Source organism: Eucalyptus grandis, chromosome 6, assembly GCF_016545825.1.
Source record: "Eucalyptus grandis isolate ANBG69807.140 chromosome 6, ASM1654582v1, whole genome shotgun sequence".
Lineage (NCBI taxonomy): Eukaryota > Viridiplantae > Streptophyta > Magnoliopsida > Myrtales > Myrtaceae > Eucalyptus > Eucalyptus grandis.
In genome coordinates this window covers 32,801,672-32,945,850 of record NC_052617.1, presented here as the reverse complement: position 1 = coordinate 32,945,850, position 144,179 = coordinate 32,801,672, and the positions used below count along the sequence as shown (strand labels likewise).

The window sequence follows — 144,179 nt, the reverse complement described above, 5'->3', positions numbered from 1 at the left end:
GTTTTCATTTTGATCTTAAGAGAATTTCACAAGATCTAGACTTGAAGTTGAGGGTCATAATTCATCATGTTGGGATTAACGGATCCCCGAAAACCGGATTCGACACTAAATCGAACCCCTAAATCAATGCCGAAGACGAAGCCCAGGAAAACACGTATCATTGATCGTAAAGCACACCACGGAGTCGAGCGTACCTTATTAGCCACAGATTAAACACCAATGCCGAAGATAGAGGAAGAAATTCTGATCCGATGAATGCTAATTTGTCTTGAAGGGAAGACCGTGTCGCCATAAGCGTTTTTCTTCTTTTTCTTGGAGGGAGAGAGGGAGAGGAACGTACGTACGTTCTTATGCCAAAGGGTGCCTTCTCCCTCTCTCTCCTCCCTTTTATACCTTCCCCCTCCACGGGCCCTATTCCCGTGGGCCGGGCCTTTTGGGCCCAGCATGGGCGGACGGGCCTTAAGCCCATCACCAATTAAATCCATCATCTCCCACTCACACATGGTGGGCCGAACAGAATTCTCTTTACCTCTCTTCAACATTCATACCGGTGAATAATCCGTGCGACCAGCATACTTTGAGAGCTCGTTGCTATACATCTGTTAGGAATATATAGCAGCTCATAATGGGCATCACATCCTGAGTAGATTTAGTATGCAGTACCCTAGATCGATCGATTACATTTATATCTCTCTTGATCTCTTTCAAACAATGATATATATATGTATATATGTATATATATACATATATATATTTATATATATATATATATATATATATTGTATTCACAATTATGATTATCACAAAGACAGTCATAATTGGTTAACCGGTGAATACAAAAACTGCAATGTGATTCTCCAAATTCGATCTTCCTCTTCCCTTCAAACTCTTAATTTCAGTTTAGCTTGCTTTTCTAGAAATGCCCCATTAGATCGAATCAAACTCATGACCATTGGCAACATCCTAAGATATCAAACACTAAATAGAAATCTTGAGAATAAGTAAAAGTCATGAGGGGACTAAAAATTGAGGAACTCTTTTCCTCAAGAGTCTCCCACGACATAAAAAGTTGAGATCAAACTTTTGCCACTCTTATTGGTCGTCTCATGCATACGTAGTATGAAATACATATTATGGTATTAACTCATTTCCCATGGAGCGTATGTCTACACCTTTCAATACCGTACGGATGATAGTTCAGACATACCCAATGTCTAACTTGAGTTCACGTATCTACTCATTCACAAAATTCATCGAACTCACATCCGGCATCATAGACAGATAAAGTAAAATATGTGGGGTATTTTACTTTCGGACATAGTAAGTATTATGTCCTCATCTTAACACCCAGTTAAGGCGACATACGTATTTTAAGCTTGAGCTCTCGATTATCACCTAGATAATAAGCTTAAAAACAATCTCATCTTTATTTATCACACAGTAAATAAAGGCGATTACCCGTGTGAGTGGGCTAATCTTATATCTGTCCGACATACTTCTTCAACTTAAGATAATACACTGAGCATTAAGATGCATAAAGATCAAACAAAGATTCATAGGTATTAATGATGAAAAACACAAATTCATCAAATGTGAACACTTCAGGGAAATTACAATCCAGTACATCAGACTCTACGCAATCCTAGACATTTCATATGGCCACAAAACACATCTCTAGGTATTGGCTTTGTCATAGGATCTGCTACCATTCAATGCGTAGTATGTACTCTAAGTTCACATCTTTTCGTGCAATCATATCATTGACAAAAGTATACTTGGTATCTATATGTTTGGTCTTGCCATGATATTTTGGATTTTTGGTGTACGCTTTTGCTGCTCGGCAATCACAGTTAACCAACAATGAATCTGCAGCACTTCAAATAACACCTAAATGATCCAATAATCTCTTAAGCCAAACATCTTCTTTTATTGCTGCTGATAATGCCACGAACTCAGTTTCCATCGTGGACAAGGCTATACAATTTTGTTTCTTCTTTGCTCCAACATATGGTGCCATTATTCGGTAAGAAAACAAATCTAGAGGTAGATTTTCTTTCATTTAAATCTCCTCTCCAATCAGCATCAGAATAGCCTTTGAGTTGCAGATCATTTCCTTAATAACTCAGCATATAATCAGCAGTTCCCTTTAGATACCATAGTATTCTTTTAACGGCTTTCCAATGTGCTTGACATGGATTGGATTGATATCTTTTCACCATTCCAACTGCAAAACATATGTCAGGTCTTGTACACATCATAGTGTACATCAAGCTTCCAACAGCACTAGCATAAGGAACATCTTTCATTTGTTCCTTCTCTTTTGGAGTCCTTGGACACAGTCTATGGCTCAATCCTTCACATTTTGCAATAGGAGTGTCTATGGATTCGCAATCTTAAAATCTTAACTCCAAGAATGTATGCAACATCACCCATGTCTTTTATATCAAAGTTGGAAGAAAACCAATTCTTCACAGTATTAACAAACTCCATATTGCTTCCGGCAATCAGTATATCATCAACATATAATGATATGATCACAAATTGATCATTGGATCTTTTGATATATACACACTGATCATTTGTCTATCATTGTAAAGTCATATGCCATTATGGCATTATGAAAACGTATATACCATTGTCTTGACGATCGCTTAAGGCCATATATCGACCCCCAAAGTCGACATACCTTTTCTTCTTGGCCTTTCACTATGAAACCAGCAGGTTGTTCAATATATATTTCTTCCTCTAATTCTCCATTGAGGAAAGCAGTCTTTACATCCATATGATGTAACTCAAGATCCATACTAACCATTATTGCCAGAATAATGCGAATCTAGGTAAATCTTACTACATGAGAAAATGTATCTTAATAATCAATTCATTCATGTTGATTATACCTCTTCGCCACAAGGCGAGCCTTATGCCTTTCTATCAAGCCATCAGCCTTTTGCTTTATTTTGAGAACCCACTTGTTCCCAATAGCTCTGCGTCCTTTTTGGAAGATCAACCAGTTCCCAGACTTGGTTTGATTTCATTGACTACATCTCCTCTTTCATTGCATAAATCCATTTTTCCTTACTAGGGCAATTCAGAGCCTCATTAATATTTCTTGGCTCATCCTCATCTTGTGGAGCAATTATAAAAGTGGCGACTTGTTCGCCATATGGGAGATAATACACTTAGCACATCATTCCCAATTATGCTCCCACTCGGATTAGATAATGACGATATCATCTCATCATGTGGTTGTAATTGAGAATGAGTTGAATTCAATTCATCACTTCTCATATTACTCCCACTTGGACGAACTCCACTAATATCATTATCTTGATCCAAGGTTTTAAATAGGGAGTAATATTCCCTTATTTCGCCCTTCTTAGGAAATTCATCCACTAAGAATGTGACATCCCGTGATTCAAATTCAGTTATACTCTCACTTTCCTGCTCACCTACGAACACATACCCTTTCGAGTGTTCGGAGTATCTCATGAAAATACTCTTCTTTCATTTGGGACCATATTTCCCAAATTTGTGAGAGGATTCATTATAGGCAGCACAACCCCATGATTTAAGAAAACCTAAGTCCGGTTTTTCTACCTGTCCATAACTCATATGGAGTGGAACTAACTGATTTGGAAGGCACCCGGTTAAGTATATAGGCAGAAGTTAACAACGCATCACTCTAAAAACGTGATATGTAAGTTAGCATGCGCCATCATGGACCTAACCATTTCCAAAGTAGGGTTGTTTCTTTCTCTCCGCAATACCATTTTGTTGAGGAGTATATAGAATAGATAATTGTCTTTCTATTCCTTTTTCATCACATAATTTTCTGAACTCATCAGATAAATATTCTCAACCTCGATCGGATCTAAGTACTTTTATTTTCTTGTCTAATTGATTTTCCAACCAAGTTCATAAACATTTTGAAACAACTTATGCTTCAGATTTATGAGAAATCAAATAGACATATCCGAATCGAGTAGAATCATCTATAAAAGTGATGAAATAAACAGCCCCATGCCTTCCTCTCACATTCATTGAACCCAGGACGTCGAATGGATTAAATGCAGAGGAAATTCAGCTCTTTTACATTTTTCAAATGGTTTCCTTGTCGTTTTCCCTTCTAGGCAATGCTTACATATGAGCAAATCGACTTTTTCAATATTGCCCAACAAGCCCTCTTTGGCTAGTCTTTTCATATGTTGTTGGCCCATATGACCAAGTCTAGCATGCCACCATATTCACATCATGATCATATAAAGTAGAAGACGTGAAACAAGGGAATAACATATTGACATCACCACAGTCAATATTTAGTACAATAAAACCATCCAGAAAGTGACCAAAATCATAGTAATTTGTATCCAAATACAAATCTACATATCTATTATGGAAGTTCATACTAAAATCAAGCTTAACCAACACCAAAACAGACATTAAATTTCGACGAATCTCTGGAGCATATGGAACATCATGTAGGAACAAGGTGCGTCCACCACGCATGTTTAATTGGCAGGTGCCAATCCCTTTAACTTCATCTCTAAAGTTATATCATCCACTTAGTTCTAGTTGGTATCGTCGGAATTCCATGAAGGATCCTTTGTCCTTCGCTACATGGTCTGTCACTCCTGAATCTACAGTCCACAAAGGATTAGATTCAGCCAATAATTCAGAACTTGACACATAAACAAAGTTCTCAAATGTACAAGAGGTGTTTACTTTCTTTGGCTCACGACAGTCGCGAGCATAGTGACCTCTTTTGTCACAATTGTAACATCTCACCCTTGACATTTTCTTCACTTGAGGACGTTTTCCTCTCTTGTGTTGGTTAACTCTTGATTTCTTGCAATAAAGACTTGATCCTTTGCATTCCCACATATTGACCGAATCAATACACTTGCGCTTAGAGCACAAAGCCCTTTCTGAGCTAGAACTAGCATTGAAAATATCTATTTTCGGCTCAAATGCCGTCAAGCGGTCCTCTACCAGCTCAAGGTGGTGCACAACATCCTCAAGATCTTCCATAACATGGTCAAGAGCTTCTAGTGCTTCTAGCTTTTCCAGCACATATTGAATCTTAGTACTCAATATTCCACAATTGTTGCCGTTCATATTAGCAATTACGTTCTTAGTTGCTGAAACTATCGATCTAAACACATCAGACTTATATGCACGAATAATTAATGCCTATCATTTATGCATCCCTATTTGCATAGACCCATCATATTAATGAATAATTTCAAGTAAGGCTTTAGAATCAAAATGTCACTATGTTTCCAATCATCCTCCAAAATCCTAACTCAAAATTATTATTAATATAATTGTCTTATGCAAATAAATTCTATGAAGTTACAAAAACTTCTATTACTACCCACAGCTAATTACCCACAGCAATTAGCAATAACATAAAGCAAATAAAATCTAACATCCAATAAAATAACAATGCTTTCACATTATACAACTAACATATCGGTTGCTACATCAACAACAATCAGGTAGTAAGCATTACATAATTAATCAAAGAAATAAATAGGGAATGTCCCTTCTAATCTATCGGTCAAAACATCTAAGAAAACTGAAGGCATATTTGCCAACCATGGAAAAACTTTTGGAGAGCATTCATGTCGCCACCAAGGCGCATTCACTCTGCGCCATGTGGCGCTCAACCTAAGGGTTGAAATTTTGGCCAACTCAATCCTATAGTATTCTCTTACAAAAGCTTCCACTAGCCCCCTGTAATCCGGGACCACGTTGACCTCCCATAGCCGATCTAACACTGCTTACCATTCAGGTGGAAGAGTGTTCATCAAAGCCGGCACCTTCTCAAAATCCGGCATAAGATAACCATTCCAGATGATTTCCTATATCATCTGATTGACCTTGACCATATGTGATACTAAATCACCATCAAGCCACCGATAATCGCCTAACTCTTTCATCAGCCTTTTTCGTCTAGCTCTTCCTTCGTCGAGTTCTCGAGATTGCGGTATCCGTGCATAACGCATCATAGTTCCTGCAACAAATGCAGAACTAAAATGGATCACTTTTAATCCACAATAAACAAAATGGAAAATACATAATTTTCTGTAATTCATGCAACAAATGCAGAATAAAAAATGGATTACCTTTAACCCACACAGACATAATTGAAAAAGAAACAAATTCCTTTTTTTTTCTTTTTTTTCTTTCTTTTTTTTTTTTTTTTTCGGGTCAACGATCAAAGTCAACGGTCAACGGTCAGGTCAACGGGTCAACGGCCAAGTCGGTGTCGTACGGCGGCGTGCGGTGTCGTACGGCGGCGTGCGACATGTCGCCGGACTCGTCTTGACGTCGCATTTCTCCCCATGTGTTCATAAAACGATTTCAACTTATGAAAACTCAGAAAAATGGCCGAACAACGCTCGAGTGTCGGGATTTCTCGCCCCGATCTGTACGGCCGAAATTTTTTTTTGCGAAAAATCAATCAAGAAACATCAAATTGATCGGGAAAACGTGAACTAGGGCTCTGATACCAATGTTGGGATTAACGGATCCCCGAAAACCGGATTCGACACTAAATCGAACCCCTAAATCAATGCGGAAGACGAAGCCCAGGAAAACACATATCACCGATCGTAAAGCACACCACGGAGTCAAGCGTACCTTGTTAGCCACAGATTAAACACCAATGCCGAAGATAGAGGAAGAAATTCTGATCCGATGAATGCCAATTTGTCTTGAAGGGAAGACCGTGTCGCCATAAGCGTTTTTCTTCTTTTTCTTGGAGGGAGAGAGGGAGAGGAACGTACGTACGTTCTTATGCCAAAGGGTGCCTTCTCCCTCTCGCTCCTCCCTTTTATACCTTCCCCCTCCACGGGCCCTATTCCCGTGGGCCGGGCCTTTTGGACCCAGCATGGGCGGACGGGCCTTAATCCCATCACCAATTAAATCCATCACATCCTAAACAGAAGTAGTTTCAAATATAAGATAATTGAAGCTCCAATCGAGTCAAATGTTTGATTATACAATATCTAAAATGGGGCTTATATGTTCAGTCTGAGCCTAGGAGAATTCAATCTTAGGAGAGTCGAGCCTAGTTCAACTCGAAGCTCAGCCCAACATGATCACTCAAGCAGTCTCTAGGCTTTGTTCGAATTGTTCTCTTGAAATTCTTTTTTGGTGTCACATGGTGGGTTTCCAATCTATCTGCTGTTGCTTATGTATCGCATGCCTTCGAAAGAAAGTTTCTAAGGGAATCGCCCGAACTGGAAAAGGCTTGACCTCCAGTGCTACTATTTTTGTGATTACCATTACAAAATGGGCACATTTTAGATTGCACAATGCATGTATATCACACATCTTGCAGGGGCTCGCTAATTCACCCGTTACCTAAACATTTTCCATTTTCGCTTCACAGATCATACATGAATGACCCACTTTCTCAGGTCACATGCGGACGAGAAGTTTCAGGTTTTGGCCAATCATGACAAGCACGGAAACCATAGGCAAGTAAGTACTGCAGCAACAAATAACAGCAAAGCCATGCCACAACAAAATCATGGGATTCTCAATGCACAATACAATGCTCGGGGAGGAGATACATGGTTGTTAGATCACACTCATTTGGAGATGCTTCTACTTCTGAGTTCTGAATAGTTACTTCAGCACTTCTGCATGCATGAGAGGGACATCAAATCCTCTAAATTCGAGACTCGCCTATTGTATTTTCCGCAAAGAACCTCTTTTCAGCTGACCAATTTGAGTATAAAATAATTCACCAAGTTTGGAGCACAAGTTGAGTGCGTGGTACATACTTGATATCGGGGCATCTTTGTGACTGAGATTGATCGCATGCTTGAAGCAACAATATTTGCAATGTTTATAGTGGCTCACTTGGTGGTGGACCATCATGATCCTATATTAAAACTTGCACTGTCGATATCAACTTCATTTTCACCAACAAGTTACAACAACGGCATCTTCAATTACATTGACGATTTGTATGGTCCAAGCTTTTATTTTTTCCCACAAAATTGATGTTGCTATCCATGGAAAATGGTGGTGGTTTCCATATAGGGATCATGATGATCCGCCGTCAAGTGAGCCAGCAGGTATTGTTGTTTCAAGCATGATGGCGAACGGTGCTTCCTCACTTGCGATTAAGGTCTAAGCATGAAAGCTCAATGTTCTTCAATTTCCATCCGCCTTTTATGAATTGGATTGTTTTCTTTTTTCTTATAATTGTTGTTCCTTGACACATTGTCGTGCAGTGTAACTTTTCGTAAAATCACATCTCTTTATTATGTAAACTATAAATTTTGGTGAAAGAAAATTTTGAAATGTTGTAAGTTATAGAGATTCTCGATTGATGAAGTTGTATTGAAGTTTCAATCCCGAAATGTAGTAAGTTGAAGGATAATGTGAAAATAGTCCTCATATTGTAGTTCTCTAATCCTTATACTCTTTGGATTGAATCGATCTAGCAATTCTAGTCGATTTGATTTGTTGCACGTGTTAGTGAACCTATAATCAAAACAAAAATAAAATAGAATGGAGGGAAGAGTGGAGAGCCAATTGCCTTCACCATAACTTATCTTCAACCATAGGGGTGATTGCTTTCTAGTCCGGTCTGATTCCAAAGTGGAACCGAGAACTGAATCATGAGGACCGGTTCTAGTTTCTTAGACTAGGGACCGAACTAGTTAGGTCCTAGAATCGGGAACCAGACCGATGGACCGATCCGGTTCGGTTCATTGGAATTGGTCAGTTTGCTAATAACTAATGCAAGAAAGCTATAACTTTTTTCTAATTCATTCTCAACAAATTACCAAGTCGAAGTGCAGCATCTAACTCCATGAGGACTTAGAGGGTCAAAGTGCTTTCTTTTGTTTTTGCATGGGATACGTACCTTACAAAATGACATACTGTGTCAAAAGTTTCCTTTCACGTACTTGCGTGGGACAACAGCACTAGACTAATCGACGCCTTAAGTTGGTTTGATTTGTTCTTTTCTCTGAATATGCTGAATTGTCGCCAAGGATAAGGAAAAGAAAGCTTTAGCCAATTGCTAGACCACAATGAAAAAGAGTTTTGTCTCGGCTGACCGATGCAAGAAATTACACCTTGAGGACACAACCTGATTGAGGGAAATTGGGAAAGTTAGGATTTATATATATAGTCAGTTAGCTTCAGTCGGTTTGATTCCCACCCTAAAATTTGGAACTAGACTGACCGGCCACTATTCCCAATAATAGGAATTGAGAATTGGACCGCCGCCCATGAGAACCATCTGAAACCAACTAATTTGGTTAGGTCCAGGCAATTGTCGGTTTGGGCAGTTCCCGTTGCACACCCCTACTTCGCTAGGATCTTCACTAGGGCCAATGATGGAGAAGGGCGCCACCTTCGATGCCTCCTTCTGCCCTCCTTCCTTTACAGCTCCATATTTTCTTTTATCTACTTCTAGATTTTGCTAATATGGTCGTTAACATCAGTAAGACATGATTCCCATGGCTGAGTTAGATTGTCACGATAGATGTCAACTAAACTAAATTAAGTAGAAGCACTAAATTGGCTCTATTTAAAGAGTACAAAAATCAAATTGATTCGAAATTAAAGTTTAAATATGAAATGAGTATTGACATGTAGCGCAAGAGTTATTTTTAACATTTCTTAATATTTATTTTTACGAAATTTTTTTATTAACATTGTTAATGAGCAATATCCATAAGCCACTGTCACATAGTCGCACCACTACCATTGAGGTGCGCCTCAAACTCTTCATTGACAAGAAGGCATGAGAATCCTACTTCTTAGTGAGCAGGCATAGATCTTTTATAGTTTGGGCATGTATTTTATTAGTAGTTTGGGCTTAGGCTCGTGGACAGCTACAAGGTGGCCCAAAGCTTTCTTGACTGTGACATCTTAGATTTTCGACTTTATTTTCAATTCAATAAATCAAACATTTCATTGGCGCGCCTTCTCAAAGCTGATCACTTGTGAGATAACTAGACTATCTAGGGAAGTCATTAAGGATTTTAAGGCAAATAGACTTAAGGATTCGACCAGGAATTGGCTATTCGACTGTGCTCATCTTTAGAGGCAATTACATCACAATTAAAAATCAATTTGAGATCGGAGATAGGTTGGTTCAACTGAGATGTGTAGCTAATCGTGGGTGACACCACTAAATTACAAAATTCTCATCGATTGGCACTAATTTAATTTTTCTGTCATTTTAGTACCCTGTGTTCATATTTGAATTCTCGAGATTTTCACAACAACCTAGAGTCGTCAATGTGTTGGGTGGGTTCATTATGACTCGAAGAAAATCGACCACGGGTCATTTGTACTAAAAATCTCTGAAAGCTACCTAATAGCCTAGGTCACGCTAAAAACGCGCCAGAGTGAAATTAACTGTGAATTGAATACGATTTTAAAAATTGAAAGTTCAGTCATGTCACAATAAATTCTAGGAGCATCGACTCAATCTCATAAGATGTAACCCGAGATTTTTTGGGAAAAAGTCGTCATAGGGCCGTTTTTGTCAAGAAAAAGTCAGGGACCGTTTTTTAATGCAAAATTGGGAAGCAAGTGGGATCAATTAGTGAGGAAAACTATCAATTTGATTGTGGAGGTGTCGGTTGATTTTATTGAGGCTGATTTGTGTAGAATTGAGCCAGAACAAGTGTCCAATTGAAGAAGAAATGTTGGAAATTCGTATGCCCCATTGCCTAGCCCATTTTGAACCATTTCAAGTGTCCTAAGAAGAGCTTTGGTGGCTGAATATGAGCCATGGAGGATAGCCTTGGCTGTGGTTGAGTCAATGGGACAAATTGGTGAAAAACAAGGCAAGTGGCCCCCATTGTTACTTCATCTCTTCCCCCTCCCTTTTAGTTGGATGAACCTCCTTCTTTCCCCCTTCCTTGTGCCGTGCAAAGACCAGAAAACCCGGAGAAGCCACCGAAGACAATTGAGCCGCCCCGTCCACGCCGCACGCCGCCGTCCGCCTCATGCGCCTGCCGCCGCTGGCCACACATCCCTAGCGCCGTGCAATCGTGTCTCCGACTTCCTCTCGCCCTCACACCGTCTCAGCAGGCTGTCTCGCCATCTAGCAAGCCCAGTCAAAGCCCGTACTCCTCCGTTCCGCCGTTGGTCTGTCCCTATTTGGACTCGAAACCACTCCCCGTTGCCTTTGTCGATTTTTGTTGCCTCAACCAACTTTGTTTCCTTTGCTTTACAGCCAAGAGCAGAGGGCAAGATCAATGGGTTTCCAGCTAATTTATGGCTCGTTTTGGGTCGTTCCTGACCCCAAAAGTTAGGCCCGCTTTGGAGAAAGTCAGTCCCCGTTGTGTTCCCAACGTTTTGAACCAAACGGATCACGAAGCAAGTGAGTTTAACTCACTAATCATCAATTAGTAGGTTAATTATGCTTATGATTGGATTATTCTAAGTTAAGATTGATTAGGTGATTAGATTAGATTAGATTAGATTAGTAAATTTAATTACTTGCCATTGCATGTTATGTGAATAGTTAGTGTAATTAGCGAGTAAATAGACTCTAGTATTTATTGAACGAGTCTTGAAAATTTTCCGGGTCCGTTTCAGTGTCTAATTAGGCATTACAGGCCTAAATTGGATTTATTGTATTTATTTATTATTTTTCATAATTATTTAATTAAATATTTATTTCCAAAAATTCAACCGAAATGGCTAATGACCAGAATTTAGTATTGATTGTAGTAGTGCTCTCTATTTATTTAATTGAGCACTGGTTTGCGAAAATTAAATGAATTGGTGATTATGGGGAAATTATCCCAAAATTGGAGAATGCCAGTATTTGAGTGGGAAATAACCATGAAAGGTTGTGAGTGGATCTAGAAAACCGCCGAAGTATAGCTATGCCAGTTGGGCCGAGATTTGCCACCAAATTTGGAGTTGGTCGTGTCCAATAGGGCCGTGATTTGCCACCTATTAGAGGTCGTGCCCAATCAGGCCGTAATTTGCCACTTGTTAAAGGTCGTGCCCATTGGGCTGTGATTCACCACCTGATAGAGGTCGTGCCTAATAGGGTCATGATCTGCCACCTATTAAAGGTTACGCCCACTGGGTCATGATTACCACCTAAAGATAGGTTGTGTCATTTGGACCGAGATTTATAGCTAAGAATTTGTTAGGCTATGTTTGCTGAGCCGTGAGTAAGAATTGAGATTGAATAATTGAGATGACCTGGGAGTGGTCTTGATAACATGTAATCGACTGAATCGATTGATCGATATTTTGATCTAATTGAATTGAGTGGATGATGTACCTGTTGGTATTTATGAATTGAACTAACTTGCAGTAAGGAACTGAGGCCAATGTAAGTCCTCTGATGCCTCTTTGTGCTTACGTAGCTTTTTGGGCATATTGGCTTCCTAATTGGGTCTTAGGGGGTAGAAGTCATTGAGACATTGTTTCACTGATTATTGTATAACCATTTTCAGGTCCTTAGATCGTGTTGATGAAGGACCGGAAGTCCCGGAGTTTGGGGAAGTGAATGAAATAGAATCGGCAAACCTGTCTGACTCGCTAGTCATAGGACGGTCTCTTTTTTATTAAGCCGATATTTTTGTAAGCAACCTGATGTTGTAAATAAACATGTGTGTTTATAAAATGTTGGTTTTGGTTTGAAAAATTTATGGCCCTACTTTCCTATCACATTATTTTATTTTGGAGATTATTTATATGCTTCCGCATGCATACTAAAATGAATGGGTCGGCAATGCATCCTGGGACATCGCTATTATATCGACCAAGCAGGGATGGGCATGTGCTTGGAGGGTTGAGACTAGGGGTGAGCAGCGGTCTAGGGCCGACCCTGGACCGACCCTGGACCGGCCCAACCCTGTCGGTCCTGGTCCGGTTCCCAAGGGGACCGGGTCGGTCCTTGGTCCTGAAATTCCAAGACCAACACTGTGCGGGTTGGTCCTCGGTCTTAAGAGTTTTGGGTCGGTCCAACCCTGGACCAACCCTGCATATTATATTATATTATTTATAATTCTTTTATATATTCAAACCTAAGTAAAATGTCTGTTATATTATATTATATTGAGATGTTCTATCAATAGCACTAATAGTAATTTCAATTTAAAACTTTTGTTGAGTATTAATTATGTGTCGTTTTGTTTTGTTTTCAGGTATTTAGAAGTTCAAGTGAATTAAAAAAATGTGAAGTTATATATTCATGGTTTATATTAAGTATTTTGAACTTTTTATGGTTTAATTGTATTTTATTAATGAATTTCAGCTGCACTTTACTTTTCAATTTGTGTCACATGGTATAAATTTTTGAAGAGTAGAGTAGTACTGCAGTTACTATGGTGATTTGCTAATCAAGTGATGTGAAACTCATTTTTTGGTTGAGTGGACTCTATAATCAAATGCAGGAAAACGCTTTTGCATATGGTGTTATGAATATTAAAGATAAATGATTACAAGAACTTTCCATCTTGTCCCATATCTCGATGAGCGGTTAACAAGTACGAAATTTCTATTATTGTATCATCTTAAATTTACTAAATATGTATTGGTATTTATAGTTTAGTTGCACAATGCCGTATTATCGATGGATGTGTAATTTGAATTTGTAGGTTTGCTTTTTTAGGGAGTATAAAAAATGAGACGAAAAAAATTATTGATCGGTCTCGGGTTGACCCTGGAACCGGACCGAACCCATTGGGTCGATCCGGTCCTTGGTCCCGGCTCAATAGGGTCGGTCCTCGGTCCTAAAAATTGAGGACCGATACTGTATGGGTTGGTCCTAGGGTTAGGGGGTGGCCCGGACCAACCCAGACCATGCTCACCCCTAGTTGAGACGTGACATTGACTCTTTGGTTTTCTTGTGCTGCTTACATATAATCTCTTCCTCTTGTAATTTAGAGTAACATAGAGGGATGAGATGTATTAATTATAAGCCATGCTTAGTAACTAGCTAATTTCTCACTATTTTTGTTCTTTATTCCTCGGAACAAAAAAAGAACATAAATCCATTTGGTAACATTAGCTAATTTTTCTAGTACTGAGAATAAATTAGTGGCTAGGGAATAGGTTTGAAATAGAAACAAGAAGTAGAAAAAAAAATTACTTTTTTATTCCAAAGAACAATTTCTGAAACTAACCATTTTTTTTTTCCTTTTCTTCTTTTTTCTCCTCTAGCTGATCATTGCGCCTTGATGATGGCAAGCGACCAACCAAAGACAAGGTTCAACGACCTCGTTGGAACCTCGCCAGGGGCTGTTGAGGCTCCCCCCAAGTTGACAAGGTTGTTGACTCTCGTTTTTGGCTAGTCGCTAGCCATTATCGAGGTTTGGCGACTAGCTAGAGGAGTAAGAAGAAGAGAGGGAAAAAAAGAAAATAAAAAAATAGAAAATTTTCAATTTTTTTTTTAAAAAATTAAAAGAAATTCTATGTTACAAGAAAATTAAGGGTTGTATCAAACACAGTCCTTTTTTTCTTTATCTATTTTGGGAATATAAATTTTGTATAGTTACAAAATACATTCGAATGCTCATAATCTCATCTAGGGAACATAATTAGAAAAAATTATTTTTGAGCAGAAATTGTTTTTGGAAACAAAATGGTTATTAAATGTATTCATAGTGGAATCTTTTGTTGGATGTAGCTCTAGTTAAAGGGTCAACGAAATAAACCATGTATCTCAATTTCTTTTTCTCACATTTACTCTCTATTTTATTGTGTTTATGCACGTAATCCTAATAACCACCACCAAACAACCAACACTGGCACCATGGACATGTCAACCTGACCGATAACTGCTATCTAAGTGCATAATCTAATCCAGTAATCCGCCAATCCTTGCTCATTTCGTGCCTTATGCCGATAAACTCTCGCTTTTTGGTCTCCACAAAGAATGCATCGCCAAGTATATGGGACAACATCGTGTTGCAATCGTTGTCCTTAATTTCTGATAAGAAAAAAACATTTGTCAAACGAACATTTCATGTAAAACAACCAGACCTGCGATATTCTTCCTGATAGAGATGGAAAATGAATACTAGGTTAATGAGCTCATTCCTATATATCATGTGTTGGATTGACCTCATGTTTTCCCACTATGGGGCTTAGGTTATGTTGCTATTGGTAATTTGCTTTGAGCTGATTGTTCTTCTTATCTTATTTGAAGGTTTCGACTTTGAATATTTTGATTGTCGCTTCTTACTTTTGCAACATTAGTATGCATCCGCAATACTTAGCACGGTCCAAAAGTATAATAACATCGCATTGCGGTACTTCTAAAAGTGTTGGAGAAATAGTGAAGTTGCAGCATCATCACTTGAATGACTTGAGTTTGAAGCCGATGTTCTCATGTCTTAGGTCCATGGCGTGGTCATTTTGCCACAGAATTTTATGGATTTTATTTAATAATGCTTTCAGAAACGCTACACAAAACCAGTCAGGTAATGTTTTTCCTTCGGAAGGCTTTTTTTTTTTTTGGCCTTTCTATTTTCCTTCTCTTTGGTGCAATGACATGCAATGTATACGCTTGCTAGTCCAGTTTCTTAATGCTAATTCAATGCATATATCAAGCTTGATATATCAAGCTGATTCTTCTTAGTTTCCTCTTAAATAATTCATGATTTTCTTGTTGACTCAAGCTCTAGCCCACGGATTAGAATGTACGGAAATAATCACTCCAAGAGTGTGAAATTTGTTTAAGAATATGACAGATGTGTATTCATTCAATGAACTTGTCCATTAAATGCAGTTGAAACTCTCAAGTTACATGAATCCTTCATGAGGATATCACCCATAAATTTAATAAGATCCTTCCCTTCAGAACCCAATCAATAAATAAAAGAACTCATAGATGTGGAGAAGGAACAACATTTAATGTAGTTCCATGAACAAGCCCATCTTTCCTGTGATCTGCTTTTTGATAAGCATGTGTTTGATGTAATTTAAGCTGTTATTTATTCGAAACAAAATGTATATTAGACAGGACTAAGAAAAAAATTGGTATGTAATCGACATGTTTTGAAATGGGTGCTTATCTTTGCACCCAGAGAAGAGTTGAGATATTTTTATGTATAATGAATCCTGTGCCGTGTCTTCGACAAATCTGCATTAAAGAAATCCCAAGCTCCTGGCACGTCATAGTTGAGGAAAAATAATCTTGTCCAGGCCAATGTCTTTTCCATTGTAGGCAATAGGAGCATACATCCACAGATCATCAGAGCTCAAGAGCTGGAAACAAAAGAAATGGTCGAAAATGTTAAGATTTGTCTAATGCAGAACATGTCATATCTGTAATCCAAAATGATCATGAACAGTTACTATGATTCACGTCTCAAGACTCTCCACAAACCTTAATTTGGAGCTGCAGAAACTTCACATAATGCACTGCTTCTTCAAGCATTGTACTGATGTCAACCTGCCACATCAAACACAATACTGTCGTTATTGATTGGTACTAAATCATGCACTGCTTATTTGATATTTCCTTTGTAAGTTTTTGTCAAAATGGACGAGAGATCTTTCAGACTGAGCATGCTAAATACCTTGGTTCCATTAGGAATGAGGTTCTGCAAGATCTTCAGTCTTTCATTAATCCTCTCGCGCCTTTTCTGCAAAGGATTCAAAAAAGAACATCAAATCGATGACCCAACTAAAATTGGATCAAAGGGTGCACTATCTACATTGAGGGGAAATATATTAAGAGATTATTTACCCTTGCATAGAGGCTCTGAGGATCAGTGGCGGCTCCTCTACCAGCTCTCGTTTTTACATCAGAACTGAGAGATTCGGAGGTCTTTGAATCTTTGAGCTCCTGAGAAGAGACATCATCCTCAGAACTGCAAGTACTGGAGCTCTGTCCTTCTTCCTTGACGTTGCTCTCTTCGTTGTCGTCATCGAGGGAAGTGAGCTTCAGATTCTTTTTCGCTGGCATATTCTTCTTTCGGGTTTTCTGCACCTGCAATTTTATGCGTCTTTTAGAAAATTCTTACTGGACTCTTCCAGTTAGATGTCTGTGTGTGGGAAACATGTGGCTTCGGAGTTAGTCTAAAGGACATGGGAACTGTTGATGTGAAAAACCTACATTTTGCTTCTTGGAAGATTTTTACTGTTTAAGCATACATGACTGAGAAAGAAAAAACTTGATCCAGACGGCTTCCATAAGCATATACCCTTATTTAGTATTTTGGGTCGAATCTGCCATTTGGGAAAAACAAGATAGAAGAGTATGATGTAGAATCTAGATTCTTTTCAAGGAAGGCTGTTTTCCGTGTAATTTATTGCAAAGCAGAGAGTTTCATTGTTTTTCTGTAAACAAGATGACTAACTTAATGTCAATATCAACTAAACAAGCACTTCGATGTACTTACATCTGAGGAGAGGCGTGGTTTTCTCTTTGGCTTCTCGGGCATTTCAATGTCTGTTTTATCATTCTTTGAGGCTATCTTGCTTGATCTGGCAGGCTTTCTTTTCAGTGGCAATGCCTTGACTGGAGCGGAAATTTCTTGAGGCTGAACTTTGTCGCTGTCCTTGATTTCGGCCTCCCCGGTCATGTTCTCTCCTAAGCACACAGTTTCTTGATCCGTGACAAAGAAGTCATTGTTCCCTCCATTCACACAAACATCCATGAACACAGAGACTTGATCACTAGCAACTGACACATAATTACAGGTTCCATAGTTCTCGAGGCTTGGAACGGGAACATTAAGAAAACTGTCGCTGCAAGCACTAGAAAAGCTGCTCTCTGAGAAGCATTGCAGATTAAAAGAGTCAAGATCAGAGACTGAAGAACAATACAAACTCTCGTGAACCCCTCCCATGTAGTCCATGCCCGATAAGGCTTTATCAGGATTGACAACAAGAGTCGGCGGGATCTGAAAGTTCGGCCTGTCTTCAAGAATGCTACTCGCAAAAGGGTACTGATCAGGCTCATCGTTGGAGAACAATATTCTCAGCAAGTCCAGTTCTCCATCGGCAAAGCTTCCCAAGCTCTCCATTGCCCTGACTTCTCTTTGCTCAACTGAGAAAAAACAAAATATTCCTTAGGGGGTTTAGTAGTTGAGAAGCCCCTTGCCTGAGAACTGAGCAAAATATGTCGAGACATATTTATACCCAATTAGTCATTGCCCAACAAGCACCACCCCACAAAGGAAAGGCATTGAGGGATTGACTTAATTTGTATATTGAATTCTCTTGTTCATTTCTTGTTTAATGATATGATTGGAATGTAAGGGGTGGTTAGATTCATGAAACTAAACCCCTCCTTCTCTCATCAGGAGTCCACTGTGGGACCGAGTATCAGGCAAAAGACAACTCAGAGATAGCCAAGTTCATGCAATTGTGTACTTAAAATAAGGGAGAAATTCGATGACTTGTCAGACTACTTAGACTTGTTAAGCATACATTTATAAATAATGAAAAGGGTCTAACGGCAATCATTAGGAGGTGACTAAGCAAAGCTGATAATGTTGACAATGCCTATTTAAAAAAGAGAAAAAAGCCTGTAAAACTAACATGATTCAGTTGATGTTTGTGTCTCGAAAGAGAAGGCCCTTTTGAAAGAATTAGCAGAGTTGAAAGTATATAAAAAAAAAAAAAAAACGAATTGTGTGCCAATATAAAAAGGATTCAGTTAAAAGTATTTGTTACTCTTTTAGTGGACAACTGGTACAGATAGGTCAAAAACCAATGTGCAATGAGTGAAACCCTAATGAACTAGCGTCGGTAAGGCATACATAAGAAGAAGACTCCAACTCTAAATCATATATGGGTGAGAAATGGTGACTGCAATCGATGAAACAAATGCACCGATTTACAGTGTCCAGACCATAAGTAATCTACAAGTTAATTTGCAAGGTTACAGCTTGGGTGTTTTCTTTTTTTTTTACTTGGATTGAGTCTTCAAATTGAGCCAAGACCTGAAATATGTCCAAAAACGGGCGCAAATACTTCCTTAAGACTAGAATTCTTTGGGGAAACTCGTCAGACTCAACATGAATATCGGCATTGGTGGGTGCTTGGATAACCATTGAACTGTTAACTCCTGATTCAAAGACAAATCCCCACATGCTGCTATCATTAGTGCTAAGTAACATCATTTAATCATGCAGAATTAGAGCGAAAGCACGCAGGGAGAGGAGACTAAAGTGTCCGTATTGGAATTTTTGAGAACGTGTGTGAGATAGTTAAATATAATAGTGAAGAGAGAGAGAGAGAGAGAGAGAGAGAGAGAGAGAGAGAGAGAGAGAGATTAAAGAAGAGGAGATCGAGGACCGCATGATCGTGTGAGTGAGTCCACTTCTATAAAGAGTACCTGTAGCCCGACAGAGAGCGAACAACTCGCTCAATGTCGTCCCATTTACAAGATCGATCCGAATCCTAAAACCAAGGCCTCCAAGGTTAAACGAGATCTCTTCATAGAATAGAAAAATCATAACGAGCCACCCGTGTACAACAAAGCAACCGCACCTTTTCGTCTTGACAAGTTGGCATTGAACCCCGCAATGAAAAGGGCAGTTTTCATCTCTTCGTCGAAAGAAAAACACTCAACTAGTGCCATCTCGTACACGAATATGTGATGGAAAATTAAACAAAAGAATTATTAGAGTCGGACGTCGGCCATGACTTTAAAATTCCTAGGAAGTTATTTAATAAGAGTGCATCAGACTTCAAATGAATATCCGGGGGTTACTTCTAAAAGCTAATTAAGATGTACTGACCTTATGTATGTAATGCATGACTTTAGAAAAGCATTCACGGAGTTCTGAACGGCCTTTCCAACGAAGGTTGTGCTAATCTTTCTAGTGTTATATCAATAATCATACAAGTTTCGGTAATGATTAGGACAAAACCTCATAATTAGTTTCGCTAATTAAGATGTACTGACCTTAAGTATACAGAAATGCTTATTTTCATAAGATCAGTCCTCTTAATTTTTGAAATGATGAACCGATTCTATACCATACTTCCATGCAAAAATGATCGGCAAGGGATATCAATGATCTTTCTTTATTAAGACATGACATGCGTATAAATTCTCGAGTCGATAACGTTGGTGTTGGCATCAAGGAGGGATATTAATGAGCTAGGGTTACAATGTGTAACAATTCATAGGAGTGACTGTACAATTATTTATTCCTAATATTTTGCCAACCAAGAAAGGGAAATGACAGCAAGAAAGCAAAGGTTTAGAGAATGTTGCGAGATCAACTAATCAGAACACTTCTCGACAAAGTCTCAAGATCGATTGCGCGGCTTTACCTCAATCCTTTAGGATCATGCAGTGAAAGGGAGTAAACTTCTCATGAATCCTCTAATCCTGTTGATATATAATGGAGTTTGCCGTTGATGAAGATCCAGAAATGGGCGAAGTCCATGAGCAAAGCTAGTTCATTTAGCTTCCTGCAATAATAATAATAATAATAATAATAATAATAATAATAATATTATAATAATAACAACAACAACAACAACACTATAGTAATAGTAGTAATTAAATCGTGGAAGACAAATGATTAGCAATGGTTGCAGTAGACTTTTATAAAAGAGAATGTCTACCGAAGGACTTGACACTAATCTTATTAACATTATCCCATGTCTAGCGATACTTTTTGTTAAATCCCATTTCAGGTACATACATTTTACTTTCTATAAGGACGAATAAAAAAATAACATTTTCACAAGTAGGAACAAGGCGATGTACCGTATTTTTTTATATGATCCATTGTTAGATTTTCTTTAAAATCAAAGAGTGTTCCCACAAAGTTTATTAACATTGACATATGCTCAATATAAAAATCCCTTTGATTGATGACTCCAAATGCATGCACCTCAGATCAAAAGTCCATTGATAGATATCCTTGGACCCAACACAGCATGTTCCCAAAATCTTAAACCTAGCTGCGAAATCTCACTCATTAGGATTAAACCCTAGTTATAAGAACCCCACATATACTCTAATCTCTGTCTATCATTAATAATCTCTCTCTCTCTCTCTCTCTCTCTCTCACGAACACACACACTGCAAGTACGATATCTCAAGACGGAAACTCCGAAACAATTCTCCACAAACAACTGTCCCCTTCCTATCCCTCCCAAGATTCCGGCGGTTTTCAAGCTTTTATCAGTTCCACGCGTCTAGGAAAGACCTCCTCGCATTTAATTTTCTCTATTCTCTCTTTTTTTTGTAAAAGACTCGGTTCTTCTTGTGGAGGAACTTCGATGAGATCTTCTCTGTTTCGTTTGTTCTTGGAAACTGCCCCCGGGAGGACCCACATTCGCATTCCCGTGTAATAAACGTGTAGTACCTACTTCGATGCTGTATACAATGGATATAAATAATGCTAGAGTGGAGCAAGTATCATATAAGGTTCTTTCATATCACATCAATCATATTTCAAGAATATGTGGAATACACACCGAGTCTCACTTAAAAACACAATATTCTTTATAATTTTTATACCGTGATTAGTTTTGTCCATCATATCCCTTTTAGATTAAGCCTATGCAAAATCAGTTTATTAGTTTCATAAAACTGCGGCAAGAAAATGAGTAAGTTTAATTTCATGAATCATTCAAAATAGGTACATTATTCAATTAATAATAGCCAAAATCAAACTCAATGTGTTACTTATTAAATCATATTTCTCATTAGACATAATTGCCTGAAATTTTGATTTGTCAATATATTGATCAAACATAATATGAGAAAAGCCAATGCGTGGACTATAAAACATTTGCGCAAATATGATGGACACAATATGTTTATGACCGGTCACCCGACTTGATGAGTTTTACATGATGTTGATCTATAGAACTATGCATGTTAGAATATGTCCAAATCAAGTAAGATGTATTATATCCATTAAAGTAATCCCATATTACTTTTTAATGGGGTTTGTTCAGACTTTGTGCGCATGTAGCTTCCTTTCACCTAATAATTTGAACTTTTGAATTATAATTTCTAACATGCCATTGGAGCCAAACGTTAATTCTTTGTGATCCAATTGAGATCTTAATTCGTGTGTGCTTCTTATCTGTCTTATGTTTTATTCCACGAGTTATTTTTCATCTCATTTGCATGTAAAGGGTGTTTAATCTAGATCACTAGATCAAGAGATTCTTCAAAGCCTTACATGCATGTAGTCTTTCTTCACCTAATAACTTAAGTTTTGAAGTTGAACTTTTTAACTATCAGTTTGATAAATGTAAACAAGTTGACCCAGTCAAAAATTCAAGTACACTTGATTGCCCATGGTATATATATGCGTGTAGCAGTAGGTTGTGTCGATCAATACCACTAAGCACGGTAGCTCTATATTGAAGAACTCACATTGTCTTAACTCTGATCACAAGTTTGAGCTAAATTGTAAGCAAACCTTTGGCCAACTTGTAACTTAGGTAGTTGCTACCTCATATGAATAGAATTCCTAACTTTCCACACGTCAGTGGGACTACGTTGACAAGTTTCATACACATATAGGTACTTGCATAGCTGTAGCTCAAACATTCATAGTGGTAATCCTGTAATAAAGAGGTCACATTTTCTTTTATGAGATCACAATTTGACCTATATCTTGAGTAAAGTTTTAATGAACCTGTGTCTTAGTCATTTGTTATCTCATGTGAAGAGATTTTTATGACTTTTTGAATTCTGGTGGGGCTATAATGATATAAGATGGTAACATAAAAATACTTGAGTAGTTATAATTGAAATCGAAGATTCTATAATATATATAAAATTCTTAGGATAATGTCCGAAGACATAATTGTGCGGATCCCCCTAATCAAGTAATAAAAAAAAAGAAGAGGCTAATCACTAGATGCCAACCCCATGAACCGCCCATTGCACGGGTACGACCTTTCAAACTGCAACTCCATTCAGGTGAACGAGAAACTGGAGGGCTCTGATATCACAGACAAGGCGAATAAAATCTAGAGAAGGCAATGCCAGAGAGTCGAGATGACAGAGAAAATAAAATCAGATTATATTCCTCGAGGCCTGCACGATTCATTAGAGATCAGGGATTTTTTTAGGGTTTTGTTGTCGCTTGGCAAGTACTATTGTTGTCTCCCCCACGTTAAACTTAAAAAACCCCCCAACAAGTTACAGCTCCTCTGTGGACTCTGAGAATTTCAAAGTTTTCAACCACCAACAGCAAAAATATAATTCTGCCTTTCCACCCAACGCGTGCCACGTTGCCATCCCTTGTCTTGCCACGCCTTCCTCCTTTTGCTTCTCTCTTTCCGGGGTGGGTTGGTTGATCAAGGGCGGCACCTAGACAGGAGTTGTGACTTGCTTTTTTAAAGAAAGAACAAAAAGAAAAATGATTTTGGGAATATTGCGAGTGCAAAGTTTGGTGGGAAAGGTCAAATTCATGAGAAAACACTAAGGTCATGTTAATAAGTGCACCGGGCACTTGGGAGTGCACCTAATGTGCCGCATTCCCATTGGATCGTGGGTTGTAGGAAATGCACTCATCGGAGTGCCATGGCAAAGAGTGGCAGATGGGGGAGCTCACATATTTGCGGGGGCAGAGTCGAGCTAGACCAAATCTTATTAGACGACATGTATCATAGCAATGGTATCATAGCAATGGTAGGCAGCGGCGTGACAACACATGCTATGGCAATATCGTGCGGTGTTGATGATGGTGGTGGTGTGGCTAGAGGGTGGGGTGCGGCCCCTATTGGTTTGAAAAAGTGATGGAGGAGAGAGTTATTTTATTTTTTGGGGGGGTCAGTATTAGATGAATAATTAGTGAAACTTAATTGATTAATTAAATAGAACAGTTTAGGGGATTTTACATGGGTACAGAGCCCCTCAACTATAGGCAAATGATATCAGATCTACAATGAACACACTAATATGTAATATAAATATATATTAAAAACTCTTCTCTATGAGTTGCATCTAAGGTTGACACATAAAACTTTAGATAGCAAAATGTTGATCATTCTCCTTGCAAGGAAGATTCTTTTGGCACTCTCCAACTATTCTTGCTTTCAAATAAGATGTTATGCTTGCCTCATTCAATATCATGAGTTTCACTTAAAAAAGAGGATTTTAATAGCATTGTGACCAATTATGGGAGATTCCGTCATATCCATAACTCTTTCCAATAGTAGTTCTTTTAAAGGTTTTGTTGTTTACTCTCAATATCATGAAAAAGTTGTTGATTACACATAAAATTTCCCTTTATAATACATGCTAAATAGCAGACGGATTTCTTTTCTTCTCACAGGCTCTTTAATATGCATGGACTTTGAACATTTCGAATTCGACCATTTCGAATTTGTTCATATTTCATTCATACCATAAATACTTTAAAAGTTATGTAAGCCCTCAGTCTTTGTATAAAACCGTGGTCTTACAACTATCATTTTGTAAGCTAGGGTTTGTGTTTGATGAGTTGAGAGCTAGGGAGATGTTTTACGACTATCATTTGCTGGTGAGATTTTGTCAGAGATGATATAGAGTTGACTTTTCTAACATAGAGAATGAAAAGTGATATTGGGCTAAATGTAAGGAGGACACTTGATATTACCTCTCCAGAAAATTAACAAATGAAAAGTGATATTGGGGCCAAATGTAAGGAGGGTATTTGATATTATCTCTCTAGAAAATCAAAGGCATCAAGTTAATCTAATCTCGAAATCCTTGTATGCTCACTTTGCGAATCACCTCCTCACGTCTTGTGATTTTCTTTTCTACGATTTTTTTTTTTGAACAACTTCCTACGATTAGAATGATCCTAAAAAATATCATAAAGTCTGTATCCTATCATCCTTTTATTCATTATACTTCTGTAAGTGTTGATTTTGGTCAGGGCTTCATCCAATCTAACACCGGAACTTGTGCCAAAATAATGAAGTGGGCCCAATTGGTTAAACAATTGGTAAAATTCAATTCTATTTTAATAACCGATCGACTTGGTCATTTCTCTCCATCTTACTTTCTTTCTCAATCAACTTTTTTACGAATTTTGTCGACGTCATGTCCTAATAATTGACTAAAATAATCGATTAAATTGTGCAAAAAAAGGTGTAACATGCGTGTGAATGAATTGTAGTCCATGTACTAAAAGCAAGTTGAGGAGTTTCTAACTAAGTTATTGGCATCTACCTAAGGACAGATAAAGTCAGTCGCGCCTACCAAAATTTGTTAGGTCAGACTGAATTTCGCACGTTTGAACATGTACTTGATCTCTCAAAAAGAAACAAATAAATAAAAATATATCTGTATTATATAGCAGCTTTGGGCGTCAAACATAATAAAATAAAATAAAATAAAATAACATCGAAAAGACATATATGGCAACTTCGGTTATTACCCCTTCACACCAAGCTCAAGCTGTACATTCAATTACTTGCATACAATCACCTTAGAAATTTTTTTTAAGGAAATAAAGAAGCTTATGGCACTGCGCAATGCCCATATCACAAACATGTCAATAAATGAAGTCGTCATGTTTCAGGAACACCTTGAGATTTCTCAAGCTTTAAATCGGAAATATGAGGTTGGAAACATGGTTTTGTTCACTTTGTAGGAAACAATGTCGCGTAATTTTAAGTTCATCTTGATGACTAATCTAAATGACAACATGCCTTGGAGCTTATATATAATCATCGAGAATGTTATATGATTAATTTGATAAATCAAGTCCATTTTACGTTAAATCACACCAAATATAAAGCATCTTATGTAATTGAATTATATTCCAAAAAATCAGTGTCAAAATTATAACGTCAGTCCAAAGTTATGTGCTCTCAAATGAGTGAGCAAGTACAACATATAGATGAAGTTAGAAATGGCTAATGAGTTCCCTAATATAAACTTCTAAAAGAGTACATGGTTCCAAATTAAAAATAAGAGATAATCAATGTCAAATTTTTTAAACCCTTCGCCCTACTATATTCTATAGATATCATGTCAACGATGCATAATTATTAAGGCAAATTCACCACGGTCTACTGCTTGTTTTTCCCCCATTGGCTTCATGTGTAACTATATTTTTTTTAATCTTGAGTTTGGTATTGAAAATGGGAATTGACTTTTGAGTCTAGAATGAAATAGTTGATATAGACCCCTAGGGCCAACATAATCATCGATTAGCGATAATGTCGGTTCATAATAACGCTTTAAAAGCGCAAGACTCGTGTTCCACGAGATTCTTGATCGTGTCAAAGTAGATACCTGTCTCAAAGTCTCCATGCCAATAGCCGCCCATGTTTATCAAAAGTTTATGGTGAAAATGACCTTTTCTTTTTTCTTTTTTAAGACATATTTTCAAAAGGGCTTTCCTAAAGTAATAGTTTTTGCACTATTGTGAAAATAATAACTTATTGTAAGTCACGATTTTTTAAAAGAATGCACCCCATAATAATTTATTATCATTTGTTATTTAATTTATTGTGGTCATGAGTAAACTGTTATTTTCATTGTAAATTAAATATAATTGGCCAATTATTTCTCTTTTCAAAGTTAATGCTTTAAATTAGAGATGCGATATGGATCGAAAACCCAAAGTTTAACCCATTTTTAGTGTTATGACAAAAATAAATTTAAATTTAATAAATTGGGTCGTATATAGGGTTAATTAATATTTTAAAAACTGACTTTTGTGGATCTAGAGCATCAAAGTCTTACTAAATATTGATTTTAATAAGCGTACATTATTACTATTTGTAATTCATGTTAATCAAAAGGGCAAAATTGAAAAGGAAAAGACAAGTTTCATGACTCAAAAAGAGAGACACAATAACACAAATTGAGAGAGAGAGAGAGAGAGAGAGAGAGAGAGAGAGAGAGAGAGAGAGAGAGAGGAGGGGGTCACAAAGGAACATCGGTTAGGTGAAAACCAGATCAAGAATGGGTCTCTAAAATTGTATGGCATAGATATAAGTCCATATGAGGGTAAATGGATCGATTTGGATTGAGCCTATTTTAGAACCACACAAACCCGACTCATTCTGTCCATTTGATAGATCTACTTTTAATGCATCCAAAAATCGAAAGTCCTTCACATCAAATTGAATAATCAAACACAAATTACGGTTTACTAATGCTTTAAGAGAAGGACACTGCATTTGATGACTAACTCTGAGAATTGCAATTGAGGATTTATCGTCTTGAGTTGTCAAATTTGATATTGCTAGTATGAGTACCTAGAGGAGGGTGAATAGGTATATAAAGAATTTTTCTCAAGCAATTACACAATACTAGGCAGTTGGAGGAAACGATAATCAAAGTAAGACTGAGAGAAGAGAAAATTTAACACGCGGTTTATAGTGGTTCGGCTTATATCAAGCCTACGTCCACTCTTCTTCACTGACAGCCTATTGGCTGGATTCCACTATGAACAAGAAAGAGGTTACAGCACAGCTTTGCCTTGATTCCACAGTGTAGATGTTCTACCACACCTCCTCAAGATTTCTCACAAATATATACTCTCTTTCGTATACAAGTATTCGCTCAAAGGATTTGTCTAAATAAAAGGAGCTTCGAGACTTTGGAATTCTTCTATCGCGCACCCCTTGAACAACTAAGACAGTCTTCCTTATATACTCCTTTATGCCATCATACCCGTTGGCACTTACCAAAGGAATTCCTCCAATCTACCCGTTGGACGGAATCAATTAGGAAGATTGTTCAAGCTATTAAAGGAACGTGTTGATAGCCCATCAATCATGTTCGCCCATACAATTAGGATCTCGGTTTCCATAAACAGAACCTTCCAATAATATTTAGGCAATCACCGGATCTTCAATTATCGAATCAATCTTCGATCAATCAAAGGACTCCGTTTATGTCTTCTCCAGCCATGAGATCTTCTCCGGTTGATAAGGTTAAATCCTCAACGAAACATACGATTCGGATAACCTTTCTTCAACGGATTAGAGACTGTCAATGAGGATAGACTTTGAGTCTTGAGTCTGGCTGTCCCAAGGTCTTCGAGACTTTAAATAGCGAGTCCGCAAGCCTTCGGACTAGCGATAGAAACGATTTGTCAACTTCAAAACACTTCAAGAAGATTTCTCCAACAATCTCCCCCTTTTTGATGGTGACAAAACTTTCCTGTAGATTTGAATATCTTTGACCTGCAAAACATTTCTCAAACACATATGCATATCTTATAGAGGTAAATGACTTAACAGAATAACACTAGAATCTGCAACCACAGGAAATAGGTTAGTCTAGTATATGATGAAGCCATCCATAAGATATCAATATTAGTTAATAGAAGCAGTCAAGTCCAAGTCTAGTTCAGTTCTCATCCAGACACAAACCAAAGTCAAACAGATTCAAACCACAAAACAATCCAACAAAAACAATTAAAAGTTGAATGAAAGGTTTTTGATCAAATCTTGCATCTCTCCCCCTTTTTGTCATCATTAAAAAGGATGAGATGAAGTTAAGATTGCTTGGGAACGCGGACAAGCTGGAAATTTTCCATAGACTGAACGATGCCTTCCAGCCTTTTAAAGTCTTCCTTTAGCTGTGCAATCTCCTCACTCTTGGCATTGGCCCGATTACGAACAGAGAGGGCTTGCATTTTATCATTCAATGAACAGGAAGAAGCTTGACCTTCATTCTTCAAGCTTTGAACTTCACATCTCAAGGCATAAATCTGACCTCGCATCTCCAAAAGAATATCCATGATTCTACGAAAATCTACTCCATTATCAGTTTGAGTACTTGCTTCGGCTCGATCTGATGGAGTAAATGCAGATGATGGTAGATCAGCATAATCTTGCAGGTTTGGCGATGAAACTTCATGACATTCTTCTGGAAATTGAGATGTATAAACATCCTCTGGGTCTGCTGGTGAGCGACTGACTCCTTCACTTGCATCAGGACATGAAGACTTCACTCCTTTCTCCCGATCTCCCCCCCGTTTTCATGCCTACGGTGGAGAAGAGTGTTCTTCGAGGTTCTCCTTCTTCTCTTCTTTCTTCTTCAGGTCTTTCCTCCTCTGTTTCTTTTTCAGCTTCTATTTCTTCTTCTTCCTTTTCCTCTGTTTCTTTCGTCATTTGCTCCGATTCTTTCTATGGAACAGGATGACTTAAATTCTTCAAAGCCAATGCAGAGATGGTGATGTCTTCCTCATCATCTTCATCCTCAACAAGGAGAGCTCTTCTTCTCTTGGATGGAGCAACCATGGGCTCCTTCCCTTTTCTTTTAGCTGCAGAAGATATTTGATGAGATTTTGCAGAGTCTTCTCCTTGAATTTCTCCAACTCCTTGCTCGGTTCCTTCGGACGCATTTTGGTCACCATTTTCAGACCTACCACCATATGATCGCATGGTCGAACACAAAAGATTTGTGGAGGCTGAATATTCAGATGTCCGAATAACTTCGTAACAAGGCTTGGGTAAGGGAGTTGACCTCTGTCCTTCATCATTGCTCTATACATGTGAAACATCACGTGTGAGGGAGAGAAAACCTTTTTCCAAAGAGAATGGCATACATCAACTTGGCCTCTGAACTTGAAACATCAGTCTTGGAAGTTGATTTCGGTCGGAGGCAATTAATCACAATCTTGTGAAGCAAGATGTTGAATGCACCCATCCTTAAGTAGGTGATCTTTTCATCTGTTCTCTTGTCATTCACCAGTTCAAGAGTGGCCCGAGCAATGGAAACTTTGATTGGCTGATATCTTCCTCTTTCGACTTCTAACACATCTGCCAGCATATTCATATCCACAACATAATCTTGGTCTTTAACGCTGAACGAGAATCTATTCGCATCCAAAAAGCTTAGATTTGAATAGAAATATGCAGTTAATTCAGCATAGGCCTCTATCGAGTCAGAGCATAACTTTTCAAGTTGAAGATAACTGAACTTTTCCCTCAAGTTCATATTCACAGCATCCAGAAAATCAAAATCTACACTCCTAGGGTTTATTACCCCACGCTTCAGCAATTTCGAGTACAGATCATTTTGCTCCTTTGATCGAACAAATCTCCCATTTTTCCTTGATTATCAACCGCAACACCCATTTTCGGTTGGAATTGACTGTATAATTTATCATCATCATTCCCATCTACGAGGATTCGGCCCCGATCACGAGGATCACTTGGGATATTTGCAAGGGTTTCCTCGGCCACCCCTTTTCGAGCAATTCCCAAACTTTCCATTTTTTCAGAAAGATATATTCGTTCCCATGTCCTTTGTCTTTAAGAAAATCATCAATGTAGTTCAAAGGAGTACGAATTCCTTTTAGGGCACGATATAACTGGTAAATATAAGCGGGCTTTTGAACTCTTATAGGGTTTGCATCCTCGATGATTTCTTCCTGTTGTTGATGATCAACGCCTTGAGGACTAGATGGAGGAGAATGACGCTGTTGAGAATGTTATGGGCTCGCTTGCTGTTCTGGAGTCACTTCATCTTCAGTAAGATCGAAGTGCGTAGGCCCCTCACTCATCCGCCGTGGTCCCCTGCTTGCAATTCTCGAAGACTTTCTTGAAGATGACATCTTTCTCAGTTTTTGGAAGATTCCTTGCTTGACTTTTCTAGGAAAGATGACAACTTTTTGAGGATTAAACGAAGAAAACAAACGGGAATGGAGGATCGATGCTTTCTAGGGTTTTTGAGAGAAAAGTGAAGAGGAATCGACAGTTCACGATCGGTTAAAAAGAGGGATAAACGAACCGTCATAAAGGAAATAAAAATATGCCTTTTCAAAATAACTGTCTTTTTCCGCAAAAATAGCCATTTCAAAGATAACTTCCCTTTTGAAAATGAAACGATGCAATATTTACGTCAATTAAATATAGCAACAATTTAAACACAGTCTGACAATCGTACCTTTTCAAGATGAGATTCAAGAGAGAAAGACTTACAGTCTGACGGACGTACCAAGACTGTCTTTCAGATAAAGTCTTGTAAGTCGATTCGAAAGTCTTTAGACTTTGATATCCTCATACCTCAAAATGTTGAGTCGAAGCGTATAGACTCAAATTGATTTTTCTCCAAAGGCTTTGTGAATATATCCGCCGATTGATTCTTTGAGTCAACAAATTGAATTGAAACATCTCCATTTTGAACATGGTCTATTATAAAGTGATGTCGAATCTCTATATGCTTTGCTTTTGAGTGGAGAATTGGATTTTTGGTGAGGTTGATAGCGCTGGTGTTGTCGCAATTAATCTCCGTGCATGAGTCTTCAATTTCAAAGTCTCTTAGCTGTTATTTTATCCATAGAATTTGCGAACAGCAGCTTCCCAGGGCTACATACTCTGCTTCTGTTGTTGAAAGAGACATAGTGCTTTGTTTCCTTGAAAACCAAGACACTATCCTGCTTCCAAGCAACTGGCAAGTTCCCGAAGTGCTCTTTCTATCAACTCGCAACCGGCCAGATCGCGTCGAATATCCCGGAAGATTAAAGTCTCCCTTCTTAGGATACCAAAGACCGATGCTTGATGATGAAGCAACGTATTTAATGATGCGTTTCGCAGCACCGAGATGGGATTCTCTAGGATCCGATTGAAACCTAGCACGAGATGCAAACACTCAACAAGATGTCGGTCTAGAAGCGGGAAGATAAAGGAGTGAACCAATGATGCTCTGTACAGCTTTTGATCAACTTTCTTCCCTTCTTCATCTTTGTCTATCTTCAAAGAACTTGACATCGGTATGTCGGTCTTTTTGCGCTTTTCCAGTCCAAATTTTTTGACAATATCATTAACATATTTTTCTTGATAAATAAAAGTTCATTCCTTCAATTGTTTTACTTGAAGACCAAGAAAGAATGTTAACTCTCCCATCATACTCATTTCAAATTCATCCCGCATAGACTTAGAAAATTTCTTGCACATATTTTCATTAGAAGATCCGAAAATAATGTCGTCCACATATATTTGAACAAGTAAGAAACTTTTGTTCTCCTTTTTGATAAATAAAGTAGTATCCACTTTACCTTTGACAAAACCATTTTGTATTAAAAACTTACTTAATCGTCGTACCAAGCTCGAGGTGCTTGCTTTAAACCATACGAGCCTTCTTCGATCGAAGAAGGCGAGTCGGCTTCTTTGGGTCTTCAAACCCTGGTGGTTGTTTCACATAAACTTCCTCTTAGATGACTCCATTTAAGAAGGCGCTTTTGACGTCCATTTGGAATAACCTAAAATTCTTATAACAAGCAAATGCAAGTAATAGTCGAATAGCTTCTAACCTTGCTACTGGAGCGTAAGTCTCATCATAGTCTATTCCTTCTTCTTGCGTATATCCCTTGGCCACGAGTCTTGCTTTGTTTCGTATGACTTTTCCTTTCTCATTCATCTTGTTTCTGAACACCCATTTAGCTCCAATAACAGTTTTACCTTTTGGTTTGGATGTCAATTTCCAGACATCATTAATGCTAAACTGTCTGAGCTCTTCTTGCATAGCTTTAATCCAGCTTTCATCAGATAAAGCTTCTTCTATGCTTTTGGTTCAATTTCGAAACGAGAGCCACAACACTAGACTCTTCTCGCCTTTTGGATCTGGTGCGAATTCCTTCATTCATTTCGCCGATTATAAGATCTTTGGGATTTGGACTTATGCTTCCAGTTACTCGTTGATCATGCGGTTGATGATCACTTTCTTTGTTTGGATCTTCACGAACATCTTGAAGCTGGTTTTCAGTCCGAGATGCTTCTTGAGTTGTAAGCTTTGGAAGATCGGGAGCGAGTTCGGACTCTTCTTGATGAGTCGACTTGATTCATCTTGCGTTGAGTCTTGAAATTTGACATTCATTGACTCCTCCACAGATCGGTTCTTCTTGTTATAGACTCGAAGGCTTTGCTTGATGTAGAATATCCAAGGAAGATACCTTCATCGATCTTTCTTCAAACTTACCAACTCGATCTTTTGCATTTTTCAATATAAAACATTTGCAACCGAATACATGAAAGTATGAAACAATAGGCTTCTTATCTTTGAACAATTCGTAAGGGGTTTTCTCTAGAATAGGTCTTAAGAAGACTCTATTGATGATATAACATGCTGTTGAAACAGACTTCAGCCCAAAATCGTGAAGAAATCTTGCTTTCAATTAAAAGAGTTCTAGCCATTTCTGAAGAGATCTGTTCTTTCTTTCCACAACTCCATTTTCTTGAGGAGTATATGGAGAGGAGAACACATGATTAAAGCGATTCATCACAAAATTTTGTAAAATCTTGATTTTCAAATTCACCTCCATGATCTGTTCTTATACTTGAGATAACACATCCTTTTTCATTTTGAACCTTTTTAGCAAACTTTTCAAAATACGAGAAGGTTTGAGACTTACTTGCAAGGAAATATACCCAAGTAAAATGGGAGTAATCGTCCACAATTACTAGGCAATATTTCTTACCTCCAATACTACGTGTGTTTCGGTTGGTCCGAAGAGATCCATATGCAGCAACCGTAGTACATGATTAGTAGAGACATGATTTATTGGCTTGAATGAATTTCTTACCTGCTTTCCCAGAATACATGGAGTGCATGGATCAGTCTTTTGATAAGGTAATTTGGGTAGTCCTTGAACAAGCTGCTTTGATGAGATTTTGGCTAATTGCTTCATGTTGACATGACCAAGCTTTCTGTGCCATAAGCTTGCTTCGTCTTGAATTGAGATAAAACATTGCGATTCATTTGGTTTTACATCCGAAGATAAATGTTTCCATGTCTACGACCCATGAAAGATCGAGTAGAGTCTTTACCGATTCCAGAACATATTCCTTCTTGAAAAAAGATCTTGAAACCAGTATCACACAATTGACTAATGCTGAGAAGATTGTAATTGAGTCCTTCCAATAAGGAAACATTACTTATTATGAGATTTCCAATTTTCACAGTTCCAAATCCCACAATAGTCCCTTTGCTGTTTCCTCCAAATGAAACTTTTCCACTATTTACTTGAGCAATCTTTATAAAACAATTTGAGTCTCCTGTCATGTGTCTTGAGCATCCTTTGTCAAGATACCACTTTACCTTTTTCTTGACGGTGACCTGCATTTAAAAAAAAGAGTCTCAAGCTTTCTTTGGTACCCAAACTTTCTTGGGTCCTTTTGTGTTAGTAACATAAGCGGTATTAGCCCATATTCTCTTAACGGGTTTCCAAACCATAGGACACTCTTTTTCAAAGTGATCCGGATTGTTGCATTTGAACATTTTAGAGCATTTCTACCTACAGATTTTACAAAAACTTTCTTGAAGTGATTTTTGTAAACCTCTCTCGAGAGTCTTTTCTTAATTCTTTCTTTTACTTTAGGAAAATCAATCGGGGAATTGTTTCTTCTGTCATACCTAGACCGGACTTATTGAAGTAAGGTCTTTGAGCTGAAAGAATTTTCTCAAGTTTTTCGGACCCTATTGAAAATTTCTTTGAGATATTTGATAAGTCTGTTTTGAAAAAAGCATTTTCTTTTAAAAGATCATCTTCATTTTCTTTAAGAGTGGAAACAGTCAAGTCTAGACTTTTAACTCTTTCTACTAAAACATTTTCCTTTTGTTTTAGAGCTGAGTTTTCCTTTTCAGTTCGGAAATTCTTTTGAGAGAAGTCTTAAGACTAAAACATAATTCATCAATATATTTAGAAACTTTGACAGGAATTTTAATATCACTTGCCTCAAATTCACTGTCTGAGTCTAATCCAGAGTCTGAGTCTGATTGTGCCATCAGACATAGATTGGCATATTCATTATCACTTTCTTCACACTCTGTGTCACTCCAGGTTTCGGCTTTGAGAGCTTTTCGAAATCTTTCAGCTTTTCCTTTCTTCTTCTTCGAAGAAGAGGACGGTTGGGTCTAATGTGTCCCTTTTTCTTACATTCAAAGCAGACTATGTCTTTGTTTGGTTCCTCATCATCAACAGACTTGGTATGCTGTCTTTGAAAGCTTTGTTTCTTTGAGTTGAACCTTCTTCCTTTTCTATTCAGTTTTCTGAATCTTCTTATCATGAGAGCAAGCTCCTCATCGTCCATATCTTCTTGAGAATCTGTATCATCGAATCATCATTTGATTTTAATGCAATGGATTTCTTACCTTTTGGATCTTCATCTTCATTGATCCGTTCCACTTCATAAGACTGAAGAGTTCCAATTAGCTCGTCGACGAGATAGTGGCATAATTCTTTGCGTCTCTCTTATCGAAGTCTTTATGCGATTCCAATCCCTGGAGAGTCCACGCAGTAGCTTGTTTACCTTCATGGGATCAGAAGTTGGTTGACCTTGATTTTCAAGACCATTCACAATGTCTACGTAAAACGACTAAACATGTCGATATAGATTCTCCTGGTTTCATTCGAAGGCTTCGTATTGACCGAGAAGAATGTTGATTCTTGTTTCCTTCACTCGTCTGTTCCTTCATAGGTGATATGCAATCTGTCCCAAACTTCTTTTGCTGTACCACAAGAAGATATTCTATTATATTCAGTTGGTGATAAAGCACAATATAAGGAGTAAATTACTTTTGCATCGAGTGCTTGTCTCTTGATTATTTCTTCTTGAGACATTCCGTTGGTTTCATCAGTTTCTTTTCCTCTTTCAGAGACTGATGCAGTGGTAGGAGTAATTCATTTTTCTACAACGTCCCATTCTAGAGGATCCTTTGATCGAAGGAAAGCTTTCATCTTGTTCTTCCAGATGTTGTAATCCTTTCCATCAAAGTAGGGTGGTCTGGTATTGCTTTGCCCTTCCATCAGCCATGGTGCTAGCATACTAGCCATGGATCTTTTACTACGAAGTAAAACACTTCAAATAAAGTAAGCACACGGGCTCTGATACCAATTGATATTGCTAGTATGAGTACCTAGAGGGGGGTGAATAGGTATATAAAGAATTTTTCTCAAGCAATTGCACAATACTAGACAGTTGGAGGAAACGATAATCAAAGTAAGACCGAGAGAAGAGAAAATTTAACACGCGGTTTATAGTGGTTCGGCTTATATCAAGCCTACGTCCACTCTTCTTCACTGACAGCCTATTGGCTGGATTCCACTATGAACAAGAAAGAGGTTACAGCATAGCTTTGCCTTGATTCCACAGTGTAGATGTTCTACCACACCTCCTCAAGATTTTTCACAAATATATACTCTCTCTTTCGTATACAAGTATTCGCTCAAAGGATTTGTCTAAACAAAAAGGAGCTTCAGACTTTGGAATTCTTCTATCGCGCACCCCTTGAACAACTAAGACAGTCTTCCTTATATACTCCTTTATGCCATCATACCCGTTGGAACTTACCAAAGGAATTCCTCCAATCTACTCGTTGGACGGAATCAATTAGGAAGATTGTTCAAGCTATTAAAGGAACGTGTTGATAGGCCATCAATCCTGTTCGCCCATACAATCAGGATCTCGGTTTCCATAAGCAGAACCTTCCAATAATATTTAGGCAATCACCGGATCTTCAATTATCGAATCAATCTTCGATCAATCAAAGGACTCCGTTTATGTCTTCTCCAGCCATGAGATCTTCTCCAGTTGATAAGGTTAAATCCTCAACGAAACATACAGTTCTGGATAACCTTTCTTCAACGGATTAGAGACTGTCAATGAGGATAGACTTTGAGTCTTGAGTCTGGCTGTCCCAAAGTCTTCAGACTTTAAATAGCAGAGTCTGCAAGCCTTCAGACTAGACTGATAGAAACGATTTGTCAACTTCAAAACACTTCAAGAAGATTTCTCCAACAAAATTCGATTTGCTCCAACCATTTTCTCTCTATCAACTTTCATCGCGCATTGGCAATACAATCATTAAAGATGGAAAGAGCAAATCATTTTAATTTTTCATTAGATTATAGGTTGGGTTTAATTCAACTTTGGAAATAAGCTTTGGTATAATGCAAATGCTAAAAGTCAAAGCTCTGTGGGGAAATACAAATTGCATTTGATAAAAACTCTTTGCAAAGCAACTTTGGGTTCAAGTAGTGTTTTGCAAAAAAGACTTTGTAAGAGGCTTTGGCTGCATTTTATATATATTTTATTAAAAAAAAAATTCAAACCGTTCGCCAAAGTTGGCCAAGGACTTAGGCCACTAGTGAGAAAAATCTCGTGCCATCGACTCAATTCGCGTGATCTCGAGTGACCCTCGACGAGGATGCATGACCCAGGCAACTACTACCTACGGTTGCACAACTCAAGCAGCCCTTGCCCAGGTCTCGCGAGACCTAAGAAGCGATCCCCTAAGGTCAGGCAACCTTTAGCGGCAGTTGCTTGAATCACACAATCCTCACTGGCTAGATTTGGCCTTGGCGACCTATTGCCAATCACCCTTATGCAAAGTAGATGAACAATAATAACGAGGGCAAAACCAAAAAATCTAAAGAATTAGTGAGGGTTGTTTTGGAAGGAAAAAAAATATTCTAATCCTAATTTTAGCATTCCACAAATGCTACTTGGGAAGGCTAGGTTAAAGTAGCTTTGGGTTTCAACATTCCAAAGGCCAGCATTTGGCCCAGAGTTATTTCAAAATACTTGCCAAATACACTAGTATTTCCCTAAGAGGCCTTGGAGGCTGAAAGCCTATTGGGAAAGTTGAACTAAATGTATTCTAAGTATTCGAGTAGGAAGCTCATCGGGAAGTTCAAAAGTTCTACAATAGAATGGCAATTGAATGATTGTATTGATTTAGCTGAATTACACAATGGGAACGCAAGTAAGCTATTAGCACATTTTAAAAAAAGAAAGAAAATCACGGGATTTTAACACGACAACTTAGGCATTTCAGTAGGACATAGGCATATTACAATCTCACGACATTCGGCCGGTTCACTGATTTGCTAGCCACGTAATACAATATGCAAATATGAGGAATGTTCTAATCTGTAGCAGAAGATGCAGATCGTGATTAAATGAAATTTCATTTTAAACAGTAAAAGGAAGAAGCTCACATCTTCATGTCCACATAATAATTCAATCGCAGAGTAAGCTGTGAAAATCAAAAGGCGAGTTCACACCACGTAATCAGACATGAATTATGGTCATCTTCCTTGGGACTCTTGTTCATGTCCCAGGTTCCAACCTTGAGCTCTCCACAAGCTCTCACGGGAGAAAGCAAGGAGGAAAGAACAGTTTGGAAGAACAGAAAAGAAAAGAAAACTAGCCAAACCATACCTCCTTGCCAAAAGGTAAAATAAATGTTTTATTACCGGCGAAACATCCACTGGATCTAGCGATCTTTAATAATCTCCAGCTCAAGAGCAGCACCATGAAAGGTTCGCTGATCTGAATATAACTTGGTGTTTCACTACTACTGCGTTCTAGATATCTGACTTACCATAACAAATAGAGGTTTGTCACCCAACCGATCTCGACCCTGAAGCAAAAAAAAAAAATGAAAAATGAAAAAAAAATGAAAAACAATAGGAACAAGAAACTTTTGACCCGAGTCGTGTGTCAGTAATCATTTGAAATGAGGATCAAAATTACAGTGCAAGTGTTTTCTTATTTTATTTTGGAAAACTAGTTCATCATTTGACAATGATTGGGCTGCGATAAATCAGAAAGTATTGTGACACCAATGCTGAGTGTATGGAGCACAGCCAAAATATGTAAAAGTCAAAAGGAACAAATGTTATCTTCTGAGAATATGGTTCTATACACATTTAAACAGAAAACAGTCCCTATAAGATGAGTACAATCATTCACACTTGCTCTCTTCTTTACCATGAAGCACACGTGGGGAATTCCTTAGTGGTCAGTGGTCACTTACTTGTGACTTACAGATATTCTTTGGGTCCTTCATCTTTGCCCCTGACATAATTACCTTGGTTGTTTTTTCCATTACTAGAAAAGCTTACAGCCAAACAGCAACTTTTTGTTTGGGTAATTTACTAAGATATATGACCAATCAATACGTCAAGCTTAAGGAAATATAGTTCAAAGTGGCTTCTTTTTCCTGCGGATACTAAATGTTCAAAAGGACAGGAAAAATCTCCTCCGTAGACTGAAAAGTTCTCAACCCACGGTAACATTTTTTGCAGTACTTCTTTCCTATTTCGAAGGCCTAAATGTTCTTGCAAACATTTTGATATCATCAATCATTACATATTGGTCACCATTTCCTTTTTTTTTTTTTTACCTAATAACCTACTAACCGTATCCTTCTATTATATGTACACGAAAACTACGCCCTATTACAATAAATCTAATATAGTTTGCCAAACTCCAAACATAGAGATGAAAGATCATTCGACCCACTTTGAGAATTACCTTTCTGCTCGGGACCTAATAACCTACCCCACAATTGCTTTTCATTCAGTTGCAGCAATGAGCTCCTATGCACTGAGCTAAGAATGATCAACATTTCATCAAGACATTCTGCCAAAGATATGAGTGCATGCCTTTAGCTCCGGTAATTCAATGGCACATGCACATTCGACCACGTCCGCCCCAACACGCTCCGCAAGAAAACCTTCCGGGATGAGTGCACAGACTCTCTGAAGAGAGGAAATAGTTGCAAATATGCAGAAAAATGCATAAAGATACAGGAAAAAAGAAACCACTTCTATTCTCCTCTCCAAGACTAGATATTCAAGAGCCTAATAGGGCAGTAAACACTAAACAGCATGCATGTGTTCATGTGCATGCGAGAGCGTGCACTAGATAGCCCCAATAACCAAGATCAATATAAAAAACAATGGACATATACAGGGGCAGAGATAAGTTCATTATGTAAACTGAATGCTATCATCAACGCCCTCTCACGTTCCTTCAAACTACTTTGTAGGGAACACATCAGACTTCATATAGATTGGCTGGCCGATGAAGAATGGACCATGGTTACAATTCAGTCCGCTCCATATACACTTTTTGATGTAGCAAAAAGAAAATATACGTTACACACACGCACGCACATGTCAATACATGATATGGTCCCTAATTTGATGTAGCATCGAATGAGGGTAGCATCGAATGAGGAACTAACATAAATTCTAATCACTAATTGTTCTGATGATATACACAATCAATGGTTTGAATATTGAGTTTCTCCATATTAAGTATGCTTAATAAATGTCTCGGAAGTACTTGGCAATGCAAAATAAGAAAAATATGAGAAAAAGGTGAAAAAGAAAATTACTCCAACTACTAATTTGAATCTCATATGATTTTGAGAAATGCTTCCCCAACCAGAGATGCACCTCCGATGAAACCAAAACTCACACCCTCCTTAGGCGTTTTGAGTCATTCCTATAAAATTAATTTTAAATAAAACCTGATGATCCTGATCTATCATTCTCAAACAAATACGTGCATAATTCGGGATCGATTTACAGAAACGTAAATATCGACATACCTCCAACAATTGATAAAGAAATTGCAAATGCGGAAAACCCTAAAACCTTGGACAGATTCACGAAATATAATCGATCTGCGGATATGGAAACACCAAATCTGTATGTCATGTTCTACTAGTCAATACCCATCAAACGTAATAATGTGTTTTCTATAATGATAGGATTTGAACTAGATGACTTGACATTTTATTCAATTTTCTACGTTACCGATGTCTTCCATCAAGACCGTTTTGATAACATATTAACGAGCAAATATCAAGTGATAAACGCGGGTAATAAATTGACCAATAAATCAGAATTAATTGGAAATTATAAAATTGGAATCAAATTTGAAATAATAAAATATTACAACGTTCTCCCACTTGATCCCAATATTCCATCAAATGAAATATTAACCCAAACTGACATAAACTTCATGTTGAAATAAAATACATGAATCACGGCAATGAGTTCTTTTAGAGCAAGCATTATTTTCCATGTATCATAATGTATTTCATCAGCCCATGTGATCAAATAACTTAATGAATAAATCTTATGTTTACTCCAAGTCAAACGTAATTATTTTTCTAATAATAACTAAATGTATACAACTGCATTGAGAAAAACATTGCAAATGAATAAAAGTCTCACAAATTCTTATATATAAAGAAAATTATCAATGCCCATTCTAAATACTTGATCCTTATAACGTATTGGCGACATGCCTTTAGTTAAAGAATCAGATATCATCAATCATGTGCTGACGTATTCTATGACCAGTTTCTTCTCTTTAACATGTTCCCTAATGGCTAAATAGTTGATGTTGACGTATTTGCTTTGACTACCACTTTTATGGTTTTTAGCCATGAAAACTGCAGTTGAATTGTCACAAAATATTTTTAATGGCCTAGTAATGGAATCCATAACTCTAAGCCCCGATATGAAACTTTTCAACCACACACCATGTAAGGTGGCCTCAAAACAGGAAACAAACTCTACCTCTATAGTGAAAGTGCCTCTTTCAGGATACAGCTCCACCAGCAAATATAAAAATATATCCCAATGTTGATTTACGGGAATCAATGTAGCCAGCAAAGTTTGAGTCCGAGTAACCAACTACCTCCAAGTTGTTCGTCTGTCTATACATAAACATGTGTCCCTTTTTTCCTTGAAAGTATCTCATCACCTTCTTTGCAGCTCTCCAGTGGTTCATACCTAGATTACTCTGGTATCTTCCAAACATTCTCACAACAAAAGCAATATCGGGTTGAGTGCAAATCTAAGCATACATCAAGCTTTCAACGGTAGGAGCATATGGAATGTTCTTCATTTGTTCCCTTTCAAATTCGTTATTCGGGCATTAGTTCAAATTAAACCTGTCACTCTTCATAATGGATGCTATACTTAGTGAATAATCTTTCATCTGAAATCTCTCTAAGACCTTATTGATATAGGTTTCTTGAGATAGTCCTAATATACCTTAAGGTCTATCCCTATGGATCTTAATGCCAATGACATAAGATGCCTCACGGATATTTTTCATGTCAAAACGCTTAGAGAGAAATTATTTCACCTCATGTAACAACATCTTATCATTGGTTGCAACTAGAATGTCATCTACATACAGTACATGGAAACAAATTTTGCTCCCACTAACCTTTTGGTATAAACATTAATCCATGACATTCTCTGCAAACCGAATGAAGAGATTACCTCATAGAACCTTAGGTACCATTGGCGAGATGCTTGTTTTAAGCCATACAGAGACTTTTTAAGTTTGCACACCAAATGCTAACTAGCACTAGAGAAAAATCATTCTAGTTATTTCATGTAAACCACTTCTTCTAGGTTAAGCACCCATGTGACTTTCCAGCAAATCTGTAGTGCTCATTTACTTGTAACGAATTTCATTGCAGAAATGCCAAATATATCTATTTGAGAGTCTAAATTGTGACATATGCATTTGGGGCACATTGGTGAAATAAATTTGAACGTTCTAAATGAAATAAATCTATTGTGTGGTTATGTTCCTAATGAACTAAATGTATACATGTGTTATGACTTAGATCAATGGCAAGAAGTGCAGTTTAATACCATTATCAAAAAAACCACGGAAACTGTAGAGTAATTCACTTGAATATTCACAGGTTATCGTGTTTTTTTTTAATAGGTAGAGTGCTAGATTTTGACTAACAATTATAGATGACTACTGGATGAAGGCATAGGTGTTTGTGCTTAAGTACACGTTTGATGTTATTATCAAGATTAAATAGTTGAGACTTTTGATCAAAAAAGAGTGATAAGACAACCAAGCATGTATTGACTAACAATATTATGAAGTTTTGCTCAAAGCTATTCAATGAATCATGTATGAAGGAAGGCATAGTGAAACAACACACTCATGCTAGTGAACCACAATAAGTTGCAAAGTTGATGAGCAAAACATTATTAGAGATGACTCATAAAATGATCTTTGGTACTAGTATGGCTAGGATCCAGGAGATGTACAGTCGGGTAACATTACTGGTTATTCCATTCTTAGAATATTTAATTGCTGATATGTTCGAGTAAATAATGATAAACTCAATTGGAGGGCAAGAAAGTGTATGTTCATAGGTTATGCATAAAATATGGGTCATGGTGCTTGGAATTAAATTCATCTATTATTAGTAAAGAAGTTACTTTTAGCAAGTCTCTAGTATTTTTGGCTATGCGTGATTATAGCAAAGTTTATACGGATCTAGACAGTATTTAGTTCAAAGTAAAATTGCAACCAGAAACTCTTAAGGTAGCGAGTACTAGCATGATAACCAACACCGATGGTACTTGTAATGAGTTGGAGTCTATAAAGCCAATAGTTGTTGTAACTATTGATATTGACATATAGATGCAACAATAGTTTTTCTTTATCTGTGGTTAAAGAAGTTTCTATCAAAAAATACTTGTAGAGTAGTTAAGGATGCAAGTGGAGTTAGTGTTCTGATGAGGTCCATGGTTATGGCATTCATAGGTGAGATCTCTAGTTCAAGTTTAGGAAACTAATTTGAAGGCCAATATAGAAAAATGCATGTATAGGTAGCTTGTCGGCAGCACGGCTTAGACTTGGAAGATATCTATAATGGTTGGGTCCATTAAAGATTGTGGGAGAGTAGCAGTGGAGTTAAGATATTCAATAAAATGATTGTGACTTGACTCAAACATCAAGTCAATGTACAAATTGTTGAAAATATATATCAAGTGAGCCCCAAAAGTAAAATTTCTTTAATTCAAGTGGGTTTCTTATTTTAAATAGGTTTCCTAGTTGAATGATTTCCTAATTTGAGAAAGTTTTCCATAAAGAGAATTCCTATTTTGGATTGAATTCTTGCTTATATAAAAGTGGATGTCTCCATGAAGATTATCAAAGAGGAGCTTCTACTCCTAAATTGCATCCCATGAAGTTAGTGTTCAAGCCGTGAAAATCTTGTGATAAGATTTGTTGATTCCTTTGTAAGATTGAGAAATTAATTCTTGAGAAATTGTAGGGTTAAATATTGTGAAAATTATTAGGTATAATTAAGGAATGAAAAATACTGAGATTGTTTGAGTGACTCGAGTATCATTATAATATTCATTGTATCGCTTGATCTTTGATGAAATTCATTGTTGCCTCCCTGTGGACGTGAATTACCCAACCAAACTAAATTTAGTATCTAATTTATTTTCTTATCTTGTCTATTTTATTGTTTGATCACTTACTTTCACAACACAAATACATTCGTTCAATTTACCATTCTTTTTAAGGTGAAAACGCAAGTGGCCTTCTCGAGACATCAAGGATAATAGCATTAACCTAAAAAAAAAAAAAAAGGCGGCCAAGGTCAAACCAAACCAAGACTCCATGAAGGACGAGAGATGACCACCCATTTGCGACAAAAAGCGGCCCATTGTAGATCATCACTAGCAAAACCACGGAATCTAAAACCCTCCGCAAATTAGAGGGTAACCTGGCTTGGGAAAATTTGGGTTGGCGCAGATTAAGGAGTTGATTTTAGCAAGACGAGGGTCTAGACCGCTTTTGGATTAGGGGTGTGCAAAATGGACCGTCTGGACCAGCTAGTTTGGTTCAATTCTTGAAAGTATCGGTCCAATTCCCATTCCTAAAAGCAAAATCGATATCTAGGCAATCCAGTTTTCAATTTTAAAGAGAATTGTATACTTTTTCTTAATATTTCTTAAAAAAAAAATGTGAACTAAACATTATCTCGTCCAATGAAGACTTTTTACTCATTATTGCTGAATATCTTAAGATTTGTTGATTTATCCCATTGTGCATGGACACTCTTTAGTGAAGGAATAAATAAATAAACCAGTTCCGATCACCCTTACTTTGGACGCCATGTGTTGATCTCTTGCCGGCTCGAAGCAGAGGCCGAAGCAGCCGAAAAAAAAAAAAGTTGTCAGCGACGCAGGAGGGGAGAGAGAGAGATAGCTCGTCGTCGACTGAACGGACGATCGAGCTCAACATACACTATAAAATATTAAGGAAAAGTTGGCCAGGAAATTCATCATCCCCGAACATCAAATGTCCATTTGGACGCGTCCATTGTTCACGCCGCCCGTCCAAAGTCAAATATTACAAAATATCAATATTTTGTTCAGGACATGGGTGGTTCGTTTCGACTTTTTTTGGTAAGCGCGAAAACTCAAGATTTTAAGGACGAATATATTTAAAAGAAAAGAGACATTTCATTAAAAAAAAAAAAAATGCAAGTAAAAGTGAACCGTGTCGAATTTTAGTTATTTGAGAAGGGAAATTCTTTTGTTTGATCAAATATAAGTCGCTTAGATTCACATTTTCATATATATTTTCAAAAGTTAAAACAATAGGCAATTTTTTTTGTGACTGCAAACTGCAAAATCTATTCTTCAAAAAGACAATGGATGAAAGCGATCAAAAGAAATTAAAAAATATATATTTGATGTCCAAAACCGGGTATTTACTTATCCGGACCCGAGCGGTGAATCTCCCGATCCGGGTCCGGGGTGAAGAAATTCCCGCCAGCAACCCCCTTCCCTCCACCTTGCCAACTTTTCCTTACTATTTTATAGTGTATGTTGAATCGCCACCAAACCAGAACCAAAAGCCTAAAACTTACCTGCGTTGGCCCCTTTCTGCATACCATTACTGTGCTCGAAGCTCATCGTCATTCCAGAGCTCAAATTCAGATCCCAATTTGCCTTGGCGGCCAATCTGTTAATGGCCACTGAATGATCGTATTGATGCAGTTGAATTAGACAACGGGAAAGCAAGCAAGCTAACGGTGCATTCTCTTTGTAAAATTTCGCGGGATTTTGACTCGACAGCCCGGGCATTTTGAAAGGACAAAGACGATTAAAATCTCATGACATTCAGCTGGTTCACCAATTTGCTAGCGGTGTCATACGATATGCAAAATATGAGGAATGTTCTAATCTGTAGCAGAAAGATGCAGATCATGATCACCTTAGATTTCATTAAAACAGTTATCTAAAAGAAAGACATCTTCAAGTCCACATAATAATTCAATCGCAAATAGAGTAAAGCTGTTTAAATTGAAATGTGAGTTTACATCACATAATCAGACATGAATTATGGTCATCTTCCTTGGGACTTGTGCATGTCCCAGGTTCCGACCTTGAGCTCCCCACAAGCTCTCATGGGAGAAAGCAAGGAGGAAAGAACAGTCTGGAAAAACAGAAAAGAAAAGAAAACTAGCCAAACCATACCTCCTCATTAAAAGGTAAAATAAATGTTTTATTACCGGTGAAACATCCACTGGAACTGGCGATCTTTATTAATCTCCAGCTCAAGATAAGCACCAGGAATGGTTCGCTGATCTGAATATAAGTCGGTGTTTCACTGCTACTGTGTTCTAAATGTCTGAACTCACCAGAACAAATAGTGGCTTGTCGCCCAACCGATCTCGACCCTGAAGCAAAAAATGAAGAAAAATTAAATGAAAAACAATAGGAACGAGAAACTTTTGACCATAGTCAAGTGTTAGTAATCATATAAAATGAGGTTTAAACTTAGAGTGCAAGTATTTTTTCATTTTATTTTGGAAAACTAGTTCTTCATTTGACAAAGATTGGGCTATGATAAATCAGAAAGTACTATGACACCAATGCTGAGTGTATGGAGCACGGACAAAATATATAAAAGTCATAAGGAACTAATGTTATCTTCTGAGAAATAAGTTCCATAATCCCTATGAGATGAGTACATTTATTCACACTTGCTCTCTTATTTGCCATTAAGCACACGTGAGCAATTTCTTAGTGATCAGTGGTCACTTACTTGTGACTTACAGATATTCTTTTGGTCCTTCGTCTTTGCCACAGACATTATTTACTTGGTTGTTTTTTCCATTACTAGAAAAGCATACAGCCAAACAGCAACTTTTTGTTTGGGTAATTTACTAAGATATATGACCTAACAATACATCAAGCTTAAGGAAATATAGTTCAAATTGGCCTCTTTTTCCTGCAGATACTGAATGTTCAAGAGGACAGGAAAAATCCCCTCCATAGACCGATAAGTTCAAACCACAGTAACATTTTAGTTGGTTGCAGTATTTCTTTCCTATTTCAAAGGCGTAAATGTACTGGCAAACTTTTTGATATCATCAATCATTACATATTGATCAACCATATCCTTCTATTTTTTTTCACCCAATAACCTACCAACTGTATCCTTCTATCATATTTACACAAAAACTACACCATATTACAGCAAATCTATTATAGTTCGCCAACCTCCAAACATAGAGATGAAAGATTTGATTGTTCGACCCTCTTTGAGAATTACCTTTCTGCTCCGGACCTAAAATTCTACCCCACAATCGTTCTTCATTCAGTTGCAGCAATGAGTTCCATTACACTAATGATCAACAATTTATCAAGACATTGTGCCAGGCATATAAGGGCATACCTTTAGCTCCGGTAATTCAATGGCACATGCACATTCAACCACTTCTGCCCCAACACGCTCTGCAAGAAAACCTCTGAGTATGAGTGCACACACTCTCTGAAGACAGGAAACGGTTGCAAATATGCAGAAAGATACATAAAGATACAAGGAAAAAAAAAAAAAAAAAAAAACCACTTCTACTCTCAGCTCCAAGACTAGATATTCAAGAGCATAATAGGGCTGAAAACAGCACGCATGTGTCCATGTGCATGCGAGAGAATGCACTAGATAGTCCCAAGAACCAAGATCAATATTAAAAACAATGAACATATACAGGGGCAGAGATCAGTTCATTCATTAAACTGAATGCTATCATCAATGCCATCTTACATTCCTTCAAACTACGTTGTAGGGAACACATCAGACTCCATATAGATTGGCTGGCCAATGAAGAATGAACCATTCCAATGAGCATACGGAAACTTTCTCATGCAAGTGATAGAATAATGGGGGTAAAGACCCAATTTCCATTCAACTAAACCAGACACGAGTAACAATGTTCCAGCAAATATCATGTCCATGTAGATTAAAGAAGAACCGAGCCAAAGTATAATACCAATAAGCTTGATTGCTGCACACAATGTTCCACCCGTTGCTATAAGGTCATCTACTATCAAGGCACGGTCCCCTGGTTGCACAGCTCCTACATGCATCTCCATCGTGTCTGTTCCATATTCCAATGAGTACTCCTCTGAGATGACTTCCCCTGAAGTTATCAAAAGCAATACCATGAGGGAATCCCCCACTTGATGATGATCAAAAAGGACAAATGATAGGATCAATTTTAGACATAAAAGACAGTATGTGGTATGACACAGTGTAATGGTCCCAGATAGGTACGTCTTTTTGTTGCAGTATGATTAAACATTATCCTACCAGAGAAGGCACCAAGGCAGCAGCCGAACTATGATGCCAGCACTGTTGAGGCATATGCATCAAGTAGATTCAAGGGACAGTTTAAGGTGCATCACATTGACACTCGAAGCTTACAGAGGCAATGGGGATTCTAATATCAAAGGAGAAAAGCCTCATATACAGCACTGAGCCATCTACTATATAATTGGATTCCCTTCCTCACCAGAAGAAGCAGCTTCTATAACAGTTGCTATACACTGCCCTAAGAGAAGCCGATGTTATGTTTTCACTAGAAAAACTGGCAAGAACTAAAGAATATTAATGTACACAATATCCTTACCGCACACCAGTCATCAGGTCAAAAGATTTACCAATAAATGCAGTTCCTATAGCAACGAAATTCATATTTGCATTCAACAGTTTTCGAATTACTGTATCCATGATGAGAGACCAAATAATCTCAAAATCTTCTTGATAAACTGAAAACATTTCATGGAAGATGACTATGCTGTTCCATCAAATAAAGAGCAATTGCCAACAACCAACTACTGCCAACATAGGCCATTAATTTGTGAAAGCAGTTCAGTCAACAAAATATACCAGGTAATTTGTTGGGTTTTCTCATTGGGACAAATTTTGCACCAATAGCCAATGCAATGGGAGGACCAAAAATAAATCCTCTTGCTTCAACACCTGCAGCATGTCATAACATACAATAAAAATATGAGCATATTATCTGTAGACATTATTAACCAGCATGTAGCAGTTAAATATTAATACAACTTAACATGACTGATGGAATCTGAGAAAGCTCAAGAGATGCAAACCATCCTTGGCACAGGTGAGAGAACAGTTAAATCCATGACAAGGAAACAAGAGAATTATATACCAGAAGCGCAAGGAAGTGAATATTCAAGCTGATCCGGAAAAATGTTGAAAAGTGCATAGCCAACCACTCTGAAAGTTTTAAGCTACGATATAAATACCAGATTTATTCAGCTTGCCCACTTTCCATTAATTTCTTACTCCACATAAAAATGTAGAGGCATGGATCAGATTTATGCTGAAGCAACTAATCTCCGTATCTTTTTTGTTTTGGATAAACACCACCTAATCTCCATGATTAGCCAAACAACTGTAGAGTGCTGCATCCTCCCTTCCTTGAATTTTAGCTTTTACGGAGCATGAAGACACTCAAAGGTACACGCAATAATGGACGTAGGCTATTTTATCGTCCAAAGGAGAAGCCTTCTTTTGATGCACTCCAGCTTCACTAGAGGCAAAGAGTTAGATTGACAACTTTCTCATGCATTTTCCTATTCACTAGCAATTCTGCCAATGAGTACATGCCCTTCTCCTACTTTCAATCAAGAAAGTGATAGCAGCCATTGAAGAAATGGTAACATGAGAAAAGACGAGACAAGAATATCATTCATATTATCACTCATCTAGCAATGTTGCGATCATTTCACAATACTCAAATAAATCATAATCATCATTAATCTGTTTCTGGGTTCTACTTTAATATTTCTACAGTGTATCTACATGCCATTGCATGAACTGGCAAAAGCTAGTTGAAAGTTTGAGCACATAAGTATATATAAATTTGAGAAACAAAATGGTAAATCAGTAGATCCCTTAAAGAATTCTCATTCAATGTTGCTATTTACATGCTCATGTGACAATGCACTAACAGATTTGGATATGACTGAAGCTACTGTTGACTTTGCACAGTGTCTGAACCGATCTTTGCCTATTTATTAAGATGAGGTAACTGCACCTAAATTTTCTCATAGATGGCAATTCTGACTGTCTAAAAGCCCCTAGACTGGTAAACAACAATCCTCTAATGATTATTGAAAGTGTTTTACTAGTAAGCGAAATGTCACAGTGCCGAAGGCAGTCCGACGTGTATAGCAGAAGTTGAACCCCAAGGCTGTCCTTTACATACTTAACATGAAAAACCCATATAGATTCGTCACCCTCCCATTAGCTGCTTAGCAGCTGTATACATTTGACTCTTGACTAGAAAGAGAGCAATGGAAAAAGAATGCAAGCATAACCAGAGTTACCTGCCACAACAGAGATATTTTGCTCTCTGTACCTCTCGACAAACAGATCAATAGTATCCTTAAACGCCTCAGGATTAAGAAGCAACGTCGTTATATCCTGAAACATAATCCCTGCCAAAAAACGAAGCAACCCGATTATCACAACCATATCCTCAGACACCCCCAAATACATTCGCTCAATCCACCATCTTTTCTCAGGTGAAAAGGGCAAAGTGGGTTCCTCGAGACATCAACGAAATCACTTTAAAAACGGGGGAAAAAAAGCGCAAAAAGAAGGTGGCCCAGGTTCAAAACCAAAAACCAAGAACACGATAAAGGAAGTGAGATTCAAAGGCCACCCCATTTGCAGCAAAGCGAAAACCCCGGAACCCAAAAAGCCCTTTTGCACATCAGAAAGCGGTACCTGGCTTGGGGAAATCTGGGATGACGCGGATCGAAGAGGCGATCTTGGCGAGACGAGGGTCCTGACCGCCTTGGGACGCCATGTGTTGATCTCGCGCTGGCTCGAAGCAGATGCCAAAGCAGCCAAAAGGAATATTGGGCCGTCAGCGACACGAAGAGAAAGAGAGAGAGAGAGGGAGAGGGAGAGGGCGAACGTTGCTCTGTCGTCGAATGATGGGACGACCGAGCTTACCAAACACTATAAAGGCCGAGGAAAAGTTGGACCAAAGGACATTCCACCAACCCCTCCCGACATCAAATGGCCATTAGGACATGTCCATTTTTCACGCCGCCCATCAAAAAGTCAAAAGGGGGAGGAAAAAAACATTAGGCATGGAAATCACGATGTCCGCTTTTTCACTTTGGCCGATATTTGCACGAACAGGAAAATTATCGAATTTCACTTTAATAAAACCTCATATGGGAAGACCCAATTGCCCTCCAATTGTCCTCCCTTGTAAAACCCAATTAGACATGTTGCTTAGGATTAGAGCAATTTAATCTCACTTGGGTAGGTGCAAGAATTTAGGATTTGAAAACGGCATCTCATTAAAAGAAAATGCAATTCTATGCTAACATGGCTTGAATCACTACAAATTCTAAGTTATTTGAGAAAGGAAATTCTTTTGTTCAATCGAATTTTAGTCGTTTAGATTCGCAACTTCATATATATATTTTCAAAAGTTAAAACAATAGATAATAATTATAAAAAAAAAAAAAGGCACACACAATAGCCAATTTTTTGTGAGGTGCAACTGCAAACTGCAAAATCGATTTTTCGAAAGGACAAAATCGACGAAAGTGATCAAAGAAAAGAAAATTATATTTGATGTCCAAAACCGGGTATTTACTTATTCGGACCCGAGCTGTGAATCGACCCGATCCACCGGATCCCGGTCCGGGGGGGCGGGGGAAAGAAATTCCCGCCGGCTACCCCATCGCCTCCACCGTGCCAACACAGGCGAGGCGGACTCGCGACTCGTTGACTCGCCACCAAACCAGAACCCGAAAGCCTAAAAACTTACCCGCCTTCGCCACTTTCCGCACGCCATTACTGTGCTCGAAGCTCGTCGCCATCCCGGAGCTCAAGCTCGGCCCCCGATTCGCCCTCCCGGCCGTGCCCCGGCGGCGATGGGCGGCGGCGATGGTTCCCGGAGGGGCTCGGGTTATGCTGCGGGCTTCGATTCTCCGCGACAGAGGAGCGGAGAGGCTCGTCGCGAGCTTTTGAAGGGACAGCATTTTGCCTTTCTTCCTGGAAAGTGATCGGAGAAAAAAGGAATCGGAATCGGGGAACAAAGCGAGAGAACCGCTGGAGAACTTCGAATGTGTATACTCATCGTAGCTTTTCTTTTTAATTCAAATAAAAAGGGCTTCAGACCAAAAAAAAAAAAAAAAAAAAAAAACTAAAAAGGGCTTAACAGCAAATTTCCGGTACGAAATCGTTCTTTCGAGTAATTATCACTTTGTTGACGGAAAAATCTGAAAAATCCCCCTGATTAAGATAATAATTTCAAATTGCCCCAGTACTTGCCACTTATTTTAAATAACCCTCCACAATGGACATCTTCATTCCAAGTGACCCCTAGCTGATTGGCGACAAAAAATGTTAGGCCGGAAGGCTGACAAGTGCAATTCGGGCGTGAATTCCGCGCACAAATTGAAGGTGTTTTTAGTTCGAGAAATATGAGATTTCAATTAAATGTACCCAATTATAAGAAGGGTCTTGTTCACAAGCGTCTGTGAACACTTTTAATTGTATCTAAGATAGAAATATATTGATTTTCGATGGATTGATTACATAAAATACAAAACAACCAATGAATTGAAAATGACAAATTTTCCCTAACTAGGTATTTATCAAGTGCCCCTTAGTTCATAATAGAGTGCCTTTATTTTTAAAATCCGCATCAGAAATTGTTTTGCCATGTGTATATCAATCCATAACGTTCTTCCTTATTATGTTTTTTTATTCAAGGATTTTGACCTGATTGCACATAATTCATGTGCTTTTGGATTCACACATCATTTTTTAGGCTAAAAATCCTTCAAAATGCAAGCATAATGCACATTCAACTTGTATGCGTTCACAGTTAGGCCAACATTTTGACCCTTGGTGGAGTTGATGGTCACTCAGAACAAAGTTGTCCACAATGATGGTGATTTTGAAATAGGAGCAAGTCTCAGAGGTGAGAAAATATTCACCGGTTGTTGATCACCGTGTCATTGTCCTATGTGATGCATGTAAACCTAGCTGGCCCACTAACAAGTTGACACATGTCCGTTGATGTGAATTAAAAAAATAAACTAAAAGCCTATTTTTTTCTCTCTCCTCTGCTTTACTGCCTATTGCATTTTCTCTCTCCTTTTTTCAACGAAGCGCACGCTTCTTCTTCTCTCTCCTGCCTCTCTCTTCCTCAAGCACTCCTCTCATCTTTGTCCCGAGCCCTCTCACTCATCCCAAGCGCTCCCCTCCTCAATGTCTCGAGCCCTCTCACTAACCCTAAGTGCTTCCCTCCTCGCCTCTGTCCTCATCGCCGTCATCGACTTTCTAGTTGCGGCTCTAGAACTTGTCAGCCGCCAACTGGCCTCTCGAGCTTCTTTGTCTTCTACTCTTTATTCGGTCCCGATTTCAAGCTCGAGTATGTAGCCAAGGATTTTGAAGCAAAAGAGGTTTGCAAGGCTAGATATACTAGTGGCAATGCTAAGTTTTGGGGTTTCGATGACACCATGACTGCCATGAGGGATATTGTGGCGGGGAGAGAGAGGCATAGGGGTACCATGAGATCTCTCTTTCTCCTTTGCCTTTTTTTTTCTTTTATATTGCCTCTGTTTCAGGAGGCATGGAGGCTTGGTCATAGAGGCTGCTTTGGCTTCTAAGTCAAGTCGGAGTCGGAGAGCTTATCAGGAGGCTAAGGAGGAGAGCTCTTTGTCGGCCCTTTTGACTCTTGAAGGAAGTCATGTCCGGCCATTCCACCGGAGTATTTGTCATCATAACTTTTGGTATGAAAGTTTTAACCTTATTATTGTTGCTATGAGAAAGAGTGCATGAGTGATAATTGTCCATTGTCTGCACTTGCTCCAATCAAGAGGCAGGAGGGACAACTTAAAGCAAGAAAGCATTATTGTTTTGGTACTATGTCCATTTATAGGCCCTTCTTTTGGGCTTCGACTGAGTGCAAACATTCTAATGCTTTTCTTGCTTTCAAATTTTACAGAGGGCTTCCACTGAGTGCGCTAAGGGAGAGAATGATTTGTCTGGCTTAGTGAAGATGGGGTATTTTGCTTAATTGCTTGAGTTTTGAACACCTTTATGTGGATGTTTCGCTGATTGCAACTTTATGAACTAATTCTTTTTTCTTTTCTTTTTTGGTGACCTAGGGAACCCCCACACAGCCAACAGCTGGGAAGTAAACCCTAGGGAGGCACGTAGGAAACCACCACCCACGCACCACGGGTAAGTCGTCAAATGATCCGTCAGCCTCCCTGCAACTTGCGTTACAGGGGCTTCGAACTCCAAACCTCCTACGTGGAAGTCCGGAGCCTACCCAACGGAGCCACCGCGGCGGGTGGTATAAACCGATTCTTTTATGTACCTCTTTCATGCAAAAGTAATGACTGGAAAATTAAAATTTTGTTGTTTCATAACTTATGGTGTGACACCTTTTTGGAGAATGGCGCAATTTTCTCTTTGAGTGAACTTGGGTCTAGTGACTTTTATTTTCTTTGTTTTCTTTTTTGGGGGGGGGGGTTGGGACAAAGAGGTTATCTCTTAGTGATTGTAGTGTGAATCCTCTAGTAGGTAAGAATTTGATTTAAAACATAATTGTGTAGTTTTTTATTTGATATAGGACGTAAGTGGGAATGATGAATAATTGCATCAAGAATCTACAATGAAAAATGTTTCTCCACGGGATTGATGAATTTTGCCATGATTTGGGTGCTCTTTTAATGTATTTTATTTCAATAAGTTTAATGGAATTTTCGCTCAAATAATATTGATTTCTCGAGATAATTTTCTCCATGTTTACATATTAGTCCCTCGAATGGATTGATGAGCTGATAGAAGAACGCAAATGAGGCGAATCACCTCCTATTTTGAGTGAGAATGTATGTGTTGCAAACTCTATGAAGAAAGAGGATAGTGAATTTTCTCCATGTTTACATATCAGTCCCTCGAATGGAACGATGAGCTGATGGAAGAGCGCGGGAGAGGCAAATCACCTCCTGTTTTGAGCGAGGATGTATGTGTTGCAAACTCGGTGAAGAAAGATGATGGTTTTATTACTGTTCCTGAATAAATGAATGGGACAGACTTCTCCGAGTGAGGTAATACAGGTTAAATTCAATTTTTTCCTTTCTTACCCGTTTTTATTTGCCTCTAATATTATCTAATTCTTCAAAGAAATGTGGCATGATTTTTTAGCTTAGTTTTTTTCGTTGGGACAGAATAATTTTTTTTCTTTTTTAACTAGATAGGAATGTATATATCTAGGAGCCAAAATGTTTGGACCAGGTCTGGCAACAAATGAAATTGAGGCATCTCTCCCCTTGTCTTATAGAGGTCTTTGACTTTATTTGCGCTCCCTTTAATCAGCTATTGCTTCTATCTCATGGTTTATTTCTTCATCCTTCTAGTAAGGGTATTTCTTCAGTTACTGAGAATAATTTATAATTCTCACTCTCTGTGAAGTTACAATTGGTGATAAAGTAATCATTCTTTAGTGCCAGGATCATTGTTGATGTGAAAACTATAATGCTCTTATGACCTCTTGCACTTTGAATCCTTTTCACATAGGTCCTACACTCACATTATGTCAATTATAACCTAATATTTACTCTCTGCAACTGCATTAGATCTTTGATGTCACTAAACTTTGTCATGGTGATGGGAATGGCTTGAAATGGGTGGTGATAGCTATTACCCTTCTGGTTGCTTTGAAGAAATAACCCCATAAGATTTGAACGTTGGATTATCAATACTTATCATTTGGGAAAAAAAGGAATGGATCATTTCTCCTTTTCTTTGGTAGGAGAAATAAATCATTTATCAGAATGATTGTTCTGTAACTTTAAGTAAGGAGAAAATATGGGCTCCATTTTTCAAGATTCTTGCTCTTAATTTTTTTTATGATCACTTGTGTTTTGTAGATGGGAGAAATATCAAAGTGAGGAGGAAGCGGCTCTTGGTTTAGGAAAGAGTGTCAAAAAAGTTATTTCTTACAAAGAAGCATATACAGCACATCCAAGTGAAATGGCCAATGAGGTATTTTATCTGAATTGCATTCTCTTATGTTGTTAAGGCTGGAAACTTTAGAATAAGATAAGCGTATGTCAATTGTTCATTTGATTAAAAGTCACTTATATTTATGTACTTCTTCCTAATAACTTCAGCTTTGAGCAATAACTATTGTTTTGGACAGTGCTGTACGATATGATGCAGATTTTGAGAGAAGTTTTGAAAGGTAAACTTGCTCTCCTGGATAACAATTTTCATAATGACTTGTGTGCAAGACACCCAAATTTCTATCACAAAGGATTCAATCCAAAAGAACAAGTGCATGACGAGCTCATTTTTGTGGCAACAATGCAATGATTATAAGAGTGCATTCTTTGTTTTCCATTGTCTTTTTAAATTCCTTATATGGTTTTGTTTTCTGATACTTCCCTATATAGTTCTTTTTAGCGAACGTCATGCTTTCGAATTCATGAAATTGAATGTACAATTACCTTTTTGAGTTTACGTTCTTCTCGAAATTACTCTTACACTCCCATATGGACCAAGTATTAGCATTGGGCAGCATCATTTCTAAAAGTCTTAGATAAGGTAGCAAACTCTCATTAAAGCAAGCTGGATTATCTCTAATTTTAAGCTTTTACATTCATTCTTTAGCACTTACATTGGTCTTTAAGCTTGGGATTATTCTGGTTTGTGTCGACATTGACCAAAATGATGGATTTGATTCATACTTTCGTATCAATATCCATCTTAAGTTTTCATGTGACGATTATTGTTAACAGTTCATTTCTCTTTCCTCCTTGTCTTGTAAGTTTTCTTTTTTCCCTTCCCTTGAAGTCTTTGATGGGTTCTGACAAAGTTGGGCTATTTGTCTAGATTTTTTTTTTCTACCAAATTGTTCAATGTAGGGCTTCATTTGTTTGCTTTTTGAGCTATTGACCATTCATGTGTAAGCTACTTCAACTTGGTAAAACTAAATCTGAATTTTTTTATCGTGGGTTGTCTCTTTGAAAACTCTTCTACTGAATTCATTATGTAATGGCAAGCTTGTTCATGGTAGTATGTTGAGCTTGTAATTGGAGGAAGTAAAGTTCATGCTAGCTGCAAAGCCAAGAGTGAGAACAAAACCAAGAGTGTCCCGTAGATAAGTGGGTATGGCATTTTCTACTGTGATTGAAATATGCACAGTTCACAATCTTTTAAAGTCATTAACTTACATTTGTACAAATTTTCGACAGATTATTTTGAGTACTCTGCTACTAGCTCAACTTGTTCTAAGGATAAATGGGTATGACTCATTTTTTTAGAATTAAAGTTAGTTTTCCATTTATTGGCCTTCTTTAAATGATTGGATTTTTTCTTTCAAAAATTTGTAAAGGCTGCAGAGGATAATATTATTGTGCATAATGTTAATAAATAATCTCAATTTAGAATTGGCATAACATTTGCTAATAAGGATGAAGCATATAAGACATACAATACATATGCAATTTTCAAAGGATTTGGAGTGAGAAAATGACGAAAGGCTAACAATAGTAAATGAATATTACAAACATGCACATTTCTTTGTAATTGTGAAGGACACTCTTCACCAATCCCATCTCATAAAGAAAGAGATGTTTATAGGATTGTGAAGAGGACTGGATGTTAAGCTTGTATAAAATTCAAAATTGAAAATGGAGTATGGATAATGGACAAGTTTAGGGATGTTCATAATCATCCTTTCATCGATGATAAACAGAAACGCCTCATACAATCATACCGACACATGACGAATACTAACAAAAGTATTTTGACTTCTATGGCTAGAGCCGGTATAATGGCTGCAAAAACGTATTCCTACCTTAGTGGTAGAGGTGTTAAATGGGTTGTGCAACCCATTTAGTGGACCCATTTATGGTTAAATGGGTCATTAATGGGTTAAGCTTTATTTCATAAAGCACCCATAATGAGTTTTAATGGGTCAACACTAAGATATATGGGTTTTAAATGGGTCAGCTCTCTGATCCGTTTATGACCCATTTATCAACCCATTAAAAATGAACCCATTTATTTTCATTCAAAACCTCACTATCTATCTCTCCTCTTTAACTTTACAATTTTTATTTATAAAAACCAAAATTATAATTATTTTTTATTTTAATTATTTTTTCTTTTTTTCTTTCTTCTTCCTTCGGTCGCCGACACGGTGATGGCCGGTGACCGGCCAAGCAAGCCTCGAGCTCGCTGGCGTCGGGCGAGCTCGAGCTCGTCGGATCGGGCGAGACACGAGCTCACCGACGTGGGGCGAGGCGGAGGCCTCGGCCGACGCCTGGCGAGACACGAACTCACCGGCGTCGAGCGAGGCTCCAGCCTCGCCAGATCTGGCGAGCGGCGAGCTCAAGCTCTCCCGACACCAGTGAGCCTCGAGCTCGCCAAATTTGGCGAGGCAAAGGCCTCGCCAACGTCCGGCGAGGCTTGAGCCTCGCCGATCTAGCAAGCCTCAAGCTCGCCGAATGGCGAGGCGGACGCCTTGCCGACGTCCACCGAGGCCCAAGCCTCACCAATCGGGCGAGACTCGAACTCGCCGGCGTCAAGCGAGGCTCCAACCTCGCCGGATCCGGCTAGGGGCGAGCTCGAGCTCGTTGGCGTCAGCGAGCCGGGCGAGCCAGCTCGCCTGTGGTCGGTCATCGAACGTTGTTGGGGCCGACGACCAGCCCAAGAAGAGGAAGAAGAAAAAGAAAAGAGAAAAAGAAAATTGAAAATAATAAATAAAAAATTAATAAATTTTTAAATAATAATAATAATTATTATTATTATTATTATTATTATTTTAAAATTATAAAAATTATCCATTAAATTTGTATTATATAAAATCATGTTATCAATACCATTTTAAAATATATATAAGTTTTTTTAAGTTTCGTTAAATGGGTCGGGTATGAATTGGGTATGGGTCGGGTCGGATATGGATAAAAAAATTTGCACTACAATAAATGGGTCATAAACGGGTTAAATGGGTCGATTTGGGTCAGACCATTTATGACCCGACCAAAACCCGACCCGACCCACCCGTTTAATAGGTCTACTTAGTGGTGAAGTAGGGGGACTGGAGAATATTAGCATTACTTTACGTAATTGTCAAAATTTCTTACAATCAAAGAGAATGAACTTGATTAGTGCAATGATTGTCAAAGTCTCATTAACCATTTTAATTGCTTACAATCAAATGTAAGCAATTTTTCTTATACATTTCAACTAGATGAGGAATAAAGATTAACCAACTTTTTCTGATTTGATAGTGTATCCAAGCTAGATTATAAAAATTTTGGAGACGTAGTGGTATTTGATACAACTTATCGTACAAATAGGTACAATATGATGTGTGCTCCTTTCGTTGGCTTGAATCATCATTAGAAGAATATCCTCTTTGGTTGCGCATTTTTATTAGATGAAACAATTGCTTCTTTCGTCTAGGCATTTCAATCTTTTTTAAAGGCAATGGGTAACAAAGCACCCAAGACTATTTTCACTGATCAAGATCATGCCATGGCGAATGCCATTAAGACTGTTCTTCCAAATACTAATCATTGTTTATTGTATGGTATATTAGGAAAAATGTTACGCATCATATTGGGCATATTCTTGGAAAGTCGGGTTTTCGCGATAAATATTAGCATAAGCTTTTATATCATTGTGAATCTGAATTGAAAATGGAGAATGTTTGGAAAGATATATATCAAGAATGGAACTTGGGGAACCACAAGTGAATAGACATCATGTATCGGTTATATCATAAATGGTGTCCTGTGTTTGGTCGATATACTTTTTCTGCAGAAATCATATCTATACAAAGAAATGATAACACAAATAATGTCTTTGAAGATATTGCATGTAAGACTATAACTTTGTCTGAATTTATCAGTCATTATAAGAAACAAACAGAAAAAATGTGCAACTCTGAAGTTGTTGATGATTTTGAGTGTGCTCAAGGAAAGCCGCAGATTGCAGTTGAAAATAGTGGAATTTTGAAACACTCATGTCATTTATAGGAATTTTCAAGATGAGTTCTTACATGTTTTGTCTGTGTTTATTTGTAGATCGAAAACTGATGGGCCATTGTACACTTATATCGTGGCAACTGAAAGTAGTGAAATGAGGCATATTCATTTTACTCCGAATAATTTAACCATTACATGTAGCTACAAGTTATTTGAAATGCAAGGATGGTTGTGTAGGCATATTTTATGCATCTTGACAAATGTTGTAAATGTTAGAAGTATTCATTCACAATACATTTTGAAGAGATAGACAAAAGCACCAAAACAAATGGCTTATAGTAATGTTCGACAAAACTCTCATGCTGCGGTAAAGTCAAAACATTGTGCTTAAAAAGGTTTATGCAATTATCTTTCAGTGTTATGAATATTAATACAAATAATGATGTTACAGAGGAACTTACGACTATAAACTTGCTGCATCTTCACTATCATATCAAAAAAAAAAAAAAAATACAATCTTTGATGGATAATAATCATAGTAATTTCTTAGAGAGAAACGATGAATTTGAAGATGTAGAAAACTATGACATTTGAATACTTGATCCCCTTCGAAGAAAACCAAAAGGTATATCATATACTCGGTTGAAGAGCGGCAGTGAAAAGTAAAAGAGAAAAGTGTCTTCATGCACTAGAGACACCTCACATAAGGTATGATGCTTGTTTAATTTTATAGAATGATTTCATTAATTAAAAACATGAAGTTTATGATACTCTCACTTTGTGCAGGATTGACCTTCTGTGGTCATTATCGTTGCATATTCCTTAATCAAACAATTTTTTTGCTAACTTAGACTACACAATCTCTGTTACTAGTTATCTATTATTTTTTGTTAGATTTTATTTAGGAATCTACCTTCTTTTACTCTTAAGTTATTGATTGTGGTTCGGAACAAGCATGAGTACACTGTGAAGCAATTGGGTTTAGAGAATGGACAATCGGTAGAAATTAGAGCAATATATGTTGCAAATTGTATGGTAAAAATCTTATTTATGCTTCTTTATGTTTTTCCGTCTAGATCTATATAATCTATCTATCTCTTTCTCCCGCAGTCTCTGACACTGAGATTCATTTGATCTTTAAAAGGCCTTTTTGTTCCAATGTTGGGATGAACAACCAAGTTGCTAAAGCTGCTCAAAGGCTTCTTTGTATCCTGTAGCATCATTTTAATACTTGTATGTCTATTTGTTTTTGGACATCATTGTAATTTATTCTTAAATATCCAAAGAACGTAATCAGAGAAAGTAAGTGCAAACTTTCTTTCATTTGTGTGCTAGACATAAAATGACAATTTCAACTCTTAAAGACTAAAAATTATTCATCTCTTAGACAACAACTAGTAGAATTGTTGAATAAAAACTCAACATCGGAGATTCAAGAGTGGTTTCAGAAAAGGTAATGAGTTTCGCTCTTATATATTTGATGTTGCGAGACTGGGTTACTCTTCCACTCACTTTAGTCATGACTGGGAATTTAACTAGAAATAGATTGCATTGTGTTGCTACTACAGTAAACCTGATGCAATCTCATTTTTTGATGATCCAGTCGAGATGTAATGCTGCTGCCCACCCTGAAATGTTTTGTTGGTGATTATTATCCAACTTTGAGTTTTGTATATGGATAGTCAAGAGTAAGTGGGATGATGAAAATCTAAAATGGGTGGACTTGGGTTTAAATTGTTGGTTTTGAACTAAATGGATCTTGTTGTAGTCTTCATCCGTATAGCTTGTCCTTAATACCCATCTTATGCCAGTATTTGTATCTCTTGTGTAGGAAATTATTTTGATTGTCTTTTTGTTGTCATTAGATTAGATTATATCTAGTCATTCTCTTGGTTAAGCAATTTTATCATGCATTTCTATGTTTTAGTCCTATTCGTAAAATTTTGTGATACTTCTCATCCCATCTTAAAAGTATTTTTCTTCATGTTTCTGTTAAATTGTTTTGAACACTATGTTTTTGGTCTTAAACTAAATGTCTTCATTCCTTCAATCTAATATGTGAATTCTCTTGAACCCCTGTATCCTTTTTTTTTGCCCTCAATACATTGCTGTCAATTTGGCTATGTTTTTTAATATTTCTTACACTAGAGTGATGCATTGCAGTTACAAGGTTTTAGCCACATTGGAGTATCACTCATATTTTCAATTGATTCATGACATTCTTAGGCCACATGGTAGCTACAAATGTGAGGAAGAATTTTGAAGATGAAGGACGACAGTTCATTGACGAATGACATAAGTAACAAAAACTGGGCGTTGAAACGTAAGTGAAGAAAGCTGCCATGTGGACAGGATTTGGTTAATGGTAAAGAACATAATTCGGTAGCCTTAGAGGTCCCAAGGACTACGACTTTTGCCAGGAACAAGCTAAAATCTGAAATTTCTTCAAATTGGTATTCATCGAAGAAGAAAGGAATTGATGGGATAATATATTGTTAATTGCTTTGGCATCACATGCCACTTCTATTTATTCGTAACTATGTTGTTTCTTAAGTCGTGAGGCACCTTCTAGTTTTCCTTTATATTTAAACTAAACCCTTGTTGAATCATAACAGTGACCATAGGCAAAATTTTGTCTATAGGTTTATCCTCTTTTGTGTCAATTAGATGTCTTGAGGATTCGTATCATTTTGATGTTGAGGACTTTTTGAGGACCATCTATTGTTCTCTGACTGGTGGTTTTTGTAACATTTTGTCTTGCAGTATTACTATGAAGGCGTTATTTGTGATCTTGGAGGCAACTTGTGATGTTGTGATAGCTGTCCCGACCTTTCATATTAAGTACCTTGATCCTCCTCTCAAGGTAGTTCATAGCTATTTGAGGGGTCTTGCCTTGAGTTAGATGCATTAATTGATGTCATTTGTCTTATCATACTTGATTGAGATAATTTAGTTGTCTCATTTTATGATTTTCCATTTCCACCGGATTCCACTAGAGAAATGGCAATGTCCTAAGTGCCGCTTGAAAAATAATTCAATTGAGCCGATAAGCCATCTCGATTCCAGTTTGTAGCGAGCTCAAACGAAAATCGTGGGTCAAGATCCAAGACATTGTCTGGCACGGAGAAAGTATCTCAAATGCTTGGTGGCTCCCATTTTCCAAGCAAGAGGTCTTTGAGTGGAGGGAACTCTGTTGTAACACCTGAAGTTCAGCCATTGGAAGCTAAGCCAGATCTGTCCCTAGGAGAGGACCCATGCACCATCAAGCCTGGTACTTCAGAATCTGACCCTAATTCACGAGGATTAATTCACTGATTTTTTTTTCAGTCATTTCTCTGATCACGGAAGCCCCTTTACCATTATGTATAAATGCGCCATTCGATTTATATGGACACGGGAGAGGGGTGCATTCAGACCTTCTTATTTGTTCATTAGGGCCTCCTTTTTATCTTCATTGCGGGAAAGAGCAGATGGGTAGCTCGCATGGAATTCTCCCTTTATGTGATTAGAAGCTCGGCTGGGAAAATTCTAAGGTACGATACTGGTGAAGAAAAGAAGACAGGTTACATTCGAAAAACACCACAATTCACTATCCAATATTAAATGTGCCAAGACAGGGTACTTTAGTAGTGTCTATTGGGGTGTAACTACATGGTATCATGTCATCCAATCAATCTGGGCTACCTTAATCTTTGAATGTAAAGTTAAAAATTGCATCCATTATTTGTCTACCACGGCGATGGAGACGAGATATATAGTTTCCATCCCAGATGGGCTCTGTAGACTTGGGCCCAAAAATTTCACTTCGGGCCAAGCCCACCTTGTTCCTTTCTCCTTTCCTTGCGCTTTTGTCACCTTGTAGTTTTCTTCCTCTTCTTTTGTAACCTCGTTAGTTGAAACTTGAAAGCCCACACAAAGAACCGAAGATAGAGCAGACCATTGAAGTGCATAGACTAATTAAAGCTTGCAGAATTTTTAGGCGTCCCTAATCACACAAGGTGTTGTCCGTTCACATGCGCAAATTACTACGGGCAAAGTATGGCATTGACATACTTATCTTTTCCGTCTTAGTCGACAATATATATACCACCCGATGATTGATTTAAATGGACGATGAAATTGTGTATCAGAAGCATTGTGAATCTCTGCCATTTCCAAAAAGGAACCAAAAAAAAAAAGCTGAATTTCTTCTCCCTAAGATTAATATACCTCGGGTTTTCCAAATTACCCAAAAATGACCGATTAATTTTTACCTGAGAGACTGTTGTTAACTTTTCCGCCCAAGCAAGATTACATAACACTAATACTAACACTTTATAGAAATTGATCAGTTGAGAGAAGTACTGCGGTAACCTATATATGTACGCGAAGTAGATGAGTGCCGATTAAGAGAAATCAGAAACATTGCGCTTTAAAGAAAAGTTGTCATTAGCCTTCTCCTAATTTGTCCATAGCATCTTTAAGTCATGCCATCACGTACCGCATTAATTGGATGGACTAAAAGCGGGGAATTTACCCAAGAAATTCTAGACTTATTGCACATATACCAATTCAGTTTTAAATATTTCAATTGTGTCAATTAAGTATTGATCTTTTTAACGATTTATCAGTATAGTTTATTTGAAAATTGTTAATCGGAAATCACTAACATGGACATTGGTCATCCTTCTTAAATGATTGGTGCTCATGTTGACAAATTTTGTAATATTTCAATATCATTTTTTTATTATTATTTCTTTTACAAGTCGGGGTCATGTGCCCTCACCTAGACCCCCACAATTGGGAAAAAAAAGGAAGGAAAGAAGAGAAAAAACTCCAATTTTTTTTTAATTCAGAAATTATTTATGCTAGTGCTATCGTTCCATGTAAGTGTCACGACCCAAAAGAAAGCATGTCCAAGAAGTTCCCATGGGCTGCCCGTGACACGCTTATGGACCCAACAATCCTTGGCTTGTGTCCCCGACACTTAGGGTTTTCTCGAGTCTTCTAGAATACTCTTAGAGGCGGGCGATACGGTAATTGTATTCGTATGTAATAAAAGTGGGTAATTGGTAGTTTGGGAGATCCAAGATCGAGGAGAGATCTACGGATACGGTGTGCCTTATATTTGTATAAATAGGGGTCTCCTCCCCCTCATTTGTATCATCTCATTTTCACAAGTGAATACAATCAGAGCTTCTCTCTCTAAAGAGTTTCTCTCTCTACGATCTTGTGAGTGAGTGTGAGTAAGGCTGACTTGGGAGAAATTCCTAAGGACGGCCGCATGGGCAAGGGAACGCTAGAACGGGCAAGGGAACGCTAGATCGATCGGCCAATGACATAAGACTAGAAGATTTCTTCAAGGAGGAAATGATAATTCATTTTTATTTTTTACTTTTTGGATTATTATTATGGGAAATTGACTAAAAGAGCAAAAGTGAAAGATCATTCTGCATTATTGACTAAAAGATCACGTAGGGCAAGAGGGGTAGAGAGAGAAAGAAACACGAACGGACGGATGGACGGACCGAGACAGAGGATGATCAACGTGACAGATAGAGAGACCGGGGCTCATCATCCGAGAAAGCGTATGATCACCTCGCTTCCCGGACAACAAATCCAGCCCGTCGAAGGCATGATGTTATCCTCGTCCTCATTCTTGGCCCAATGTGACCGGCAATCCTTATTCGGTCAAGATTTCCTCGGTTGACGAAGAATTCCGATAACATTTCAACTAGCATTGTTGCTTGGTTAATCAAACTCAGCTCGATTACATCTTCAATCTTGACGACTTCCAGAATCTCATTAAGCTCCAACAGTGTTAGGTCTCAGCTTGCGCAATATTCTTCGCATTTCTGAAGACTGAAGATAACAACAAACAAATAAATATATATTGTTTGTTCCCCGGAACAAAAAAAGAACAGAAATCTGTTTGATAACGCCAATTTATTTTTATATTTTCTAGAATAGAAAAGTGGCTGGGGAATAGATTTGGAACAAAAACAATAAACAAAAAATAATAATAATAACTTCTTGTTCCGAGAACAATTTCTATAAATAATTTTTTTTTCCGGTCGTGCGACGTCCATGTAGCTATCGTGCGGCGGTCGGCCGTCCGTGAGTAAGAATAAAAAACAAATAAATAAAAAAAATTATAAATTTTTATCAAACGCATTTCTATTCTTTTTCTATTCCAAGAATAGAAATAACACCTTATTTTACTCAGAAATTGCTCCCGGAGTAAAAATAGAGAAAAACTATTTCTAAAAAGAAATAGTTCCCCGGAATAGAAACGTTGCCATTCGCACCCCTTACATTTGCCGAAAATTTACGTTTGTCGAATTCTTTAGTGGCTTTCTTCATTGTGTCCCACTTTGGATGAAGAATGGCAACATTATCCATGGCGGAGAAGAAAAACTGTGCAGAAGAGATTGTGCAGAAGATGGGGAGAAGACGTGGAGAGAGAGATGTACACTATGAGACAATTTGTGAAGTACGGTCGACTAAAACAATTTGCTTTACAGGTAATGAAATTGCTCTATAAGATTTCTTCAAGGAGGAAAGGATAATTCATTTTTATTTTTTACTTTTTGGATTATTATTATGGGAAATGGACTAAAAGAGCAAAAGTGAAAGATCATTATGCATTATTGACTAAAAGATCACATAGGGCGAGAGGGGCAGAGAGAGAAAGAAACACAGACAGACAGACTGACTGACCGAGACAGAGGATGATCAATGTGACAAACAGAGAGACCGGGGCTCATCATTCGGGAAAGCGGATGATCACCTCGCTTCCCTCAAGGACAACAAATCTAGCCCGTCGAAGGCATGATGTTTTCCTCGTCCTCGTTCTCGGCTCATTGTGACCGGAAATCCTTATCTGGTCAAGATTTCCACGGTTGACAAAGAACTCGGTAGCATTTCAATTAGCATTGTTGCGTGGCTAATCAAACTCAGCTCGATTACATCTTCAAACTTGAGGACTTCCAGAATCTCGTTAAGCTCCAATAGTGTTAGGTCTCGGGCTACGCGATATTATTCGCGTTTATGAAGACTAAAGATAAACAACAAACAGATAAATTTATATTGTTTGTTTCTCGGGAAAAAAAAAAAAAGGAACAGAAATCTGTTTGATAACGTCAATTTATTTTTCTATTCCCCATAATAGAAAAGTGACTGGGGAATAGATTTGGAACAAAAACAAAAAAACAAAAAAAAATAGCTTCTTGTTGCCGAGAACAATTTCTAGAAATAATTTTTTTTCGGTCGTGCCGGCAATTGTGCAGTGATCATGCGACGTCCGTGCAACTGTCGTGCGGCAGCAAACGGCGGTCGGTGGTCTGTGAGTAAAAAGAAAAATAAATAAATACAAAAACTTATAAATTTTTATCATAGGCATTTCTATTTTTTTTTTTTCTATACCAAGAATAGAAATAACACCTTATTTTACTCAGAAATTGTTCTCAGAGTAGAGATAGAAAAAAAAACTATTTCTAAAAAGAAATAGTTCCCCGGAATAAAAACGTTGCCATGCGCACTTCTTAGATCTGCCGAAAATCGACTTTTGTCGAATTCTTTAGGGGCTTTCTTGTATGCGTCCCACTTCGGGTGAAGAACAGCAACATTATCCATGGCGAAGAAGAAAACTATGTAGAAGATGGGGAGAAGATGTGGAGAGAGAGATGGACACTATGAGACAATTTGTGAAGTACGGTCGACTAAAACAATTTGCTTTATAGGTAACGAAATTGCTCTGTAAGATTTCTTCAAGGAGGAAAGGATAATTCATTTTTATTTTTTACTTTTTGGATTATTATTATGGGAAATGGACTAAAAGAGCAAAAGTGAAAGATCATTCTGCATTATTGACTAAAAGATCACATAGGGCGAGAGGGGTTGAGAGAGAAAGAAACACAGACAGACGAACCGACTGACCGGGACAGAGGATGATCATCGTGACAGACAGAGAGACCGGCCTCATCATCCGGGAAAGTGGATGATCACCTCGCTTCCCTCAAGGACAACAAATCCAGCCTGTCAAAGGCGCGATGTTATCCTCGTTCTCGACCCATTGTGACCGGTAATCCTTATCTGGTCAAGATTTCCTTGGTCGACAAAGAACTCTGGCAGCATTTCAATTAGCATTGTTGCGTGGCTAATCAAACTCAGCTCAATTACATCTTCAATCTTTACAACTTCCAGAAACTCGTTAAGCTCCAACAGTGTTAGGTCTTGGGCTGCACGATATTCTTCGCGTTTCTGAAGATTGAAGATAAACAACAAACAAATAAATTTATATTGTTTGTTTCTCGGAAAAAAAAAATCTGTTTGATAACGCCAATTTATTTTTCAATTCCCCGGAATAAAAAAAGTGGCTAAGGAATAGATTTGGAACAAAAAAAAATAGCTTCTTGTTCCCGAGAACAATTTCTAAAAATAGTTTTTTTTTTCCGTCGTGCTGGCAATCGTGCGGCGGTCGTGCGACTTCCATGCAACTGTCGTGCGGTAGCGAACGATGGTCGGCGGTCCGTGAGTAAAAAGAAAAAACAAATAAATACAAAAACTTATAAATTTTTACCATACGCATTTCTATTTTTTTTTCTATTCCAATAATAAAAATAACACCTTATTTTACTCAGAAATTGTTCTCGGAGTAGAGATAGGAAAATACTATTTCTAAAATGAAATAGTTCCCTGGAATAGAAACGTTGCCATGCGCACTTCTTAGATCTGTCGAAAATCGACTTTTGTCGAATTCTTTAGGGGCTTTCTTGTATGTATCCCACTTCGGGTGAAGAACGGCAACATTATCCATGGCGAAGAAGAAAACTGTGCAGAAGATGGGGAGAAGACGTGGAGAGAGAGAGATGGACACTATGAGACAATTTGTGAAGTACGGTCGACTAAAACAATTTGCTTTACAGGTAATGAAATTGCTCTCTAAGATTTCTTCAATGAGGAAAGGATAATTCATTTTTATTTTTTACTTTTTGGATTATTATTATGGGAAATGGACTAAATGAGCAAAAGTGAAAGATCATTCTGTATTATTGACTAAAAGATCACATAGGGCGAGAGGGGCAGAGAGAGAAAGAAACACAGATAGACAGACTGACGAACCGGGACAAAGAATGATCAACGTGACAGACTGAGAGACCGGGGCTAATCATCCGGGAAACCGGATGATCACCTCGCTTCCCTCACGGATAACAAATCCAGCCCATCAAAGGTGCGATGTTATCCTCATCCTCATTCTCAAGCCAATGTGACCGGCAATCCTTATCTGGTCAAGATTTCCTCGGTTGATGAAGAACTCCGGCAACATTTCAATTAGCATTGTTGCGTGGCTAATCAAACTCAGCTCGATTACATCTTCAATCTCAACGACTTCCAAAATCTCGTTAAGTTCCAACAGTGTTAGATCTCGAGCTACGCGATATTCTTCGCGTTTCTGAAGACTAAAGATAACAACAAACAAATAAATATATATTGTTTGTTCCCCGGAAAAAAAAAAAAAACAGAAATCTGTTTGATAACATCAATTTATTATTCTATTTCTCGGAATAGAAAAGTTGCTGGGGAATAGATTTAGAACAAAAACAAGAAAAAAAAAATAGCTTCTTGTTCTTAAGAACAATTTCTAGAAATAATTCTTTTTTTTTTTATCGTGCGGCGATCATGCAAAGCTGTCGTGCGGCGGTTGGCGGTCCGTGAGTAAAAAGAAAAATAAATAAATACAAAAATTTATAAATTTTTACCAAACGTAATTATATTATTTTTCTACTCCAATAATAGAAATTTGTATAATTAGGAAACACCTTATTTTACTCAGAAATTGTTCCTAGAGTAGAAATAGAAAAAGCTATTTCTGAAAAGAAATAGTTTCCCGAAATAGAAACGTTGTCATACGCACCTCTTACATCTGTCGAAAATCGACGTTTATCGAATTCTTTAGTGGCTTTCTTTCTCTGTCAATGATAATTTTTTGTTAGATGATCTCAGACCAAAATTTGTCAAATGGATTATATTAACAAATTATCAAAAGGTTTAAAATTAAATTGTCACAACTAAAATGTTTAAAATTGTTTGAACACAAATACAATAAATTTATGATCTTTTTTGCATGATTTTCACATTGAAAGCTTAAAGGTGGAAATATGTTTGTCTCATTTAAAAATTGGCGAACCTTTTGGATTAGGGTATTTCTTTCTCTCAAGTGAAAATTTGTGGAGTTCTCGGGATTTAGCCCCAAATATTTCGTGAAATTTAGTGTTTGCCCCAGTTGTTGAGGGGTTGACTGAGCTGCCCTTTGTTGTCAAAAGTCCAACATCAGATTGGAAGCATTTTAATGCAGGATTTTACAGCGACGCCTTCTATCAAAAAGTTTCGTTTTCAAAACAAATTTTCGCGATTGGACACCACTATGGAAGCAGAACTTGAAAAACCCGAAACAACCCTAATTGACACGCACTCAAGATAAACTTTAATGAAAAGCTCCGAGATAACACGGCTTAATATAATATCATAATTTTAATATCGCACGGAACCCAAATCCTGACAACTTGTTGGGACACATGAACGGTATTCATCTGTCATAAAATGACCCTTCATTTTGCACATTTAAATATTACACGTGGAGTTAGCTGGTACCAACCTTACCTGTTGTACTTGTATCTCACGGAAGCCCCAATGCACCAACAAACAAATCGTGGATGATCACACTATTTAGACCACCCAATAGAAATTTAATATCCTCCTCGGAATCACCAAAAAGAAGCTCAAGTCTGAACTCATTAATATATTTTAAGGGACTCACTTTTTCCCAAAAATTTAAATCAGTAAGTTATACACCGATTAGAATAATATTAATTACTTTACACCACACAAATTTTCAAACATATGAATTTCTAACATAACTCATACATACATCCTAATAATCTTTCCATCATATTCCCTTTTTTCTCAATTTGAATCTCCAATGCTCACATTCATTCATGTTCCCTTTCTCCAAATTGAACCGCGAAGGTTGCTACCGGAATCATGTTGGTATAACATAATGCCCACCTACCAATAAATCATATTAGTCATTAGATTTATTCATAAAATATTCACCAAATATTGAAACAGATTAAGGGTAAAGCACCAATCAATCATTAGTTCCGATACCAATTTATTAAGAGCATGTGCCAATCAATTATTGGCTTTGATATAAAAGGAGGCGGATCGTGCGAATGATGACTTCACCACACTACTACGAGCTAATCCTCTTGCGAAATGCAGGCTATCATCGTCGATCCCAACTCCGTGCCCACGTTGATGAACACTTCCCGTTTTTACCTCTACTCGTACATGGACGGATGACTCAGGCCGCCCGCGATCTGATGGGACGAATTCGCGGTGCTAAATCATGCTTGCTGATTTGGCAATCGGCATGCCGTCGATCCTGCCAATGGAGATGGCTACTATTTCGATGCCTTCGACTGACGAACAGCAAGATTAGTCAAACAAGGGCGATGTTCGGTATAATTAAATTGCCTAAATTGGTTTTTGTTTTATTCGATGATCTTTTTTTCAATCACCTGGACGAGTAAATAGAGAGTTGCCACAGTTGACAAGAGCGATGCTAGCTAACATTGAACTTAAAATGCAAAATGACGTGAAAGTTATTAATGTTATAATAAGTGGATTATATCCGACTCCCGCTAAGGATTGATTGCGCTGCGTATGGTATTATCACTATTGCATTGCATGGTAAATGCTGCGAGAACATAACTTTTGCATTTACACTCACTTTTTTGAAGTGAGAGGTCAAATCGGAGGTAACAGGATTTGCCTTCAGTTGTCATTTGTACTTGTAAATTACCCGTTCCTTGGGCACAATGTGAAATAAGTATATGTAATAATTCCAGTTAATTTTTCTTCGCTTAAAAACTACTTTCATTGAAATGATACTTTAGCAAGAACCCAAAAGGGAATATATAATTGAGAATGCAAAATTGATCCTTGTTGTCCATAAACTTTCTACTAAGAGCAATTCATGAAGAATCACATTTTTATTTGAGCGGATATACACTTTTAACTATTTGTTTTATTTTCCCTTTTTTGTTGATCGTGAAAAAATACTTCTTGACACCTATTACGCCATTCACATAAGAAAATATGCTATGCAACCAGTGATTATTGACATATATTAGATGTAATAATCAACCTTTTTTCTTACAATAAGGTCAATGCCTCTTAGAGGCATCGAGCATGTAAACAGTTTTTAAAAAACCCATATTGGCATACAATGAGTATGATACCAATGTGCAGTTCATGTATATGTAACGTGTATGTGAATGAATACCTTATACCGTCCTTGGTTACTCAAGTTAAATCGCTCAATCCCCAACTACATGATTAAACTTGACTATGAATTGGTCATCAAATAATATAAAAAGAAATCCTAAATCTATTGCATTAAGTACTAATTCAATTATAAAAATTTTTAATTGCACAAATTTAATCATAAACATATTCACATTAGTACCAATTGAGTCCATTTGACTGATTTAGGTCGAAAATCGCTAATAGACATTGACTACCTTACGTGGCATGACCAACATTGACACGGGTGTTTTTTTAAATAATTTTTTTGTTCTTTTCTTTTTCTTTTCTTTTTTTCCTTCACCAACTAGCAAGGGCCAACAAACCCTCATTGGATTTGGCCTTGGGCCAAGGCCACCTTGCTTAGAGAAGGTGAGGTCACAATGGCCCCGATTGAGGCCATTGTAGCCTCATCGACCGTGTGCAAGGGCGCAAAGGCCCTAGGTGAGGGTTGGCAAGGATTCTTGGCCAACATAAAGGAGGAAAAAAGAAAATAATGAGGAAAAAAGAAAAGAAAAAAAAATTAAAAAGTTCAAATTTTATTAAATTATTATTAAAAATGTTCATCAACATCAATCATCCCACATAGAATGATCGACGTTCCCGTTAGTAATTTCCAAATTAAATTAATAGAATGACCTAAATTGATACAAATATGAAAATATTTAAAACTAAATTAGCATAACTAAAATGTTTAATACTGAATTAATACTAATATAATAATTTAGATTTTTTTTTTTTTAACCTTTCCCTTGTCTAATTGTTCATCAAGATAGCTAGCACGATTTTCAAGACGTACCCACCTTGTTAAATTCAATTTCGGATTTATAAGGTACCCGGCTTAGGCTTGTCTGGATCGACTGAGCCTTAAGCTTGCCGTCCCGCATCATGGCCAATCGCTGGGCTGCTGGCCATTGCCAAGGCCCACAACTATTAGAGGAAGAAGGAGAAAGGAGAAGCAAGGAATAAGAATAAAATTTTTGTTAACTAAGGACACAAAAACTAGGAAAATATTTGGGAAAATGTTTTTCGGTTTTTTCAAAGGGAAATTCATTTTCCTAAATTTAAGTTTTAGTATGAAAACACTTTTTGTTGATTACGAAATAATTTTACATTGACTCATTAACTAAGTGTACTAGATGCCAAAAAATATTTTTTTTTACGAAATAAACGCATCCTAAATAAATCAATTCTAATGACACAATTACATTGATCATCGAATATTTTATTGAGCCAACCAACACGATTCATCATCGCATACTTCGTCAAGACAACCGACACGATTTTCACGACATACCCACTTTGTTAACTTCGGTTTGGGATAGCGTAAGGGTACTCTTTCCTTTGCGAGGTCTTTGAAAAAGTCAACTATCCAAGTTTCATGAATTAGATTTATTTATTTTTCCTTTTACCTAAGAGTCAATTTTTTTTTATAATATAAATCGATTTGTTAGATGATCTTCCCCGCGGTCATCCGAGTCTGACCAAACCGGCGGCTGCACCGGTCCTGCGTCAGCACTTCCCAATTATCCACGCCTGTCTCGCCATTTTTTTTTTTTTATTAATCTGGATTTTCGAACAGTCAAACCCTCAACTCTCACTGGTCCACGTGGACGCTGACAGATGGTATGCTGCCCTAGATTGAAGAAGTAGCATTTTTTGTGCATCAGATAAGTATGAAAGGTAGATAGATGGTGTGACGGTACAACTCGCCTAGCTCGGTAGAGACTGGCCTATGTAAAGTATGAATTTATAGTGCGCTTTTATTTTTTTAATTAGTACGCACGTTACAATGTGATCAGTAACACCCACGACGAAAAAAAATGCTATCAACTTATACCCGCAAGATTAAAATACTCCCAATTTTCAATTATTTAAAATGATGCACGAAAAGTTCTGCATGGAAATGGGCCAATGCCGTTGATTTTTATGTCCATGTAAGGTGATGAATTCACTTGAATTATCGATTGTGAAACATAATCTCCAATTTAGGGCAAAAGAAACGAAGGATCCAAGAATGTAAACTCTTTTAATTTGGGGGCTGTTCATTTTTTTTTTCTTTCTTTTGTCGGTACAAATGCATCTTACTGAAAACTCAAAAGCAACATTGAGCTGTGTTTGCCAGAAAGGATGTCAATGTCATGTCCCCTTGCCAGCGTGTTTTTTGCACATGCAATTGTCGTTAGTCTCGTTAAACATTACATTAAGCGTGTAAGAATGTGAATGGAGCAAAGGTTTGGATACGTTTTCGGGACCATCTGAAAAGTGGAGATATCTTTATCCCCATAAGTGCAAACTTATGCATTTTTGCTTTTGTTTTGGCCTTCACACGTATGAAAGGATCCATTGAATCGCATGTTTATATGACTAGTCATGATTTTCTCTAATCACCTTTTCGAATGATATGATACGAGCATCGATATCATCCACATTTATGATTAGTGAATTTTCCATGTGGGTGATGTCCCTAATATATGAACCACCAACCATTAATCAATATGGTGGGTGGGGGAAGTCCTTTCAAATTGGATTGAACGAAAATTTTGCTCTTTTGTTGCGGCTAGGGTAGCGTGTTTTCCACTCAAAATTAATCATGCATTATTTTAATTTAGATAGGTGTATTGGACACATATATATGAAGAAAAAAAAACTATCAAAAAAGTCTTAAACCTATTATATTGTTGTCAATTTAATACCAAACATTTTGATTATGTCAATTGAATCTTAAACATTTTTACTTGTATCAATTAAGTCAATTTGACCATTTGTGATCAGACAATCGCTAACATGAATGTTGGTTAGTTTACGTTATACAACCAACGTTCATAATTTTTACTTTTTATCAATTTATTATTAATTTTACAGTGGTTGGCAAGGTCTTCATTGCCCTAGCGAGGGTCTGGTGACCCTTGTCAGTCACAATGAAATAAAAAAAGAAAAGAAGGAAATGGAAGAAAATAAATAAATTAATTAAAAAGTATTAAAATATTATTTGGAATTATTTGCGCTAGAGCTTATTGTACCACATAAGATGAACAATGTTCGGTTAGTAATTTCCATCCAAAATTGACTTAATAAATTCAATTAACAAAATGTGAAAATATTTATGATTCAATCGGCACAATTAAAAGGTTTAGGACTAAAATAACAAAAATATAATCAGTTTAGGGTTTTCGATAATTCCTTTCCTTTATCTATACTATATGGATAATATTCACTTACCCTTCAAAAGACAGACCAACAAGCGAGGACGGCGACAGCGTTTTTGTTCCTTGCTGGGTTGAAATTGCACGTGTAAATTACCCTTTTTTTTTTCCAGATTACAACAGGGAATCTGTGCCGTGGTGAAGCGGGGATAATCTTCTAGAGAGAGAGAGATAGTGGGGGTGAAATTTCAGCGGAAGTTGGAACTGAACTGCTACGACTCCTCCACGCCGGGAGTGGCGAAACCAAAACGCAACTTTTCTCGATGGAGACGAGAAAGTTCCGCGCACGCACCTCTTCTTCTTTTGTCGCGAACCTCCTCGACGCACCCGTACTTCCTCTCCAAGGAATACTAAAATTCAGTGAAACCCTACTCAAAATAGAATGTAATAGAATAAAATAAAATGAATGATTAATATAATAAAAAAATCTCAAATTAGTATAATTTATTTTAAATTATTTTTTAACTATCAAAAACCCAAAATCGGTACATTTTCGACAAGTTTATTATTCTCTATTAATTTCCGTTAAATTTTACCGTCAAATTACTTGAGATAGAAAACACACGGCGGTTGACTCGATGTCACAATTCTTGATTTTTTGTGAGATTATTATAATTTAATGAAAATTAATACCACCCGCCACGATGGCTCGGCTCGTAGGCACTAGACTTCCATCGAAGCTCCTGTAACGCAAGTTGCGGGAAGGCTAGCTTTGAGTCTCTTGCGACTTACCCGGTGGTATGTGTGTGGTGGGCTAGCACGCGTCGCCCAGTGGTTTCTCCTCCGATTAGGCCATGCAGGGTTCTCTGGATCACAAAAAAAAAAAAATAAATAAATAAAAATAAAAATTAATTGATAATAAATTTGTCGTAAATGTATATCAGTTTAAGGTTTTTCCCGATATTAATCTTAAAATGAAGTGAATTCTCGAATCAAGGTATATATGACGTCAAATTTTGCCACCTCATACGGTATGGAAGAGAGAACCGGTCCACTTTGCTTCTTGTTACGCACACCGGCCCCCTCTGAGCTCAGTCAACTGCTTGACTTTTGACTTTCGACCGTCGCCGCGGACCGCATTCATTCGCCCCCCTTTTCCCACTCTCTCGAAGCTCTGCTGCTCTGAACTTGCCGATTTGGGGGGGAGGTGGCTGCCGTCGCCGGCGGCAGCTGGTGAGGAATCTTCCGAACCGCGTGGGGTTGGGGCGGTTGAGAGACTTGGTATGCCCTTTTTGACTTGGACCCCGTCTCTCTCTCTCTTTGGAGTTTGACCCACTCACTCTTTAAAATACAGAAGACATAAGGCAGGTACTCCCCCCCTAAGTGGATCTCAATTAACTATGATAACCCTCGCAATCACATAACAAGGATACGAAATTGATGCTCGTTCATCAAATTTTGCCTAATGCTGTCATCGTGGATTTTTGTAGAGACCATAATTGGACACGTCTTTCTTATCCGAATACGCATCCGAAACCCATTTGTTATACGACCAATTACGACATACGTTGATGATATAGAAAGAAAATTTTCACGGTCAGTATAGTTCACCGTGACAAGGCTGCAAAAGTGAATATTTCTTTTCACTGGCGGTGTATGCTCTAATTTTTCTTGTTACATGTGAATCGATGGACCGATTTTCCAAACAGCGGTGTCGAAGATAAGCATGAGTGCACGTGGTGGATCTGGAGAGACGGGGAGGAGAGATTTGGTGCGGGTAGGTTATTCAAGGTACACGTTTTAGGGCCGAAAGAGAAGAAAGAAGCTCTCCATAGATAAAGACTTTCAGCAAAATTGCTGGCGGTCCACCAAACTCGAGAACCCTCACCGCCTAAATTTCACCAACCCCAAAAACACCCATCTCTCAATTTCATTTTATTTTCTTGATGTAATTTCTCTTCTTTTTTTTTTGGTTGGCCCAAGCAAAATAGGACTAAAAGGGAGGGCCACATGTAAACCCACTCGCTAATGAAAACGGAATAATGTGAACGCAAAACACACGCACACACAGCTTTCCCCACTTCACTCTCTCCCCCTCCCCTCTCCTTCCCTCCACTTGTCACGCAACTTCCTCTGTCTCTCTCTCTTTCTCTCTCATCGCCTTTTGTATATATAAAGCCTCAAGACCTCACTTCACTCATTCACTTCCATCGAAGAAGAACACCTCAGAATCAACACCGCTCCCCAATTTCTCTCTCTAAGATCCCACACCCAACCGCCACCCTCAATCTCTCTCTCTCTCTCTCTCTCTTCTTCAGTGTCTGCCATGGCTTTGGAGGCCCTCAGCTCCCCCACCGCTCCCTCCGCCCCGTTCCAATTCATGAAGGACTCCTCCCCCGCCGCCGCCGCCGCCGCCGCCTCCTCCTCCTCCTCCGCCTACGACCTCCCCCTCGCCGAGCCCTGGGCCAAGCGCAAGCGCTCCAAGCGCCCCCACAACCCGCCCTCCGAGGACGAGTACCTCGCCCTCTGCCTCATCATGCTCGCCCGGCGGCGCCGGCCGGACCCTCCCCCCGCCGCCTCCCCCCGCGGTCTCTTCCGAGGCGGCCAAGGTGGCCTACAGGTGCCCCGTCTGCGACAAGGGCTTCCCCTCCTACCAGGCCCTGGGCGGCCACAAGGCCAGCCACCGCAAGCACGCCTCCTCCGCCGCGGCCGCCGCCGGGGTGACGACCAGCCGACCACCTCGAGCACCTCCGCGGCGACGACCTCCTCCGGCGTCTCCGGGAAGGTCCACGAGTGCTCGATCTGCCACAAGAGCTTCCCCACCGGCCAGGCGCTCGGCGGGCACAAGCGGTGCCACTACGAGGCCCCCGCCCCCATCCCCGCCTCCTTCTCCGCCCCCTCCGCCGCCGCCGCCCCGGCCGCCAGCGGGGTGAGCGTGTCGGAGGGCGTGGGGTCCACGCACACGCAGAGCCAGGGGCACCGCGAGTTCGATCTGAACATCCCGGCGCTCCCGGAGTTCTCCCCAGGTTCGTCGTCTCCGGCGGGGTCGACGACGAGGTGGAGAGCCCGCACCCCTCCAAGAAGCCCCGGTTCCTGGCGCCGGCGGTGAAGACGGAAGCGGCCTGAACTGGGTCGGATCGAAAACGCACAGAAGCCAAACCAAAACTCGGCGACTTGGAAACGGGAATTCGATCGAGTTTCAGATAGGAATAGAAATATACTAGAAACGATTTGGTTTTTTGTTCTTTCTCTTCTTGTTTTGCTGGGTGATGCTGGAGTTCTTCTCGGGGGGAAGGAGGTGTACATACAGCTTCAACCGTGGGTAGTTAGCTTTGCTTAGTTCGTTTGAACTTCGAAGCCAGTTTGATTCATTGATTGGTTGAAATTCAATTCATTTCGATTTCCATTTACTTCGCCCCGCTTCGCTTCCCACGTTTTCCATCTTTGCATATTACAATACCGTCGTTCAAATTCGCTGCCAAAAGCCGAAGAAAGCACGAAACTTCCCGAGTGGGGTTGCGCCCGGGCGAGAAGAATCGGTCGGTCAGCCCGCGGCTGGTCCAGTCGCTTCTCCACCGGTTCAAGCGATACGAAGCGTGCGAATCTGGACGTTCCCGGAAGCCGCACGAGGTCCCCGGTGTCCGGCGGCGGCGTTGACCCGTCGAAAGCAGCCCCGGATCAATCGGTATCTTGCCTTTTCGGTCGGTTATAGCGGCGATTTCCATCGATCGAAAGCAGCCCCGGATCAATCGGTATCTTGCCTTTTCGGTCGGTTATGGCGGCGATTTCCATCGATCGATTGGAGGAATTTCTGTTTCATTTCGATTTCAATATTCGCCCCCAACTTGCTTCCACGTTTCAGATGGGCCTTTTTTTTTTTTTTTTTTTTTTTTAATTTCTGCGGGGATTAGAATATTTGATTATACAATTCAGTGACGCGGGTGCAAAAGGTGGGTCGAGTCCGGTTAGCGATCGGTTGAGCGATCGGCTCTGGACGAAGTCGTTTGCCTTTTTTAACGGTGGAAGCGAAACCGCGGGAAGCCCGTGTGAATGGCGGACCCGGTCGTCCCCGGACGCGCATGGGGCAATGCGAGAGACACGGCTCGTGGCGACGACGACGACGACGACGACGATGGCGACGGCCGGGCCATATGATGAGGACCCCAGAAAGAGGGTCGCGTTCGAAGCATCTGGTTTTGGGTCGGTCATGCTCACGAAAGCGAACATGGGTTTTCCCCCCGTTTTGTCACATAATGGGGGATTAGTGATTTCCCATCGAAAAATTTGATCGCACACGTTATCGAGCTTGTGATTTGGGTCATGGAAGAAAGATGGGGTTTTTGCGAGCTTGGATCCACTCGACTTAAAGCACGCGTAGGCTTTATTTTACTTGCTCAGATCATGACACATCGGGGGTAGAGGATATGAACTTGGTAAATTTTGGAGGAAAATTAGCAAAGAAATCCTAAATTTATTACTCTTGCCGAGTCAATTAGATGATAAATTTTTTAATTATAGCAATGGGTCCTAAACTTTTTGGACGATTTGTTATAGTCCATCTAGCAAATTTTGATTGAAAATTATTTACGTTGACGCCGATCATCCTATCTTATGTGCGAGGTCTTAACGTGTATAATTTTTAAAATAAAATTGTAACTTTTTTGTTCTTTTCTTCTCTTTTCTAATTTCTAATTTTTTTTTTTGGATAAGTGTATTGAAAATACTAAAACTTGTTACGAAAGTACAATTGAATTCTAAGGTTTATAAAAAAATGTAATTAAATCCTAAAATTGTCAAATTGGTACAATCGAATCTTTTAGTCAACTCTGTTCAAATTAGCTAGCGGTAAATGCTAATGTAGTTTTTTTTATAAAAATATTTTCTCTATCATGTGTAGCAATAACCTGATTAAAATATGAAATATAAGGTTAAACGACGTCATTTTGGTATATATCTGAATTTTAGTACAAATTTTATTTAAATTAAATTAAAAATAAGCTCTTTTTTTTTTTTTTTTTTTTTAACGGTGAGAGATTCAACCTAATGGAATCGATGCGTGTATTCTTCCGTGAGAAAATAGTGTGTTTGAACGTTATTGATCCAACAAATGGAATCTTAAAATTTTTAGCTCTACTATAAAATAGGTATAGATCTACGGAATCTCAAATCTTTTTTCATTGTAATGGAAAATGGGGTAAGTACTTCCTTATGTTCTCAAATTTTCATGAACCAGAATGGATTTGACCGTCTAGTTAGTACACTTGATAAATAATCATAATCATCGTTGGAGAAAATTTATGACGAATCATATTATAGTATAAAAACGTCAGCGATCTCTATTCTTTATTCTCTTAAACAAACTATAGTTTTGCATGATATATGGAACTTTATATTTAAAAATTTATATATAGAGATAAAATGCATGTGTCAATAATAACTTTCCTTACCGACGGCCATATTGGACCTTGAAGATGGTCGAAAAAAGTTGAAAACGAACATTTAAACAATATGAAAGAAATTAGACAAAAGACAGACAGAAAGAAAAGTAGCAATCGAAGTGAATATTTTTAACATTCTGAAAAATTAAATCAAACTAAGAAAGGAAACTATTGAAAATTTATATAGTTGTCTTAATATATGGAGTATTTATGGATATAAAATAGGGAATTATCACCACATAAAAGGCAAAGAAATGATTTTAATGCCTATTAAATTTGTGATTGACCATTTAGATTTTGAATTTAATAGTAGAAAGAAAATTAATGCTGACATTCGATTTAAAATTATGCAAATAATCAATGTTTTTGCGGAGGTGATGTCTAGGGGGCGGCTATTATTGTGGAGAAAATATTAAGATCTTTCTTATAATGAGGAGATAATTAGAAGATACAAAGGATCAAGAAGTTTTAAATCGCATTCGGCTTTGAGAAACTTGTGGAGAGAAAAAACTCTCGTTGGAAACTCTTTTCAACCGCCCACGTACTCGCTTTGATTGAGTACTTTTCCAAGAAAGAATGAGAGCTTGACCTCAATCTTACCCAAGTGCAAATAATGCAGTTATATTTTAAAGTTGAAAATACCAAGAAGCTCAAATTCCATCACGATTGATTCCAATTGTGACAAACCTGAGCATAAATTTTAATCTTCGATCTAGTTCCAATCAAGTTTCGAGTGTTGAGCACGCAAGCCGAGTCAAGCTTGGTTATTTGAGCTCGATTCAACTCGAGTGCATACCTAAGCTTGGTAAGGCACATTTCCCATTATTTTTAGTCTACTCACGAGAGGGGGAATTATATTTTGTACAAAAATCATAATTAGAAAATCATATTGTTGCATCGGAACTTATCTCGCCGTCCTTTTAGCATTTCATCTACACGAACGATGCTCCTAGACCAAAACAGAAAGTGGTCTAATCAGGCACAAGAGAAGATGGCGAGAGCCATGAGCAATGCATGATTTAGGTGGGGCTCCCCATCTGTGCACATTACACATGGGGATGACCAAGCGAAATTCCTCACTTGCGCAACCTTTTGCTGGTCGCCCATCCACGTACCGACTTTGATTCTTGACCGTAAAAATGACACACCAGAAAAGTGCCTTAATGAATACCTAATCACTGAAAGTTCAATACCCCTTTTTTTTTTCTAATCAGGTTCCCCTTATCCAGCTCAAGTAAACAAAGCGACCCCATTTTTTCAATGGCCGAGGCTGCGGCCAAGTGGCGTGGGGAGCAAAAGAGAGGCTGCTGGAACAAGTCAAAAATGCCGCCATTCAACCACTCATCAGTGGCGCAATTTGGCCAACAGAAGAAACCACAGCGACAGCGGCATCACTTGCATTATTAATTGTATCGCCTGGTCGGCTGAGAAATGAGAAAAGAACCGGCCATTTTCTAGTAGGAAGTCGGCAACTTGGGTTGGCCGTGGTAGGCCACGGGGCAGCAAGTGGGAGAGAGAGGGGAGATGTTCGCGTGACCATATTCCTTTCGTCTTCTTATAACTCACACCCCTTTCCGTGTCCCCAACTTTAGAGCCGCGGATTCTGTCATGTGAACTTTTTGGACGCTCGAAGTTACGTATCAGATGAGTAGAGTGGGATTTGCTGACCTCGAACTGACATAGACAAATTTGATCTTCATTTCATTACATCGAAAGCTACTACTTCCGTCTTTTTTTTTTCCTTTTGGGAATATGGATTGGGAGTTTGAGCCTTATTACTCTTTTTGTGAAAAAGAACGAATTTCAAAAGGTCCAATCACCTTTTGTATAAATGGGGTGTTCTGTCTGTCGGTCTGTATCGTTTTTATTTTGTTTCTTTTATTAACTTGTTGTACCGATATCATTTTTTTTGGTTTGATGTAAGGATCTCATCTTCTTTTAAAGAAAAGATTTGAGACCAAAAAGAGAACTTTTGTATCAAATTCATGTTGGAAGCAAATTTAGACTTCTTTCAAAAAGAGGAACCCTTATAATTTAATAATAGATTTTTTTTTTTTGGTAAATGTAAGAATATATTGAAAGCTTTAACCAACTGTACACAAGATCGACGCCAAAAACAAACACTCAAAGAGACAAAGGTCAAAAAGAGTGTAAGGGAGCCATAATTTAATAATAGATTAATATTATGAAAAATCATAAATTTATATATTTATGACAAATTTACCCAAAATTTAAAAATAAAAATAAAAATCTAAGCTGCTACATTTTTGATAAATTTACCTCAAATTCATACACTCATAATAAATTTACCATTTATTACTTTCCATTAAATATTACTGTCAAAATGCTAAATTGGATGACACGAAATAGTTGATTAGTGTATTGGTTTGATGTTTTGCTCTCCATTTGTCACAATTAGACTAGTTTTGTGAATTTTTGTGGTATTAATCTAATTCTGATGATATATTTGTCACGCATGTATAGTTTGAGGTTTTTAGCAGTAAAAAAAAATTAGTTTTGAGTCATAAATGTATTGATTTATGGTTTTTTATGGTCATTTGGGGTAAATTTGTTATAGGTATGCTAGTTTGAGGTGCTTGATGGTCAAAAAATTAGTTTGGAATAAATTTATCACATATGTATCAATTTAGATTTTTCATGATATTAACCCTTTGATAATTTCCAAAACAATGATAAACTTTTTGACGTAGAATTTCTTCTCCTAGCTATTTTGTTCTTGAACCCTCACCAACACACTACGGAATGCTTAGTGCGTTCTTTCTCCTTTTTCAAAATTATAAGTTTGACACTTATTAACGCTAGATAGTTTCTTATTCTTACTCATTTTCCGCAATTTGTGATTTCTTTTTTACAGATTTTACATAATACATTTGCCATCTTAGAGGGATTTTTTTTCCCCTAAATCAAGGAACTTGTTGGTTTATTGATTGTGGGAAAACTACAAAAAGATTTTTAAGAAAATGGACTTTTTAAGTTTAACTAATTTGTCGGCCGATTTCTTTTGAGATACCTGTTGATAACAAAAACTAATTAAAAAAAAAATATTAGCTGCACCATAGTTAAAATCTTGGCACCCACTCGAAATCCTAACTTCATCACTGTTATATTGGCATCGTGCTATTGAAGTAACATTAATATAAGGGTATCGGTTTAGTCATCATGAAAGCAATCAAAACTAACATTCTAGAATCCGGGGAAAGTTCAAATTTTCAGAAAAGTAGGACGAGAGAATAAGAAAAAAAAAGAGTGTAATCAGAGCTCCTTCTTCTTCTTCTTCTTCTTCTTCTTCTTCCACCTCTTTTTCTCTTTCCACACGGACAGTTGGGGCATACTTTTCCTTCATCTCCTTTTGACGACCCCGCATTTCTACTGTAGGAAGGTGCAGCTCCCAAATCTAGTAAGGCCAAGGAGATGCCTTCGACGCTACGCTAAGGGCCAAGTTCTCTGCACCTCTTGACCGTACGGGACGTCGAGACTGACTCACGCTCGGAAAATGCCCTCTTCTGGTTTGGTGGGCTGAACGCACGTTTTTCACGTCCCAATATACACAACATCCCACGATATAATTTCATAATAATCTGTAGGAAATATAACTTTTTAGCACGCGCCAAAAACATGGAAACATCCCCGCAATTTCAAACCCTCTTCTAGGGTGGCTTCGATTTTATTCGTCTCATGACTCCAAGCTTTTCAAAACGGGCAATTGTTCATGCATGTGGGCATATATAATTTATTTTACGATTTTGTTTTCACTTTAGATAGTATGTTTTAAGTTTTGGCAGAAAAATTATATGTAAATTAACTTTTATTAATTGAGCAAAAGGAAAATGTTTTGTCGGCTGCACTGTATATTAGTAGGACGAGAATAACGTCAGGAATATCAGGTGATTATCTCATCACTTTGTAGATTGACACAACAAATTCCAATCAAGACTCGATCGAAACAACTTAATAGATAGATTTATATTCGCATTCTCCTATTCCAAACTGAATTGTTTTTGGCCTTTGCAAACCAAGGCCATTAAGCCTTACAGGAGGTGTATTTGATTATCAGTCCAGAAAGCACCTTTCCTTAGTCGGCTTAACACGGTCAATCTGATGAAATGTCGATATATGAGAATGCTCTCACACAACAAGGACCCAAACCAGTAGCCAGCATCTGAGGCTATCGACCAAGGAAGATGTGGTATGTAAGATCTTATTCATGTCGATGATTCTATAACATTCAAAAGGCAATGAGAAAGATTAAGGTAAATGAAATTCTATGGCCTTGGTCAAGGCGAAACTATGAAGTGATTAGAGCCGCTAATACACATGGAGATTGCCTCCAAAGACTATAGGCACAAAATCTCTGAGGACTGCAACTTCACAATGAACTACTGTATATGCTTTTTACAAAACATGCCGAAGATCTATGCGGCAAGTACCCTAGAGAGCAGAAAAAGAAGCAACCGACTACACGTCTGTATTTCCTCTCCATTCTTTTTCTGTTCCCAGGCCAGCTCTAGAAAACGAAAGGAAACATCACTTATATACACTTCCTTGTAACCTATAGACAATCCGTGTAGAACCTAGAACCTAGACTAGATGTTGAAACCACGGCCCTTGCTCTGGCACACTCGTAATGCCCGTCGCCACATGCCTTCTTCTTCCCATGGATCATCATCCCAAAGAAAAGACGAAAGTTAAGCTCTTTGGTTCCAGTAGCCAAAACGGAATGTTCCATGCTGTTTTTTACCCCCGAATTGCCAAATCGTAGTACTGTTGTGAGATGTTAGCTTCAAACAGTATCAGTATCATGTTTCCGCTGAAAAGCTTGAGGTTGAGGGTGCAAACTGTACTTGTAAAAGGTGGGTTCTCAGGCTACTTTCATTTACCTGTCAATTAACTCAATTAATCAGTCTATATACTGGCTAGTCTCAATCTGGAAGAGGGCAAGGAAATTATAGGACTAGCTCACGGTTACTCTCTCTCTCTCTCAATTATTATTACTACTGCTACTATGAGTTCCCCAGGGACTTGTGACACAACACTGGTACGAGTTTAGCATCATCATCAATGCAGTTTCAATCCAAATTCCACATGTAGGAAATAAAATGATATTGAATAACATTACCTGCATGGCAGCAATCGTTGACAAGAAATCTCTGCATTGATCCAACATGCCACGCTCTTGTGATGTTACCCTCGCGAGTTCAGCTATGAGATCGTTAACATTCCCAACCTATTTACAATTTTATAATAAAATAAATGAGCACGGAGTCAATTATAACATTGACAGGGAAATAGAGTTATTTTATGAGTTATTGAACGGTGGGTTTCACATGGACTTTATCTAAGACGAAGGCCAATGCAGATGTCTCAGAAATAGCTTTAGTTGAAAACCAGCCAAAAACAGTGTGCGGAGCAAAACTCATAGGAGCAGTTCTTATCATTGAAGGTCCTCGCAGATGTCCACATTGCAACCAAAATAAGAGGTTTTCCTTTAAAGTGTGGAAAATTGAGGCCCGTGGTCCTTTTAAGGAGTTGAAAATAGAATTGAGTAGCCATCCCTAACTATCATATTAGCGGTTCTTCTCACTCCATAGTTTGATTGAGCACTAACAGTGACATAAGTAAGGGACCATTTTAAACCAACAAATAAATAAACGGAGGTTTTTAAGTTTTGGCAAAATTAGGTCAGAGGAAGCACTACCATATGCTGTAGTATTGAACACAAAGAACAAAGAGAATAATAGATTTTCTTTTCAGGTACTAAAAAGACCCTCATGGTGAATCCTAACTCTATTACATACAAAACTGAGCTAATCCCACCAACTAAAATGGGGAGTGAGCATTACCCAAAGTAAAATAGTACAACTCAAAAGACTACAATTTTGTTAAACCATGCTCATGACAAAGTCATAAATTTCTAAAATGTCAACTTACTGCAAGCCGCTTGATTGTAGTTATGTTCTATTCTGATATTTCATGAAGGATTGTTAACGAGTGTCCTAGGGGCACTTGTTACCAACCAATTATAGAAACTTACAGTTTCCAATGCCTTATGCACAATCAGTATCTTGGAAAATCAAATTATTTCCTGTAAAGTATACTTTAGCAAGACCATGTATGAAATAGTCAAAATATTCAGAGCAACAAACTCTTATCACAAGAAGTTAGCAACTAGCTAAGAAAATAAAGAGAAGCACATCATGCCACTTCATATAGGAGTACATAAAAACATGTATAAGACAGATCCGTCAGCACATGAACGCTCTCCCTAAGAAAGGTGAAGCACTTAAACCCGAACAAAAGAAATCCTCATTACCCACTAAGTACCATGTCCTCAAGATTCCCTTATACAACAAGCTTCACCAAACAGAGACTTATGTATCAAATTGGAAAGTAAAATAACTCATTTTCATAAGGAAATAAAGATTACCTCTGAAGAAAATAAGCAGATGGAGGACGCCATGGTCTGCATTACCTCAACTGCCGAAGAAATAGCATTCTTCATTTTCTGTAGGTCAACCTGAATATCAAAGAATGTCATTAACCCATCTTGATGCCCATTTAAAGCAATGATTCTGTCAGGAGTTTAGTAACAAATCTTAGCACATACCCTTGCCCCTCCAATGACAGGAAGGCGAAGAGTGCTAGCCCGCAAGGCTTCATTGGCTCCTGACAAAGAATTTGAGTAGTCCTGATCCATTGAAGCCCATTCTTCCAAATATCTAATCTGTTCGCCAGGAGCGTAAACATCAAATTAAAACTTATAGGAGACGGGGGAAAATAACAGTGAAAAGATCTTCTCTCCACTCAAGTATATGACAAGTGATTCCATAAGTTACGGAGGGAACAGGAAATTAATATGCTTTGACTATTTCATACTAGTATTCATTTACTTTTAAAAAATTTATTCAGTATCCAAAAGGACTCAAACACTAAAAGCAAGTAAGAGCTAATGGTTAAACACAAAAGCAAATTCAAACACACTCTAAAGTTCACAATACTCAATTCACCTGAGATATTTTTAAATTCCGCACTAATACAACTTCTCCGGGCTAGTCCCTCCACTTTCAAGCTTGATAATGGATCAATAAAGGCATGTTTTAATGTAGCCACATCTGAACTACAACAGTTATTTTACAAGCAGATCTTACTTGTCCATGGACAACAGAGGTTAACTTCAGAATTTGCCTCTGCAACTGTAACTCGATTCTTTTGGCTTTAACAGATTCTCGAAGCTTGAAGATGCTCATCCAGGCACTGTACATGCTTCTCTGGCAAAATAGAGGATGAAAGGGACATAAGTTCTTCTTTAGACATTAAACTGTTGAGAAAACCCCGATAGATCTAACACTAATAATAAAGTTAAGAATATAGAAGCAAGGTATTACACAGTTAGGCTAAACGGATGCAGTCATTGCTACTAGATCATGTCTCAAGTACACAAGAGGCTGGAAGAATGGTATACCTCCCCTATTCCAGGGTCTGTTCAGGAGAACCAACAGATGCACAACACGTGAATTTCTTTAAACTACTCAGTGTCATGCCGTTACATAAATTAATAACAGAAGAAAGCTTAACTCAAGCATACTCAGTTTAAGCGTCCATGTGAAGTGAAAGTCTAGCAAGTACATCTTCAAATGGATTCCTCATTCAATCCCATGCCCCTAATACTGATGCTCAATAGAGACCTCTGTTTTATCAATGAGACGATATTCATCATATCACCCTTAAACATTACGAGAGGTAGTAGCATCTTCATGTGAAGCTTTTGGATTTCTTTTCGCATCAATACCCCAAGTTTTCCAGTTCCACTGGCAATAATTTTCCGCTGCCAGTAACATGATGATAATGTCAGCAGTACTCAATTCTTTCTCCATTAATAACTGAAGGATCAATACATTTTCACTTAAGCTTTTAATTCCAACATCAATAGTCTGTAGCTCCAGTGTCCATCTTTGGATCCATATATCACAAATTTACCAAGAGTCCTTTAGGATGGCTTCTCATTCCCCTCACAAGTCTTGATTTGTCTAACTATTCCAGAATCTAGATAATTGTTTCTTCTTGTATTATTCTCTGATCAAATAGGTTTAGTAACATTTAGGACATTCTTTTTGTTATTGCTCATCACTTCAATTACTACCAAATTTTATCAAAATTACACCCATTTTTTTCTGTGGTACCAAGTTCATTATAAGCATATAAATAACTTTCACAGACTCGCTTCAAAATAACAAATCTCCAACATACTGTGTGCACATTTTGACCTGCCCCTCCTGTCAATTAAGAGAGAGAATTCACTGCAAAACCACCCAGTACTCTCTCATTAACTGACCAGTCAGATTAAGAAGAAAAATAAGATTTGTAGTCAACTTATTTGCCTACACGTGTGTGCCTATATTTTCTAACCTATATAAACATATAGAGATTACCCTGTATCTTTTAGCAAGAATTTAGCATTACATTTTTTTAAACTTCTATATAAGCACCATGCACTCAATTCATGGAGCAATTTCATGGACCAACCACCCAGTCAAGCTTGAATACTAACCAGCAACAGTTTGCCTAGTATTTTCACTAGTTCAATGCAACCATCATGATAGGTTTACCCTATATCCGAGTGCCAAAATGGGCATTTCTTCGTGGAGAATTATGCACAAAAGTAAAAGAACACGGGTTTGGCTTGGTGGAGATCCAGCCTCACCAAGATTTAGGTCTTGGGTTTGGCTATTGTCTTCCACTTCCTTCGATCTAGGGGCCAAAGCAATCCATACAAAAGCCATGTTGCATCATCAAGCATATCATATGCCATGTCCCCCCTTTCTTCAATTCATTTTTTTTTTCAAGCCCTCTGTGCACATTTGCTTCCATGAAATAAAAATGAAGCTCCAGAAACAAAATTATGCCCAACCCAAATCCATTCGATGCATGTCTATGGATCCTATACTGATGCATGACAATCGATTAATTTCACTTACGACAGTGCTAATGACTAATTTGAAATGACCAATCCAGTACACAAAATTCAGCATAAACCAAAAGCAAAATGTTTTCAGAAGTACATTGTGCCCTTCTGATGAACCTACTAAAACCACTTAGTGATGATGAAACACGGCATCTCAATGTGTAGCAATCCAGATTAAAATTTTCACCCTTTTAGGACAAAATTTGGCTTAAGTAGTCATACCTCTGCATCCAATGTCTGGACAGTCAGTGCTTCATCTGCTCTGGCATTCACAAAACGCCATTGCAAAAGACGGTTATGCAGCAATCTCAAAACGTGCGCTTCAACTATACGGTTCTCCCCAATCTTCCCTCTCCTAGCCTCAGCAGCAAAACTCAAGATGGAAGGTATATTATTCGCACTAATATCATGAGGAGTTCCTGCCAAAGCATTCCTCGCCCAAGAGGGGCTTAGTCCTCTAGGGGATGATACCGCCAAATGAGTAAGTTTACTAGGCGATGCTGGTCGAACTGCCCCACGGATGGGAGATGCCTGTCCCCGGCAACTCATAAGCCCTTTCGGAGAAGAGACTGGGCTATCGAAACCAGGCTTCTTAGGCACGACAAGTTTTGGTGTGGAGCCCATTTTTAGCACGGGGCTAGTCAACAACGGGGTGCCGACCTCCGGTTGACGTCGCACCCTGTTAATTGTCTCTTGCCAAAACCTTGCCGGCACCACAACTCCTCTAGGCCCATTCTGTTCTTGTCCACCATCACATTCCTGAACTCCTCCTTTAGTGCTACCAGAAGACACACTCTCATTATCAGAAGAACTACAGTCGGTGCGTCCGTTGGATACTTCCAAACCTGAATCTCTTTGACCGTTCACCTCGTTAGCTTTTCCCAGCACATGATCACTTGAATCAGAGTCACGCAATCGTCCATCCAGTGAAGCCCTAACGTCGATCATCATTGATGTCTGCAATGCCCTCACTACATTCCCCCTAGATCCACCCGTCCTCCTTCTATCGTCACCGAAATCCACACTCCTGCTCAGGAAATTCTCCTGTCTCGACCTTCCCGGCCACCTCTGCTTCTCCGCCGGCTTAGAATTCTCGAAATGATCCCTCCGCGGAGTCGCTGCGCTCACAGGTTTCCGCCTCTCCGGCGTCCCTTTCCTCGTGCTGCTCGGAGCCGGCGCAGACTTCGCTTTGCTGACCGGAAGCGAGTACGACTCTCCCTGGAACGACACGGACAAGCTCCGAGCGGAAGTGAACAGCAACTTCTGCGCCGCGGTCATCTCACCGCCCTTCCCGCCGCCGCGGCCCCTCGAATCAGCCGTGTTAGGCCGGGGCGTCGCCGGTCGCCTCTCCGCCGACTGGGACCGCCTAGCCGCCGCGGAGCTCGGCGTCGCCGCCCCCGCCGTCCTCGAAACCAGAGGCGACGCGCACCTCCTGGAGGAGGAGCAAGACGACGCGGAAGAGGACGTGGACGAAACGGAAGAAGACGTGGTGGTAGTCGTAGTAGTAGTATTCGTCGTGGTAGAAGAAGCGGAGGAGGACAGGTAGCGAGAAGTGACCTCTCGGCCCTTAGGCCGGCGCGGGGCGAGCGCATTGTCCGGCTCGGAAGGCAGCAGCGGCGGCCTCGAAGGCCTCGCGCGACCCGCACCGCCTCCTCCTCCTGCTCCTCCTCGACCCGCCGCCCTCGCCGCCGCCGCCGCCGCCGCCGCCGCCGCAGCCGCCTTATTAGGGTTCACCGGCGTCGAAACTGCAGCCACCATCGCGCGCGGTGGAAGCCGGCCCCCGGAATCACATGCGACGGGGAGAGGAACCGCGGCTCCCTGCAAATCAAGCCACCATCAAGAGGGAGCTGAGCCGACTCCGGAGCAGCAGAATCCGACGGGAACGTCGGTGTGGAAGAGAGGATGTCGTCGCGAGAATCGAGGGAGAGCGCGATCGGAGATGACCGTTACGACTGGCCGGAAGAGAGAGAGAGAGAGTGAGTGGAAGAGTGGAGTGGTTTTAAGCGTTGTTTTGGGCGAGATTTCGAGGGCATAACTGTCGAGTTAAAAGAGAGGAAATCATGCGGGCCGCGTGCGTGGGCACGCGAGCTGGAGGGATAAAAGGGGGAATTCGGGGTGGCGTCCGGGAGCGGCAAGGCGTGTAGGTAAGGGCAGTTTGGGTAGTTCGGGGAAGCCGGAAAGAGCCGCGGGGGAGGGACGACACGTGGCGGGCGCTGTGTGGGGTTGCACGCTCTCTGGGGTGGAATTGGGGATGTCGTCGAGTCGTGTGAATCTTCAGAGAGACGTTACGCTACTGGGCAACGACATCCCACGTTTTAAAAAAAAGCATGGATTTCCTTTTTCTTTCCTTATGAGAAAAAAGAGGTTTGGTTTTCGTCAATTTCCTTGTTTCTTTTTTAATTTCTCCAAATATTTCTTTTCTTTTTTTTTTTGAAAAAAAAATTTTTTGTCAGTCTCTACTATATTCCCTTACACTACACTCATTTCTCAGCTCTGCCCTCCTCTCTTGTAGAGCGTAGGAGTTAAACTCATTCCGAAACTTACGCGTCCATCTCATTCCCAGAAAATGTGAGGATTTGAATCCCTCACCCCCCTTCCATGTTGGAAGAGTGGCACTGGGCAAATCTCAGTAGTTAAAAGAAGAAGGTTGACGTGATGGAGAACATTACGTTACAAAAAAAAAAAAAAATGAGGGCCGAATAAAAAGAATTTTATATGAAAATTTATATAAAGTAATTAATATATAACCATATCTCATATATTACCATTCATAGATGTCAGCATTTTCCCACTCGATGAATCCATCCTAATGAAAAGGGTACATCTCAAAACCGTTTCTTTTTCGACCAAAAACAGCTATTTTCATTATTAATTGATTTAAAATTATGATACATATATTTATTCTGTAATAGAAACGAACTTTTCAAAGATGTAAAATCAAAAAATGTTTGTGAAAAGGTGAGAGAAGAAAGGGTCTGAATTTCAATGCGGAAATGAGACAAAGGAAGGACTTTTGCATAGATTGGACGCTATTGAAACCGATGCATCGTGGGATCCCAATTAAGCAATTTTGATGTGATTATGAATCTTCGGCATTTAATTTTCGTTTTATTTTCACGTAAATTTTCCCCAATTGCATTCATTGAAGATTGTGGCATTTTCCGATGGTGATGCAAAATTATCAACACCAAATATAATGACATATGACACAAGCGCCACCCAATAAAGTGCTTGATGTATATAGTCAACGACTTCGAAATTTTTATTTTGGGTAGGTTGACACTAAATATCTTCCTTACATTGCACGATCACAAATCCTTCTGAAGCCATTATGGCTTAAATATTCTGAATTTTTTGCTACCGACTCGGCTAAAGGTAAGCTGAAAAAATAGGAAAGATATAATTGAAGTCATGATCAAAATACGAGTTTTTTTTTTTTTTTTTTTTTGGGATAACCCAATAGCACAATTAGTTTGAATTGAGAAATTGTTCAAGGACACAATCTTGAATCGCAAAAATGAAGCTATTATTACCAAGATGAGGCTGCTGCTATGGGTCAGATTAGTTTGAATTGAGAAATTGTTCAAGGACACAATCTTGAATCGCAAAAATGAAGCTATTATTACCAAGATGAGGCTGCTGCTATGGGTCATTTAATTGCTTGACTCTACATGATTAAATTCTCTTGGCCAAATAGATATAGAAACAAAAACTAGGAATTCAAAATGACAAAGCCCAAATTTGATTTTAAAAGTTGAAAAAGTTGCAAGCACCATTATCGAGCAAAAGGCAAACAAACTTCTAGTCTTAGTAAAGAGAAACAGGAAACCCAGGTAACGTGACAAAAAAAATTCAATTCTTATGCTTATGCAAATGAGTAGCACATTGACCATAATTAACTATCCAATTGCTCAACCCTCTATACTTTTTTTTTCCTTTAAACAAAGATCAACAGGCACAAAAAGAATAAATTCCAAGCGGGTATCGGAATCGAATAATATCTCCAATTTATAGATTAAATCGATGTGCACTAAACTCCAAGTGAGTGTCGGAGTTGGAAAATTTTCCCGTTCGAATGTTCGCAATCGAGTCAAAAATACTCCATTGAAATCCTAAGAATTGAGGGTCACTAGAATCACCATTAAGCAAGAGGCTGACAAGACTCATGGGATCTTAGGAAAGAGATAAAGGGGGAAGTCCTCCTCCTCCTCCTCCTCCTCCTTTGCCAATGATGGACTCTACTGCCTTTGATAAAACCCCAAGCCACACCGATTGCTTTTGTGCGTTCAAAGGAACTTTTGGTGCTTAATCATGATTTAGTTGCAAAGTTACCTCATTCCACACGTTTTTTGCCCTTTGATTAGATACCCCATTAGAAAGTAATGATGCCGCCATCACCCAACCCAAAGTCATTTCATGGTGACTGCTAACTACCTTCTTTCGTAGGTTGTTTATTTTTCCAATCGCACATGATAAGAAAAGCGCTCTCCGTTGAAGGTTAAGATCGATCTACTAAAACAGTGTACTAAACAACACGGCATGAATGAATTTGTCAATAAGGGAGTCGTACTCGACTTTCATTAAGAGAATTTTCGTCGTGTTGTTTAGTATATTGGTGGAACGACTCAAATTTGTGGTGTAGTTAGTGTTACTAATCTTTTTGAGGTCGGTCTTCCCCAATTTCCATGAACTTACAGGTTGTGCAACTTTTTCCAATAGCTAAAAAGCTGATTGGGACTACAGTGGGTGGACACGGCATAACATCAATTTATCTGGTAAAAAGTCTACATGTCAAGATCAAGCTACGCACTCGGATGCAAGACGTGTTGAGACCATGAATGGAACGGAAGAAAAGACTTGTCCCTTCCTTCTCGGACACTCAACGTGAGAGGAGACCAAAAAAAAAAAAAAAAAATCTCAGCATCCATGTTTCTTTTCTTAAGACAAACGAAGAAGAAAGACCAAGACCAAGACCAAAACCATGCTTCAAAACTCTTCCTTGATCAGGACAAGTTAACTCCCTGTAGCTTTGATTAGTGGAAACCCTTAACTAATCCTGCATACCCACTAACATAACCAAACCGGATGGATCATTATAGTCATTTTACTTCCAAGACAACCCTTCTGATTAAAGCAGCAATCGAGTGATCATCATTACCTGCCAAGTTGATCGACAACCCTTGCTGGACGGGATTTCGATCGCCACTGTTTTATTGCCGAAGTGGGAAGGGATTAGCCATCCGTCCAGCCCCCACTCCTAACCATAAAGAGAGACAGCACATTGCCCACACCACAGGCCAAGGCCATATCTTTATTTAAGCCAAAGCCATTAAAATAAGTGGATAATGAACTTAAAAAATTGCAAGGGAAGGGCATCTTTCTCTAGGATGCTCCGTCCCATGCTGTCTAGTTGTGTGCCCTGGAGTCCCCCCCTCTTTACTAGGTCTCTCCCTCGACCCCTTTATCTTGTGGGGACTCCTCCCCTCTTTTTTTTTTTTTTTTTTTTTTTTTTTACAGTCCCCTTCTTTCTAGTGGGCGACTTTATGCATATTTCGGGTCCATTTTCCAAAGTCGGGCGGGCATGTTTCCGGGGTAGTGTAGAAGAAAGGTGACGAGGGAAAAAGTCGGACTCTTTGCTTATGGAACAGTTCGTTCTGTGATGGGGTGTTGCGCCAGATGAGTTGAGTTGCACAGGACAATCGCTTTCGTAATGTATGCCGTGAGGAAAGTGTGTATCTTCTCCACCAAGTTGGTGATCAGTCGCGTATGGTCTTTGTTAGTTAAAGGGTGGTTAAGCGATCTTAGTGGTTCACAAAGTCTAGCCAGCACCAGTGCACCAGTCGCAGACAGGCACCTAATTACTAATAATTCTGTGCTCTAAAATTGTTTGATTAATGCAAGTATTCAAGCACACGCGAGCTTTGAGCATTTAGAGTTTGTGGAGGGCAGTGTTTTATGAACTTGGTTGCGTGTAATGTGGAAGGCTAGTGTTGTACTAAGGAAGTACAGACCGCTCTAGGGTGAAGTAGAGAGGCGGTGCTAGAGGAGGAACAAGCAATTCTAATGGGCTAAGTTGAATCGGAAACAAACAATAATCACCGGGAATTGGATCCACCGGACGGCATTTGGTAGACCTTCGGAGGAGATTGTGAGGACCCAAGCCGATGGTTAATGGGCAATTGGCATGCACCACAAGGACGCGAAGGGTGGATATTGAGCCTAGTCAAAAAAAGTTTTGAGAGATCATAGACCAGGCATTCCCTTTCAAGCTCCACCTTGAACCACCAAGCCATAATTTTCTTAATCATCTTAGGAGGACGGCATTGACTTGGTGTGCTACCATTCCAATTTTATCAGATTCGTAAGTCATTTTATATGTGTTTCGACATGTGTCTTAACTAATACATGATATTCATGTAAACTTCCTCGTCATAAAAAAAAAAAAAAAAAAGAACTTGGGATGCCACTATCAATCTCAAGTGATAATACGTGAAGGATTGATGCGCTATTCGACTTGGCTAAGTAATAAGCGATGGACTCCATGTTAGCAAACCAAAGAAACTACTAGCACTAGTAATTCATAAAGTGCCCTGAAATGCCCAATGCTACCTAGTCTGGTCCAAATTAGGGTTTCTTGTAATGTGAAGCAAGAAGCTGGGAGAGAGGTTCCACTGATGATCAGGAATTCGATGTCAAAAAGAAATTTTAAAAACCCTAATCCCATTCCCATGTGTCCTAGGCGATTATATTAAATAGGATAAACAAGTTTAACGATAAAAAAAAAAGGATTTACATTGTCAAACTTACTATTATATTTCTATAATTAGAATATTTCAATGACCGAAAGCAAATTCAATGGACAGAGCTTTCGTTCCTTTAGCACCACCATACAGAAAAAAAAGAAGCATGCTACATTAATTATACAACAAATCTTTTCGATTAAGTATCTATATCATTACTATGATTATGGTACTCGATGTCCCTCTCTCCCCAAACCAAATATCAATGATAATAGACAACCCACCGAAAGACGAGGCATCATTAAACAAGGGCTTTTTTTCTTTTCTTTTTTTGTCGCATTAAACAAGGGCTTACGCTTACCACTTTTATGTGGAAAAACGACCCACCACCGTCCTCCTTGTGTGTGGATTAAGTACAAATTAGATTATAGAATTGTTGTGCTAGGGTAATAACAAATTGTGTTGATGGAAAGACTTATAAACTTTTTATGACGTGAAACAAAAGAAAAAATCCACTTTAGGTGAACAAACCTCCGCGGGTGACATTATTTATGTGTTTATGTCATGCACTTAATCTGAAAACATAAGTTAGTTTCTTGATATCATTAAATTAATCCTGAGTTCAGTTGGTTCTTGTTGCAACTGAAGTGCAGGAGTTGGTAATTAAAGCAAGCTTGACGTATTTGGATAGGTTTTTACTTTTTACCATTTACATAATCCAAATCGTGCTACAGATGCATACTAACAATTTCTTAACTCATAACACATGAAATATATTCAATAGCACAAGTTTTTACATTAAAATTCATATATGACTTTTTTCATAATATTTGACGGAAAAGCAAGAAGTTATTGAAGCATAAATGGCACGCAAAACGGAGAGGAAAGGTAGTCTAAGGGCGCGTTTGGTAACATTTTGTTTAAAAATTGTTAGAAACGAAATAGAAAAAAGTGTTTACATTCTAGGAAACAATTTTTGAACAAAAAAACGCGTTTGGTAAACTTGTTCCGGAAATAAAAAAAATGAATAGAAACACGTTTGGTAAATTTGTATAATTTTTTATTTTTTTTTTTTTTATTTTTTATTTTTTTATTTTTTATTTTTTATTTTTATTTATTTTTCATTTTTTTCATTTTCTTATTTATTTTTCCTTTTTTTCCTTTTTTTTTTCTTCTTTTGGTCGGTTGCCGGTCTCGGCCATGGGCGGCACGGCCGACGAGGGCGCGGCCTCGCCCGCCCACGGCGAGGCTCGTAGGCCCCGGAGAGGCCGAGCCTCGCCGTGGCCGGGCGAGGCTCGGCCTCGCCTTGGCTGCGTGAGCTCGAGCTCGCCCAGATCTGGTGAGGCTGAGCTCGCCCATCGGCCGACGAGGCCGGCGACGCTCCGTCGAGGTTGCCACCCTCGCCGACCCTGGCCGAGGCCAACGACCGGCCAAAGAAAAAAGAAAGAAAAAAAAGAAGAAAAGAAGAAGAAAAAAGAGAGAAGAAAATGGAAAGTGTTTCTAAATTTTGTTCTAGAAACAAGAAACAACTTTTTTTTGTTTCTTATTTCTGTTCCAAATGTGTTTATGGGAACAAAAAAATAATTTTGGAACAAAAACGCAAACAAACGCATTTTTGTTCCTTTTTTGTTCCCAGGAACAAAAAAACAGAAAAAGTGTTTAGAAACAGAAAAAAGAAATAAAAACAAACACAGCCTAAGATGGCACGACTATTAGGATTCTTCGTATAATCACAAAGAAAATAGAAAGTAAAAGCAACAAAAAGAATTTGAGACACGAGGTTTTATCCTAATTTAAGAATAAATTAGAGTTATGTTCAGCTAAGGATTCCATTATAATTAACACGTTGCACTTTTCCATTACACTCCTCAATTTACAAGAGAACAAGTATATGAGCTCAATTCCAAACTATCAATAAAATATGTGCTCAAAATACTAAAAAAAAATATGAATCTCATATAGTCCTATTGATGGGAAGTATGAACCACATTCCAATAAAGATGTTGGTCGATGAAATGTTAACTAATTGCATGGTACTTGATAAGCCGATGTTATTTCATGAAATGGATTCCATTATGAGATGGCAATGAGTTAGGAGTACTAACGAAAGCGTCACCGCACAGGTCGTGCTGATTTTAATAGTAATGATGTTAAAGTAAACTGCAATTTCTCTCTTTTGAGGTAAACGCTAGTGAATAAGCCAGAGCGTGGTGGCCCCATGTTGAGAAGATCGTGCGAGAGATTCCAATTGAGCATGCATGTTCTCCGCATGGTCCCCTTCCTTTCAATTTCATCATTAAAAATCATTCTTATGTACATATTGTCTAGGGTATGACTAGAAGTTGTAGGTCGGTACTTGCACCAAAATATATATATATATATAAAGCAAATGAAATCTTTTGCTACGGTGATAGTGATGATGTGACTAGCTTGAAAAGCTTTCACCATTTTCTTTTTTTTTTTTTTTCAGACTTGGAAGAGTGGTTAGATATTACTATCAACCTTAAGCAAATGAAATCTTTTACTACGGTGATAGTGAGCTTGAAAAGACGTGGTTAGATATTACTATCAACCTTTTCACTACTCTAAATAATAAATTCTTGTGAATTTCAAATTTAAAATCACACTTCTAGACTGAATTTCATTCACCTTTAGTTACTCAATTAAATGTTTTAGAACAATTAAAATGTCAATGTCTATATCACCAAAAGTGATCCATCATTTTAATGATTTTAAAGAGATGTTATTTTCGATGTCTTAAGTGGAAATATTTGTACCGCTGGCTACATTGGTAATCCGACACTTGCATGTGGTGGAATTTATTGGAAGTATAATATTTTTGAAATGCAAAACAATTTACTAATACAATCTTATGATATACTTTTAAGTTGATATTTGAATGTCATGTGAAAAACACTACCTAGAAGTGATACTCAATGGCAGGATCATGTAAAATAATCTTCAAAACAATCGATTTGTATTCAACAAAGAAAAGAACTAATGAACTATCGTATGACGAGTGTGGTAATGAATATAAAACATGATGAAGATTTGGCCTACTCCACTCTTCCAACTCCAACAAGTACAAGAAGACTGGAATCTATTAATCCTTAAAATTTTACTGGTAGAGAATCTGTTTCTACACGAAATTTCAATATAAGTCTCTCATAATTCACTCTCTTTTTAGGTTACAAGTATTCAACCCTGAATAGAGATTTAGAATAGGAAAACACTCGATTTTGCTAAAAGGAAAGCTAGAGAAGTTGATGCGGCAGAGAGAGAATGAGAGTTCTTGATTTCTGCCAATCTCATAGCTTACTTTGATTTGCTTAAATAGCCCTCCAATATTTAAAAGTGTAAGTTGGAAGTGATCTTAGTCAGAGGAGCCATTGATCCGTCCACCATGAGCGTTGGACTTGCTTTCACAAATATAAAGCAGGGCTCTGAGAAATAGAGCCCCTCTTTCTATACTTGGCCTCACATCCTGATCTGCCTTCACAAAAATAGCGAAATTTTTATGATATTCTCGATATTCCTTTTTATAGATTCCAAGACTTATAAACAGCTGTGAGATAGCAATTTGAATTCAAATCAAATTGATAAAGAGTGTGGATATTCTATTCCAAGAATGCAGAGGCTCGTGGGTCAATCATCTACACCGTCTGTAGCAACAGCTGCTTTCTGCAAACGTCCTTCTAGACTTTCATGGCTTCTCGCTGAATCGACTATTCACATTTTAGAAATTAATACTTTCAAGCACATTGACGTCCTCAATGTGCTTGACTATATAACTTGTTCACTTTCTACAAAAGTCCTTCCAGTCTTTGGACACATTCTCGTAAAATATCTTTGTTGTCCTTCCGTAGAAGCGGAGCCTTTCCATGCTTTCAGACATCCTGTTTGTGTCGGCAATTGTTGGCTTATGTTTATAAAAGCTTGCTCTGCACATTCAAATTCACACACTACTAACATTTAATTATTTTGTCATCTTCAAAAAACATTGTAGGAGATTTTCCCAACATCACAAGACAATAATAATAATAAAAATTACATCACTTATTGAAATCACCAATCAAGATTATAAAATCATCAGGCACGAATGATTTCTGCTGACAGGAATCGGGGGAAAATGTTGAATAGCTAGCTCTTCCCTCTCCACTGAGGGTCGGCAATTGTAGGCTCAATTCTCAGTTGCGAAGGATGTGACTACTAGTACTTGCACAAGAAGCGTGCGGAATTGCTGAGAGAGCTGCCACAGCCTCATCGCCTAGACCGTCGTCCTCGACATCGCTCAAATAAGACAGCTGTGCAGACTCGGCATCACGAACATGAATGGCTTACACTTGCAATTTCTCTCAGATCTCAACCGCGCTTTCCGTTCGTTCGACACCGGACTATGCAGCTTGAACGTTCAGTCACGACGGTCTCACACTTTCTGCCTCAGGGAGTTAGTCAATGGCACAACCGGAGGAACCCAAACATACATGGTCAATGCTATGACGAACTTGGCCTTGACACCTACGTCTTTGAGCCTAGACAATGATTTCGCCCTACCGCTTCATGTCAGTTGCCTTCCTTTTTCTGAGCACGATAGGCATCTTCATCCACCGACCTATTGCGAACCTTTCGCCGAGGCTAAGGTCGAGGTAGAGGTGTTAAACGGGTGGATCGGGTCAGATTTGGGTCGAGTTAGTAATGATCTGACCCAAATTGACCAATTAACCCATTTATGACCTATTTATGCCTAAAGTAAATTTTTCGATCTATACCCGACCCAACCCATACCCGATCCATTTAGCTAAATTTTAAAAAGCTTATTTCTTATATATATGTTTTTAAAAAATGGTATTACTAAAATATTTTTATACAACACAAATTTAATGGACAATTTTTATAATTTTTAAAATAATTATTTTAGAAAATCGAATTTTAATTATTTTTTAAATTAAAATTTTAATATTTTTTTATTTTTAAATTAAATTTTAATATTTTTATTTTTTAAATTAAATTTTTAATATTTTTATTTTTAAATTAAATTTTTAACATTTTTTATTTTTTAAATTAAATTTTTAATATTTTTTATTTTTTAAATTAAATTTTTAATATTTTTATTTTTAAAATATAATTTTCTTTTTTCTTTTTTGTTCTTCTTCTTCTTTGGCCATCCGCCGACCACAACGATGGCGCCGGCGGCCAACCATAGGCAAGCCTCGAGCTCGCCCAACGCCAATGAGCTCGAGTCTCACCAGATTGGGGAGGCTCGAGCCTCGCCCAACGGGGCAGCGAACCTTGAGCTCGCCTCGGCTAGTCACGGCCATTGCCATGCCGGCGGCTGGAGGAAGAAGAAAGAAAAAGAAAGAAAGAAAAAAAGAAAAGAGAATTAAAATAAAAAATAATTATAATTTTGGTTTTTATAATAAAAAAATTTTGCAAAGTTAAATAGAGAATAGATAGTCTCTTTCGTAAATGAATTTATTTTTAATGGGTTGATAAATGGGTCGAGAATATAGACCCATTTAAGAACTATATATCTCAGCTTCTTTATTTTTAAAACCCATTATGGGTGCTTTGGGAAATAAGATTTGATCCATTTCGACACCTCTAGGTCGAGGTCGAGGTCGAGGTTGAAACCGATGTGGTGTACTACTTGTATCGTTTATAAGGTAGCGAAGCATAGAGGCCATTCACGTCTCATCAGTGTCTCATGGCCTTTCTAACTACTTGTATTATTTACAAAAATGAATAAACAAAAAAAATATTTTAATCGTCCATGAAAATATTTAGATGTAAATTGTTTTCAATAATAAAATTATTTTTCATTAACTAATTCTTTCATGTGGCATAAGTGACAAAGATGATCATTTATAGAAAAATATTTTTCAAATCATTCATTTTTTTCCTCAAAACAAATGGAGTCTCAATCTTTTTATACATGACATTTAATTAGGTTGAATGATGGAAGAGAGAGGGTGACTCTGTTGTCATCTCGGTTACTAGTCTTCGTCAGTCTAATCCTTATAACCTCTTTTGGGCATATAGTTAATTTATATCTTAATTCTCAATTTAGTGTTGATTAAGTCGCACCAAACATCTCAACATAGTATTTCGTATTTATTAGCTCAGTTTTGACATTATGGGGAACAAAGAAATTTCGGGTGCTAGGACAAAATGTTCGAGCCCAATGGAAGGCCTGGCACGATTAGGCAATTCAATCATCTCAAGTCCGGCTCATCTAGACCAAGGGATTTGATTACATATTTAGTGGTTACGATAAATATTTTGCGACAAGATACAACTTAGAAGAACGACTCTCCCATAGACCACAAGGATTCGTTTATTGAATCATGATAAATCACATTAGAATTAGGTTGAATGACGAGAATTCGATAGATGCAAGCGCTTGCTTGTTCGGAATTGAACCCAGAATGCGGTCTGTGGATCTTATACTTGTTCGGGATTGAGCGAAATTAAGAAGTTTCACTATATGGTCTCATAAAGAAATTTTCGGTTCTTTACACTATCTTCCAAGCTTCCTACTCCACATCAACGTATGAAAGCGGGAATTTTAGCTCATATTGCTATCATGCAATGCAGAGACGTAATTCTAATATACTCTGTTGTGGATTATGAAAGGGGTCAGGAGGGGTGACCATACTACCACAATTCAGATATTATCCTCACCAAGTCCTTTAAATACTTGAAATCTTCCTGTTCTTTCCAGTTTCCCCATTCCCAACATGTTTAGTCCGCCAAACGCCAGCTCCATTTGAACTCCAGCTTAGAACTTCAGTAACTTCCCTATTTCGCCGGCATATGCAATGTAGTTCGCATTTACAGAGCTCGAGAATTGGTCGGACATCTCTAATCGGCGATCGGTCACCAAAATGTGCCACTCTGGATCGTGATCCAAGTCCTTCCTACGTGTGCTGCCGCTGATTCTCTTCAGATACTGAATTCTGATAATGTTTTGCCGCTGCTGGAAGCCGATGCGACGAAAAATTGGCTGGCCCCATACAGAAGAAGTTTCATTCGAGCTCTTTAGTTTATGTTGATTCATCATCTTGTGCGGAGGTGATGAGGCAGGAGGCGTTTTACCGGCCAAGCCGCCGGAGATCATGAAAGATGCAGAGATACATGCCTGACGATGGATACGAGTCATTTGTGTAATCATGACTCATACATTAACACTCCCTCTTGCGTGCAAATTCGGGTTTACACACAAAATAAGGAGGATGTATCGTGTTTCCAGTAACTGGAGGAAAATACTAGTAAGGAATTAAACCTCTTTGATCAGATCATGCCACTTTACTGACATTGTTATTTATTCACCAAAAGTCTAAACCGTTGGGTCGCGATGTATATCAAGAACATTGAATCGGAGTCTCGCCAAGTGTCATTAAATTTTTTTCATAACGACACAACGAAAAGATGCTTAATCAGAAAGGGGGAGAGGAAAATGCAGTAAGACCTGGTGAGATACAGATTGATGGAGTTCAGCTTGCCAAAACAGTTGTGAAAATGAATGATTGGACTGGTATTGGCAATGGCGATGAGATTGGCTCCAGTAGTAAGAGATCTTATGTTTGAAGCTTCTTGGTTTTTCTCAAACGAATACCCGACCAAGAATTAAATTCGAGAAAAAGACCATGCCTAGACAGACAACAAGGCTTATCAGGTTATCATAGCTGATCTCTGTTATTGGCTTTACCTTGCCTTGATTCGTCGCTGGACATAGGGGAGCCATGAGCTCCAGACACGAAATTCTTGACTCAATGCGGAGTTTCACTCGTATCGGCTAGGGCGACTACAGGATCCAAAAGTTACAAATACCAGAATTAACAATTGGAAAAACAAAAGAAAAATGTACTATTCAAGATGAGCCACATTGGACACAGTTCAGAGGGAAGAGACTCTGAACTTCAACTCTTCATTTGACAATTTAACTTCGAAATTTCTTAGCCAATGCAAATATAAACCACAGAGTGACAAGAGTCATGCCATGACAATGACACATTTAGGACCAATAAGTACGGTAATAGCACAAATATTCTTGGAAAATACGAACAAGTAGCTACACAGCGCTCCTTAAAAACAACCAATTTGCAAGGCAGTGCACATCTAGATAAAAATGCCTCCACAAGAACTGAGGGTCCGGTTACTGATTAGCCCCCATGCTCAGGCGGACCTGGAGGTGAAGGCTTCGGTATGTATGGCATAAGAGGAGTTCCATGCACGATTGGTCCTGGCTTTATGGAGGTCTTTGAGCTTGGAGCTGGGTCGACAGGTCTATAATCCTCCAGACTCACGCTTCCTTCTTCACTAATTTTCAACTCCGAGTTGAGACTATATCCATTGCCCTGCAATTTCATTGGAAGACTTAATCAATGACTGATGAGAGGCCTGAAAAAGAGACTTTGACTTGGAAACTTGCGATGCCATTGAAGAAACCTCTGGTGTCCAGATTAATCTGATTGAGCAATGTGACTAAAAAAACTTGTGAGTCTTAGATGGAGGCACGAACCTTTAGCTTCCTGCCTGCAAGTGTGTTCAACGTTGTATCAACTTGGGGGGTGGATGCGACATCTGAAGTTACATTTGAGCAGGAAGAGGTAATAAGCATGGGAAGATTTTGTTCACATTAAATCTAACTACAGATGATTTTATCTTTAGAATGTATTTGACGACTTTTCATCTCAGCGACCTAAATGACTTAAAAGTAGGTCCCTTGTTTAAGGATTATAAATTAAACAGCTTAAGCGATTTTGATATTCAATGCATATATTGGCTAACACATTGACAACATAAATAATTTATTATGTCAGCATGACTGGCCAAGATTTAAACAATTGGAGCAGGAAAAAGTTGCTATGCTGAGAAGAATTATGAGGCACTATAGGATCCAATATCAAAATCCTGACATTGAAGAGAATGTAAACATAGTATTGGCTGCTTGTGCAACCTAAGGAAAGATTAACTAGAACAGAAAGAACTCAAACTCGAAGTACGTCACTTCAATATCAGAAGAGACAAATACCAGCTATTGCTGCAACTCTATGCACACTCAGGCAATATGACGTTCTGTAGCTCCACCAAACTACCACTTCAACATGACTTGATTCAAAATACCACACTGAAGTTGGCCGAAGCCACAAGATAATCTATGCACGACCCAACTCATATTTTTCATGTATAATTTCTTCAAGCAACGTCACTCTCTAAGAAAATCCAGCCTGACCCAGAGCAACAAGTTACTCCAGAGTTGCCCATAGAGCATTTTCACTAGTAGACATAATGAGGGAGTATATCGAGGTCTCAACTTTCTTCACCCAAGCAATTTGGCTTCCCAGTGTAATGTGATCACATTAACCAGGGATGTTCAACAGCCAAATCAAACCAAACCAGAATGATATGCGGGGCAACAGACAATTTTAGTTTAGTTTTGCTCTCAATTTTCCTGAATTGATGAACCAAGGATATCTCTTCTTTTGATGTGTTATAAATCAAACATAAGTTTTCTTTTATATTTATTAAATTTTCTATTCATGTTTCTAAAAGTCTGCGTGATAAAACGACTCACCATAGCGTCGTCCACCGGGTCTAAGCAGAACCAATCCAAGACGTACAGAAAGAACCATGTGAATATGGTTGAATTTCTCACCTTCTACATGTGATTTAACTCAGATTTGTTTTTCTCTCTTTGGAAAGATTTAATTTAGACCGACACCATGTAACAGTAGTCTAACTCTGAACTTCTATGTATCAACCAAACCAGGAACTTCTCTAACACCAACAGGCGATAACAAATGGATCCAACCGACACACACCCATAATGCCTTAAAAGAACAAATTATTGACATTGAGGCAGGGCTTACGACACGAACAATAGAAAAGGCAAGACAAGAAGATCGAACAAAGCCAATGTCCGACACAATTCATATCATCGAAACATTACCACGCGAAACAAATTCATGCGATGTGAGAGCACTTGCCAGAAGCCGAGGAGTCACTCATGGCGTCCGAGAAGCCGAACAGCGACGCGGGAGTTGCTCCAACCATGCAGAGCACAACAAGCAGCGCCAAAACCTTCATGATTCCAGTGCATGCAAACACAGCAAAACCACTCAATGTCGAGGAATCCTAGATGAGATTTTTACTCAGAAACAATGCTGCTTTTCTCATCAAGATGGCAGCCTCCTATTTAAGCCAGACTAAAAGCGAACTCAAGAACGAGGATCCCAGCTCATGGAACTGAATTTCTTTTCCCTTTTTGCACTGTGGGAATTTCGTGCTGGAGCGAAAGTTGACCAGGAATGGCAAAGCAGTACAACTGCGCGTCCTTGCGTCACCCCCAGATTTAGAGAGAAGCCGCACCAAAAAGTCTACCGGAAAACCTGGCACGTAAAACAAGTAGCGAGCAATGAATGCCAATATCCCACCTCCCATAAAATAAGCACTCTTCTGTCGTACCCGTCTCTCTCTCCCTCCACTGGAAGGCTTGAAACTTCTTCGAGAATGCGTGGCGAGTGAAAACTGAAAGAAGAAGAAGAGCGCTTCAATGTCTTCTAGAGAGAGAGAGAGACAAAGCATTGAATTTGTTTGCAGGAGGGATGGAGGAGTGACATTAATGATGGTGGGAATGCGGGATGTCGGGCACGTCGCTATCTGGAGTTGCAGGGACATACCGGGGAAATGGAAAACCGTGAACGCCTTCACTGCCTTTCGGGTCGACCGAGAATGTTTCTCGTACATGCTTGTCAGAAGAGGAAAAGAAGAATGTGTACAAACATTAACTTAATATTACTAATTGCATCAGACAGCTTCGGGGGTGTAGCTCATATGGTAGAGCGCTCGCTTCGCATGCGAGAGGCACGGGGTTCGATTCCCCGCACCTCCATTTCCACATGTCTTTTTCTCTCTCTCCCCGACTGATGAACTGTGCAACTCTTGTGTTTTTCTACTTTCGTCTTTTTTTGGCAGGGATGCTTTATTACTTTTCCTATATTATATGTTTTTGTTTTGAGCAAGGGACATTTTCATATACCAGGTCAAGCCATTGTATTTGGATAGGTATGAGACATGTGGAAGTAGTTGGCCGGCTGTGCTGGGCTCGACAGTTATTATGCCTGCCCTGGCTAAGATACGATTGAAGTGGATAAGTTTTATCAAAGTATAATTTATAGACATTTTTTTAAAAGAAGAATTCAGTTATATATATATGTACGTATGTATTAAATGTACAAACTGTGAGATTTATTAAATATTGCAAGAAATTGGAATATATGATAATATTATAAGATATCTAAGAAATTACACAATACATTCAAAACGTGAAATACTAGTATACTATAATTTTTAAAATGATATTCCACAACTACATTTCGCCGGTCCACCTAAACCTTTTCACACACCCTTTTCAATAGAAATGGTGCTATTTATGCTACGACAAATGTCCCGTCCTTGTTTGGATTACAAAAAAGGTTTGTAGATATCGTTTGCACATTGCACAATGGCCTATCTCACATCAACCAGTGCCTCTTTCTTTTGAGTGATTACCCAATCGAGGTACATTGACGTTCGAACCTATTATTTGTTATCTAGATGGATTGCTTAATGTCAAGAGTGTACGAATTTCTGAACTTGGGAATGTCAATTTCCGATTGTGATTGGTGAATGTCTCGTCCAAAATCAGTGCTCTATTTATGGACGGAGCAGGTGGGTTTCATGGCTATATACTTTATTTCTAATTATTAAGAATCATTCTAAAATCAATCCAGGAAAATTAATGATAAATACTCATTCAACTAAATAAGACTTAAATATATCTTCAAATTTGAAGAAGATAATTACATGTACAAGTGCCCTAATAAGGGTTAAAAACAAATCACACCCAATAGAATATCTAACTAATCTGATGTCTTAAGTATTGTATCCCTCACCGTAATTTGGATAAGTATCATCGTTCTTCACATTGCTTACGTTTGGCTAGAGTCATTTATGCAATAATCAATCATGTCCACAGGCAACTATTTCTAGCTTCTTTATGATTATTTTTTTGGCAGTCAAGCTTCACCTATTTTATTCAACACACTGTAGATTAGCATTTAACATGGACCTTGATGGTATTGTAGATATTTCGCTATTTGTCACAAGCTATGGTGGAAAGAATGGAAAAATGTGAAGCTCTGCTTTTCCACCATTTTAAAATTTTGGCATCATCTTTAAAATACTTCATTCATGCGGTGAAGTTTGAAATATTAAATTTACCAGTGTATGCATCACACATGTTTTGGAGTTAATTTCTCACCATTACAAATGAGAAATTGTCTAAAAAGTCCTTAACATATTATACTTCCGCCAATTTAATCATAAACTTTTCATCCTAAATCTTGCTAACCAATTTTAGCAGAAAAATATTGATATTGATGGTTTTTGTAATTTTTTCTAAATTTTTTGAATTTCTTTTCTTTTCTTTTCCATTTCCTTTTCCTTCTTGTTTTTCCTATTTCTCATTAAGACCTCAACGATGGCCAAAAAAGGGAAATAATAAAAAGAAAGAAAGAAAATAAATAATTTTAAAAAGTTCAAAAATATTTTATATCTATACCTATCTTGTTTCGTAGGATAACCGACATTGACTTTCTAACCAAAATTAATTGAAAATGACCACATTGAAAATCATCACAAGTTTTAGGATTAAACTAGTCAAATTAAAAGTATATAATTGAATTGACAAATCGTATAATAGGTTTAAAACTTTTTGACAATTCTCCCTCCTTGCGAATACTTGCTCCACTTAAACCTCCTCAAATGGCATCAAAATGTCGTAATATGGAACAGCTATAGTTGTTAGCCCCCTAACTTGAACATTAGATCCAAGATGGTGGATAAAAAAAAACAAAAGATGGAATGTCCTTCTAAGATTTGAGGATCTCCTTTACGCCAGTGTTGCTTTACTAAAAAAGGAATCATTCTCTTTGTTCACCAATTTACTAATGTTATGTACAGAAATGAACAACGTGGTTGCTTGATGGATAATTTTCGAACAACAACGCACCCGTGGGCCGTTGCATCATTGAAAACTAGCAAGAAATCCCTGAAGCAACCCTCCAATCTTGTCTTGTCAACAGCAAAATCTATGATATGAGTGGTGGAGTCCAGCTTTAGCGTCTCCATCTCCTTGCCTGCCTTCTATAACATCTTATACGTGGAATTCACCTCGTCTTTTTTTGTGTAAGGTGATATTTTCAACTTGCCTTCCCTGTGTCATAAAGAGAACCTCAATTCTTGATACTTGAGGGGGTAGATCTAATATGTCGACCCACGTATAACAACACAGAAGCTTGAAACTGACAAAAACCGTCTCACATGAACAGATAAATGCAGCGGCGTAGGTGGAGAAAATTCCCATTGCTAACAAGACTGAGCCATTGGATCAAACTCTGCATTAGGAATGCATTAACGGAGGCATTATCTAAGATGCTTAAAATTTTATCAGAAATGCCAGGCTCATTGACAACTCTCGTTATTTCGGCAGCCATAATTTGGAAATCACGTGGCACTATTAATTTTTAAATCATTGTAATGACAAAGGAAAAAAATGCGATCAACGAACCATTTTAGAGAGAAAGAGTATGAGGATTTGGCATCCGACTGAAGGTTGATAAATGGTGAAAATGATAGGGCAGGGAGAAAATTTGTTGCGCTCGAAGACCCTAGCCCCAAAAAAATCTTGAATGATTGGATCTAACAATTTGGTATCGTCTGAAACTAAGTTATCCATAGAGTGTTGGGTCTCTCCCTAAGCTTCTCTCTCCCACCATCAGGCGTTGCCTCATCATATCTGACTTCAAGAATTCCTAATGAGGCAAGGCAAGCAACTAAATTATGATGGCTCGACCCACAGGGATCAAGCCACAACGTCACAATCCCTAGCAGCCATACCACGATAAAGAGGCAAGAAGACAACACAGCAGAGGAAAGACAAAGTAGAAGTCCAATTTGAAAATAGACCCATCCCATTGCAGCTGTTCCTTTGAACAAAAGCCATCCACAGACATTAAACCGTTTCAGTAAATGGCGAATCTTGGATCCAAGATCCCCATCAGGCATGGACTCTCTCAGTCAATGCTATGTACTCGGTTTGCGCATGCAGACGATTCGACAAATAGCAGAATCTGCATCAATGTCTGGAACCAGCATATAACACGATTCTCTACCATAATGTTAGCGACTACCACCAAGACAGAATGAGGATCCATGGCCCCTTGTCATAACAGACCAAATTCCAAAATAAAATGCAGACACATGTTCAGAATATTTATCAATCCACCGTTTTACTCTAGAGAAGTCTCATGGTTAAGAAGAAAATAACACCTGTGACAGACCCTGACCATACTGGAGATGTATATCAAGAGTTTTTTTTTTTTTTTTTTTTGGGGGTGGGTGGGTGGTGTGGTTTAGAAGAAACCCGCACAACGGTTGGATCATCAGTTGTACACAAATTACTAGCACAAGCAAGTCAATAAATATTAAATTTCTTGAGAGGTACTCATGCTGATTTTGTTTTTCTTTCAAGAGGTCAAATAAACCATGTCCATGTACCCCTGTAGACCAGGGGTAATCAGCTTCCAAAGGGCAACAGCCAACCAAACATATCCAAGAGAAATCTCAGTAACGCCTAACTTGGAGCAAGAAGATGAAAGAAAAGTTCGAAATTACACGTCCAGACAAAACTCTTTGCATAACCTCCTCCAATTGTTTATGACATGACTCCCCCCTCAATCAGCGGTACTGCAAGAAAAAAATCATGACAATAAGACTTCTCTCCACTGGAAAAAAGATGCAGCAAAGATTGAAACTCATAAAGTTTTCTCAAACAATAGTGTGAGAAAGTAGATTATCTTTCATGGATTTTGGCCACATAAACCACTCGGAAAGAAAGGGCTTTGATACAGACCATATCAAACATTTTTGCCTTCTAATCATAAGTTAACCTTTATAACAATACAAATTTAAAAAGTGATGAGCAAAAAAACAAAAAGCATAACATTCATAACCTATGAAGTAGATGGACCTTTTTTTCTTCTTGGCCAACAAAGTAGAGGGACTAACGTCAGATACAATTAATAATTGAATGTCATGCAACAAAATGAGGTGAAAGAATCGAAGTTTCGTGGTCGGTGAACTAACTAACATAAACCAGGGGAGTCTAACAAAAGTTCACCTTAATGAAGCCAATTTCCTTGGCGTTGCTGCGGAAGCACTGCCTACAGCACATCAGTCCATACTTCCGGATCAAACCATGAGGGTTTCCACATACCCGGCTGCCGACAAAACAAAACGGAAAGTTGAGAATACACGCCTAAAGCCAGCAGTTACGCCCTTTTCTTTTCTTCCCAGAAAAGAAAGAACAATCAGCTCGATAAATAAAGAAACTGAAGGAACATCAGCGATTAAATCTGCAGAACACCATTGTGGGGGGCTGCATACGTGTCTCCGATCAAAATAAATACGAATGACAAAAGAAAATCACAGACTAGATTCTCATTGTAAAACTTCACAAATAGTACTCAATATCAAGCTACCAAATTCAACACCGCCCTTGGCCTGATCTTCTCACACTAAAAAGATGGTCGACTGAATCTTAGCAGTGTCTAAACGACCCCAAGCATCTCCTAGACAAATCCTGAAAAGGGCACGACTACAGTGGGAGCCACAACATCAACCGGCTATCATACCAGCGTCGTAATCAACCATCAATCAGCTAGTCGCCAAGTTCGAAGCTTCGAAGCGTAATTCTACGGGGGAAAGCGAAAGGGAACGATGGAAGATCGAAGGAAGTGCGTTACCAAGCGCGAGAACCGGGGCCGTAGCTCTTGGGATGAGAGTTCCACACGTTGGAGTGACCCATCTTCTCTCTTCTTCCTCCTCGATGCGGAAAATCCTTCCGGAGCTCGCCGCGCAGTTCGATCGCCGCCGCTCTTGTGAAGAACAGCTAGGGAAGAAACCCTAAGAGCTTTTTTATAAGCTTCCACGTCCCTAAAACGCCGCGTTTTAGGTGGGCATGCGACCCGGATCGATCCGAAGAGGTCGAGCAGGGCGGCCCGATACCGTCGGATCAGTAGGATATTCAAACTCTACCGTTAGATCAATGTCCGGCAGAGTGATCCCCAGCGCCGTTAAGATCGAACAGATCTCTACCGTCGGAAGATCGGGATTGGTGTTGAACACCGTTGGATCGACTCAATCTTATCCATTGGCTGAATGTGGCGATAATTGTGCCTTTATGCCGTTAATTCGAGATAAAGATCAACAGCTGTAATTCTCAAGAAAGTGGCGTTGATGATTGAGGAACGCATGGGGCTATAGAAGGAAGATTGATCTAGGCTGCGTTTGGTAACTTGTCAAATAGTAATAATTTCTGTTATTTTATTTTTAGAGTAGATTTGAAATAGAAATTCGTTTGATAAAAATTTTATTCTCAAGAACAAATTTCTTTTTTATTCTCAAAAATAGATTTAAAATAGAATTAAAAAGTAAAAAAAAGTTAATTTTTTGTTCCTGTGAATAATTCCAAAATCAAGCTAACCCATTTTTTTTTTCTAATTTCTCCTCTTTTTCATTGTTCTTCTTCTCTCTCTCTTCTTTTTCAACCGTTGTTACTGTTACCGACACCGTCCATTGCCATTGGTCGCCGGAGGAACACCCAGCCACCAGCAAGGCTTAGCCTTGCTAGATCTAGCAAGGTCAAGAAAAAAAAAGTAATAAAGTTATTAAAAAAATTAAAAGAAAACGATTTGGATTAGAAATTTTTAGAACGGTACAAAATGAAATTTTATTTCGGAAATAAAAATTTTGGATAATTACCAAACGGTTTAAAATGTTTAAAAATTGTTCCCTAGAATAGAATAAAAATAATTTTTTATTATAAATTATTTCTAGTATTTAAATGGTTACCAAACGTGCTCTTAGTGTTCTCAACTTATTGAGTGCTGCATGGATTATTCCACAGTTGAGAATTTGCTGGCCGTGACTCATGCCGTTCATAAGAAGGTGTGTGCTCAACTTCCTTGTTTGTCAAGCCTTCTTTACAAGTCCAAAAAAAATAGCTGTGGCCATTGGGCTTAAAAATATGACATCACAATGTGATATGTCTTATTCTATCTTGTTTTCATCCTATCCATGACAAAATACCGGGATAGTAGGATAAAATAATCTTAGGAGTAGGATAGGACCGGATAGAATTTCTTTTATCAATAAGAGCACAAAATTGCATGCTCAAGAAAGCAACAGAGCTAAGTTTTTGTTTCAAAAAAACTTCACGAAAAAAGCTTTCAAAAATCATTCCAAATTAGAAAATTCATTTCCTAAATTTGAGTATACATATTTTCATTGACTGATCATTTTCAATAAATCAAAAGCATGAAAGTCCAAAACTAATTCGTGATTTCTCAAAAAGTATTTTCCTTTTCTTTCTCTTTTTTCGAAAACAAACACATCCTAAGTCCTTTATTACAATATTAAAATTCTTTTTAAACAACACCTACATCAACTTCAATGATCACCTTCGGCCACTTCTTTTCCTTTGCTACTTCCATGGGGACAACAAATCTTGTACAGATGGAGTAATCGTTTTCGGGGTGCTGTATTCAGCTTCCTGGTCAGGGCGGTCGTGCACACTACGAAAAATGAGCCAGGTCGAACATAGAATCACCTTGCCGTCCACCGTCGTTTCTAATGGCAGCCAAACGATAGCTCAAACAGCCTTTCGGCTTTCCCAGTACTAGACGATTGTTCTAATTGCTTCCCTAAGGCAAAGAGAAGAACACTTTTATCTTAAACAAAGCATATTAATCTGCCTTAATGGGTATGTATTACATTACATCAGTTAGCCAGCTATGATACGATTATCAGCAAGATATAAAAAGGGCATGGATCCTTTCGAATACATGAAAAGTACATGCATCTTTTCCAAAAGAACACATTTTTATAACTCAAACATACTTCCCATCACCTCTGCTGCAATCCAAATAACATCAATGGAATTTCATTAAACATAATCAGATTCCCATTATCCATCGGAATTAAATCAGAATTAGTCAGGGAGGTTCGGAGCTATTGAGTTTCATGATATTAAGCATGCAAAACACCAAAGCAACCACTCTGCCTTGGAAACTTGAAATCGGGAGCCTCGCTCACATGACTAAAATACTTGGCTTCAACCATGTAATGTTTATCTGGCAAATGTAACAGCAATATATGTATTGCTAGGTGATTGATTTTCTATGGTGAAAGAGTAATAAATACACAAAACCCACACAGTTGAGGCCAAACGAAAAATCAAATAATAAAAAGTACAACAACCTCTAGTTGCTGCCACTGTTCTGTGCTACTTTTGCGCATGGTTTCATCATCCTTCTCGATCAGTCCAGAGGGAATCAAGCTCCGTGTTGCTCACATCATTGGATACCAAGGTCATCAAAACAACAGAGCCAGTGCATACTTGATTCTTGATGATAACAAAATGATACAACAGCTCTTGAAATTTGACAAGGTTGGATGCTGAAACTTAACAGAATCTTCTTTCTAAATTGATAAAAGTACACAGTTTAATAAAAATGATGTATCATAACTAAATGAATCTTACACCCCAACCATTCATGGAGATTGATTGTGCTGTCAACGAGGATTGAACTTGGTACAAACTAATTGTTTCCTTTCTTCAGTTTCCTGAGTTGTAGACAAACAATGTATACAGTCGGAGTTCACAAATCCCATCTTCAGTCAGAACTCACTTTTTTCAAGCTTGCCATGTATGTTAAATAAATGCTCCATACATATGCACAAGAACTGTTCGCCAATGGCTGCCAACAATACGAAAAGAAGGGTTAATAGCTCACTCTCCTCGGCCATTGCCATGATAAGAACACAAGTATGAGAAGAATTCACATGTTATTTCAGGTGGCACAAAGAAAATAAACTGATTATTCCTAGACAAAAAGAACTTTTCCTAACAATCCAATCAGCTCCAAGGAAAATTATAATGAGTACCCTGCGAGTCACATTAGTTGGAGTAGTTTATTTTCCTTGTATGTCAGCAATGTAAACTTCTGGCATGCTTAAAGCGATCAAACATACCTGTAAATGCACAGGGATGAACTTGAATGTGAAAAAATCACAAATAGGCCAAAATAAAATGCCATTTCTCATGGTAGGCAGTAGATCTCGCCTCAATCTGCCAACAATATCACCAAAAGTTTCACCTGCATCAGTCAGAAACTAAGTTCACTAATAAAGAAGCATTTTCTGCTTAGGTACATTATCTCACGGGAAATTTGACGTCAGTTGATACTAAAGATGAAGAAATATATGCCAATTAGTAGCCATTTGGCACAACTGAGGCCTATGGGCTCAATCATCAGGGCAAAATCTTATAACCAATGCAGAATTTACACAGAGGCATGAGCGTACAAAGGTGGCACATGTATGCAGGCACACAGAAAGAGAGGTTTAAACTAATGCTAATTATTCAATGGCTGCAAAGGAAAGGTATTCTGTTGCTCATTTTAGTCACTCAAACTATCTATCAAAGTTGTGGAATAGAAAGAAACTAAAGATAACATAAGCCATAGTCTCTGAGCTGCATAACTGGCACCATATCACATCCCCTCTAAAGTAACACCCTCCAAAAAACACTCATATGCAAATCAGTCCCATAAATCTTTTTTCTTTAATGGATTATGCAATTCTAGCATTTTTAGTGATAAGTGATGATCATCAACACCAACCACAATTGGGATCTTCTCAAAGAGCTATTCATCAGTAGTCTTAGGATATCGCGGCAAAGAACTACAGGGCACCCATTAGTCAAATAGAGCAGAATGTCCAAAGTACATTAAGACTACATCATGATCTATCAGCCTATTAAGACTTGCGCTTTTGGCAAAGGGCTAGCATCAACATTATAATCTACCGTACACGAGTGATTTAGCCTGCTTTTCTTATGAGGAAGAGAAGAATACTTTGCCATAACAGAGAAACTGACTCAGGGTATGTTAAAATAGGATACTGCATCCAATTGACAACTTGAAAAGCTAAATTTGAAAAATGAACCAGCATAAGTCCCTCGATCATCCAAAAGAGGCATATAGAATGAGGAACAGGCTTTGTGGCAAGTCAACTATACAACCAATCAGCTCGCTTTACCTCAGAAAAGAGAACATCAAAGAACGATCTCTACCTTCACAAAGATTTCTATAAGTAATTTGTTGAGTTGGATTTAGTCAAATTTCTTTGCTCAAAAGAGAAAACCGCTTGTCAATAGTTTGCAATACCATAGTCACTCATCACCAACAGAATAAAGCAAAAATTGCCGTTAAAGTTTTGCTACGTGAAAGACAAAGGGCTTGCGAGAAGAAAAAAGATCGCAAAAGCATCTCATCACCTTGTAGACCCGCATTGTATGAGAAGAAGACCGTGGTAACGCAAGGTCCATATATCGCCTGCCCCATAAATATTTTCTTCATAGTGGTCACCATATCTCGCTTCGGTAGGACTCGACACGGTGTTGAACCACGTGTGCTGGCTAGGCCCCAAGATAACCAATCCATACGCGGTCATCCGCAGCGTTCGTATCAGGTCCAAAGAACTAGAAGGCGGCAATGTGATCATCTAAAAGAATTCGATAAACAGCAGTCAAGCAAAATCATAGTAGCCTAATTAATCAGAATACAGAAGTTGGGTAACACAGAAAACTAACATACCCATATAATCTAAGTCGAAAAATCTATACTAAAAGTTTGAGCAGATGTTATGCCAAGGCCTGCCAAATGAATCGTTCACCTTACGGTAATCTCTCACCAGACGCTAGCTAGAATCAGAAGCAAGATAAACTTCAACGGTCCCAAAACAATTCAAACTCTCCAGACCATAAAAGCTAGGGTCTTTTCGTGCGGAAAACACGCTCGAAGTCGGAACCGACGTGGTCTCTGCACTTTACCTGGGAAGTCAGATCGGCGGCGGCGTAGATGAGCGAGGACGTGACGCACTTGGTGACGAGAGGCCGAGCCTCGAGCGAGCCCAAGTACCAGGCGAGGAAGCCGTCCTTCCGCGGCCGGCAATGAGGAGCGGGCGGCGAGAGGGAGGGCTCGGAGGAAGGGATCGAGCTGCTCCTGGCGCCGCCGCGGTTGCCGGCCCCGTTCCGCGAGCCGCCGGCGTACGCCCTGCGCCGCTGCGAGCTCGCGAGCGACGGGGATTCGAAGGAGGCGGCGAGACGGGCGGGCGAGACCGAGAGCTCCGTCGAGCGCCGGCGGAGGTGCTTCAGTACGGCGCTCGCCGCCATTTTCATTCCCCCTTGAAATTTGGAGTTTTGGGGAGATAAAAGGCAGGGGTGTGCATTTTTACCAAAAAAAAAGAAAAGGCAGGGGTGTGCATGGTCCGGACACAAACCGGGAACCACTTAAGAACCGTTCCGAAAAATTATAACCGGGATCCACCCATTTGTTGGATGGACCGGTTCCCCCAGATGGTTCGGTTCTGATAGATCCATGGAACTAGTTCATCTTCGTATCGACAAATCATTTTCACTTGCTTTGCGGAATAAATTCAACCCCATGAATTTAGCAGGAAAATAAAACGCATTCCGCACCCACGAATCGGAAACATAAAGTCAACGTTGCAGGCACATACACTAACTCATAAAATTACACCCAGCTAAAACTTCTATCCATCAAACAGGTTAGCTATATAAAAAATCCCCAATCATATCTCACATGGTACAAAGATATCTTCTTAACTCACAAACTTACACAACTTCCCGAACTCAAATGAAGAACTTAGCAAAAAACCTAACTAAATACCACGTTTAGAGATCATTGAAATAGACAAATCAATAGCCCGATTAAGGTTTGTTATTAGTAACTTTTTTAATATTAAAAATTAATCAATCCAATTCGGGTGGGTGGGTGGACGGATCCGCCCATGGAAACTGCCAAACCGGAACCAGGATCCACCCACCGGTTCCCATAAATTGGAACCGAAAACAGAACCAGTTCCCTTAAGAACCGCCGGTTCCAGGCGGTTCCGGTCCGGTTCCGAGCGGTCCAGGCGAATCCGGTTCTTTTGCACACCCCTAATAAAAGGGGGGATCGGTATTCTTTGCTAGTAGGCACTCTCGTGTTTATGCAGGCAGGTGGGGAAGCCCGTACGACCGTTGAAATCAAGAACTATTTGGACTGGACCTAATCGATCACAATTCCAAGAGAAACCAGACGGGATAGATTTTTAAAAATATATATTTTAAATTTTTTAACAATAGCAATAAATCCTAAAATAGATCATTTTATTTCTTAAACACACACATATATAAATTCAATTTAAACTAAAATCTTCATAAAATGAAAAGCGGCCGGTTCCGTTGAGCCATACTGGACTGAAACCAATGGCTAATCTACTTTCCAATCTTAAAACCAAACATTCGACAGTCCGATCCCGGTTCTCAAAATTGGGAATTGTTGCGGTCCGGGAACTAGATTATCTCTGGACAGGTCTTCAGCGGAAGGACCGGAATCAAACCGGATCCGAACCGGACCGGGTTTGGGCCAAGGCCTTTTTCGAGCCCGGTTGAACCGAAGCATTCGGCAGGCCTTTTTAAGCCCCCCGTCTCCTTCCCTCCCATTTTCTCTCTCCGTCGCTGTCGCTGTCTCTGCTCTGTCGCGGTCGCTCTCGTCGAGAATCTTCGACGCTTTCGTTCCTTTCATGGCGGAGCTCTTCTCCTCGTTGCGCACTCCGTCTCTCTGCCCTCTCTCCGAAGCTAGACGTTTTCCGAAGCGCCGGCGCCGTTTGCTTCGACGGCGATGCCCTCGCATCAACGGTAGCCGGGGCTGCGGGAGCTGCTGTTTGCTCGCGATCGAGGATCACGGCGAGGAATGGAGCTGCGCGGTCTCCATCGAGAAGCGTAGAGGTTAGGTTTCGCCGGTTTCTTCCTCGGACGATCGAATAGCTCGTTCGCGGGAACGTTCCGACGCACACATCGTTGTCACACTGGTTTGTGGCAGCAGCTTTTAACGTGGAGAGAGATGCTTGCGACTGTCTGATAGCCGACCTCGACCTCAAGCATAAAAAAAAGAAAAAAAGAGTTCTTGTGACCGTAGCCACCCGCTACTTGTTCAATTGAGTAGTTTCCTCTGCAGAAGATAAGTTGTTTTGGTTCGGTGGTCGTTGCGATTGAGCAAACGAAGTCGCTGAAGGAGTGCTGGACGCTATGGATCCTTCCCTAATGAAGCTCCCGGAAGAAGATGAGGTTATTTTTTATTTTTATATTTTTCCGTAGTTATACGGGCCGCCATGGATTTAGGGTGGGGATTTCTTATTTTGGTGAATGTTGTGTCTACAGGACGAAAGCATGCACTCAGGGGCTGACGTGGAGGCTTTCCAGGCTGCCCTCAATCGGGATATTGGAGGTGATACGTGGACTTCTCAGCCATCATCATCCAATAAAGGTGCTTTCGGCATTAAGTTTTCGCTCTCTAGGAATTAAGAATTTTTCCTGGTAGTTTTGATGCAAACTGTTAGGTTGTCAGGACATTGTCTCACATCGTGTTAATATGACGATGAACAACTTATGTGCTGTATGTAACGAAATTAGGGCAGGGACGGTGCATTGTTACAACACTTCAATAGTTTCTAGGCTTGGGTTTAACCAGTCAAATTTATCAATTTGTCGGATTGGAAAAGCATGAAGATATGTCATGTCTTTCAAGTTCACTGCTTTGCGTTACCTTATTTTAAGTATTGTTGATGTCATTATATGCCTTGTTTGACTTCGCTGGGGCTTTAGATTAAATTTTGAAAATTAAGTCGAGACATCATTGAACCTGCAGTCTCTAAGTTGATTCCTGAGAACTACTGTTGACCTGTAGATCGAATAATTGTATCCTTGGTCACAACTAATGAGTTTCTGTGGAACCAGAGTCAGGTCTCTCAGATGTTGGGTGTGTGGATAAGATAGAAGTAGGTGATTTTCAGTCTGATGGGCTAGTTCTGGTTAATTTCATTTGCATTGTAGAATAGTGGTAAATCAGTGGTGACTTCAAATCTCGCATGACTGAAGATATGATAGATTATGGATTACTGACCATGAGATTGAAGGAAGCTTTTAAAGATTCTGATGGATTAAACCTTGTTTGTCTCAAGCTTTGCTTTTTCTTGATAAATATATTAAAAGGTGGATTTAATCATTGACATTTAGTTTAAATTGGCGGGGATGCATTCGCCCAAGTATCTGTGAACTTAATTAGAGCTGATGTGATATAATTATCTACTAGCATGCGAGGATGAGTATGATGAGATGTTCTTTGGTTTCTTTGTCTTATTTGTGAATTTGGATTTCCTTGATGAAGTTATATAGAAGCAAAGCCACTTGTAAACAGGGAATGAATTTTTGTGGGAGAAATTTTCTGTGAGAAGGAGGATGAGTAAGTAGGTTTTGATTATCGTGACTAAGAGATTGTTCAGGGGTTCCTACCTCTCTGCTTCTCATCCAATCTGTGTCTAGCATCAAAAGCCAACTTATAAAAGGCAAAAGTTATGCCACAGGCAAAAGTTGTCCCCTTCTGGCTCCAGCTCTTGAAATCCAAGACCCAAGAAGGGCATTCACAACATTTTGTAGATTCCTTTTGATCTAAAAGAAGGATGACAAAAGAACAAAACGAGGCTTTTAACCCCTCCTCCCTTCCAACACCATCAAAAAAGGAAAGCAGCAGAGACTAAACCACAAATAGTGGATGTAACCGTTAAATATCTGAAAGGGATGAGAAACAAATTTGTTACAAGGATGAAATTTTTACAGAGGAAAAAAGTTATTTGAACTTCTTAAGCTTGTGGTGTAGTTTTGGATAATACTTTTAGCCAATGCTGTGTGAATGCAGTGCTTGGCAGTATCAGCTGAAAAAGGTTTCCTATACCAGTTTGCTATTTGAAATGCGTATGAGATGAAAACCTTTATTGGCTTGGTATGTGCTCCTTGTTTGATGTTATATTTGAAAGAATGCAAAACAAAAGTAGAATTTTGGTCAATATACATATTGATGAGCAGCTTAGAAGTACTATAAAAAAACTTGCTCCCTAATACCTCGGTCAGCTAGATCATTCCCTTCTTCCTTTTGCTTTTTGGCTGCTGATCTGCTATTTCTTGCTTCAAAGGTTCTTACTGTTAAGGAAACTATAATGCTTCAGGTGTCTCCCAAGGAGACAATGATATGCCTCACCAATCATATCCAGGATGGCAACCGACTAACCAGGCTGCAAATGCAAATTCTCAAACTCACCAAGAGCAAAAAATTGCAGAACATCAAGAACAGATTTTGGCACAGATGCAACTGCAGCAAGATGAATCTCTTGCCAATCCCCAACGAAATAACACCTTGGAGGAAGTCAATCACCCGCAGTTGAAGCAGGAACAAGTGCAAGATGGTCATCAACCTGGGCAGGGACACCAAAATTCTATCCAGATCAAGCAATCTCCTGGGATGCAAGTGTCAGAAAAGAATTCCCTCCCTATGAGTGGGCCAGGTAGAGTGCATACTCTTGACGCTGAATCTCAGTACTTAAAGTTACAGCAAATGAGCAATCAACAGGCAATGGTCCCCAAGCAAGCACCAAATAGACCAAACCTTGTTAAACAAGTGCCATTTGCATTGTTGCTCCCAGTGATTCTTCCCCAGCTCAGAAAGACAGAGCCATGCAACTGCAAACCCTCTATGCCAAATTGAAGGTGAGTCTTTGGTAAAGCTCTTTCTGATCCTTACTTTTTGTGGGAAATTTAAGGAGGTTTGTTAGGTGCTTGTTTGGTCTCACTGCTGTAGAACAATGATATTCCCAAGGAAGTGTTTGCGCGGAACATGAGAGGAATTGTTGGAGACCGGATGCTGAAGTTGGCAGTTATGAAAATGCAAACACAGGTATGTTTAGCATGATTGATGTCGTACACAGGACTATGAATGCCATTTTGTAACTAAGCTCCATAGTCTCTCGCTTGCAGCCTCCCCTGCAGTTGCAAGTTCAGGGTTCAGCTTCAGCTCTACAGCAGCACCCTAGAATGCAGCCTGCTAGCGGTGCAAAGTTCAGTGATTCATCTCCACCGGGCCAAGTCCATTCCCCAATGAATAGAAATGGTCCAAAGTCTGGAGAGGTGGAACAGATACCAGAGCCTCGATTAATGCAGCAGCAGCATTTTCAGAACATGCAAACATTTCCTAAGTGTGGAAGTCCTGGTGTTTATCATCCATTCAGTGGGACAAATGTAAACATAGCTACTTCATCTGTCAAAACACAACCTAATGATTTACAAATGAAGCAGATTCCAAATCATCAAAGTTTGGGTTCAATTCAGCCAGGAGGGGCAGCTCGGACAATAAGCCTGGTGACTGCACCAAAATTTGATCGGCAGCATCCTAACAGTGATGACAAGAAAGCGCAATCTTCTCCTCTGCCACCATTTGCAAGTAATGTATCACGCCAACAAAATTTAGTTCCTTGGAAATCATCTACTGCTAAAGACCAAAGTTTGGGTGCCATCTCACCATCAGCCTTTGTAAAACAAGAACCTGTTGATCATTCCAGCATTCAACAAAAACCACAGTTGTGTTCCCTTCCCGGATTGTCCTCTGTTTCAGCTGGACATCTTGAGCAAAGAGTTCCCAAACTAGAAACCTCAAGGGACAATTCACTAGAGCAGCCGTCCCCAGGAGCAGGTTTCTTGGCTCCTGCTAATACTGGGACTTCGCATCAGGGTTCTCTTTCCACAACACCAGCTCAGGATTCTAAGGTGGTCCTTTAAATTCTACAATGCTTCTATCTTGCAATTTAATCCAGTTAATTTCTTTGAATGCATTTATTTCTTTCAAATGCCTATGGGAATATAAAATCTGGATAGCAACCCCTGGATTAAACAATTGATCACATAGGCAAAGATGTAAAAGAACTGTCCTGAGGGTCTGTTTAAGTTTTGTTTTACAGTTAAGAGGTTTATCATGCCATGGCTAGGAGATGTTTGCTGTTGGGAGGTTTATCTCCATGCTTTAGGTGTAAAACTATTTGATAGCCATTCCTTTTCATTTGCTTGATTGAAGAGGTGTGAAAATACTCTTTATTACTAGGCAGCAAAACAGCAGCTAACTGATCTTGTCCTGGGCAGGGCTTCTATCATGAAGTGTAAAATGTTAATGTGGTAAAAACTTTGGAAGGATTACTTGTTTACAAGAACATATTTACTAGTTAAATACAATCCTTTCACTCAGGAAAGGAATTCTCTGGTGACATTGTCACTAGGGTTGATAGCTATTGTATCATTTATTGGACACAATGTTGCATCTACAACTGCAAATATAGAGGAGATGCTTGGTGCATGAACTTCTACTCTCATTAATCATGCTTACAATTATTAGACTGATAGGAATATATTGCATAAATTGCATTTTACCTCTACTGGAGTGGTGATATTGTGGAAATTTTACTTTTAAAGCATTGTTTTGTCATTCATTATGCGCTGCTTTGAAACTAGTAACTGGTGGTTCTTTTTGGGATAACAAGTACAAAAGTTTAGTCCTTGATAAAATTAGATGAAGATCTGACAGCCAGTAGGCCCTTTTTAAGAGATATTATTCGCCTTGAATCTATCAGCTAGGCTCCCAAACGGCATCCACACCAGCTGGGAATAATGCAAAGGAGGCCTTCTAAAAAAGACTTGTCTCAGCCAGAAGAAGCCTCTTGACACACTTGGTTCTTCGCCTACTCCCTCAAGGTGATCTGGCTTCAAATGATTACACCCTTTTTGATCAGTTGAGTATGAAATTTCACTTTTGATATTAACATTTGTCCATAATGTTGTCTACCGAATCTGTACAGTAAGAAGCAAAAGGTATCTGGGACTTTCAGATCAAAGCATCGAACAACTCATTGATGTCACTGCTGTTAGTGGGGTCAATCTCAGGGTATGAATTGACAACACAATTCCGTATATTTCGTCCTAAACTGATTATTAAATTTCTAGTAATTGGTTTTTATCCGTGAAAATGTGATTGGAACTAGGAAGAAGAAGAACAGTTGTTTTCCGGGCCTAAAAGAAGACAATCGAGTCTCAGAAGCATCCCGAAGAGTTGTCCAAGAGGAAGAGGAAACTCTGATATTGCAGCAAGCTCCCCTGCAGAAAAATTGGCGGAGATCAGTTAATTCCTCTTCCGAATTCCCATCTGAAATTTTATGTTTCTCTTATATCATGCCCCAGTTCTCTTTGGTAAAAATATTTTACTCTATGCTTGTGCCAGTGGCCCAATGTGGTGTGCAGAATATAAGCAATGACGTAGAGCGGTGTCTGTCTTTGGTGAGATGCTAGCTTCTCTGCTCTTTAATGTTTCCTGTTTAGTGTCTTTACCTGACTAATTTTCCAGAGTGTGGAGGAAAGGTTGCGCAGCCTACTGTGCAATTTGATAAGAGTCTCCAAGCAGGTGAGTCTTCTTCACCCTTCCACTAACTTGATTCAAATATTAGTCTCTCCTTATTTAAGTTATTTTTTATAGAGGGTTGATGTTGAGAGGCCCAGACATCAGACCATTGTCACTTCAGATGTCCGGCAGCACCTTATGATTTTGAACCGCAAAGCTAAGGAAGAATGGGAGAAGAAACAGGTTGAAGCAGAAAAGCTAAGGAAACAAAGTGAGGTGAGTTTTTGCCATTTCACCTAGCTAACATGACTTTTGACACTACGAAACTTATGCTGGAGCATGGTTATGTTTGCAGATCTAAAAAATATGTCTACGTTGATAAATATGTTTGCAATAGTTGATCTGTTTCCCTCTTTTCTTCAGCTCCTTTTCTGGTTCTCTGTCTAGTGCTTATTAGTGTACGTTGTTGCAGCCCGAGGGCAGTCAAGGAGTTGATGGTGATAAAGAAAAGGATGAAGGCCGTGGAAAATCCGTGAAGGTAATATTGGATTTCTTTTCGGGTGCAATGCCTTGCCTAGGCAGAGGCCTCCCTTGCCTTGAAATCCCCTATGTATAGTGGTTGAAATGAGGATTGAATTCCAATGTTCATCAGCCTAGTGATTGTGCTAGCAATGCTTGGTCACATCACACCTCATGGATCCAGCCTGATCATATTTCATTCTTTTTCGGCTATACTTAGGCAAACAAAGAGGAAGATGACAAGATGAGGACAACTGCCGCAAATGTTGCTGCCCGAGCTGCTGTGGGAGGAGATGACATGTTGTCCAAGTGGCAGCTTATGGCTGAACAAGCTCGTCAAAGCGTGAGGGAGGGTTGGAAGCAGCCTCTCAGGTGGTAAAGATAGCCAAAAATCTTCAATTTCTGGAAGAAGCAATAAAGACAATCAAGCAGGAAAAAGGGGACAGGCTGCATCTGGTATGTCATTGAATCATTGTTAATTTGATATTTTGAAGTCCTGGTTTGATCGCATGAACAGTTGACAAAGATGATTCTTCATTGTAAAATCTAATGCTGGACATAGAGCAAGTACTTGTTTCAACGAACTAACATGCCAAAAATCAATGTGTTGGGTGTTATTGTAATCTCCCATTCTCTGGTGTGTGGTGCCGCATCCCAATCAGTTCTCTTACCCAGTTTTTGTGCTTTACAGGGTCATTAGAAAATTAGGAAGGAACCAAGCTATTGCATCACAACCAAAGGTAGTTCATTACAATTTCTGTCAAGGATGTGATTGCTGTTCTGGAAAGGGAACCTCAGATGGCGAAGTCTAGTCTCATCTACCGCCTTTACAATAAAAGTTCGTTCTGAATCTAGCGGTGAATAATTGAAGTGGCAATATTGGTCTCCACTTTTTAACTTCATATCCAGCTGCCTCTTTAAATCATTCAATGAAGTGCAAAAGCTGTCAATCCAGATCAAGTCTCACCAATGTACTCATTCTTGATGGGGAAAACATTCTTCCATTTTTTAATGTGGTAGACACTAATCTTAGTTCAACCTCTTTAAATTTAGGGATGCTTAGTGCATTTTCCTGGTATATCATCTGTATCATAGCTTTTCTTCTTTTGATTTTGCATGTATTTCGCAGAGATTGCTATGCCGCCATTTTATTTTGGCAGTAGTTGGGGGTTTCCTCAGTACATATCTAGTATATCTCTGTCATAGTAGCTTAGGAATTCTCATTGCCGACATTGTGATTAATTGTTGGGAGTTAGGTGAATGGGAAGGTTTTCTGTATGTGTATTTTGGAGGCTACGTCGACTCATTAAAGGAATATGGTCCCATGTAACCTCAAATAAAATCACTGGCCTTTTTCTTCTTCAGAATTTCATCACTCGGACTCTCATTTCAATTTGCATTTGCATCTTTTTGTAAGCATAACATCTGAGTTATTCGGTCAATTAGACTGCAAGGTCACAGCCAGATTGATGACATAGCATCTTCCACGGTTCCAGTTACTTAGAGATGATGGAGGCACGTCTATATGCACTTTTGTTTACAGTTATCCATGTGAGCTCTCATCATGATTTCCAAAGGTGCTACAGGCTGCAAAGCATTCTCTAATGAGATCATCACGACCCTCTATTAGAGTTCGACATGTTAATGGTAATTGTCAAGATAGCATACTAGTACTGTTAAAGATTAGTAGGATTACATGGTATGATAGATGTGTCTTCTCCCAGTTGCGGCAAGACTACCATAGGGACTAGACGAAATATATGTTGGGCGACCTAATGGCCATCCTTATTTCTCCGCTAGAAATAAGTCCTAGTTGGATTCAATAGATTTTGCCTGGGCCTCCGTATGAGCCTTCTCCATGGCCTTCACCCGAGCCATACCCAGATCCTCCATCATGCCCGTAACCTGTGCCTGAACCTCCTCCTCCTCCACCAATTCCACCGATGCCTCCGCCATTTCCACATCCCAAGCCACAGCCTGATCCATACCCACTTCCCCCACCAGGGCCACTCCAACCGGATCCTCCCCCTAAGCCACCGCCCCCTCCGCCAGCAGAACCATACCCACCATTTGATCCTCCTCCATACTCGCCTCCACTTCCACCCCAGAACCATGTCCGTCACATTGACCGCCATTGTTGTAGCTGGATCCTCCGCCACCTCCGAAGCCACTGCCACCCCCAATGCCACCTCCCCAACCCCTGCTCCATTTCCACCACTGTAGCCGCCGCCCATACCACCCACCTGACCCATAACCTCCACCTCCCTTGCCTATGCCCCCGCCACTACCAAAACCACCGCCTTCATCTCCTAATCCCCCAGCTGTCACCGTTCTGTAGGCAGCTTCTTCCCAATCCTTAACTTTCCTTTGCAACTCTTTGGCCTTGTCATAATCGTCACCTTTGCTCAGAAACCTCTTCCCCTACTCCTTCCACTACTAGGAACCGCAAGATGAACAAAATGAGGATGAAACCCATGCAGCCCCATACTGCTTTCCCATGACACCCTCTCGCCTATGATGCAAAATTCATATAGCCAAACTTAACAACCCCTTTGTATATTCTTACTCCGAAAAAACAATAGTAATAATAGAGCAGCAGGAAACAACTAGTAGACGAAAAAATATCAAAACGTCCGTCCTCACCCACAAATCCGCAAGTCTCTCACCTCTCTGTTTGTTGTCTTCGGTGTGCTAGTTAATAGAGTAGGGAAATGTTTAATGGCACGCTGAAGAAGCAACGTCTGAGAGCTTGAAGGACCGCGAACAGTAGCGCACACGCAAGACTTCGCTTAAAATGGATGCAGGGGAGATGGTCCTCGTCCTCGTCCTCGTGCACATAAATATGAGGGAGGTCCTCTTTTGTAGCTTGGGGGGGATAAACGAGTAGTCGCTGTAGAGAAGAGTGGAGTGAGTGGATGGGCATTGCACTGTGCAGGGGGTGGGGTGGGGTGAGTTGCGTACAAGTTGATTCTGGTGGTGAAAGCATTTCGCATGACCATGAAGGTGCGAAATGAGTGGCATGTGTGTGGGTATGGGTATGGAGGAAGAGGGTGCAACTCAAAAGAGATGATGACTACGCGATCGCTTTATTGGTATGTTATTGGTAAGTTTCATTTGCGAAACAAGATAATAAGAGGGTAGAACAACCGTGCATAATGGGGAGCGGCACGATTGGTTCTGATGTCGGTTTGCAATCGGCCTCAGATGAGGAATAGCTACTTCTATATCAGTTGTGAACCGAACGAAGGAGAATACGTGCGTCGTTAGTTCTAAAACTGGCAAAGTGCTTGTGGTGAGCCCTTGCGGTCTGAGGCTTATCTTTTGAGACAAATTTGGGTAGCTGGTTTCGCATTGAGACATGATCATGTACATGTGTTTGGAGTGCAATGAGAATGACGTGGTGTAAAATAGTTAATATGATCTAATTGGTTGATTTAAATTTTTGAATATTGGTAAATTCAATTTGATTTATTGACAAGCTCTAAAATAGCTGCTCCTTAGTAATTTCTCAAGATAAAGTATTAAGTTTCTATTGTGCATTCCACTAGATTTTTGCATATCGGTAGATGGATACTTCTTGTGCATTATGGCGCAATGTGACACAATCATGTGTGAGCTTTATCTGTTAAATGTTTTTTCGTCGTTATTTTAGCCACTTCTACAAAGCTTAGAAAAAAGTATATATGTAGCCAATGAATGTTCGATTTTGCATAGTAATTTATTAAGATATTAAAAGATTGTGATCATTTAAAAGATAATGAGTATTACAACAAAAGGATGTATTCCAACATATTCATCTTTCAGGTGAAGTTTATATATGGGAGTTAAAAGAATATTTTCCTATAAAATAAGTGCAGTATTTCACTTTATGTATTTGCACCTATAAGTAAGATAAGATTTACATAAGATGGAATTTTTTTTATAATGCATTGAAAGTACGTAAAATCCATAAAAACGCTCACACGTATGCCATTGCCAATTAGCCTAGGCATCCACCAGTCTTTTTAGCCCCGGAGCTAGAGGTCTACTTTTCCCCACATGTCTTTTATGGTTGGTCAGACCAACCTTACTAATTATATCTATTATTGATGATTATTATACATATATAATTAGTCTATATAAATATATCAATATATTAAGGATTAATACTCTAAAAATCTCAAATTAGTACATCTCGTAAATAAATTTACTCAAAATTAAAAAAAATTTATTATGAAAATCTCAAACCGATATACTTGTGATAAATTTATCTCAACCGACCATAAAAACCTTAAACCGGTATTACCCCACTAATTTATTTGATTACAAAAATCCAAAACTTGTACATTTATGACAAATATGCCCTCCGTTAAATTAGATTAATACCATAAAAAATCACAAATTTTGTATAACTATAATAAATGGAGAATAAAATCCTAAAATCAAGCACACTACCAATTTGTCACTATCATTCAATTTATTAATTTGACAATAAAATTTAATGGAAACTAATAAATGGTAAATTTATCACAAATATAATAGTTTGGGGTTCAAAATTAATTTATGATAAAATCATAAGTATACCGATTGGCGGTTTTCAGCTTTATTAACCCATATTTTAAATATGACAAAAAAAAAAAAAAAAGGAAGCGGAGAGGTGGCCCAGCCAGAGGGGGGGCCACTTTTATAAAATGGACTCCGCAGGTTTGAATCCTTGGGCCCCCATGTCCGTTTTCTTTTTCCCTTCAACCTCCAGCCCTTTTACCCCTTTCTCGTTTTCTTTTGCCAAATTAATTCTTTTTCTGTTCCACTATTTCTCTCCCTTTTTTTCTTAATTTTGGTTTCCTCTTTATTTTACGTATTTTATTTTTTCTATTCAATTTTATCTTTCCTTTTTCTTTTGTTTCTCAACCTATCTTTTAGATATAGGATTGTCCTTTAGTTACATATTTCCAAACCGACCCATGTAATTCTTATGAGTTTATGTTTTTCTTTTGCTATTGTTATATTTGTTATAGACCTTTTAAAATATTTGCAATGAACTCAAAATATGGAAATTTTGTTTGTCTTTCTTGAATATATGTATTATTCAAAAATGAAATGTAGAATAACAAAAAAGATTACTTCAATATTATTGTCAAATGATATAACTTATTGCGCCACGTGTCATTTTTTTATTTGTTTTATCACTGCAAATAGCGAATTTTTTATGTGTGATCTTTTATTGTTTATATTTGTTGTTCAAAGACGAAGATGAGGTTCATAATTTCTATGGAGTTAGTTTTATTTTTATGGAATTATTTTTTTTCTTATCAAAGTAATTCATTTATTGAAAAATGAGTAAACAGAGAATTAGTTTGACAAAAGAGTGTAAATAATGAATTAACTTTGATAAAAAAGGTTAGTTTCCTTTACCAAATTAATCCATTTTAGAGTTACTTATCGATGCATAAAATGACTTATTGAACAAAGATGTGTCTGAAATGGGCCAATACACCATGCCGCGTGTCAATTTGACCTAGCACTGCTAATAATGAATTTTATGTACCTATTTTTTACTATTTTTTCTAAGTACGAAAATAAAGATAATATTTTTAGAAATTATTTTATTTAAATTGGAAGTGATTTTTAGCAAATTAGTACATTTATTGACTTACAAAATGTTACAAGAATAGTATGAGATGACATCTTTGTGCGTGTTCGTATATATTACCTGCAATCATATTAGTATACAATGATCCTATTAAAGAAGAATAATATTGAATAAATCTTTGACCGGAAAAGTATAAAGAAAATATTTATTTTCTCCTGCGGCAATGCGTGGGCTAATCATAATACAGTACCAAGCAATATCAAATTTGGACCAATAAAACGTTTTTTTTTCGATTTCTTTGTAGGATATTTAGTGTGGCGCTGCACCGAACATGCCGGGTCCAGCAAATATCACAGGACACATGCTCACTTGTCACTACATCACATGGTCGACTAGATCGGTCTCAACCATTTTCAAAGAAATATGACCAGACACAATCCTTAGTGCTAATCTTGAATGATTCTATGTGTCCAAGGAGTAAAGCTTAGCACTGAGAAAATTGCGCCTTTAATGGATGTAAAACAGTGGAAGGTGGATAAGCAGAGAAAGAAGTGGCAACGTTACTACAAAGATGTAAAACTTCAGACAAATGAAGTCCTGAACTGTGAAGACTTGAACTTACCATGCTTGAACTTCGTACATTATCCCCATGTCCTTCCTCTTAGTTCACAATTCTCATCCTCAAAATCTCCCCCCTCCTTCTGCACAGCTCGCCATCGCCCTCGACCTTGAGCCGGCAAACAGCCACATGGCCTCCATCTGCTTGCTGATCATACGCGCTGCATAGTGCGGTATCTTTGCGTGTTTGCCCTCTTCTTCTCCGACCTCATGCACCCGTTGACAAACATCAAGCAACCATCGCTCTCTCTGCTCAGCCCTTTCATATCATCAGATCTTCTCCACAAGCTCTGCAGTGATTGTTCGGGCTTGACCTGACAAGCAGAGAGCTCTTGTTGTGTCTCTGATGGCAGAATCTGCATCTCCAAGCAACAAATGACACTCGGCCTTCGGTTGCAGATCACCATCCTTGTCCTTCCTCAGCCTCAATGGGCAAATCTCCAGTGCCTCGTTGTACTTCTCAACATGGCCTCCCTCTTATGTGACCTGCTCCAAAAACATGCTTTTTGCTTGTTGTTTTATGAGATCCACTAAGACCTCTCTTTCTTTAACCTTTTCTTGGGTCAAAAGTCTCTCCCTTTCCCTTTTTCAACCTTTACACCTTCATAGGCAACATTTCCTTCAGATGTTTTTCTTAGAGCGGTTTATTGGTAAGAGGCATTTAGGTATTTCGAAACATGCATGTTCAAGTCAATTATTGCATGTAAAATGAAACTGTTTTGATGATTTTGCTAATCCTAAATAGACTTCATGATTTTGTTAACGCAGAACTATAGGGGACCACTGAACACCGGCGACGGTGGCCTGACGGTACGAACTGATATTCCACAAACGCGAGGTCACGATCATAATCCATTAGTGATGGTAGTGCCTATATCTTGCCTTGCCCGTGATGGGAGCTCTGGCAGCTTGGTATTGGATGATGAGACTTGGCTACCCGAGATAACTAGGTTGCGAGTGGTATTGACGATGACTCTCAAGCGATCTGAAATATTTCAAGGCAGACGTGAAACTTTTTTACAATTACTCAAAAATGGTAACAGAGCATAGTCTCCTTGATTGCTCCTCGGTCTTTTCCTTTGCGACAAAGAAAAAGAAAATGTTCTCTGAGATGGCGTGGGGAGTTAAATAGAATAAAGATGAACTGTTAACTTCGGGACAAGGAAGTCAGATTGAAATGGATTGTAATCTGCCAACTCGAAAAACCCCAATTTTTGCATCTCTTCAGTCGCTGCTGTTGTTGGAGGTACGAAAGTTGCTTGCTTGACTTGAATGTAGACCTCACACTGACATCGTGATACAGATTAATCTTTTAGAGCATGTCACCAAAAAAAAAAAAAAAGTATAGAGCATATTAGCACAACTACCAAAATTAGTAGCTTTTTGTTTTTCTTTGTCAAGTTGCAAAAAGATGAACGTAAGCACATCAGTTGCCTACCTCAACAATGTTTGCATTTGATCACCGGGGAGATTTTGCCAAATGCAGAAGACAGTGGGATATTCTGCAAAGCAAGCACAGTTGAGAGACATCAGGTCAATGAGCTAGGGCCTAAGAAAAAGATATTTGGAAGAGAATACAACAAACGCTGATATTGCAGAAAATATCAATACAAGAGCAACAATTCTTCATGATTCTCACGCAAAGCATAGTGCATTTCCATAAGTGGAAAAAGCAATTTTTGGGCATGAAACAAAGTTCAAGATATATCATCAATAAAGATAGGCACATCCATGCATCATAATTCCTACACTGAGAGCAAGTCCATGTACGTATTATTTGTTTTGAGAACAAAGATTAGACATTGAGAGATATTCTATTGAATCCAACCCATCAATTACGATGAGTGGGATTTTTCGATGAGGTGCCAACAGTCACCGCAGAGTTTTGAGCACTGATCTTTCAGAATCTCTCATTGAATTATGAGGAATACATGGAGGGAGGGGGATGCTGTCCTCTATCAAGTACCTCAACATCCGGCAATTGTAAAAATATGACTGTTTGAGGGAGGGGAGATGCCTGCAAAGCCCACTTGATAGTCTTTTTCACGTTCCTCATTTTTTCATCCAAGGAGAGGTTAGAGAGGAAGGAAATAGGAGGCCCACGCATCTTATGTCCTCCGCTATTGATGGTTCTTCCATATTTTTCATATTTCTTATCCAAAATCCTAGAAGAGGACGATTAATTAGTCCTGAATAAAAATTACTTCCATGCATAATGAACAACTTTGAGAGTGATCAGACAAACAGAATTATATGCATATCCACCCGACAAAAGCAACAAAAAATGAACAGACAAGATAAGAACCAGGATCCTTCGCTTTCCTTTTCTCAGCAATTAGTGACCCTTTGATGATTTTTTTTTTTTTCGCTGAATAATTCTTACGATTATGTTAGCCCACACGTATGGGAGACACTAATCACCAATGATGGTGACTTATCGGTTCAGGCTTGATATTCTACGAATGTGAGGTCATGAGATCAAATGATTAGTGCAGGCTGATAACTCTTAAGAATGATTGACGTCTTTTTGGTATAACTGGAAAGCTCCGAATGCAGCAACTTTTAACCATAAATCACCAGATCCCGAGACCATCAGTAATACGAGATAAGAAAAACAATTTTGCAATGTGTTGCCTACAAGAATGTAAGAGAGCTATGTCATCGGTGGATGGATGAAAGGCGGGCGTGTAGTAAAATCTAAGCTAGGTTCGTGAATATCAACTGTGATGGGTCTGACATTAAAGAAACGAAACATGCTGTCGCTGGGATTGTTAGGAAGATGGAATTGGACTTTGAGGCATGAATACACTGTCTTTAAGAAACAAACTATTTACTAAAGCACTTTTCTATGTTTTACGAACAAACTAACAATGGCATTGTGGCCACAAATTGGGCAGGGGACATGGTTACCCGCAGGGATGTGGTGGTGCAAGTTAGATTTGCAGAGGAGGCTGAATTACTTTTTGTTGGAAAGAGCATTTGCAGGCAAAAGAGAAGCTGGCCCAAGGTTGTAGTGGAGATAGACGCAGCTGTGGTATCAAGGATATTATCAACTTTTGCAAGTAGTAAAACTAAAGACTAAAGGAAGCTCATGCTGGGATTCAAGCAGCTAAAGATCAATTTTTAGCTCTAAATTGTAGTCGTATTTCGTGAAAAGCAAATGTTTATGCCCATTGGGTAGCTTTGAAGAGGACGTGTTGTCAAAATTGGAAGTAATGGATGAGTACTGAGTTTGTTTGCTGGACAAAAAAAAACCCAACGAATTGTCATTCATTGACCTTAGTGGGTTGTTTTTGGAAATTCATGGGAAATATCTTTATGACAAAATATCAATTTGTATTACGCATCGAATAGAGGAGGGGAATCAAAATTGATGCCTTCAAAACCAAAACTTACCCTTAATCTGAGAAAACTGGCGGTGCATGGAAGAATCAATTCATTGGATCCGCACCCAATCTATCTTGATGAGAGGGATTTCTTGGATTAGGGGCCAATAGTCGCCAGTGAGTTTTGAGCATCTATCTTTCGAATCTCACATTTCTCTATGTACAATTCTTGGAGGGAGGGGAGGCCATCCTCTAGCAAGTACCTCACTTTGGGCAAGAGTCGATCCATAAATGTTTGAGAGAGGAGAGATGGTTGAGAAGACCGCTTGATAGTCTTTCAACATTCCACATATTGCAAATGCGAAGATACAATAGAGAGGAAGGGAAGAGAAGACTCCACGCATCCGTGTCCCTCCGAAGGAAACCATACCTTCTCTCCCTCCTCCCATGCAAAGTCAATTAACATACACCGGAGGGATGTGAGTAGGTGTAAGCCCCATTCTCTCATTGGCTGCTTTAGATTCTCGCACCCTCTTATTAAAAGGCGATGCAAATTGGGAGGCAAACCTCCTTTGGGGAAGCATTTGATATTTTGGCAATCCCGATGAATAGCGTCTCGAGGATGTAAGATGATGCCACCGATTTGGTAGAGACTTTATCTTCGGACAATTACTAATTATAAGACACAACAGGGTGATGGGAAGGGAAGGAATTCCTCTATCTCCAATCTTGGACAATTACTTATATCCAAATGAGGGAGATGGGAGAGCGTGTGAAGGCACTGTGGTAGGCTTCCTAGATTTGGATAGCCATCAATTGTCATTTCTTTGAGTGATTCTATGGTGATCATTTCCACTGACTCCACTCCCTCGCACTCACAAATACAAATTTTCTTCAAAGCAGTAAGTCTATCGTTTGGCAAATAAAAAAGATATTAGAGAATCACAATTTACATAATCCGCAGATACTCAAGTTGAGATATCAGGTTATTGTTGTTAGGGTCATCTAGAGGAATGGTTGGTCCCAAGATTTTGGACACTCCTAATGATCAAATGTTTGAATGTGTGCATCTTGCTTGGAAGCTTTTCTAAACTTATGCAATTACTCAATTCCATCCTTTCAAAGTTGCACGGCAGCTCTATTTCTCCTTCTCCCATACAAAAGATGTGAATCGAGGCGCTTTCAATGGCTAATTCTTGAAGGCAAGTAAGATTTAGCATTATACTCATCTTGCCACAAGTATGTAATCTTGTCACACCGTCCTATATGAAGCTGCTTTAGCTTGACCAAGCACCTCATAAACACATGATCAAAGCAAACTAGCTCGGCAAGATTTTCAATTTTGAGAATGGTCAAAGAAGTTAGGTTGACCAAGCTCTTTAAGATTGTTAGAATCCTCAAGGTATAACTCATGGAGAGATGGAAAACAAACCTCATTAAGTTGAATTATTCAAATGCGGACATGAATGGATTTCAAGTTTTATGAGACAATCAAGTTGATGAGGTAATGTCTCATCAATGAAGGACAACCTGCACTAACAAGATGTTGAAGACAGGGAGAATGAGACTTCTTCTTTTGGGCCCCCAACATAAGGAGACCAATCCTTCCATGCAGACATCTCCTTGAACTTCAAAGTGATTAAGGATGAAAAAGGCCTTTTATCTCCGTAAAATTCAGAGCCTATCTTTCTTATTGTATGCAGATCTTCAAGAGATAATTCCTTAAGTGAAGGTAGTTGTCCAAATGGGGGCAACAATGTAACATTATGACAGCCTCGCAAGCACAAAGACACCATCTTAGAATAAGATGGACCATCTAACCATGAGGGAAATATTGCACCACCATAGTTCAAAATATTGAGATTTTCAAGATCAATGTGAGGTCGTAGGAAGTCAAGCACTTGTGCTTCCCGCTCATGATTCTGAGATTTTCCAAATTTTCATCCCAATGCAAGGATAAGTTGGTAAGGCCTTGCTTTTGATGCAAAGTAGCATCAATTGCATCTCTAACTTTTCCACCTTTTGCAATTCTGATATGAATAATTCTCCTTGAAGATGTGGCAAATTCTTTAACTCCTCTAACTGTGACCCTTTCTCTGGTCGTACCACAAACTTGGACAAGATAATAAGATTTTTAAATTACCGATACCCAACGGCATCTCTTTAAGACTCCTCATATCTCTAACATCAAGAAACTGTAAATTGGCCAATTTGTGATGCCTTGAGGCAACTTTGAAAGTTTTTGACAACCTCTTAAAATCAAAACTTGTAATTTGCACAAGCTGACAATTGATTCAGGGTAGCCTTTTGATATCGGTGTATGAGAAATTGAGATATCTAAGATGTTTTAGATCACCAATGCAATTTGGTACCTCTACAATGTCACAATGACATATTGAGAGCACCCCAAGTACTTCAATTCCATTAGCAAGTCATGTAGCACCTTGTTGGAAATAGAGAAAGTGTCCCTCTAAATCCATTGTGCAGTAGCATTAAAGTTCTAGTACCTTCATTCGGTGATATTCTCTTAAGCATTTTGATGTAGCAAATGCGATGAGATGAATGATGCATAACGAATTTTCCCAAGAGATGCGTCTTCTTCATTAGCTACCAAGTGAGACTCCCCAGAGCTAAAGTATGCATTTCCTGCAATTGACTTTGCTAGATCATTCAAAAGATCATGCATTGAAAACTTAGATGCGTTGACACTTGATTGTTGAAGAAATGATCTAGATACTAACTCATCAAAGTAATTTCGTCCTAATCTGAAATTATTCCCCTTTACTTTTTGTCTATCTAAAAAGCTCTCGGCTATCCATAAGAGTACCAGCTCATCTCTCTCAATTTCGTAATCCTTGGGAAATATTGCACAATAAGTAAAACATCTCTTCAAATGGCAAGGAAGATGGACATAACTCAAGTTCAAGACAGGGAGAACCTCATCATTCTCTGCCATCGGAAGATCCCATATTCTGTTATTTAAGGTATCTTCCCATTCACTGGGATTCCTTTTATTACGTAGGGCACCGCCTAGCATCTTAGCCGCCAAAGGTAAACCTTTACATCTTTCAGCTATTTTCTTACCTATTGTTTTAAATCCGGATGGCTTCAAAATTTGTTGCTCCAAGAGCATGAAAGGCTAAGCTTGTACAATTATCAAAGGACAATTCCTTCAAATGATAGGGTGATGCTCTAGTTATGGAAACAACAGCAAGGTTGCGAGTCGTAATGATGATCTTACTCCCCTTAGCCCCCCGCTTCAAACGGCTTTTAGAGGGCAGTCCATTTTTCATATTTCTCATTCCATACATCATCTAAAACCACAAGAAACTTCTTCCCGAGATAGATTGCCCTTCAACTTAACTTGAAGCCCGTTAAGATCTTCACCTCGGCATGACAACCGGTGATTGACCGCAAAATAGTTTTGTTATGTGAAGAACATCAAAAACATCCGACACAAACCCACGCTCTCTTCTCGAAACATCTATATACTCTAACATCATTACACAACCGTTGAGCCAAGGCCGTTTTTCCAACACCACCCATCCCAACTATGGGGATCATGCTCAACTTGGCATCGGAATTTTCGACTTCACTAATTAATAGTTTGAGTATTTGTGCTTCTTCCTTCTCTCTACCATAAAACTTAGGCTCTGGCAAAGAAGGGGTTAGATCCCTTTTGTTTGTGTAGTTGGATCTGTCCACAACATTCTCTCTTAAGCTTAGACGAGCCTTCCTAGTGACAATCACTTTCAACCTGCCACTAATATCTTGCACCTTGGTTTCAAACATGAGTGAGCCTAGGTTTGGATTCGATCCGGGAGGATTTATCTTGGCCAAAGAAAGAGAACTTCCATTTTCCAGACGTTTGCTTGTGTTGGATTCTGCCTCCAACTTAACTCCGAGCCACTTTGATCGCTAACTCATCAATCAAGTCTTCCATATCATAGGCCAAGTCCCTAACATCATCTAGCCACAGCTTCACTAGAGGGTTACCACTAAGTTGCTTGTCTTCGCATCAATCAGCACTACATTGATTGTGCCCAACATCTCATTCCACTCCTTGAGGAGAGCAGTGCTAATTACGTTCATGTTGTGCATAGACTAATGCGAGAGAAGTCAACTTGCTGAATAGGACCTGAAAGAAGGAACCCATAAAGGAACCCAAACGATCTCTCCCATTGTCATGGTTGAATCGGTCATCAGAGAGAACAACATAGGTCTTATGTTGAAGTGAGGTAAAAATGAGTCAATGGAGAGAGAAAACTATGAAGTCTAGGAAGATCAACACGTTCATTTACCAAAAAGGACATAAAAAAAACCAAGACTTTCGAGGAATGCACACCAAAGGTTAGACAAATCAAAACAAAATAGCTTTTGTCCACAGGTGCTTGTTTCGTCAATTGTTCTTCTTTTTCTTCATATCGAGACTTTTCTTGTGAGCATCCAAAACAGAGGATAAAATTTGAATTTTCTATATACGACTGACTTAGAGCACACGCCTATGTTTGTCAAAAACTTCAGTGCATATTAGTGTTTTGTTGACATTGTCCGCATCCATATGTTGTTAGTATACTTGAAATTTCAATGCTTTTTTTTTTTTTTTGCTTTATTGGTGAGTATGCGATCAATATAGGCTTTTACATAAGATATAAGAAGATTACTGATTCCTCCTTCAATGAGGATGATCATGTGGAGACGTCAAAGACGTTTGTTTTTTCTTTTGGGGGGGAGGGGGGGGCGGATCAAACCACCATATGCTTTAGGTTGTGAAGTTCTAGATGCATCAGTTTGGGACAAAAAGAGAGCAAATAGATAGGTATTACTTACCTGTTCCGAGTAGACTTCCTGGAGCAGACCAGTGAATGTGATTAGATCAATTACAACGATCCAACAAGCACGAGCTCTAGGTTCGAATGAGTAGGAGGAGAACACTATTGAGCACGAGCTCTAGCTTCGAATGAGCAGGAAGAGAGCACTATTGGGCCAAGAGATGAGCATAGGTCATGGTGAAGCCAAGTGATAATGAATTAACGGAGAGAGAGAAAACTATAAACCATAAAACTCAAGAGGACCGTGAGGTTCACCTACCAAAAAGTTTCAATAAAGGAGAAGACTTTCAATGATGCTTTCTATCCACGAGTGCTTTGTTAATGTAAATAAACCATAAAACTCAAGAAGACCGTGACTCGACTGGACTGTATGTTATGACTAGATAGTGAAGCAAAAGCGAAGAGAGCAAATGAAAAGGACAGAGCCTTTGTAGGACGCAAATTAATTCCTTTTCACTTCTCACTCCTCCTGGTACAAGCTGATATTCCCCATCCGAGGTCACTAGGATAACCCACTAGCGATGATAGTGCCTGCATCTTGTCTTGTCCATGACAGGAGCTCTAGCAGCTTGGCGAGGTTATAGTGATAGGACTTGCCTACCCTACATAAATGGTTTCAAGTGGTACTGGATGAACGGCCTTCTCACAATCTTAAATCGAAATTCATTGTGGCAAAAGTGAGGCTTTCATGATCACTTAACATACCGACAGAGCATAGTCTACCTGATTGCTCATCTGTGTCTTTCCTTGATAACAGAGAAAAAGAAAATGCGCTTTGAGATGGTGTGGCAATTTAAATAGAAGAAGAAGATAAACTATGAACTTTGACAAGGAATCAGGTTTAAATAAATTATAGTCTGCAGGGTTCATTCAAATTTAGTTGTCACATTCACCAACTTGAAAACACTTGTTTTAAATCCTATTTTGTGCATCAATATAGTAGCTGCTGTTTACACCGATATTATCGGTACACCTACCAAAATAAATAGCCTTTTGTCTTCTTTTGTCAAGTTGCAGAAGATAAACATAAGCACATCATTTGCCTATCTCAACAGCATTTGCATTTGATCCTCCTTAGAGATTTTTCCAAATAAAGATGACAGTGGGATATTCTGCAAAACAAGCACAGTTGAGAGAATTTAAGTCACGAGGCTAGGGCATTATAAAAAAAAAAGATCTTTGAAAGAGAAATATAACAAGCGCTGAAATTTCAGAAAAGATCTTTGACAGTGGGATATACTGCAAAACAAGCACAGTTGACTCATCGATTTCTGGCGACGGCGAGCCCGCGGTGACGGCGGCACGACGGCATCGAGAACGCGACACTTGTGGCTCAAACGGAGGCTCGACAACGGCGGTGGTGGCTCTTGAAGCTCACGGCCGATGGGAGGCTCGGTTCGAGCGGTGGCTCGCAGCAACTTGAAGCAACGGCAGCACGGACGGCTAAGAGGCAATGAGCGAGCGGTGATGTCGGGCGAGCGGCGGCGCGACGGCCCTTGAAGCTCATGGCCAAGGGGATCGTGGATGGAGACGCGGCCCTTGCGGTTCCTGCCATGGCGCCACGCAATCCCGTCTGCCGAAGGTGGGGAGGCCAAGAGGTGGTGATGATGATGGTGAGGGGGAGTTGGGCGTGGAGCGGCGATGGTGTTGGTGGGTGAAGCGGCAGCCAGCAAGAAGAAGAAGAAGTGGGGTTCAGCCGAGAGGGAAGGAAAAGAAGAGAGAGGGAGAGAGAGAAGGACAAAAAGAAGGGGGGCCGCACAGCGAGGTAGCATGAGGGGAAAAGGGGAGAAAAGAAAGAGAGAGAAAGAAAGGGGAAGGGGGTGGATGGCAGAAAAAGGCGGGAAAGGAAACGTAAGGAGTGAAGGAGGAGAGAGAGAAGAAGAAGACAAAGAGGGGAGAAGGGGGATGTCACAATGAACGAGCCCATGCAAGTATTATTTGTTTTGAGGAATAGTCCCTCGTGTGAAACAATGGTGGACTTGCCGGACCGCGTTAGCATTATAACTAGGGCTGAGCGCGGTTCCCGAGTTACGAAGCCGGAACCAGAACTGAACCGGAGGAGGGTCCGGTTTGGTTCCCCGGTTCCAAGGGGGATCGGTTCGGTTCCGGTTCCGGTTCCAAGCTGGGAACCCGAACTGGAACCCGGAGGAACCGGTCAGTTTCGGAACCGAACCGGTTACTTAGGGCAGAAAAAAACTCGACCTTGGATGTTCTAGTAACTTGTATGTGATTTTCTAGTTGAAGTTTGGCTTTCGCCTCTAAATGAAAGTTGTAAAGGACTTCTTGGAGTATAACATACTCAAATTTGGGACAAAACAAACAAGTATAAGTGGGTGAAATCGTTATTCTTTGGAAAGACTGGATCTGGAGATTTTGGGACCGACCCTTGATGAATTCATGGACTGTAAGGCAACCTTTTTGTCGAAATTTCACTTCAGTTTCTTAACAAAAGTTGTAAAGGACATCCGGAGGTACAACATATCAAAAATTTAGAGAAAACAAACAAGAATAGGTAGGTGAAATCGTGGTCCTTTGGAGATGGTTAGATCTGGAATTACGGTACTACGAACAGGGATTTTAACCGTCCATATTTAATTATATAGGACGAATTTGACTTTGATGTTTTCATGAAGTATCTACCTTATGGTCTTGGCTATCACATAGTCGAATTTCATAATTTTTGAAGGTCATTTGTGTATTTAATCGGAAATGTTTCTAAAACTGTGCAATCTGATGTGTTCGGATCTTGTAAGTTGCAATACGTGGACTATATCATTTTTTATGAGGTTCTTTTGGAAATGTGTTCTGCATAAAATGTCTCTCTTCATGTCTTCCCTACAACATATTTAAATTTCGTAATTTTTGTAGTTCATTTGCCTATTTAACCAAAAATGTTTCAAAAACTGTGCAAGTAGAGAATAGGAAAAGTAAATCGATTTTATCTTTTAATCCAGAACGAATTGGACTACGATTTCTTCATGAAACTTGTACCTCTAGGTCTTAAATACAATGTGTCCGAATTTCAGAATTTTCTGAGTTCATTTAAGGGTTTAATCAAAATTGTTTTCAAAACTTGTACCTCTAGACATTCTTGTTCTAGTGGTGTTTTATTTCTACTTTCTAGTTTGCTATTTGTTTTGAAATTTCTAATTATATTCTATTATTGTTGTGCAGTGCGAAGTTAATGTATCAAGATAACATGTCAATGGAAAGTTACCGTGTAGTATACGCGTACATTATATTTTTTTTTTGGTAACGTGCGCATACGTTATATTTTTTTTTGGTAACGTGCGTGCACGTTATAGTTTTTTTTTGGTAATGTGCGCATACATTATATTTTTTTTGGTAACGTGCGCATATGTTATAGTTTTTTTTTTTGGTAACGTGCACATACGTTATAGTTTTTTTGGTAACGTGCGCTTACGTTATAGTTTTTTTGGTAACGTGCGCGTACGTTATATTTTTTTTGGGTAACGTGCACATATGTTATAGTTCAAATCTGAAAATAACAACAACAAAAAAAAAACCTATTGGAACCTGGAACCGACCCTGGAACTTGTGACAGGGTAGGTTCCAGGTTCTCGGTTCCCACGGGTAGGTTCCAAGTTCCTCATTTTGAGGAACCTGTACCCGAGGGTAGGTTCCAGGTTCCTAGACGGAACCAAACCGGAACCTGGAACCGCTCACCCTAATTATAACCGTTTAATTGTCTGCTTCCTATCAAACAAAACAGAGCAACCCAAAAATCTAGCTGGTTTGTGGCAAATTATGTGAAGCTTGTCCATGGACAAACATGAACTTCCTAGCGTCGAGTTGAGGATTCGTAATAGAAATGGATTTTGAGCAGCGATAGTAACATAACGACAAGTGTGGAAGAGAAAGAAGTCCGAACCATTACCTAAAGAATAAAAATTAGACATTGGAGAGAAATCTTCTTATTGAATCTAACTCAATCAATTACAATGAGTGGGATTTCTTGGATGAGGTGCCAATAGTCACCTTGGAGTTTTGAGCATTGATCTTTTAGAATTTTACATTGCATTATACCAAATACTTGAAAGAGGAAGCAAAGCCATCCTCTGGCAAGTACCGGTAACTATAAAAGATAGCTGTTTGAGAGAGGAGAGATTTCTACGAAGACCACTTGATAATCTTTTCATGTCCCTCATATTTCTCATCCGAAGAGAAATTAGAGACAAAGGAAACATAATACTCCATGCTTCTTACATCCTCCACCGTTAATAGTCTTTCCACTGTCCTCATATTTCTCATCCAAAAGTCTAAGACAGGATGAGCAATTAGTCCTAAATAAAATGATCCTTCATGCATAATGAAGAATTGCAAGAGTGATCGAACAAAATTATACACACACCTAATTGACTCCAACAAAAAATGAACCGGG

At 38.8% G+C, this 144,179-nt stretch overlaps 7 protein-coding genes, 1 long non-coding RNA gene, 1 other non-coding gene and 1 pseudogene across 13 annotated transcripts; 4 read left to right on the top strand and 6 right to left on the bottom strand.

The window, feature by feature from the left end:
* Positions 1 to 15,819: 15,819 nt before the first annotated feature.
* Positions 15,820 to 18,039, bottom strand: LOC104449268 (transcription factor RSL2). The gene is made up of 5 exons (XM_010063382.3): positions 17,367 to 18,039; positions 16,712 to 16,954; positions 16,542 to 16,607; positions 16,349 to 16,414; positions 15,820 to 16,227 (listed from the first exon to the last, which is right to left on the bottom strand). The coding sequence occupies exons 1-5, from the start codon at positions 17,991 to 17,993 to the stop codon at positions 16,135 to 16,137; spliced, it is 1,095 nt and encodes a 364-aa protein (XP_010061684.1). The 5' UTR covers positions 17,994 to 18,039; the 3' UTR covers positions 15,820 to 16,134.
* Positions 18,040 to 45,754: 27,715 nt separating this feature from the next.
* Positions 45,755 to 51,925, bottom strand: LOC104449269 (adenine phosphoribosyltransferase 1). Its single transcript, XM_010063383.3, has 7 exons — positions 51,629 to 51,925; positions 50,566 to 50,661; positions 50,163 to 50,273; positions 48,691 to 48,783; positions 47,792 to 47,941; positions 47,197 to 47,255; positions 45,755 to 46,195 (listed from the first exon to the last, which is right to left on the bottom strand). The coding sequence occupies exons 1-7, from the start codon at positions 51,840 to 51,842 to the stop codon at positions 46,139 to 46,141; spliced, it is 780 nt and encodes a 259-aa protein (XP_010061685.2). The 5' UTR covers positions 51,843 to 51,925; the 3' UTR covers positions 45,755 to 46,138.
* A 1,062-nt stretch (positions 51,926 to 52,987) lies between these two features.
* LOC104449270 lies at positions 52,988 to 63,649 on the top strand. Of its 5 annotated transcripts, none has more exons than XR_005551748.1 (9): positions 52,988 to 53,273; positions 53,439 to 53,603; positions 53,819 to 53,877; positions 53,982 to 54,172; positions 54,773 to 54,929; positions 55,752 to 55,866; positions 56,024 to 56,065; positions 62,046 to 62,142; positions 62,583 to 63,649. It is a non-coding gene; the product is annotated as an uncharacterized LOC104449270 (long non-coding RNA). The 5 variants fall into 5 exon arrangements; XR_005551750.1 differs by having other exon boundaries at positions 52,988 to 53,603; positions 62,583 to 62,682; positions 62,816 to 63,649; XR_005551749.1 differs by having other exon boundaries at positions 52,988 to 53,603; positions 62,583 to 63,090; positions 63,255 to 63,649.
* A 13,828-nt stretch (positions 63,650 to 77,477) lies between these two features.
* On the top strand, positions 77,478 to 78,723 carry LOC104449272 (zinc finger protein ZAT10). The gene is given in 4 exon segments (XM_010063384.2): positions 77,478 to 77,893; positions 77,895 to 78,048; positions 78,051 to 78,333; positions 78,336 to 78,723. Coding segments are annotated over 4 exon segments (795 nt in total). The 5' UTR covers positions 77,478 to 77,639; the 3' UTR covers positions 78,440 to 78,723.
* A 6,231-nt stretch (positions 78,724 to 84,954) lies between these two features.
* On the bottom strand, positions 84,955 to 91,762 carry LOC104449273 (QWRF motif-containing protein 2). Its single transcript, XM_010063385.3, has 6 exons — positions 89,954 to 91,762; positions 87,918 to 88,037; positions 87,377 to 87,493; positions 87,197 to 87,286; positions 85,889 to 85,996; positions 84,955 to 85,649 (listed from the first exon to the last, which is right to left on the bottom strand). Exons 1-6 carry the CDS (start codon positions 91,487 to 91,489, stop codon positions 85,569 to 85,571), a joined length of 2,052 nt encoding a protein of 683 aa, XP_010061687.2. The 5' UTR covers positions 91,490 to 91,762; the 3' UTR covers positions 84,955 to 85,568.
* A 15,530-nt stretch (positions 91,763 to 107,292) lies between these two features.
* On the top strand, positions 107,293 to 107,365 carry TRNAA-CGC. Its single transcript has one exon. It is a non-coding gene; the product is annotated as a tRNA-Ala (tRNA).
* A 3,611-nt stretch (positions 107,366 to 110,976) lies between these two features.
* On the bottom strand, positions 110,977 to 112,464 carry LOC120294614 (40S ribosomal protein S29). The gene is made up of 3 exons (XM_039314899.1): positions 112,320 to 112,464; positions 111,695 to 111,794; positions 110,977 to 111,261 (listed from the first exon to the last, which is right to left on the bottom strand). Exons 1-3 carry the CDS (start codon positions 112,379 to 112,381, stop codon positions 111,253 to 111,255), a joined length of 171 nt encoding a protein of 56 aa, XP_039170833.1. The 5' UTR covers positions 112,382 to 112,464; the 3' UTR covers positions 110,977 to 111,252.
* Positions 112,465 to 114,949: 2,485 nt separating this feature from the next.
* On the bottom strand, positions 114,950 to 117,858 carry LOC120294757 (annotated as a pseudogene).
* Positions 117,859 to 119,452: 1,594 nt separating this feature from the next.
* LOC120294596 (transcription initiation factor TFIID subunit 4b) lies at positions 119,453 to 126,370 on the top strand. The gene is given in 21 exon segments (XM_039314817.1): positions 119,453 to 119,770; positions 119,864 to 119,969; positions 121,705 to 122,193; positions 122,196 to 122,242; positions 122,334 to 122,429; positions 122,510 to 123,295; positions 124,150 to 124,201; positions 124,204 to 124,270; positions 124,375 to 124,398; positions 124,400 to 124,460; positions 124,558 to 124,581; positions 124,583 to 124,673; positions 124,676 to 124,693; positions 124,794 to 124,849; positions 124,917 to 124,973; positions 125,046 to 125,186; positions 125,383 to 125,448; positions 125,650 to 125,799; positions 125,801 to 125,889; positions 126,121 to 126,178; positions 126,180 to 126,370. Coding segments are annotated over 21 exon segments (2,616 nt in total). The 5' UTR covers positions 119,453 to 119,731; the 3' UTR covers positions 126,279 to 126,370.
* An 868-nt stretch (positions 126,371 to 127,238) lies between these two features.
* On the bottom strand, positions 127,239 to 132,026 carry LOC120294433 (keratin, type II cytoskeletal 1). The gene is made up of 3 exons (XM_039314509.1): positions 131,778 to 132,026; positions 127,497 to 127,850; positions 127,239 to 127,406 (listed from the first exon to the last, which is right to left on the bottom strand). The coding sequence occupies exons 1-3, from the start codon at positions 132,024 to 132,026 to the stop codon at positions 127,239 to 127,241; spliced, it is 771 nt and encodes a 256-aa protein (XP_039170443.1).
* Between the last annotated feature and the right edge of the window lie 12,153 nt (positions 132,027 to 144,179).

Bases quoted from the DNA above. Each gene is read 5' to 3' on its own strand.
- LOC104449268 (XM_010063382.3), bottom strand. From the start codon at position 17,993: ATGGAGAGCTTGGGAAGCTTTGCCGATGGAGAACTGGACTTGCTGAGA. The intron at 16,955-17,366 runs GTAAGTACATCG...ATAAAATTGCAG, and splicing joins AACCACGCCTCTCCTCAGAT to GTGCAGAAAACCCGAAAGAA. The intron at 16,415-16,541 runs GTATTTAGCATG...TTGATGTGGCAG, and splicing joins TCATTCCTAATGGAACCAAG to GTTGACATCAGTACAATGCT.
- LOC104449269 (XM_010063383.3), bottom strand. From the start codon at position 51,842: ATGCTGTCCCTTCAAAAGCTCGCGACGAGCCTCTCCGCTCCTCTGTCG. The intron at 50,662-51,628 runs GTAAGTTTTTAG...GCTTCGAGCCAG, and splicing joins GCGGAAAGTGGCGAAGGCGG to CGCGAGATCAACACATGGCG. The intron at 47,942-48,690 runs GTATATTTTGTT...TGATAACTTCAG, and splicing joins AAAACCCAACAAATTACCTG to GGGAAGTCATCTCAGAGGAG.
- LOC104449273 (XM_010063385.3), bottom strand. From the start codon at position 91,489: ATGGTGGCTGCAGTTTCGACGCCGGTGAACCCTAATAAGGCGGCTGCG. The intron at 88,038-89,953 runs GTATGACTACTT...CTATTTTGCCAG, and splicing joins TCCAGACATTGGATGCAGAG to AGAAGCATGTACAGTGCCTG. The intron at 87,287-87,376 runs GTATGTGCTAAG...TTTGATATTCAG, and splicing joins CTGTCATTGGAGGGGCAAGG to GTTGACCTACAGAAAATGAA.
- LOC120294614 (XM_039314899.1), bottom strand. From the start codon at position 112,381: ATGGGTCACTCCAACGTGTGGAACTCTCATCCCAAGAGCTACGGCCCC. The intron at 111,795-112,319 runs GTAACGCACTTC...TTTTGTCGGCAG, and splicing joins GGCCCCGGTTCTCGCGCTTG to CCGGGTATGTGGAAACCCTC.
- LOC120294433 (XM_039314509.1), bottom strand. From the start codon at position 132,026: ATGGTGATCTGCAACCGAAGGCCGAGTGTCATTTGTTGCTTGGAGATG. The intron at 127,851-131,777 runs GTATGATCAGCA...TGGAAGGAGTAG, and splicing joins GATACCGCACTATGCAGCGC to GGGAAGAGGTTTCTGAGCAA. The intron at 127,407-127,496 runs GTGGGTATGGTT...GGTATGGATCAG, and splicing joins GTATGGAGGAGGATCAAATG to GCTGTGGCTTGGGATGTGGA.